Genomic DNA, 144179 nt, shown 5'->3' on the forward strand with positions numbered 1-144179 from the left:
ATCACATTTGATCGCATCTTTTTCATCACAATGTAACAACCTTTAGGTGCACATTTGAAATTAAAAACATGTATAACAGATGAAACGAGTCTCATGTCCACGATAAACGTGACAGCGCTTCTGTTTTTCATCCTCACAGCACCGGAGATCTTTTCTTGACCAGCGGCTGAGGTCTTTAGAAGCAGAAGTGACTCCAGACTGAACACGCGTCACACATCCATCGCAAACCTTCCCGCTAAAGAGCCGACCCAGCAGATATAAAAAGCCGTTTTCAGCCTTTGAGAGGAGACTTCTCATCCGAGCCGCCATTTAAAGACTTTCAGGTAAAACTTCCCCGACGACGTCGAGCTGCAGCGACCTGACAGCGACCTCCAACAGGGCTTCAAACGGCATGTGTGGTGAACACATGAACGCTTTATTTCTGCCAGTTTTCTGAACAACTTCAAAAGAATTCAACAGAATTTCTTTGTCTTTTCTTTTTTCAGATTAATCCTTCGTTTCTTGCTAGTCTTCTTTCTTTCCTTCTACATCTTTAACTGAACCTAAAACAACATGAACAGTGGCCCTTAGACATCTTTTTCCAGTTTAAATTCACTTTTGGGGAAGAATTCGTGTCCTTGTTCCACCTCTGAAGAGAAACTTTCTCAACTCGCTGTTGGAAGCAGAACTGAACTGTGTGAAGACTGTTTGTATTCAGTGTTTCTTATTTCTGTGTATTAAAATGTAAAAAACAAACAAACAGCACAGTGTTGCTGTAGAAAGCCTCACTAAACTGGGATGTTTTGATGTGTGTTATTGGTCGGCGGCCCTCCGCCTCACGCTGAGACATTCAAACAGAGCTGCGTGTCATTAGCCGTGGGAGCTCTTTGGCTGCCACATGAAAAGACGAGCTGATCAGGAGGCCGTTTAGCAGCCGACTCACAAATGACCTGGGCTGGTCTGTCTGTTTGAAGCGAGGATGGAGATGGGGGGGGGGGCGGACTATACCGACGGCTCACACGGCTCATTACTCGCACAGATGTAACGGACGACAAAAAGGCGGCAGGGGAGGAGAAGCCACTAATGAGGAGAGAGAGCGGAGACTAAACGGAGGAATTACGAGCTTTTCAGCTCCTCGTCGAGTCACTCAGAGACTCTGAGAGGAGGTTCACCTGAGCAGGAAGTCACCTGTGAGGGGTCAGGTAATCAGGACGTAACACTGGGACTCTTACTGAGGATGGTACATTCTTCAAGGGTCATTTGTTGTCATTATGCAACACAGGGATGCACAGCGACATTCAGCTGTAGCCCATTTGTGACACAACAAACACACAACGAACCAAACTAAAACAGTAGAACATTCAGTTCCCGCGTCGTTATCCGGTCTCATCAGTCGTTTAACCCTTTCACAGAGTGTGTTCACTTCACCAAAGTTAATTGTAAGACTAAAACTGTTTTATTCAGCGTTCAGGTGTACTTAGCTCCACACTCTCGTGTCACTTCTGGTTCCTAAAAACAAGATGGCGACGGACAAAATGACAAACTCAAGTCTTCAAAACGTCAGTTCACAAACCAATGGGTGACTACCTCACCTTCTTATGTACAGTCTGTGGTTGTGAGTGAAGCTTCGGCCATCCGACAAACACTTCGGATGAAGTGCCCTTCACTACCTCCTCATTCATTTAAATGAGACCACTGCGTTGGTAATGTGGGGGGTGCGGACGAAGAGCCTCCAGCTAGAAAAAAAAGGCGGAGTTGTCCGCTGAAAAAGTTTCACGGCAAAGCAATGCAACGTCATCCGGCAACGCACCAAGTCGGTTCAAATAGATGTAACTGCACTCTTCTGGTAGATTGTGGTTTGATCACGTTACATTTCAATCATAATATTCCAGCTCAGTCTCACGAAAGGCAATCTATTGGTTTTGTGTACAGGGACATGAATTGTCTGTTTTATTTGGTGTCCCTCGGAACAAGTTTTTTTTTCGGGGCGAAAGTTAGGTTCAGGCAACAAAACCACATCGTTAAGTTCAGAGAAAACATTATGGTTGGCCTTAAAATAAGTACGTACAGTTAGGTTGAGGCAACTAAACAAACAATTAGGTTGAGGCGACTAAACAAAGTTAGGTTGAGGCAACTAAACCACTAACATAAAACCAAAACGCGGAGTCAAACAGTGGTTTTGTGTTTGAAATTGGAAGTTTGTTGGACTCGTCCACATCTCCTCACGCCGACCAACACTCATCTTTTTTGATATTATAAAGTACATCACTGCTCTGACTGTTGCTGAGTCACGTGGATGCATTTCATTTGTGTGTCCAAAAACGAAAACGACTCCTAATTGACTTTCCATTGGCATTATTTTTCGTCCTGAGCGGCACGAACAAAAACAGCAACGTCACAAGTTTCTCTGAGAATTTGAAGGTTTTATTCCGACTGAACACAAAAGCAATTTACAGAGACTCCGTAGTTCCATCCTCCTGTAGGTTTCCTGCGTACTATCGTATGTTTTTCCACCGGGATTGACTTCTCGAGACATTTGCAGAAACAACACACAATCACATGAACACCTGGCTGTACGTTTTTACTGTAGTGGCTGTAAAGAAGAGCTGACTCGTGTCCGCTTCCACTGTGACTGTGAGCTCTTACAAGTATATTTAACAGCAGCAGCCTCCTGTTCACAGCTTTAATCTTTAGGCTGGCGCCTTCTGTTTCTCTTTTATATAATGTCAGAAAGATTTGAGCTACAGAATGAACACAAACCGCAAACACGTTGGCTAAAAAACGGTGACGTAAAACGCGACAGAACAGAAAAGACGAGGAGGAATTTAAACATTCTCAAACTTGGTTTCTGTTGAACAACCTGTGAGTTTATGTTCTAATATCAACATGCCTCATTTGGCAGCATTCACATTTTTGGATTATTTCTCATGGGAACACTGAGCTGCAGTGTGAACACACATCCAGGGGAGAGATAAAAGTCAACTCTTTGTCCAGCAAGAGCCTCACAGTAAAATGTAATTGGTGCCTCACAGCTGGACGCCGACTGCCGGCGTCGCCCTGAAACGTTAATAAACAACTAACATCACCGCCAACTTGTTATTTGCCGATGCTTCTAACGAGGATAACTCACATGTTCTGTGGGAATGTAAAGAAGTGTACGTAAGCACGGGGGGAAAAACAACACAGTGAATGTTTAATCACCTCAGACACATGAAGAAGCCATTTAAAGACGGGGGAGGGGAGTGGGGGAGGGGAAGAATCGAGAATGATCTTTAGATCAAACGCCACAGTTCAAATCCAGAACATCCGCTCTGGGCCGCTGCGTCGCCTTCCAATTTGTCAGCAAACGAGAACTGAGCCGCTTTAGTTGGACGCGTAGAAAACTGCCTCCCGGAGGGGGCACATGGGGCAGACCACCAACGCTTTTCCCCCCCCGGCCACCATGCTGCTTCGACACAAGCAAAACAAAAGCACAAAGCTGCAGCGGGGACGCTTTGTAGCCGGGCTTTAATGTGGCGGCGGGCCGGCTGCCCCGCTGACGCGTCGCCTCGTTCCTCCTGAAGGCAACACGAGCGCTGCAAAGAGTTTTCCGTCCACACTAGAGCCAGACCGGCGGGGTTTTGCATTGTTTTTAAATTAATTGATAACAAATTAAACATTTAAACGTCTGCTGGGTATTTTGTTAAACCAATTCTTCAGATTTAGAATTTTAGATTTAAATTTCTTCCAAGCAGATTATTATAAAAAAAAGAAAAATCAACTTGCAGAGACTTTAAATTCTCTACAGATAGATTTTCCATTCCAGTCATCATTAAGGAAGCGTTATTCTTTTACTTCCTTTAGTTGAGATTTATACGATGCACAATATACATTTGTGAAAACAGAGAAAAGTGTGAAAAGAAAGAAAAAACGATTTTGTAATAAACGATTTTGTAATAGACTGTAACCTTCCTCATATTTATACATGAGTGGTAATAACTGTTTTCCACCATCATAGAAGATATCTGTTGAGTATTTGACCGAACAAACATTGTCACATGATGATATTTGTAGAAACTCCAGTTTTGACTCAGACTCTCTTTCTGTTGGAAAAAGAGGAAACGTCTCCAAAAACTACGAGTTCTTGCTCCATAAATGTCAATAAAAGAACCTAAAACTCTGCAAACTGAGGACCAGAAAAGAACCAGAAATCTGTCACACTGTTGGTCACACAGTTTTGACTGTTCTCATGCACTGATCCTACAAAAAGTCATGCATTATAATTCATATATATAACTCACGTAATCAATTTGTAACAATGAGCCGGGTCAGGTGACGTACACGAAAAGAGACTTTCAACAAGGAGGCCGCTGTTAGCATCACGTGTGGAAAGTCGAGGTTTGACAATTTTGTGTTACTTAATTAAAGGTGCTGAATAGGAGATTCAGAGCACACGTGTTGCCTCCTCAGGCTCTCAACATGGCGACGACTGAGCCGGTGGCTCACAGGCAGCAGCGATACAACGCTCGTCAATGTCACACTTAACCCGAGGAAGCCGATCAAAACATTCAAGAGGCGGCTTTGCTTCTTTACCACCGACTTCCTGTTTCGATGCTTGATGCAGGTAGCTGGTGTGTTTCGTAGAAAACCAGGCAAAAAAATAACAAAATAACTATTGGTAAAATATCATACAAACCACTCTTTTTTTTAATTAAGGCTCAGTAATTTCCTAAAACAATAGTGCATTGGTTTGGGACTATTTTCAGCAGCGTATTAATCCACATTTGGTGCTGCAGTGATTATTTGTATGTGGGATTGAGTCTAAACAAACTACAGTGTGTGTTTTCATATTAAACTCCATCTAAAGGCTGTTACTGTTCCAGTCTCTCCTCCCTCCGACATGCCACACGGCTAACGGCGCTCTTCCTTTCTTCGCGGCGGCCGTGACCGAGCCGCGGCCGTAGCTAATCCTTAGAGGGGGGGGTCTTGCTTTGTCTTGTCACAACCAGGGGGGGTCAGAGACTCTGAAAGGCCGCGGCTCAGTTTAACATCTATTAGCAGAAAGCTGCGACCCCCGCGGAGCCGCTCCCATTGGCTGCTGAGGGCTCAAGACCAGCCGCATCCCCTGAAGATGCTGAAAGATGAGCTTTTCTTCTTGGATGTTGTGTTAACTCAGTCTGCACAACATCTACAACTATCTGTTTCATACATAAGGCAGTTTGATGCAATGTTGACAGAGAGAGAGAGAGAGAGAGAGAGAGAGAGAGAGAGAGAGAATAGAGGCACCTTTACTTTGTGCACTTCTACTAGTTCATCTAAAACAGATGCCCACTTTGAACGCTAATTAAAATTAGCTCTGGACAGGTTGAGGTTTTATTTTTCTCATGAATTTTGCTTTTGTTGGGACGACTATTCAATTATCTCTCGCCTCGAGCATGAACACACTTCAGCATCTTAACTTCCTTAAAGAACCCTCAGTTATTCCAATTCACAGCTTTAGTCTCAGAGCTAATGCTAAAGCTAACTAGCTAATGACACAATGGTGGACACAAGCCACTGCAGTTGCACCAGAGAGCCGTACATTTTTGCACAATTATTATATAAAAGCTCACAAAAGACATAAAAAACCAGCCAAACGATTCTCATGAAGTCATAAACTGCCACATGAAGGTTTGACGCTGAAGTTACTTTGCAGATAAAAGAAAACATTTAGAAGTTATGAAATACAACTAAACCAATACAAGATTTTTTAATCTAAAAAACAGTTTCAATCTAAATTCAAAGATTACAGAAATATTAATACAATTGTTTCCTCATCAATCATCTCACGACCCCTAAAACTTAAACTACCACTTCACTGTTAAAACTAGCTCAACAAGTACTTTTACTGGTGAACCTGTTTTTACTCCCTCAACTCTCAGATTTGCGCGGTTGAACCACGAGCTCGGGGAAGCCGGTCTTCTCGTCCATCTCTCTGGTGAACCGCAGGTTGACCGCCTCGCCGACGACCACCTCGGCCGTGGTGAAGACCTCCAGGTCTCCGAGCACGTGACCCCCGACCGTCCGGCCCTCCCAGTCCGACAGGCAGACGTGGACGTGGGCGTCCCGGTTCAGAGTGCCGACCAGGGAGACGATCTCGAACCGTCCGCTGAGGTGGATCACCTGAGGGAACGAGGGAAGCCTTTATAGAGGGAAGGTTTATTTAACATCATTTAACATATTTATTTATATCGTTACATCACTATATTTACATTCATATAACTTTATTCAGTCCCATGACTTTATTTATATAGTTACTTTACTTTATGAACAGTGACAGTTTCCTTTTTGTTGCAAATATCTTTATACTTTGCTAACATTTGAATGCAGGACCTTTACTTGTAACAGAGTATTTGTACGGTTATATTGCTCCTAAACACAGTTTATGTTCTTCATATTCATAAGCTGAGCTCAATGTGATTTCCTACTTTGATAATGAATCATTCAAAAGATGGGAGGGAATTCAAAAACTGGAGTTACTAATTATTAAAATAAACTGCTGTCTCCAGACAATATTTTATTATTTCTTCTACATAAAACAAGCAAACTTATTTTAATATTTAATATGTTATTAATGTGTTCTGTGATATTCAGTGATTCACAATGAAATAAATAGACTTTAAATAAAACGTAAAAAGAAATGATGTGTATAAATAGTGAAACTATACTTTTATGAAAATATTCTTGAGTAATTATCAATAAAGATTTGAACATTTGAATCTTTGGCTTCCGGTCGGCTTTCTACTTTAAAACACAAGAAGAAGAAAGATTCCAGGAATGTGGACATTTTGAGGAAGCTGAACAAAGACAGAAGACGAAGCGGCGGACTGAAGCCGGTCTCCAGAGGATGAACCTCCGGTACCTCGTTTGTATTCGTAGCCGTGGCGTTGGCCAGCCGGAGCGTTGCCTTGGTGACGCTGCCCACGCAGGTGATGATGAACGGCGCTCGCAGTCGCTTCTCCTCCACGAACGCCTGCAGAGAACCCAACAGCTCCTGACCCGGACCGAACCGGACCGCATGGACCTGCAGACCCGAGCCCCCTCCTCCTGCTCCTCCTGCTCCTCCTCCTCCTCCTCCCCCTCCTCCCCCTCCTCCTGCTCCTCCTCCTGCTGCTGCTGAACTCTGGGAGAACAAGAAAATAAATGTTCATTTTAACATATTTCTATTGTATTGTTCTTTCTTTGTCCCTTTTTCTGTTTATTGTATTGCAGCTATTTTCAGTCACGTAATTCTTAAAAATAAACATGTTTTGGTTCTTTGTTCACTTTGTAAAATAAAATCATGTGTTTATTTAAAATAGATAAGCACACATTGGGGCTATTATATTTAAAAACGATGACAGTAAAAAGCCTCTTTAAGATAAGTTGACGGTATATATTCATCATTTATCGGGTGCTTTGATGTCATTAACTCAGAACACAAACATGGAGCTTCTTATTATTTATTACATATGATGATCTTATAGAATACGATACATAAAACATCCACATTAATGCAGCAGAAACATCAGATATAATAGTACAACACCAGTAAAACATCAGTACTTTCACTTGAAGTACTTTTAGGTGATAATACTTGTGTACTTTTACATCAGGAGTTTTGCTTGTCCTGTGTATATTCACAGTGTGGTTTTACTTTAAACACGAGTCGGTGTGTGTGGTCCATTCAGATCTTTAACAGGATCACCGTGTTTAACCAAACACAAGCGTGACCTCTGACCCCTGTGTGTGTGTGTGTGTGTGTGTGTGTGTGTGTGTGTGGGGTCACGTGACCGAACACTAATGGAGCTCTCAGTGATCCGGAGAGGCGGAGCGAACATGACTTTACTTTACATTTATTTACTCAAACATGTTGACGAGTCAACGTGTGAACTGTATTAATCAGCGTTAATAAATCGCCACATTTCATTAGATTCAGTTTTTAATCCAGTTTTCCAATAAAATCAGCTTGAAATAGATATAAACTCACAAAAAAAATAATTATTGTCTGTAAGAAGACGTAGTAATTCATAAAAAACAATAACTAATGGAACAGAAGACTCTCAGGAAAACGTTTAGAACGGTAGAGAAGCAGCAGTTTCAAACCTTAAACCTGAAGAGACTGAATCTCAATTATTTATTTCACAAATTGTCTGCAAATGTTAACTGAACAAAGTTTAATTCATTATGTTATGACTCTTATTATGCAGCAGTGCCGGAGGCTCAAATCTCTCATGAGACAGTTGAGAGTAATTCAGTTTTAGTTCAGTTTTCAGAGTTCTTTCTTCTTCTTCTCTCAGAGCAGAGGCTCCTTATTTGTGTTTCTTTACCCACAGAAGAGAGAGAGAGAGATCACTCTGTGCTGCAAACACCAGAGCTTTTTATGAAAACCTGAAGTCTGGACTAAACAAACCTGCACAATTACATTTAAACAAGTGCAAATCTAACAAGTGCTTTTTCTGTTTATCTGCTTTAAGTTCAGTTGTGTTCAAATGTAATGAAGTGAAAACTCACCATTCTGCACGAGTCTGAGGCTCCTGAGGGACTAAAGTCTGAGCACAAACACTTCAGTTAAACATTTACACACATGAGGCAACAAGCTTAGTTTGGGTTGAACTGAGCATGCTCAGTAAACTGTGAACACTTCCTGGAGGGGACTGTTTGGTATTCCTGGTCTTTTACTGCCACCTGCTGGTTCATATATAGCTACGCATCTGGAGATCGGGTGTGTCATGGATGGATTACTGAACGGTTCAACCGGACACAAGCCCCGGGGCCCAAAGTGTCAGGGGCCCCCCTGACTTTCAACTATAAAATGTCACAAAAGAGACACAAACCAACCAGGAAGAGACTCGAATTCACCAGAAAGAAATGTAAAACGAATACAAAGAGACACAAAAGGACACAAAGAGATGCAAAAAACTATAAAGAGAAGCAAAATAACTGCAAGGAGACACAAAACAACGACAGAGAGACACAAAAAGACACAACGGAACTACAAAGAGACTCAAAATGACTACAAACACACCAAAACAACTACAAAGAGACACAAAACAACTACAAAGAGACACAAAACCACAGAGAGATGCTTCACAACTACAAAGAGACACAAAACAACTACAAAGAGACACAAAACCACAGAGAGATGCTTCACAACTACAAAGAGACACAAAACAACTACAAAGAGACACAAAACCACAGAGAGATGCTTCACAACTACAAAGAGAGGCCTTCTGTATGTCCGTGTCCGGAGGCCCGTCGTCTCATAATCCACCCATGATGGGTTACAAATATCCTACAGAACAGAAACAGGACAACGTGGGGGCCTCCAGGCTCCTGGAGGACATTCAGGCCGAGGGAATGTGACAAAAAGGGAAAAAGGTGAAACTTGTTTGCATGTTTAAACTTGAAAGGTTCCCTAAACTGGGTGAAGAACCGCTCTGGTTCTACCTCTAGATGGCGCTGTGGTTCAGAAAACGGAGCCTCTGACTTCACGCCGTGTGTCAAACGTTGCTGCACGAAGTTATGGAGACACTTTAATCTACACGAGGTCTGTTACAGACAGAAAGACTGATAATTAAAATGAAGAATGTTCTACCTTTCACTTCAACGTATCTTCTTTATTCATGGATAGAAACAAGCAGTAAGGCTCCTTCTGACCGGAATCATTCTCACATTCCATCTTTGATATCATTCAGTGTGTTTCAGAATGATTTGATCTACTTTGAGACTAATTCTTCATGTTTTAAATGACATTAATGAACATCTGTCTGGTGGTCGTTTGTTGTTTTTGTGTGTTAATATCGTTACTTTGATTGTGTTTTTATTACGTTGTAGAACTTCTTTGAAATCAGCAGAATAACTCATCATAAATAGATGAGAATAAACAAAACAAAGTCCGTTTATCCTCAGACTAAAAGTACGTGAGCACGCGTTAGAAAACGGTCAAGAAGTTTGATTTGAGTAATTTCTGGAGAGACAAACAACCTAAGAAACATGACCCGTGGTGAGGAGGTCAGAGGTCAGCTCAGGCTCCTGAATGTCTGCAGAGCGACGCCACACAAACAAGCAAAAGAACCGACGAGCTTTCTCAGCATGAAGGAGACGAGGAACGCTGCTTCCCTGAGTCTCAGACCTGCTGATGTATTTTGATCTTTCCGTGTGATAATGAGCAGGGTTTAAATCAGGGGTGTGAAGGTGTGTCGGGGGCTCCTGGGAGCCGACGGGGCCCCGCTCCGGTGATTATTTCGAGTAGAGGCGCTCGCTTGTATTCCCTCTACGAAGCCCTGATTACTATCGGGCTGCAGCGTCCATGACAACCGCCTGCAGCTTAAAGCAACAGGAACAGCAGCTCAGCTCGAGGTTCTTAAGTGTTGCATTGTTTACCCGTCTTCTTCTTCTTCTTCTTCTTCTTTATATCAGTAGAATGCACGAGAGCTAATGAAATGAGGACCTGCTTATAGAAACACAGTTTTATAGTGTTACCGTTGGTCAAAAGCTCACCTCCCTACTGGCTCCCTTTGGTCCAGTTTTCTGTTGAACGGTGTGAAGGTGATACTGAAAGCGTTCATGGCGATCCCTGTGCAGCACTAGCTTAGTGTAAACAAAGCATTTTCTGATCATCCTCAAAAATTCCTTCACAGGAAATGCTTTGAAAAGCAGAACGTGGTAATGTGTGGATTTCCCTCCTTCTTAACCCTCTGAACCCCCGAGCAGCTCCGGTAGCCTGGAGCCTCGTTTCTCTGCTGTAATATTAAAGTCCTGCATCTCTATGGAAACGGCACAATCATGTCTCACAAGAACTGGAAAACAATATAATTTATATATCCAACATGTTTCCAAGTGTCCACAAGTGTTCAAACTAAAACATGGAAGCTCTACGTGTGATAAATATTGAACTATTTACATGTTTACAACCTCTACTTCCAGTCTCGCCTCTCCTCTCTCCTCTCTTCTCTCTCTCCTCTTTTCTCCTCTCCTCCTCTTTCCTCTCTCCTCTCCTCTCTCCTCTCCTCTTCATGTAGTTCAGTCAGAGTTTCTCTCTCTTGTGGTCACATGACTGTTGGTCTCAGATGAATCAATCATGACTTCATAGTTTCACAATTTAATTAATAATGAGAACACGACAATCACAATTATGAGCTTTGTTTTTGCTTTTTGTTGTGTTCTCTGTCGGATGTGTTCATCACGATGTGTTCAAGGACCGTTGGAAAGAGGAGCATTTGACAATAATGACAGTGTAGTTTTGCAGATTGTTTAAAGAAAATATTTTCCATCCCGCCGGCGGGTTTCGGGGTCCAGAGGATGGAAGGAAACTTATAAGGAAAATTTAATTTTTCAATTTTTTCCGTCTTCTTGTCCTTTGACCTCTCACCTCGCTGCAGTGATGTAGAAGTGTACTCCAGGACCCAGTGACATCACCGATGGGCGTGGTTACAGTTGCAACAGAAAACACTCCCAGTTCAGAAAACCATTAAACTGAACATTTACAAGTCAAGATGAGAAAATATGCATTTTGAGAGAATCTTTTGTCCTTAACGTGATGCTGTTTAGGAGGACTGTGGGGAGGATGTGACGGAGGGCTGATGCTAGAGACAGAACTGTGTGATGGTCTGACTGCTTTACTGAATCTGTACTGCTGTGACATGAACTGGTCTCAAAGGAAACATTAGAACTGCCTTTAGTGATTTTTGTTCACCTAGTGGAGCTTTAAGGTTGTTAATATGAACACATAGACAATATATGCAAATTATGACAATTTCACACAAACGTCTAACAGGATAAAATGATGAAGTGACATTTTCAACGGACATGGATGCAAACTACAACTTGACAGGTTGGCGGAGGCGGTACGTCTTTAATTATGTTTAAAATAAACCTCCTGTACGAATGAATGTTTATATTTTCATAATTATTCCATAAAAATATAAGTATGTGAAGTATAACAACTTATTGTGCTTTATCATAATATACTGTTAAATACAGAATCAAGAGATAAACCTTTCATTTAGAAATGAACAAAGAGGCTTTAGAATATTCACATTACATTGTTTCAGTGAAGCTTCTCTTTAATAGGATTTGGGCATTTAATCAGTATTTTTGGCATATATGTGTGTGTGTGTGTGTGTGAAGTAATTAGGACCAGAAATTACCCCAAACTGTGGCTGCGTCTCCTGCTGAAGAGAGAGGGGGGGGGTAAACATGGTTTGTGTGGGGGGGCAACAATAGCAGACTGTCAGTGCCAATGCCGCCATGCATGACAGATGTATGTGGACACGCCAGACAAAAGCACGGCTGGCCGAGCGTGTGTGTGTGAGAGTGTGTGTTGGAGGGGGGGGGGGGCAGCTTGTGTCCGACGCAGAAGAAGAAGAAGAAGAGAGTGGAGGAGGAGCGCTGCTGGCGGCTCAGGCATCGTTCCACGAGCACCAGCAGCTCCCAGCAGCCCTCGCTGCCTCAGCCCACGACCACCACTCAAGAGCTGTCAAACTCCCAGCAGCCCCTGCTGCAGCTCCTCAAGTCCAGCCTGCTAACGGAGGGAACGACTCGTGTTCACTACGACTTCATCTGCATAACGAGGATGTGATCCGTTACCCTGATCAGGCTGTTCGCATCCAGCGCTCGTAGCTGAAAAGTCATTTCGTAGGATATTCACGTAATCGTGAACCAGGAAGTGTAAAGAACGCACGAGCCACACGGCGAGGTTGATCGGTCCGACAAACATCGACCTTTTATCCGGGAGACCGTTGTTCCCCAAACATGAAATCAGCTCTGATGTATTTCTCACGTAACTTGCGTACTTCGGTAACCCAAACCGCCATCTTTTCCTAAAACTAACTTAGCACACTTAGCTTAGCATAAAGACTGGAAGCATGGTTTCCCCACCTATATGACAGTTAATGGTTTCAGGGTTGTAATGGTCTAACTTTTGCATAGTGAAAACTACAAAATCATGCTTTTTGTTTTGTTTTTGTGCAGCCAGAGCTAGCTGTTTCCCCCCTGCTTCCTGTCTTTATGCTAAGCTAAGCTAATCGCCTCTTGGCTCCAGTTCAGTAGTTAACACACAACATGAGAGTTTTATAAATCTTCATCTCGCCTAACTCGGGGAAAAAAAAGCAATTAACCACGCGAGGTAACGCTTAAACAGCACTGCTATACGACTATATGTGTGTGCACAGTGTTACTATGATTCATTTTCACACGATGTAGAAATGATCTAAAATAACGAACACATGTCAAACCTTAAAGGTCATTGCTTCTCCTCCAAAACAAAGAACGAACCAATCACACACACACACACACACACACAGGCCTTAATTAGGTTGGAATTTATTCAACACGCTCATTAGTGTTTTCGGCCAAGATTTGACCCCCTGCTGCTTCTCGTTAATTCAACTCGTACTGGCACAGCTCGTCCTCACTCGTTAACTTTTTTTTTTTACGATGGTGTGTAATTATAAATGATCTAATTAAAAGACACAATCCGTCCATTCCAAGGTCACGTCGTCAAACGCTGCTCTGATATTTAACAATATTAAATGTCAAACGGGAGACATCGGTTTGTTTGCTTTTGTCCAATTGGGAACAAAAGCTGATGTTTGGGTCATTGGTTAAGGTTAAGGCCTTTACGCGTCAATTTATGTTATTCAAACTGTAGTTTTTGTCATGAGTACTTTCACACAGAACATGAATATTACGCAGCGGCGTAAGTGACTTTTTTTTGTTGCTTTTACAACACGAATTAAAGCATCAACCAATCAGGTCGTGTGGATATAATCATAATGTTCACTATAATATAAAACAACACAGAGGCTCCGTAGTCTGAACCAGACGGCAGCCTCCGGTTCTTCAAAGTGAAGTCAAAGCTTCATGTGTTAAAGCTGCATTCTCTCTAGTGTCCACCAGGGGGCGACTCCTCTGGTTGTATAGAAGTCTATGAGAAAATGACTCTACTTCTCTCTTGATTTATTACCTCAGTAAACATTGTAAACATGAGTTTATGGTCTCCATCTCTAGTTTCAAGTATTCTTCAATACAGCATGATGTTCATTTAGTAAATGATGGTCCATTTAGAGTCAAACAGACCATAAAGCAGGGGATGCTTTAGGGGCGGGGCTACACAGTGATTGACAGGTCTCTACCAGAGACGTATACGTATATAATAAAAGCCCTCGGCATAGATACGCTGTAACTGTTTTCAAGAGGGAACTCAAATTAAGTCAGAGCATTTTGCTAAAAGGAAACTCAATAAAATAGTTTACAGTAGTTTATGGGCTGTACAACTATTTACTCTGGTAGGATCCTGGTTGTTGGTCCTCTTCATCTATTCAAACCTTTTAATTTAAAAAGTGTTGCAATCTCTGCCGGTACAAATAGTTTTGATGAGAAAGTATTGCAGCCAAATATTTATTATTTCCGTGTTTATTCGTCACTTTTCCCCCTGAAAAGGCCTTCAGAGCTAGAAATGTTGGTGAGTCTCCAGGAAATGAATTTAAGTCAATGTGTAATGTCCCCAAAAGTGACCTAAGTAAACCTGTGTGTGTGTGTGTGTGTGTTTTGTCCGAAACATGTCGGAATGACATGTATGAACATGTCAGAGCTACAGGCAGCTGCATGTGTCAGGTGTCTCATGGGAAATGTGTGTGTGTGTGTGTGTGTGTTTCAATGTGAAGTCATTAGCACTCTAGCGTGCAGCAGTGTGTGTGTGTATGAATTTCTGCATGAGTGTGTGTGCATGTGTGTGTGCATGTGTGTGTGCAAGGACAGGTTGTTTTGGAAAATCTGACACCAAAACATTTTGGGGGAAATTAACACATTTCATGGAAAGTGCTGGAGGACATTTTAGGAAAGTGAAAAGTGGGAACATCTTCTGGAAATTGCTGCATTTTTGAAAAGTGAAGACACTTTTTTGGGGGAAATTACGACTATTTATTTTTAAAGTGAGGACATTAAAATTAAGGATTTATTGGAAAGTGGAGACATTTTTTTTAAAATTGGGGGCTTTTTGGCAAAGTGAAGATTCTTTAAGTGAGGACAATTTAAAAGTGAGGACATCGAAGGCGAGGTTTACAATTTTGTTGACATATTAGAGTCAAAGGTTTTTACAAAGGGGACTTATGATGTCACTGTGTGTCAATTCATAAAATCAAAAATACTGTCAACAACCATAACAATTTTGTTAGTACTAAATGTAGTATAAATGAGTGTGTGAGTGATGTGTGAACCTTCAGCACATAGAGAGGAATGAACGTGTAATGTTTGGTGTGTGTAAGAGCTGCTGAAGTGGAGATTTATCATCAGAGTCTGAGAACAAACTCATTCAGAGAAAACGTCCTTTAAAGAGACGTTTAGTTCATTACAGACATTTAGAGACTCTACAGGTGAATAAAACATGAACTCATAGATATCACCATGAAGCTTCACCACTTCATCACTCACATGAAGAGGAGAGTGAGGACGTTTTCTAGACGGTGAGGATATTGTTGAAAAAGTAAAAAGTGAGAACATGTTTTGGAAATTGGGGGCATTTAAAAAAAAAGTGAAGATACTTTTAGGAAAAAATAATAATTTTAAAAGTGAGACATGTTTGGGAAGTGGTGGTGTATTGAGGACATCTTGGTAAAAAAGTTTCTGATCCTCACCGTTGGTCTGACGGCTTGACAACGTAACGTCTCACATATTTGTGAACAGTTTTATTTCCTTTCTCCCACTTGATACCAACACCTTTTGTCTTTTTTTTTTTTTTTGAGAGAGTGCAGATATTCCTCCTTCATCTTTGTGAATCTCCCGTTGAAAACGTCCCTTATATATATATTTTGGGGAGATTTCAGGTTGGGCTTCGGCTTCGGCTCCGGTTTTGAAGAGGCGGCGGGTGGACGGATCTCTGCTCTGATTAAAGACCAGGATTAAGGAGCGGTGACCTTTTGTTATCATGGATTCATCCTCCACGCCGTCTTGAAATCAATAGGCGGCTCTCTGTAGGCTTTCACACATCCTTCTACTCTCACAGATCAATCCCCCTTCAATCCTCTCCAGCCCTCAGCAGGAGTGCCGGGGGGCTTTTAGGGTGAAATTACGTGGTAGTGCTTCTGCTGCTGCTGGTGGTTTTTAGTGGAAGTAATACGTCGACTTTAGGGCTTTCTCATCGCAACAAAATTGCTGTTCGTATTGATGCCACTATTAGCGCTCTCTCCACCCCCCCTCTCGGCAAAGACTTCGGCCATTAAAGCCCGCGGTCGGATGAGCGAGATTGGCTACGATAATAGAGCTGCTGTGAGCCTATTAGAGCTCAGTGTGGTTCAACCGCCTCCACTGCAGGTGAGCCGAGGGCACTGCAAGAAATATCCACCTCGACGGTTCTGCTGACAGAGATGATGTGTTTTTGTTTTTAGAGCTGTTTTTTTTTGTGTTTAGAACATAAAGCACAGCAAACGAGGGAGGAGAGAGATTAAGAATCGTCACACAACGGTTTGTATAAAATCTAATGAAAAGTTATTGCTTGTTTTTTGTGCATTTTCCTACGACAGTCCAGTATCACGTGTCAATTTCCGCTCGTTACATTTATACGGTATTTTCTAAATAAACTTCCGTTTAAGATTGTTAAATACTTAAGTTGGGTTTAGGAAAAGATCGTGAAGTACTTGGTTAGATTGGAGAAAAGATCGTAAAATATTTAGTTACGTTTAAGAAAACATCGTGAAATAGTTAGGTTCAGGAAAAGATGGTGAAATACTTAGTTAGGTTTAAGAAAAGGTCGTGAAACACTTCGTTAGGTTTAAGCAACAAAAATACGTAGTTATGTTTCGGAGAAGATTGTTTTTTGGGGTTAAAATAACTACCGTAATGTACGGAAGTTACATGACGAATAAATCAACGTTGACTTCTCGTCTTACATGAAAAACAAACGGCTTAATGACCAATGTTTGAGCCATCTTCATCCTTCCTCGTTCATGATTTCGTGGATAACATACCCTTTGATTTTTGGGGCATTATTTTTCGTAGGTGTAACTGAAGATCCTTATATCTGAGACTGTACAAACACAAGCAGCTTATCTAAAATAACTTGTTTTGGTGCGGACAGCGCCACCATGTGACCATTTATAAAACCCTGTACATTTTGGTGCAAATCAATTTAATATCTAATGAGTCAATTTGATTTTTCACGTCAACGCTAATTTCAATTTTAACTCGTGTGACCTTATGAGTCGATAAAAAGCGGAAACGGTTGAATATTTCTTCCGCTGTTATAATTTGATTCGAAACCATTTAATTGTCGGACACATAAACTTCTGAACACATTAATTATTTTTTTAAACAGCTCTGCTGAAAGGAATATTGTGCTGATCTCAGCGTGACCGATGTGACCGATTCTCCTCCGTTCACCTGCTGAACACAGATATGAAGAAGCCTGACTGACATACCTGCAGTATCACAGCCCTGCAGCGAACACTTTCAGGGTTTTAGGGTTTCGGGGTTTTGTGTGTACGGTGGCGATTGCCCCCCCCCCCCCTCTCTGCTTTCCCTGCTGCCTGGCTTAAACTAATCCCATTATCAGTGAGGCGGCCTGACGCTGATGTGGCCTGCTAACTGACCAGCTGCTCCGAGTCTGGCCACCACACACACACACGCTGCAAGAAATGTTTAAGTCTGCACAAGTGAGCTAAAAATAACGTCTTCAGTCAGAGAGCTGCAAGTTAAAGTTCAAATAACAGTTGATTCAACAGAGGGAGAAATGTTCCTTTTTCATCTAAAAGACAAAAACCTATTTTTTTTTGGGACACATTTTGGGTTAATTTAATCCCGAGTAAGTGTTTTCCAAAACTTGTTTTCTTGATAGATAAAAATAAACAAAAAAGAGCTGTACTGTGTTTGTAATAATATCAACGTGACAGAACGAGTCGTCAAAACCGAAATTCTTGTTTTCATGATCCGATTCCATCGACTTTTTCGATATTTAACCAAAACCAATGAAATCGTCTTCTTAGAATAAAATCAGTCCAGCTCAGCGCGGCGACTAGAGAGGAGATTTTGTTTCAAAATAACTAAAACTATGGACTCTGAATACTTGCTTTGGAAGCTCATTATGCAAGGATTCAACAGGAGGAATAATTACAGCAAACAAAAACCTGTGTCAGTGTTCAGAAGGACACCTGGTCAATGTTTTAAAACCAAAGCTTCCCTTTAAACAAAGTGTTTTAGTGTCATAAACCTGAAGACATGCAGGACTCCAGATGCAACCCACTCAAAAAAGACAAATTCAGTGAAACTAATCCAATCAAAATACATTTTCTGCAAAAATGTAGCTTTTAAACATAGTTTTTAGGAGCGTGTTTCATCCCCATGGTGCCCTAAAGAAAACATTATCATAAAGATTAATACAAATAGAGACTATTCCTCATTCAGATCCTCTGAATGTTATGAATTTGTGTTAAAAATCCATTTACATTTCAGTGTTGTTTTGTTTTCATTAGTCTTGTATTAAAAGCCAGATTCTGAAGGTTTCCCAGAGGGTCATTTCTTGCAGCGGGCGAGGCCGCTCCTGCCTGCTAGCTAGCGCGCTAGCCCGGACAGCATGTGGCGTGGATCCCCGTGGAAATGTCGGGGGGGGGGGGCGTTGGGAAGTTCCACAACGCAACACAATAATGACGAGTCACTCCGAGCGTCGCTAATCCAGCTTCCCAAACAATGTCAGAGCCCCCCCCCCCCCCCCCCCCGACGGCAGGTAGAGGGAGATTAGTGCCACCTGGAGACGTTCCTTTGTGCTCCGCGTGACAAAACCAGCTGAAAATGGCGTCTCGTCTTAATTTGACTCTGAAGACGAGTGAGATGAACGTTGATGAGCTGATTGTGGTTTTCAGAACGTATATATATTTTATTTAAACAGCAGAGAAGACAGTAAACACTGTCAAGAAAGTTTATATTTTAAAACATTAAATATTACATCAATCAGCTTTTATAGCATTTGAAATAAAACTAATTGGTAGAACTTAGACTTAGTGTGGCTCAGTTTTTGCCTAAATTTCTTTAACAAAATGATTTGTTTGGTCCACTTTTCAAAATCCATGTCTTGTCTTCCTACTTTTACGGTTTTAGTTTGATTTACTCACAAAAATCTCTCTAAACTTTGTCCTCTGACTGTCCAGAGGTCGGCTCTAATATAAATGTTCAAACTCTCGCCTGGTTCATCACAGAAATAAACTTCACAGCCAACAGTTAATGGGGTTTTTTCGGGACTTTTTGCTCCACCTGTCCGGCTGTTCAAAATGATCTGATTGATGCTGGATGCAGCTTGTTGATGTAATGAAATTATCAGACGGTTTAATGACGCGTCCATCAGTTACAGATCAGCATGATTCATTCAGAGTCTTTGTGTTCGTGGCCCCTGATGGATGGATTCTCTCTGTCTTTGGTCTCCACCGCCTCGATCAGGGAACGATCTGTCTCTTTAGCTGCTAAATGCTCCTCCACAGGTTCATTCTGCAGTAATTCAACGGTTTTAATTTAGCGCCACCTACGGCTCATCTCCGCGATCATCAAATAACATCAGTGGATGGAAACAAGCATTCGTTGCATTTTATATTGACAAATTTCTCTGAATTTTGGTTAAAATTTGCCCAACATTTGGATGGAAACCTGGCTAATGTTAACCAGATCTATATTCATGAATCTTTTCACAATGATCACACCTTTAATCACATTAGAATCAAATACGTCACATAATTCATCTGTTAGATTTGTTAATTGTTAGATTGATGACAGATAAGAGCCAACTGTTACCCGTGTTTATATATCTTTACTCTGCATATTTTGGATTTCTGTTTATTGATATTTTTAATTAAACTTGCACTCTTTATATTTTTACCTTTTCCTACTTTTAACTAACACTACTGTACAACAATTTCCCCTCGGGTTAAATAAAGTTCTATCCTATATTTACTTTATGCAAATGTATTTAATTCAATTAATTTACTTTTTTCTAGTTTCCCTTAATGCCTGTAAATGCAGATAATAGCAGTTATAGTATATTTCTTTTTGAAACTCCTGAGTTTGTCACAATAACATCTGACACAGAACCTAGTAAAGGTGACGAGCGCAATAAAATTATTGAAAAATGTAAAGTTGCCATCACTTAACACACATTATTGAACATTGACACTCATTTCAAGACACAAAAAGTTGCAAATCTGCACATTTTTTACACTCAGTTGTTAAGAAACGACAGCCAGAAGAGGAAACGCTCACCTCGTCGGTGTGGTTCATGTGCAGCGCTGATGTCAGCCGTCCTCTGGGTTTTCAGCTCTAAACCAACACTGATTAATAATTTATGGTTCATCCCATTATGCCACTTTACACAGTTCAAAGGCGGCGCATTTGCATCCCAATTTGTTCACTGTGGTATAAAGACACGATCAGCCTTTTTGCATCAGTATTTTTCTTATAAATGGAATTCGGGACGCTCTGTCCTCACATCAGCGGATAAAGAAGATTAAAGTGAGGAGCATCCTGCGTTCCCTCCTCCTCCTCCTCCTCCTCCTCCTCCTCCATCTCGGCCTCGAGGCTTTGATGTGTCTCGTGATGCTTCTGAGGAAAGCAGACATGAAATACAGTGAAGTTACATCCAAAGAAGAGGACTCGATGTGTAGTAAAGAGGGTTTTTATTCTGCTGATAAAAGAGAAGCAGACAAAAGACTCTTATTGAACCACAGTATTACAGAAAAGGAAACATTTCAGCATAAAAATGACGAGACACGAGTTATATATTTTGTTGAGTTGTGTACTATCCCAAACGTTTCCAACCAATGTTCGAACCCAGAGAAATCTTGTTATTTTATCCCAGGTACCCAGGCTGTTATCATACAGCGCTCCTAGCTATAGAAATAAATCAGCTGTAACTATAATGTTCCCTGTAGTTGATTGTCAAAAAGACCGTAAGTGGAAATGGACACGTTTTGCTGGACTTGACGTAGGAAAACGCACGAAAAATGAGCAGTAATTGTTCTGTAAGACATCGTACAAACGGTCGTTTGAGGCTATGTTGAGGTAACGGAGCATTTCCTTTGGTTGCCAGTTGACGGGGTCACGTCCTCTTTACCCCTTTTAGTCGCTTTAACCTCTCGGGAAACAACGGATGATACATGATGAGCGTGAGGAAGGAAGTCAGAGAGCCACTCTGTCGTTTACTATCGTTTGTATTGATTGAATTGAATCTGCCATGGAACATTAGCTACAGTAGCTCCCATTGACTCATCTAATGGTAAGTTAACAAGCTAACGTGACGTTACTTGCAACATTTTATTTCTACGTAAAAAACCTGTGGAGCTAACATTATCATAGTACGTGACCACATTAATTAGCGTTAGCACGTCTATGCTATGCTAGCTACTGAAGGTATACTAAATGTATTTAAATGGTTGTAACGGTGAATAAAGAGGAACTGTTTTTTATTATTTTCATTGTCTTCCGTCTCGATCTCCTGGTGATGTGGTGGTTCACTTTTACACTGTTAGCTTTAGCTTCTATCTTTAGCATCCTGGATATATCCTTTTAAACACATGTTGTAGATCCTTCTGCCTACTTTTCTCAAAAATCACTTGTTTTGTTTTCCTCAGAACTTAGATAATATATATTGAGGGAGTGCAGTTAGTGACAGTGTGGGCTCCATGCAGTATCAGCGGGGGGCGGGGCTTAGCTGGGCGGGGCGGGGCTTAGCCATGGGTCAATTTCATCAGAATGAAATGACGTGAATAAACGTGATATTAATACAACTTTAATACATTACCTCGTCTGTGGACGCTTTCACGATCATTTCATGTCCGTCATATTTTGGATAATATAATAATTTTTCTTTCATTTTTGTCAATTTAACCTGGATTTGTGTTAGTTTAGCGACTCCCTGCAATCCAGTCCCCTACTACATAACGTTTAATTAATACATTGAATTTAATAACATCATGTTGCTGATACAGAATATATATATTTTTGGATTGACATGATTTAAACAATAATGTAATATAATAAGGGAAAAAAGGGAAACTGGGTGTTTCACATTTAGTTTCCTTTCACAAAACTACATGAATGATACTTTTGTTGTTTTTAGGTCAAATAATTATTAATTGCTTAAACATTTAAAAGTGACACCTGAACCCCTCAAAAATCAATATTTTTTTCGTGAACAAACAAAAGGCATCTTCCTTTGAAAAGAATAAAGGTTAAAAGGATGTAACTTTTTTTTATTTTTTTAACAAAAAATAAAAAGATCGACAACAACAACAAAGCAACAGGAGGTCAGTTAAGAAACGCACCATTAACATCCTGCTGAAAGGAGGCCGAGCTGCATTAAATGTCACTGCATACATCTGCTTTCTTACAAATGACTATTGATTGTGAGCCTGACACACTCGGCCCAAAAAAACTCCTTTTATTTACAGCTTTTGGTTTTTCAAGCTGTTTTTAGGGTGATAACGCTTTTGTTCGTCCCCGCCGCCGCCGCTCGCTGCTGCTTCTGGCTCGCCACTGCTTCTGGCTCGCCACTTGTTTTTTTTTGTGAATCCCTCCACATCGCCAGCATCCGGACAGATATGTACAGTCTCCCTGCCTGTCTCATTTCAATTGGCCTCCATCTGTTTTGTCTATCCATGAAAAGGTCTATTATGATCCTCAGCTCTTTGTACAAATGGACTACTAAGCCGATAGGGACCCCCACCCTCTCCTCATTGACAACCCCCCCCCCCCCCCCCCCCCCCCCCCCCCCATACCCTGAAACATTAGCCCTGGATTCCAAGGAGCTCGTCCTGCTCCTACTTTAATTATCCAGCGCCGGGCGGAGGGATTCTTAATTTTAACGAGTTTTAAAAAGCTCCGTCTTCAGATTCGCTGCAGAAAAGAATCAGAGAGGGACGAGAGGGAGGGGTCTTTATTAACCCTACAGTGACTAGCTAATGTGATTGAAGTGGAACCACCTGGCGGAGGAGAGGGGGGGGGGGGGGTTGGACTGTATAGTCAGCTGCCACTGAAGGCCGGCGGAGTGGGGAGGACCAGGTGCTGCGCTCCAGCCTCTTTAATTGTTGCCATGTAATAGCTTGCTTCAGTGCACAGTACAGCTTGGGGGCTAGGATTAAAAAAAAGCTGTTGCTGCTAGCTAGCACACAGGACTCCATTTTCTTTCACTGCACCCCCCCCCCCCCCCCCCACTGCAACACACACACACAGACAGACACTCATTCAGTCGTAATGAAAGAAAAAGGGAAGGGACTCTGGGATGAAAGGAGGCCAAGGAGTGCTGCTCTTATTTGGCGACGTGGCTCGAGGAGGATATCTGAGGTGAACAGCCACCGTGTCCGGGGGGTTTGGATGCGTCTCTGTCTGCTGCTGGACGGAGCAGAAAATCCTTTCTTCAGAACGTATATGACGCCTGAACTCTGGGAGACGCCGAGGGGCCAAACCTCAAAAAGGTCACGAGAAAGAGAGCGTCGCTGTCTGCTGAGGCGGCATAAGCCTCTTCATCGTTACTCTAACAATGAATCAATGACTGGGTCCGTAGTTCAGAAACAAAATGTTTTCATTCCAGGACAATCAATAGTTCAAAAAGTACCAAAAATGCCCAAAAAACATGAATCTGCACCAAAAGAAATCCCCACTGAATGAATGTAAATCCAATATTCTCTCTGCTTTTGGTCTCCACCACCTGCTGGTGTAAATATCTGTCTCTTTAGCTGCTGAATGCTCCAGCTGGTCTCCAACTGAGTCTGTTTGCTGCTAATCAGGTAATGTTCAGTGGGCATGAAAGAACTGGACGTCGTCACCAGTTGGTTTTCAAGCCTCGCATTCGGCATTTTGACCATCGCCATCTTGGTTTTTATGCCCCCGTGCAGGCGATAGCCGTGGCCGGAGGCATTGTGTGTTTTCAGGTCGTCCATCCGGATGAATGGATTAGATTTTTGGTGGTCAAAGATCAAGTTCACTGTGACCTCAACGTCTGTCCCGTTCTCAAGAAGAGAAATATCTGAGGAACGCCTGGAGGGCATTTCACCCAACTGGACTCAAGAGTTGACTGATTATAATTTGGTGGTCAAAACATGTTTTTTGGCCATAACTCAAGAATTCACATGTTGTTTATGACAATTTCACACAATATCAAATAGGATAAAATAATTTTGGACATATGTAAGCTGACGCTTGACTGGTCGCCGGAGGCATTAAACCGTGAGGTGGTAATTGTAGTTTGAGACCAGAAGTGACCATATTTGGACGAGAGGGTGGAGGTGAGGGGTGGAGCGAATTACAGCATCCGCGTACTTATTATACATCCACGGACGGGCCCGGGTACCGTTAGCATAGCAAACGCTAAAGTCACCAGCAAAGGCTAGCAATAGCTAGCTAGCTTTGGTCGGCAATATGCATCTGTAATTAACGTTAACTCTGATATTATATCAACATAATGTCAAACTGGTGATTTGAAAATAAATTCTTAGCTGCCTTTATGTCCACTTTCATGTGTCTGTTTTCTGATGAAAACTGAACTGATGTATTCGTCACCAGTAGTTTTATTGTACAGTATATCCTCTCCTCCAGTAGGGATTCAGTTTAAAATGTGAGCGCTCAGAGAGACTGTAGATGTAACATAATCTTCCTGAGACTGTGGCCACAGATGGAGCTGATGCAGCGAGGAGGATCAGTGGGACGAAGTGCTGAGTGCTGCTGCGTTCAGGGACCTTCAACCTCCCCGCTGCACCGGCTGCCAGGTAACCGTCCACAGGGCCGGGCTGACCCGATCTCCTGCGGGACCCCCAGGGGGGGGGGGGGCCGGGGAGGGAGGGGCCCGGCTGGGAGCGAAGCAGCAGCAGCAGGGTTATCCTGCTTACAGATAACAGAACAACACGGTGAATGTTTTGAAGCTATCAGAACCTTTTAAATGTTAAAGCGAAAGAGTAAATAAATGCTGCCGTCATAATAGTAGTTCATACTAATACCGATACAGAATGTCAATATATATACATCAAGTAGTTCAAAATGCTGCTGTATTGTGGTAATATGGTTGCACTTCATTAAGTCCATTCACAAGTTAATAGTAATTAAGATATCAACAAAATAAAAATCTAAAACCCCCAAATATGTTCAGTTAACAATGAAATCTAAACAGAGAAAAACTGCTCCTACAATGTTTACTGAGGTAATAAATCAAGAGAGAAGTAGAGTCATTTTCTCATAGACTTCTATACAACCAGAGGAGTCGCCCCCTGGTGGACATTAGAGAGAATGCAGCTTTAAGACACTTCCACATCGGCTTCACTCGGCAGAACCGGAGTTTGCTGCCTGATTGGTGAACATAACGCATGTATGAAGACGTCCGGTGAAAGTCCACCTGAAAACCAAACAAAGATACACTTTACATTGAGATTTTCAGAGCGTCTCTCTTTTCTGTGAAACATTTGCGGAACTAAAACACCCACAATCTGCTGAATATTCTAAGTGCTCTCCAGAGCACTTCTGTCATGTTCGTGGCAAAGTGAAATAAGGAATTCATTTTCCTTGCCTGCTCGAATACTAGTGTGTCACACATGAAAGCATTTAATGAGAGTGCAGCAAAAAAAAAAGAAGAAATATGACAAACAAAAGGAGAATAACAAGACGGAAATTGAACTTTAAATCCTCTCGTAGGACCTCTGGATTGTCCGTCAGTCGTATTGGTTCTGTGTTTACAAATGGATGAAGTGAATACTTGCAGCTCTAATACTCTGAGCTGCTTCATCCTGCCGGTGCTCGGCGTTCTTTGAGAGGGAATGTATCTATATAACGTCTCTCCATTTGACGGCCCTTCGGGAGAACAAAGGGGCTCAGCGCTAATGCAGCGAAAAACCAACCGCCGGCTTTTTCCTATTGAGCGAGGTGCCAAGACGCACCGGGCTTTTAATGCCGACGCCGGGCCGCGAGGGAATCGTCTTCAAAGCCTAATGCAAAGTGAGTCATCCGCCTCCCCGTCTCACATTAAGTCCCCCTTTAATTCAGCCCCCTTTTGGTTAATTATTTGCGATTGTGTTTTCCCCATCTGAGCCGGTGACAACAATAAAAAAAATTGTAGGAGGAAAAAAAAAGGGTTTTAGCGATCGACCTAAACGTGGCCCACACCTGGACCTCGCCAAACACAAGACAACCAGCAGGTGGCCGATCCGGTCTCGCCCTATTGTTGCTGTTTTGTTGTTGTTATTTATTTACAGGAGATGAGATGAGGGAGCTGTGCCAGGGAGTGATTTGGCAACCGGCATTGGTGGCGTCCAGCGGAGCGCCCGGTCCAGCCAGCGGACAGAGAGCCATCTGTGGGGGGACAGACATGGTAGACGTCTCCCGGCTTGTCTGTTTCTGTCTCAAACGGTGCCAAGAAGTGATGGCAACCGAGGCTGTTTTTTTCATCTTGTCACGCTGCTCTGAGTAAGCGGCAATGACATGAAGGCACCGCGGCCAAAAAACAATGACGTTCCTCGAATGTCCACTCGGGGCTCTAAAAGTGAGTCAATCCCCGGCTGCAACGAGTAAAGCCGATGTGTCTTAAAGCTGCATTCTCTCTAGTGTCCACCAGGGGGCGACTCCTCTGGTTGTATAGAAGTCTATGAGAAAATGACTCTACTTCTCTCTTGATTTATTACCTCAGTAAACATTGTAAACATGTGTTTATGGTCTCAATCTCTAGTTTCAAGTCTTCTTCAATACAGCATGATGTTCATTTAGTACATGATGGTCCATTTAGAGTCATATAGACACTTACCTAAATGTTGGATACATAGATTCCATTGTTTGAACATTTTTGTAAAATATATTATCAAAGAAATTACGTTTTTTGTGTGATTGATGGCATTATAACTGTGTTATTCTGCACTAAAGACATATTTAAGTTCTCTCTTCTTCTATTCATGATTGTTCTGTTTCTATAGAGGTAACTTATATATTGCAGTGAAAATCAAAGCCACAGAGAGAGAAATGTGACAGAAGCCGAACTGCTTTGGGGTTCAGAGGGTTAAAGCTCATGACTTTCTTCCCCCTTCAGTCAAAACCAGTGATCCATCCCATGATGCACCACAGTGCGCATTAAAAAAACCAGCAGCAGCAACAGAGCGACGCTGCCTGTAACTTCAGGAGAAGCAGAATGCTGATGTAGAGTGAGAGAATGTCCCCGAGGTTCAATTACCGAGCCGCCACAGGTCGTCTCAGCCTTCATTAGCCGCCCGCTGGAGCGGTCGCTCCTTCCACCAGACCCCGGCGGAGGGTTTCTGCTGTATTGTGCCGAGCCCTCGGTGGAGATGCCTCTCTCTCTAATGATCACACGAAGTGCTTTTCTCATAACTCGGGAGAGGCGCTGCTGTGTGCTGTTATGTGGTTTGTTAATACGGTGGGGAGGAGGAGGAGGAGGAGGGTTATCTGTCAGCACCGTTCCCACCAGAGTTGTGAACCAGACGCCCTGGTGGTGGTGGTGGTAGCGGTGGCGTGCCCAGACAGGATGGAGGCTGATCAGGGCTCAGCAGGAGACAGAAAGGGTTACTTGTATGGATGCACCGCAGTTCAGTTCAGTCCAGTCACACCTTCATCTCTAGTTCATCTCACAGTTCTGCTGGCGGTGAAGTGACGAACATCTCAGTCGACTTTCTGCATCGTTTCCAGTCCGACTTTTCTTATGTTATAGATGTTATAAATATAAAAAGAAACAAAGAACAATGTATTCTTGACATGTTTTATTACATAGATGAAAAATATAACATATAATTATACATATATATATAATATAATATTATAAGTAATCTTGAATGGAAAAAGGCCAATAATAGAATTACACAGAAAACTCGTAAGAAAACACTCGTGCCATATTACAATGTTCAAAATCAAAGATGTTATAGTCTCACGATTCCACTACTATAATATCAATACTGTGAATTAATATATAATATTAAGACTGGGAATACTGTGTTAATTAACAGGTTTTTACCATTTTGCCGACTGCAGAAGACAAACATTCAGAAAGAACTACAACCAGATTCAAAGAACTGAATCTATACATATTTATCTTGAAACCAAAGAATTATGATATAATTCTTCACAGCATTGGCGTAAAATATGTAAAAGCATATTTACGCAAGTACTGTAGGTGCAATTCTGTACTTTACTTAAAGCTACTACGAGGAACTTTTTATTTTGTGTATTTTGGCGCCCCATGTGGACAGAACTGGTAGTGTTTCTGAGTACCAGAGTATCTTTAGAAAGTCCTGGTTCTGATAATAAAACATATGATGAGCTTATAAAATATGATATAATGGTTTAAATTAAATTACTCTTTAAAATACACATCCCGCATTAAAACATACAGCTTTCACATTTTTAAGTTATATTCTATTGTACGTACAAATATTTTAATCGTAATTTTTCCAATTCCTCTTAATGTGTTTATTTTTGTGAAAACCTACTTCGCAATAGTTCTGATCCTGATAGATCACTTAATCTATAAAATTCTGCTTTATAGTACTAATGTATTATAATTCAGTATCGTTACACTATTAAAGGGACGAATACTTACTTTAAAAAGTATATTTATATATTTACATTATGTCTGAAGAGCTAAGAATCAATCATTTTTTTCTTATTTTAACTCCAGAATATATTTAATGAATCACTTTATGACAAACGAAAAAATAAAATCATTATTTTCACGGTGACTGAATTTCATCCATGAGAAACAATCTCATCTCTGTTACAGCACCGTCGTAATTTCTTAAACCCTAGACGCAGATGAAAATTTAATCTGCTCACTTAGTCGGTTTACTGGAGATGGAAATTAGATCACGGCTCATCTCGACGCCGAACCATCTGGGACGGGACGGAGATTCGTATCTTTTTCAGCGCCTTCGTTTTCTTCATCTTCTAGAAACAAGAAAGAACGAGGACGAAAAAAACAGGTTTTAACTTCCTGAAAACGACCTGAAACCTGAAGGAACCCGTATTTAAGCTCATTGATTGGATGTTTGTCGACCAAAATGCACCTTGGGAGTCGTAGTTAACTTTTCCCTCGATGTTTTTACGTGTACGTTACATTTCCTATCAAAGAACAAGATGTTCTCTCAGCAGCTGAATACACCGTCATTAGGAAACTCTAAAAACTCTATTGACAACACATCGTCACACAAACAGTTTTATGACATTTTCTTTAAGTTTGACCTAAATCGCTAAAATCCTTAATTCCCAAATGTTACAACAAGTTAATAATAAGTCGTTTTTAGATGTGTTGTGTGTTTGGGAACAAGATGTTTCTTTAAACTGAGCTCAGCGGCTTAAGTTACTAGTTATGAAGCGCGTGAACGGACCATCATGTGTGTATTTAACCAACAATGACTATGATCACTCTCAGAGAGAGTGGAGCTGATTGAGCAAACGTCTCTGGAGTGTTGACTCACTCTTTACCCATCAGAGGAACGTCTTGTTTCTTAAATTTAAGGACATACTTGCTTCTGAAAGCGGCAGACTGGCGGAGACGCTCTCTAAAACATGGCGTCCTCTCCTTCGCTCTGGATTTGTAGCCATGTTTCCAGCTGCAGGAAGCGACTATAGGGAGCTCCCCTCCACGTCTGCTGGGAGATAATGACCTGTCAAAGAGGCCAGAAGATATTGGTGTCCTTACATCATCTTTGAGGTGAGAGACTTCTCGTCATGGTCTGCCATCGCAGTAATCCCCCTCGCCTGCAGCTCCATTAGGCAATGAAACAAGTTGTCCAACTGTGGGGTTCGGAGGGGGTTAATCCGGCTGCAGGCCTCAGCTGCCGCCGTCCAAAAACCTTTTCAAACCTCTGTCACTTCATGAGGACTTCAGACGACCCTTATTGATTCAGGTCTGCACACACACACACACACACACACACACACACACCCTCCAGCTACAACACCGGGGTGCCGTAATGTTTCTATTACTGATTCCTGTCATTGTTTGGGGTTTTGACAGCAGAGATTTGAACCGTCTGGCTTCACAATTAAACATTTTAGGATTCTCTAAACCCGTGATTTGCTCTGTTCACATTCAAATCTATTACACGTCTGTCCGTCATGGAGGAGGGATCCCAGGACAGAAGGTGTCTTATTATTTACAGATTAATAAGCTGCTTGAGGCAATTTTTTGATTTTGGGCAATTTTTTTTAGAAAATATACATCTGAATATCTACAGTTATGTTGTTTTGTCAACAATATTTTTGGGGGGTGTACAAATGTAATCAAATGACTCAATATTGAAATCAATACCGTTTTAGCTCATTTTGTTGTTTTTTTGTTACATTTACTGTTTTGATTGAGTCCCACGGCTCTCATCAGCCTCGTTTCCTGCAGGTAGCTGTTTTAAAAAAATAATTAAATTCCGATTAATCCTCTGGACAGAACCAAACAGCAGAGAGACTCAGTTAGAGACCAGCTGGTGAACAAAGTGGAGCATTTAGCAGCTAAAGAGAGATATTTCCCTCAGGAGCTGGTGGAGCGCAAAAACAGAGATAAAAGCAGAGACAAACAAAGTACTCAGATATTTTAATAATGCAGATTATGTTTTTGTTTCACTCTGCTCTGCTGTAGAAAACTGTCGTTAGCCACTTCCCGGTGCTATTTAACACCGTAACTACGTCAACGACGTTGCAGCACTTAATCGATAATGTAGCTGGACACACTTCTGCCTCTTTTGTCGCTCATAGTGTGAACATATCGGTAAGTAGAAGTAGTAATACCACAGTGAAGAAGTACTCTGTAAGAAGTAAAAGTCCTGCATTCAAAATGTTAGTACGAGTATAAGCATCAAAATGTACTTAAAGTACCAAAAGTAAAAGTACTTGTTGTGAAGAATGATACATATTATATTATGCATTTATTAGTTGATTTATTTTTTATTGTTATGAATCTAAAAGTAACGAATGTTGCCAAATAAATGTACAGTAGAGCAAAAACTACAATATTTGCCTCAAAAAGTAGCATGAAATGAAAATACTCAAGTAAAGTACCTCAAAATTGTGGTTAGCTTTGAACTATGTTATGATTTTATGATTCCTGCCTCTTTCTTACTTAATTGTATTAATGCAGCTTTAAAAGTCTTTGACGTCAAACAATGTGATTTCAATGCTGCAACTAATCATTTATATTCTCTGTTGATTAGTTTCTCAGTTAATCGCTTATTATTTGGTATATTAAAGGTAAAAAGAACAGAGAAAATCACAAAGAAATGTCTGACTGTGAAGAGCAGACGATGCTTTTATGTAAGTCCATTAAAACGACTCCAACAATTAACTATCAAAATATTTTTTCTGTCGATCGACTAACCCATTAATGAGCTTATCTTCTCACTATATATATAATATAAATATAGTAACACAATCAACAATGCTTTCACATGCACACGGTTCCTTCGAGTGATTAATATGTTTCTAAATCAGAAGCCAGGAGACAAACATAGCTCCACTCAGAGGGGTCACAGGTCACGGAGAGCCGTCCGAGCAGATGGAGCTTGAGAGCCGGACGTTTTATATCGATATGAAGTACAAACAAACCCTCACAAGGCCGTTCCTTCAGCTGCTCTCTGAATGCAGAGAATCACAAGCAGATGTATTCTCTCTGCGGATCAATACTCGGGTCTCCTCGCCACGAAACGTACGGCTCTGTTTTTGTAAATATAAAGCTCTGTTCCTTTGGAGATCAAGGACCCGGGTTCCTTTTAAATCAGTCACTAAAAGAAGTTACATGCAGGCATGTGGGGGAAGAAATGTTCAGCTAATTAAAGTTGTGTGTTGTTATTTTAAAAAAAGCAGATGGTCCAACAACTGAAAATGGAGCTCTGGGGAATGACTCATTACGTTAAAAACACAAACCCACGATGTGTTTCAGTTCAATGTCGGCAATCATCCTGTTCTGAGTGGGTGTCAATTCTCTGAAAATGGCCGTTTGTAAAGTCCTCATTTAGGCTTTTTATATAATTGTCAAAGGATGTTGTGATGCTGTAAATTGTAAAAATGTGATTTTGTGGTGAAGCTTTGGTAACGATCCCAAAATCACCAGAGAAACCAAACACCGAGCTGACGATTAATGCTCGATGTTTACAACTTTACGACTATTTATTCAGTCTCAGTGTAGTCCTGATCCTCTATAGGAACCAGTCTCAGTGTAGTCCTGATCCTCTATATGAACCAGTCTCAGTATAGTCCTGATCCTTTATATGAACCAGTCTCAGTGTAGTCCTGATCCTCTATATGAACCAGTCTCAGTGTAGTCCTGATCCTCTATAGGAACCAGTCTCAGTATAGTCCTGATCCTCTATATGAACCAGTCTCAGTGTAGTCCTGATCCTCTATAGGAACCAGTCTCAGTGTAGTCCTGATCCTCTATAGGAACCAGTCTCAGTGTAGTCCTGATCCTCTATAGGAACCAGTCTCAGTGTAGTCCTGATCCTCCATCAGTAAAGAGACCATCAGAGAGAAGATGGTCTGTTTCTATAGAGTTATTCTTGATGCTCGTCATCGGAGCCACCGGGTCGGATTCTGGTGAAACCAGATGAACTCATGCAGGTTCACCAGAACCTCCTTCAGCTCAGACTCCAGCAGAGACCGGTCCACTGTGGACAGACCCAGATCCTCCAGCAGAGACCGGTCCACCGTGGACAGACCCAGATCCTCCAGCAGAGACCGGTCCACTGTGGACAGACCCAGATCCTCCAGCAGAGACCGGTCCACCGTGGACAGACCCAGATCCTCCAGCAGAGATCCAGTAGCTCCCGGCAGCAGTGTCTCCTCCTCCTCCAGGAGCAGAGCTTCTCCTCTCTGGGAGTCAACACTGACACCACGCTGCTGGAGACCCAGGACGTGTTGCTGGACCCGCTGGAGGGAAGGGAGGCAACGGGAGAACCTTTCTAAAGAGACTCTGGTGCTCAGAGACACTACCACTTTAGTCCACAGGGGGCGACAGAATCAACATAAAATGGAAGTTCCTCATAATAGCTTTAATGTATTCAAGTGTTTCTTGTGCAATGTGTAGTTACTAAAACTATGAAAATAAAACACAAATAGTGAGTAAAGGGAACCATTGGGGGAAATTGGTGTTTCAGGTTCTTCCTGGTTACTTTTGTCTGTTTTGGTTTCTGAGCCACCGGACCAGCCGGACCCCCCCCTCCACACCCGACCCCCCCTCAGCCCGGAGGCTCAGGTGTTGCTCAGCGCGACCTCGGCGAGTTTTCTTTCAGAGATTCGTCACGCCTCGGCCGGGCTGCTGCTGCTGCTGCTGCTGCGACGGGCGCGTGCCAGCTCACTGAGGAGGGCCGCGCCTGCTCGCCAGACGGCCTGCCGCTGTCACCCGGGGGCCCCGGGAGTCACTGTCGGCCCTGGCAACCGGTCCCCTGGCCCCGCCCCATTCCAGAGACAAGAATAGGCAGCAAACCAACACACACACACACACACACCTCCTTCCTCTCTGCAGGCTTTTCATTAGCAGAAGTCATCAGGAGGTTAAAACTGAATGAGACAAGTGGAGGGTTAAACACACACACTCACACACACACAGAGCCAACCTATAATTCTACCAAACAGATAAATGCTAACTGAAGTAATATTATTATATCATTAATGCTGCAAAATGAAAAAGTAAAATCTTGTGATGATATCATATTCAAATAAATAATTTGCATAATTATGCGGACGAGCTGCTATGACCTCTGGTGACCGTTCTTCAGCTGCTCGGGGACTCTTAACACCTTCGCGGCCAAAACCTGAACCCAACCCCGCCCCCCCCACAACAAGGGTCCAGGTCTGGATTACATGCTGCTCCACCTCCTGTGAATCCCTCGAGTGTAGGTGGCAGTTTGAATCCTGAGAGAGGGAGTGGAGGACCCCGCCACGAACAATGAAAACTATATACATACATACATATATGTATATATATATATATATATATACAATGAAGTGAATTTATACAATACACTGAATGGCTTTTGTTAATAAATAATGTTTTTACCTTTAAAGGTTCGTAAGCTAATTAAGGCCAGCGTTTTCTTTCTGTAACAGCTGTTTCATGTATTGACATTCAATTAGCTCCTCGTAGCTCTTCATGGTGGTTTTCATTGTTGGAGGCGGAGTCCGCCGTTCCTGTGTTGCCTTCACACACGCGAGGGATTCACAGGAAACGTTGCAGAATGTAATCCAACGTTACAGGTGTTTAAATTTAATTTCATTGATGTCAATTTAAATGTTTAACAGCTGTGTTGATGTACTGCTAATGCTGCTTTAATTGTGAAGAAGCTAACCTTTTTTTATTTATTTAATAAAGCAACACAAGACTGTTTGGCTGCTCTGTGAACTGACACACCAGCTGTTCTTCTTCTTCTGCTGTGTTTCTGACAAAGTAGCTGCTTTTTCAAAATGAATATTTAAAGCTAAGTGCTGCAGCTTCGACCCCTGCGGTCGGAAAACCCTCTTTGTGTCGACGATCAACCGAACGTTTAACACGTGAAATTAAATCTACGTTTGAATTTGTCAGATTCCTTTAAAGGCGGGTCGTCCGTCTGTCCGACCGTTAATCCAACGCTATTGGTCGGTACGTACACGTCTGTGCATCGACGCTAAACAGGCGTTTGTTACGAGTGTGAAACTGGATTTCTGCAGATAGAGAGAGAGACAGAGAGACAGAGAGAGATAGAGAGAGAGACAGAGAGACAGAGACAGAGGGAGAGACGGGCTTCAGTTTGCTCATTAGAAATTCATTCTGAACAGCTTGTTATTATCTTTGGCCTCTGGATGTGTGAATAGATTTACAAGCATTAGGACCGGGGCATTGTGAGGGGCTGTGTGGAGGAGGTCCTGGCCCCTTTGTGTTCGGCAGGGCCCTAAAATCAGCTGCACACACACACACACACACATAGCATCCCCCCCCACTACCGCCTCCTGCCCCACCCATTACCTCAGCCCTCCGAACAAAAGCTTACAGAACACACTGATGTTCTGCAGGATTTTAGGAATTACAGAACAGACGTGTGCTTTCAACCACAGCAGATGTAAAAAGCTGTTTCCACCTCAACATCTCCAGTGTTACACCTGTCAATACAGAAGCCAACGGTTAGTGGATTTACACACTTACTGGTGTTAAAAGTGAAACGTTTTGAGGTTTTTGCAGACAAGAGACGCCAAAAATGTTTCATAGAATTCAATGAAGAGCTGAGAGGTCTTTCAAAATATCAAAATACGGTGACCAACAAACCAAATGTTTAAAAAACGTCTAGTACCGGGAGAGAATTAGTTCATGTCTTGTTCTTTAATCAGATATTTCCTGATTTAAATCAGTAAAATTCAGGAAATTTTACTGAAATTTTAAGAATCGTTTGTTCTTGAAACGATTAAACGCTGATTGCTTTTGAGAAGTTTGAATGACATATAGAGAGTACATATCATCAGGAGATATACATTATGCAACACAGGGAAGCACAACAAACACACGACACACAACACAAACACAGCAGCACATTCCTGCAGTGCACACAAATGTGCATCAAGAGGAACGTAAACAGCAGCAACACAAACAATCCTCTGCTCAGATAATATGGCCGACAGCTTCACATTAAACGTTTGTTCATAAATGGCCTCCTGCTAATGAAACAAAGGAAAGTTGTGTTTAATCAAGTCAAAACTAATAATGAGGTAATAAAAAAGATATTGTTTCTGCTCCGTGTGGCAGGTTGTCAGATCGGGCTGACGTTATTTTAACGGTATAATTAGGCAAATTAATTCATACTGATGAATAAAAGGTTTGTCCTGCTGAAGGATCCGATACCTGAGAACAGATAAAGCACAAACGAAGCAAACTGAACCATGCTGTGGACAATCAGACAATAAGTTACACCTGTGTGTGTGTGTGTGTGTGACAAATAAACCAGATACATTCATACAGATCTAATCAAAGAAAGTCATGAGAATAAATCAAACTTTCCACACGTTGTGTCTGAAGACAGAAACTGTATTTCTTGGAGACACTAGGAGCTGAAAACAGAATATTTGAACCGCTCTCCTCCTCCGTCCGGAGTTAATTAGCTTTCCCACTCTGAGATCCTCTCAAGTCAACAAGGCGATTAGTTTTTACTTGAGCTCTGCTGATCAGAGGGGAGATGAGCATCACAGCCAGCTGGATGCCGCTCTGCAAAGCCGCAGACTCTGACCTTGAACGTGGCGTCCGAACGATCCGCAGGACGCATTCAATCCTACGACACGGTCGAGGGTTCACTTAGTCTGGAATAATTAGGAATAATCAGGATGTTGATGTATTCTCAACACACACTCAAGTTTTAAAAGGATTGTGTCATTGAAATGGGAAAATATATATATATATGTAATATAAATATAGACTATTGCATCGTCTGATAATGACATAAACTGAGTCCTTGTAATAATAGTAATGGTTTATATTGATTATTCAGAGGGAATTGAACATCAGTTTCTGCTGGTTGTGTTTTTAAAATAACGAGCCGTTCATCAAGACACTGAAGACACATTTCTGCTGCTGATGGCTTCAGGGATGTTTGAATCATAAAAAGACAACCTTTTATTTCCTTATCATTTGAATTGTGTGTTTTTATGAAGAAAATAAAACACGATCAATTACGATAACAGAGTGAAAAGAGAACATTTAGTATTTTTTATGTTTTACTGACTTCAGAGCGTTGAACCATATTGTGGATCCTTGTAGAGCAGATATAATAAATAATATATAATAATATAAACAGAGAGATCTGTATCTGATCATATGGATCATCAATGATCGGCGGTAAATAATAAAACATCCGTGGTCACTGGGACGGAGGCTGAGACAGGAAGCGTGATTTATCAGAATGAAAATGTAGCAAACATTAAAGGAAAAGACCTCAAACGTCCCGCCCGCTCCGTCCTGATCGGCAGGAGGATTTGTTGGACGTGCGGTGCAGAAACAGTACATTTAACAAAGATGAGGATTAAACCACTTTAACACTCGACACATAGCAACAGCTAAAGCTTAATCTGCACTTTAAAACCACACTGTTGCTGTGTTTGTGCTCCACTTGTTGACTCTCGACGCCACGCTCGCCTGCCTCTGACACCAACACCTGCCGGCCTGGAAAATGCCCCCGAGGTTTGTTTGACTTTTTACCTCGGCCCGTGTTTACTCCGTCTGCTTTCTTTTCTTTTCTCTGTTGATTGAGTGTGTTGGAGATAAGAGGAGGCGCGTGCAGGACGGCAGCAGCTCAGAGAGAGAGAGAGGGAGGGAGGCCATGTTGGAGAGCAGAGGAGGAGGAGGAGGAGGAGGAGGAGGAGGAGGAGGTGAAGAGATGCAAGGTGAAGTGAGAGATGACTGGGATGAGAGAGCTGGTGTGATGTAACTCAGCTCTCACTCACCAGGAATTTATATTCTCCACACAAAAACATTTAGAAGAAGAAGCATTTAAATAGTTGTAGAGTCAAGCGACAGTATTTTACATTCTAGATAGATAAATATTAGCATGGGTGAATGAATGAATGAATGGGTGGATGAGTGGATGAATGGGTGGATGGATGGATGGATGGATGGATGAGTGGATGGATGGATGAATGGGTGGATGATGGGTCCTGGCCATAGACTGGATATAACACCCTTTGGTTTGTGCCTTTTTGAAGCCTCGAGTTCAACAATTTCGCCGTCGCCATCTTGGATTATAACAATCGGCATGTTGTTGTTTTTTGCAGCCAATAAACAGAAGTTACCATATTTGCAACAGAAGAGTGAAGCTGTATACGGCTCTGGTAGAGACCTGTCAATCACAGTAAGCACTAAAGGGTATGCTCCTCTGGTTGCCTCCTGCATTCTCTCTAGTGTCCACCAGGGGGCGACTCCTCTGGTTGTATAGAAGTCTATGAGAAAATGACTCTACTTCTCTCTTGATTTATTACCTCAGTAAACATTGTAAACATGAGTTTATGGTCTCAATCTCTAGTTTCAAGTCTTCTTCAATACAGCATGATGTTCATTTAGTACATGATGGTCCATTTAGAGTCAAACAGACCATAAAGCAGGGGATGCTTTAGGGGCGGGGCTACACGGTGATTGACAGGTCTCTACGTCACTCCTCCTCAGTCCAGATATGGTCACTTCCTTTTTACTGGGGAAAAAAAAACACGGTGACGGCCGTAATCCAAGATGGCGACTGTGAAAAACCTCAAAACATCAGTCCACCAACCAACGGGTGACGTCACGACGACTACGTCCACTTCTTATATAAAGTCTACGGTCTCAACATGGCGACAGCTACAAGCTAACAACGCTATCAGTGCTGACAGAGCTAACGGTGTTTACGTGAGGTTGAAACAGGAAGATGAGGCGCTGTAGACATCGCTCCTTTATATCTTCACATAGACAATAGTGGTTTGATGCTATATTGATGCTCTGAACCTTTTTTCTTAGAGTAACAATAAAATACAAAATAAGAGGCTTTAAAGTCCACAAATGATGCTGCAGGTAAACAACATCATTACACATCTAGCCTCACACGCTATCACAGGGTGTAGCGTTACTCCCTGTCCTGGACTAACAGCGTTAGAGAGCAGTGATGTCTGATTAAACCAGACAAATTCAATCACATCGTGTCGCTTTCATGTCTGACAACAAGTGAAGAAAAAAACACACGACGGCAGCAGAAAGAAGTATAAAAACACCAACAACACAAACAGATTCAAGACTCACAAGCTCGCTGCCTCGTTTGAAGGACAGGACCTGCGCAAATAAGCAACAGATGAAAATAAACGTCGGCCATTGACATCCAAAAACAACCGATCTGATGCTCTCAATAAGAAATGGTTCTCACCAGTTTGGTGTGGGACAACTTGACTGGTCTGCACCTCAACCCCATCCAACGCCTTTGGGATGAGCTGGTTCTGTCAGACCTGATCACCAACACCAGGGTTGGACCTCACTGATGAATGGGAGCAAATCCCTGCAGCAGCTTAAACATCTGGAGGAAAGACTGGAACCAGAAGAGGACGTCAGAGACATTAATGCTCATTGAGATTTCAGACTCTTTCAAGATTAGACAAGAAGCACCAGGTCTACGGTTAGCATTGTCCTGTTATAGGACGATGCTAACGTGACGATGTTTAGCAGATGTGATGTTTATCCGCTATAGATAACAAGTAGCCCAAGTGATTGGGATTCATCCTCTGAGGATCATGAACATCTGGACAAAATGTCATTACAATGAAAAAGACGAAATGTGTACTGTGGGATAAATACTTCAATATTTACTGTTGTATCTCGGCCGTGCAGCTCCGACAGCTGCTGCTTTCTGTTCAGACTCTGCTGTGGTCCATTATAGTGTGTGTGTGTGTGTGTGTGTGTGTGTGTGTGTGTGTCTGTGTGTGTGTGTGTGTGTGTGTGTGTGTGTGAGTGTGTGTTATCTGTAGCTCTTATCTGCAGTCTGCTCCCCAGCTGGCTTACACCTGCCAGAGCCACACAAGGAGGGAGACACAGACTGATGGCCTGCCTCTGTTTGAGTGTGTGTGTGTGTGTGTGTGGTGAAAGCTATAGAGGGAGAAAGTGTGAGTGTGTGTGTGATGGTGTGACGGAAGGGTTCAGGTGGAGGTGAGACAAAAGGTTTCCATCCAGATGTTGTGAACATTCTCTGCAATTTCTCTCCAAAGACAGAACATTTTAGTTTTTGGTTTTTTTATCAATGTTTGTTGTTTTATAAGTTATTACTGATAAAAACAAAATAAAGATTGACGTGTCCATTCGTAAACCCCGCCCACACGGCTCTGATTGGTTGATTGTTTCTCTAAACTCTTTAGGTTTCTGTGACTCAGAGGAACGTCATGACGACGACAGACAAACATGTTTGAGAACGAGAGGAATGTCTTTCAGATGCTCAACTCTTCTCTCTACAAACATGATCTTATATATATATATATATATATACTTTTTGTTCATTTTGATTGAATATTCTCCACTTTGAAAACAAATCCCTCAACTTATTTCAGCCACTTGTTTCCTCCGTTTCCCAGAATGCCTTTCAGGACTTTTACTTGTAACAGATTGAAGTACTTCTGCCGCTGTGTACAGAACACAATATATTCTTATTATTTATAAGCTTAACTCATTGTAATTTCCCAATTTAATAAAGTCGTTAAAAAGATGGGAGGTATATTAAAAGATATGACTTATAATGGAAATACTCATGTAAAGTACAAGTACCTCAAGTGTTTATTTAAGTACTTGAGTAACATTCCACCACTTGGAACACATGTTGGTTTTTGAAGTCTTATACAGATTTTTTTGGACTAAGTATCTAAATATTTTGAAGTTTTTAGCCCAAAAAAATACATAAATATTAAGGATTAAGAATTGTTGCATCATCATGTATGGAAGTCTCTTTAACCAGCATTTAAGTGAATAAATCCAGCTGTTAAACAACATCTGCAAAGATATTTTCACGTTATAAACAACAACACACAAGACAGAATGAAAACTTTCTCAGTTTGGTTTTTTATTATTTTTGGACATTTAGCAAAATACTGCAGAAACATCCGAAGCAGTAGAAGAGCGAAGGTTACAAAGAAAACCCCAAACAAACATGAAATAAAATCAATGATTGCATTCAGTTATTAGTTATTCAGATAGAACTCATTGATTGCTTTCACGTCACTTGAACACACCGTTCCTTATAAATTAAATAAAAAATACACACAGCAACAGATCACAGAGCACACGGAGCAATAATTTACACAAATAATTTAATAAATACATAAATAAATAACAGGAAAACAAAAGACGGGGAGTTAGATATACTGTATCGTGGAAATACAGAAGGCTTTGTGAAAAACAATGATCACATCGTGATAAATAAGTGATGGAGACACAATCAGATCAGTTTAAGGCAGTTTTACAGCAGGAGGTTCTAATCCAAGGCATTAACCGGCTACACTAGTTTCTCTTTTTGTTTTTCAGGCAGACAGCTACTGATCCACAGATCCTCAACGTTAAAGCTAATCAGAGTGATGAGTCGGCTCCTTTACCCCCCCCCCCTCCTCTCTCTCTTAGGTCTAGAAGCTAATAGCACTTGTGCAGAGATGCTAGAAAAATAAATTAACAGTCTAAAGTGTTTGGAGAGTGACGTCAGAGGTGCTCTGAGCACGGTGTGTGTGTGTGTGTGTGTGTGTGTGTGTGTGAGAGGGGCGGGATTACAGGCCAGGGTTCAAACACACACCCAGAACCTGCTGAAGTGTCCTCGAGCAAGGCACTGAATCCCTGCCAGCTGCAGGTGAGCGGCTGACCTCTGACCTCTACAAGCTGACAGTTATGAGTTACACTGCAAAAATAAAATAAGTGTATATCCTTTAATTTCTTCTTTTAGATTCTTAAAAATAGACAAATTGTTCCACAAGTGTAGAAATTTAGAGTTTAAGATGTTAAGTGTTTGGAATGTGCTGATTTTTTAACCAAATAAGTGAAGGAAGAGAAAATAAATCAACAGTGAAGTTAACCAGAGTTCGAGCTTCTCACCAAAGTGCCATCATCTGTATCACTTACAAACAAACAAGCTTTTTTTAAGGAAAATGATATTTTTTGCAGTGTAACTCTAACTTCCTCTCAGAAACGAGGCTGGATTTGTGATCCGTGTGAAAGGAGCCCGTAAAGTCCCGGATCAGCACGCGGGGCGGAGCGGCACCTGCAGCAGGATCACCTGCCGGTTCTCGGACGGGTGGCACTTGTTGATGTGTCTGGTGAGTCCCGGGGAGCTGTAGAACACGGCCGGGCAGTATTTGCACGGGTACACCTGCGAGGAGTGCAGCAGGCGGATGTGCCGCTCCAGGCCGCCCCGGTTGGAGAAGCTCTCCCCGCAGACCGGACACAGGTGGCACGCGGAGCCGCTCAGGTTCAGCGGCGCCGCGCTCCGCTCCGGCGCGTCCTCGTCCTCCGCCGGCTTCGGGGAGCCGTGCTGGGACGCCAGGTGCTTCCGCAGGTACGCTTGGCGTTTAAACTTTTTCCCACAGTGATTACAATCGTACAGCCCTTCCTCTGAGCCGGACTCGGACGGTCCGGGACTGGGCGTGTCCCTGTCACTAGAATCCTTCGCTTCCTCCGGCGCGGTCTTACCGGACGCGGAAGCCTTGTCGCTGTCTGGAGCGGCGCTCTGCGGCTTCGGCTTGTGCCACCGCCGGTGCGAAGCGAGGTTAGCCGGGCAGCTGAACACCTTGTCGCACTCGGGACACCTGTACTCGACCCGGACTATCCGGGAGCACTTGTGCTGCGCCAGAGCGAACGGGTCCGCGTACACCTCGCGGCACAGCTGGCACACGAACTCGTTGTCCCCTCCGGGCAGCTGCGGTCTGAGGGGCTTCTGGTCCACCGGCGCCTCTTTGATCTTGAGCCCGAGGACCGGAGACGTGGTGACATTATCCTCAAAGTGCAGTTTGCGGATGGCTTTGGTTTTCTTGGACGGCGGTTTGCCTTTGCGCTCGGCATCGCCGGCGGGCCGTTTCGTCGCGGCGGTGGGGAGCGTCGCGGCGGACGCGGCACTGGTCTCGGTGCGGTTGCTGTTGCTGGAGCCGATTTTCAGGTCCACCGGGGCGTAGAGGTGGTCCAAGGCGGGCAGCGCTGCTGGTGTCGGGAAGGACTCCGCGGAAACCGGAGATCCGAGGTTGAAGCGCCTCTCGAAGGAGGAGCGGTCGTGGTCCCGGCTAACGGGGCGGGTGGGGCTGTAGAGAGCGTGGTACACCAGCTCCGGGTTCCCGAACTGCACCGGTCTGCCGACCTGCTCCGGAGCCGCCGCCCCGCAGGTGGGCGTCGGCGTCTGTGCGCGCCCCAGAAAGCAGGCGGCGAGAGGCGCGCAGGAAAGCGGTGGCGGCAGCAGCGGCGCATCAGCCGCTGTCTGCTCCGCGTCCTCCTCGTCGGGGCGGACCCGGTAGGACACCGGGTTGGTCTTCTTGTTCCTTTTCACCAAAAATCCCCTCGGCATGTTCGCGCTTGGACGTTAAACCCTGAAGGCACTTTTGGGGACGCTGCTGCGGGAGAACAAATCCACTTTCAGCCGCGCGCGGACACAAACATCTGATGCGCCTTTTTGTTGTCGCTTCCTGCCGCTATTGATCCTCTGTTCTCCTCCCGAGGTGCTTTCAACCACAACATAGCTGCACTCTTTTTAAGGCGACATGATGACATTGTCCCCCCCCCCCCCACTCGTTGACTCATCCCCGACCAATCAGGAGGAGCCGAGGTCCCCGGTGGATTTGGGGAGTGGGTGTGGGTGTGGGAGGATGGAGAGGCTGATGGAGGAGGAGGAGGAGGAGGAGGAGGAGGAGGAGGAGGAGGAGGGAGGGGGGGTTTGCAGATTGCAAAGCAGATGTACCTGAGGGGTTTTATTGTATTTCACCCCCACCCCTCCTCCCTATACACTCTCTCCTCCTCCTCCTCGTCTCGACCCCGGGCACACGCCAGGAGCCTCCTGCTTTTACGGTCTGATGAGTTTGTATAGAAATCTACACGTGCCTCGGCTTTATGTGTCTCCTTTGGGTTGAAGGGGGGGGGGGGGGGGGGGTTGTCCAAAAACAGGAGACATGCGTCCACATAACGATGTGAGGAAGAAGTGATTGGAGGGAAAAATAACAAAAAGGAGGAAAATGTGGAATTACAAGCTGGAGATTCAGCTTCAGAGATAAAACAGCAGCAGAACTTTTAGTGCGAATTTTAGAAATTAAATAAAATGAGATGAGACAGATTTCAGAATTCAAGATACTAAAGAGAAAGAGAACTAAAGAGCCAAAGAGCAGAACTAAAACGCTTCTTTTACGCACTTAAATAACCAACCCAACATCCCAGAACCACTGCGGCCCTGCAGCATGTGTGTGTGCGCTCGCGCGCCGCTGCTGCTGCTGGCGTGACAGTTAACTCCGGACATATGAATCCGTCACTTTGCGCATACATAATTAATACCGAGAGGAGGGTTTTCCTGCTTTGCATCACAATGGCGGCGCTTGTGCAAGCTGTAGACCCGCCGTGATTGAAAAGGAAATTGCACAGTTGAGAAAAAAAGAAGTGGGTCCCCCCCCCCCCAAAAAAAAGCAATCTGGCCCCCAAATACCGTCGGCGCGTGCTGTGCGTAATCAGTGCGCGCTTTTCTGTGTCACCAAATGGGGCAAACTGAGATTATCTGCGAGTTATAGAACACAGCAAACCCAATTCCTGACCAGGTCTGACCCGGTCAGCCGGCACCGCGAGGGATGCTGGGAAGTCACGTGGGAAGTGTTTTTAAAAGTAAAGATTTATTTCAGGATCAGTTTGGATTGATTTGGTCACATTAGTGTCCAACCTTGGAGCTGGAATCAGAGCAGTTACGCTGCTGTTATCTCATCATGAAATCCTACAATTCTGATTTCATTTTTCACGTGTTTGTGTTTTTAATATTGTTTTCATCTGAAGTGAATTAGTTTATTGTCTCCTATACAACTTGTCCATCAATGAGTCCTTGAAGTCAGTAATTGTCATTATTATTTATCATTTCCAGCCGTTTCCAATATAAATCAACTAGTTTCACAAACGTGTATTTGTTCTTGATTCTCGTGCTTCGCTCTCGTGTGACCGATCGTTCTGACTGGAAACAGGATGAAATAATCTCAACGTGTCAGCAACTGTTTTTAAGAAAACAAGACTTTAAGTGGTTAAAGAAATAGATAATTACTTTGAAAAACGTGTTAGCTTGTGATATCTGTTTAAAAAAACAACATAATATTTCAATTTAAACAGATAAAGTGACATAATGTGACTAATAACTCAAAACTAAACGCCACTAATGATAAAAGTCCCTTTGTAGAATATGAAGTAAACACTGTAATATCATTAAATACCATAATATCTATAAACTACCTATTTATTACCAGACTAAAGGATAAAAACTGCATCTTTTTTTCTTTTAAAGAGATAATATATTCTTTTTGTAAATCCCTCTACATGATGCGTTCATGGTAATCTGGATATTTCCATGACGTAACATTTTGAACGTGTCTGAATCCTAAAGTATGTGACACCAGCAGCCGGCGGGTTGTTTGTAGCTGCAGACATATGTTGTTGTGTGTGCGGTTATTTTCCCGACAGGCTTCAGCTCGGCCTCATTAGCATACAGCTGTAGAGGGACCCCCCCCCCCCCCCCCCCCCTCCTCCTCAGTGCCTTTATCTCCAGCCGTGTGATTGGTCACGCTGCTGCAGAGTCATATACTCACAGTTACAGTTGGCACGTTATGGAGGAGATGTCTGTGGAAGAGAAAACAGAGAAATGATGGTTTTGTTTGCATTATAAACTGTTGACTGAGCGTCACATTGAAGTTAAGAGGAAGTGAAGAGTTCTTCAGCTGCTCAGAGGAAGACAGGAAGCGATCCGGTCGTCTTTGAACCACTTTGAAATGCTAAGAAGGAACAAAGTCTGTCTGTTTCCACTTAAAACACCAAACTCACAACGAGACAGAGAAACGATCAAAACCGCTGCAGCAGAACCAGAGATACCGTCTTCTTCCTGGGGCCTACATTTACCCACAATGCAACACGCGGTCCACAGAGCTCAGGCTTTTAAAAACACTCCCGTGTGGAAATCTAAAGAGAGAAACATTTTTTTTTTGTGTTTCACTCAAACAACCACGAAGGCAGAAAAATCCTCGTTTCCACCGCCGGTTTAATGCTCATCCAGCTGGAGGTCCTACTTCTAATTAAAGGGAAGAAGAAGAACGCTAGCTGGTAAACAGAGACGGAAACAAAGCAGAGACTTCTTCAAAATAACTGGCTTTGAAAAAGTTTAATGCGGAATGAAATGTTTGACCACACTAACAAAGAGCCTTCTTAACACAGTGACCAGGAGTAAAAAGCTCCGTCAGCCGGGCGCAGGTGTGACGTCACAGCCGGGACAGGTGTGACGTCACACCTGTCCCGGGCCGGCGAACATGGGCAGCAGGTTCCGGTTGTAGGTCAGATATCTGACGCCGCTGCTCCTCACAGACGCTCGAGTCTCAGCGTCTTTGAACCGGTCGTCCTCCGTCTCCTGCAGAGACGCAGACGGAGACCAGAGAGTTCTTAGAGTTCCTCCTCACGCCGGGATGTTATTTATATATGTTACATGCACGATACGTGTTTAGTCTGTTTATCGTTGTATTTTTGTTCCACAGACATTTTTTACAAGAAAAGCAATAAGACTCGAGATCAAAACTTTAAAAAATATTAAAAATAAAACAGCACTGACTGCGTTTGAGCTGATCTGCTGAAGCTCCTGCTCAAAGTCGGAGAATCTGTCGTGATAAACGGCCAAACACCAGCTCTGTCTGAAGAAACTGTAGGAGACACACACACACACACACACACACAGCGTCATCACACATTCTGAGACGTTTTGAAAGCTAAAGAACTTCACACACAAAAAAATCACATCGGAGAAAAGATCAAAAAATGAAAACATTGATTCATCAGAACATATTTTCCTTTTCTTCTTCTTCTCTCCCATCTATCATCTGTCGACCCCTGACTTCTGTGTGGTGACCCTTTGGAGGGCCCCGACCCCTACGTTGTGACCCCCTGGACTAAAAGTTCCACCTGGAGCCGCTAGAACCGTCACATTAATGCTTCTGCACTAACTACATGTGAATGATGAGTCAGCTGTCTGTTACTTTTAATACTTTAACACTCGTTTGACTTGGAATGGAGTATTTTTACATCGTGGTGTTGGTACATGTAGAAGTACTTCTTCCATCACTGTGTGTCTGCAGGACTGCATATCTGTGTGATTTAGGCGAGCTCACCCCAAACACACACACACACACACACACACACACACACACACACACACACACACACACACACACACACACACACACACACTCACACACACTCACACACACTGTATTGGCTGAATGACCCCCAGCCTCCACACGGTCAATCAATGATTTTAACGGCTCTCGATGCTCCGTCAGCCTCCACAATGACTTTACGAGTCAGCTGAGTGAGGCGGCGGCGTGACAACGAATCGTCCTCTGCAGCGAGTGAGGGGGTGTGTGTGTGTGTGTGTGTGTGGGGGGGGGGGGGGGTTCGGCTTTGTCTCTCACCACAAAGACAGATTGGGGAGCTGCATAAACAGATTAGGAGGCGGGGGACAATAGACGTCCATATCTGGGGGTCATTTGTGTTGGAACCTCAGAAACAGGTCACCCGCTGTTTGACTAACACACACGCGCACACACACACACACACACACTTACATACATACACACACAGCAAAGTAACACCAGCAAACACTCAGACAGCGCGAGGACAAAAGACACTGAAGGCCTAAATCTCTCAAGACAGCGTTTGTGATGTTTTGACGTGTGTGTGTGTGTGTGTGTGTGTGTGGGTGTGTGTGTGTGTGGGTGTGTGTGGGTGTGTGTGGGTGGGTGGGGGGGTCATCAGTCAGCTGATGCATGATGGGATGTTTGACTACCTGGAAACATTTCCTCTGTCCGACTCGTTTCTGTACTGAACTGTACTGTTTGTTATGGAAACTAAGTAGAAATCAGGGCTCATCGGTTGGATTCATTTCTCCACATCGTCAAAGAAAAGCTCGTAGTCAGACTTCAGTAGACGTCTGAATCCAAAGCTGACTCGTTCTTCACTATCTTTAAGTTCCCCATGAAACGGCGAGCGTCGGTAAACCGTCTCCCACCTGTACAGGTCCTGGATCAGGCCCTGGCGGTAGAGGCTGGACAGCTGGCCCAGCAGCTGCTGGTGCTTCCCGAACAGACTCGGGTAATTGGAGAAGGGGCGGGGCTTCAGGGACAAGCAGGTGAGCGTCTCCACCAGGTCGTAGCGGTCCAGACGTACGCAGAAGTAGTTCCCCGTCTCCGCTCGTCCCGTCACGATGTCGCCGTCCTGCAACGTCACACGAACGAAGACACGAGTTAGAGAGACAACTTCTTCTTCTTCTTCTTCTTCTTCTGAGGGACTGCTGGTTTGGTTTTCAGAGAGACTTATTAACATCCGTCTGTTCATGTGCTCACAGCCTCACATGTTGAACAGGAGCAGCTGTCCGGTCGGTAGCAGACGGTTTGGTGACATGCAGGAAGTGAAATCCTCCAGGAAGCTTCCCGCCTGAGGAGAAAACACACGAGGGTTAGAGAGCGATGGGGTTCATATAAATCATGTCGTTTATTGATAGCACTCTCATCGGTTCTTTTTAATCATATTGTGAGAAGAACTGGTTCCTATTTACAACCGAGTTTTTGGGAATCCCGATGTGAAAGTGATGCTTTTCTGTGTTTTATCTAAATGACTACGATCTACGTGCACACTATTCCACTATTATTCAGAATATGACAATATTATGGTTCACGTAAACATCATATTCTGAATTAGTTCCTATTTCCAGAGTAAAACATTCACTATCAGAGTCTCCTGTTGACCAGCAGCTCTGTGCGTTGAACACCAACTAGTGAGTAGAGCCGGAGCAGAGATGATGTCCAGAAGAACAGAAGCAGAAACATCATGAAGGACTCGGACATCAACAGGTTTATATGAACAAATATCTTTTAGAGAAGCTGTTTGCACGTCCTCCAGCTCTGAGAGAACATCTGTTAGCTCCTGATGTTCAGCGTTTACATGTTTTAACGCGATAAACGAAACGTTAGGACATCGACCCGTCAAACACAGAAGAGAGCGACGTCACCGTGGGATTAGCTGCTGATGAAGATGAAGATGAGACATGAGGTTGTTTTACATTAATCTGAATATGAACAGCTGCATGCAAACGGGAATATTAGTGGAATATTTATTTTCATTAATGTAAACAGATTATTGAGAATATTCCCTTTTTGTGAATAATGTCAAACCAGAATATGTCGTCACTGTAAATAAACACCGTGTCCTTCTTCATCTGGTACATTTATAATTATTAGTTTCAGCCCTACGTGACCATAATAAAAGGCAAAGCACACCGACAACAACACAAATCAAAACATACTCTACTTAAAAAGAGCAACCATGGTGTCAGTGTTGAGGGAAGGATGCTTTCATCAGAAGAAATCGTTTTTCATAAACAAACAGCCGATTTGTCATTTCATGCGTTTCGGTGTTCACGTCCACCCACACGGAGGGACAACAGAGCCGAGGCAATGAACTCAGATAGCAGGCGGCGATGTGGCGTCTCTGCCCATGAACACGGAGATCTCTCTGAAAAAGTTCACGTGTGTTTCATTTCAGAGAGAAGTGGCTGTTGTGTTCACGCTGTGCGAGTGGCCTTGGTGGCTCTGTGAATACGCGGCGGCACAATGCGCCATTGTTACAAGCTGCTGCCGCGGTTTGAGGGTCCGTCACAATAACATCGGCGGTGGGTGGGCGGCTGAAAGATTGGAAAATGTTTGCACAAAAGCAAAAATGAATTCTCTCAGATAAAAAGCGGAAACCAAAACATGGACAGAGAGGAGGAAGGACGAGCAGGGAGGTAAACGGACCCCGAACACAGAAGTAAACCGGAGATCTGTGACGGATGTGAAGGAATTCTATGATCATGACAAACCTACGAAATATCTCAGAGTGATCAGCAACATGCCTGTTGAACATTTGATGAACTAGCAGGACAGCTAACACAGTAATGGGGGGAAAACCACCCAATACGAGTGTTTTCACCAAACATCAAGTACCAGTGGGTATGCGCTGGCTTCTGGACACGAGGGGCAGTAGTGAGCACATCATGGTTTAAACTTTGTTCAAACTTGCTGTAGTGAGATGAGACGTAATCATGACGAGCGCACAAGCATCAACCTTCCGGTTCTGATGAGTGAATCCAAAGCTTCACGTGTTAAAGCTGCATTCTCTCTAGTGTCCACCAGGGGGCGACTCCTCTGGTTGTATAGAAGTCTATGAGAAAATGACTCTACTTCTCTCTTGATTTATTACCTCAGTAAACATTGTAAACATGAGTTTATGGTCTCAATCTCTAGTTTCAAGTCTTCTTCAATACAGCATGATGTTCATTTAGTAAATGATGGTCCATTTAGAGTCACACAGACCATAAAGCAGGGGATGCTTTAGGGCGGGGCTACACGGTGATTGACATGTTTCTACCAAAGACGTATACGCCGTCTCTACGTCACTCCTCCTCAGTCCAGATGTGGTCACTTCCATGAATATGACATGAGTATTTCCTCAACACTGTGGAGGTTGGGTGGTGTTTTGCTGGTTACACTCATTGTTCTTCTCAAAGAGCAGCACAGACGCTTCCCTGAGCTGTTTTTAAGAGGCCTTACGGGGCCGTCTCATCCATGTGTGTGCAGATCAGTTTTTTTGATGAACAAAAGGTACAAAAACTGTGGACATAAATCTGATCCTTTCAACCCTTAAAACTCATCAAACACACACGTGAACTCTGACCTTGAATCTTGGCCTGATTGTACAGCGGCACGAGGCGATCCGGTTCAGGCGGAGGCTCGGCCGAGCGCTCCAGCGTCGGGTCCAAGAGGAGCAGCAGCGTGGCCGCCAGGTCCCGGCCCACGTCCTTGGAGTTAAAGTTGGCGTGCGACCACTCGTCTGCGTAGTAGCGGCGGGAGAACTTGGTGAGCGGTCCGGCACCGTAAATGGCTGAATCGCTGGTGTGGAAAGTGGCGTCGATGACGAGTCTGCCGTCAAAGACCAGTAAGGAGCTGTTGATGCTCCTGAAGGCGTCGTAGTCGACTCCTCTATTGGAGAGATTAATGAACACCTGAAAGAAGATGAAGAAATAGAATATCAGGATTTAGAATATATCATTTTTGTGATATTTCTAAGTTTTGGAATGTTTTGGAACCTTATTGTAGAATATAGAGACAATAAGGCCTCATCTCCTGTGTGCCTCTATTTTACCCTAACATGGAAAACGAGCACATAACCAGACGGGAGAAGCTTCTGCCGTCTGAAACGATGAGGATGGGAAACTCACCAAAATCATCTAGAGCTCGACAAACACAGTCTGCTTCCAGGAGGGAAAATAAAACCAAACCAACAGCCACAAGCTGGTGAATTCACACCGTTGTTTGGAGAACATCTTTTGTAAAATAATAACGGACGCTGTAAACAAGTCGAACTTGGACTCACTCCACACTGGTTGACACTGTGACTGGTTCAGATCCACACCAGTAGCACCGGGAACCTACGGCGTCACATGACACTGAATGATCTCGTCTCATTTGACTCATAATGTACATTTCAGAAAGTGGCAGTTTATCCAGCGCGGGGCCTCGACAGAGATGATGAATCACAGAGATGGGATGTCCTGGGAGAGGAGGGATGAACGGGATGATTCATGTTTTTACAAACAAACAGGATTTTGTTTGTGAGTTTGTCGCTTTGGCAGAAAATTTAAGCTACGGTCTAAAAGTCAAACCTTAAGCTTTGTTTAAAACTCGACGACGAGGGATTGTAATTATCTGTAAACTCATATCTCATATTCATGAACTACTTTATTACCTTCATACAAACCCTGTAAAGAAAGAAGTCAAGTATTAAATGTGTTATAAAGAAACAAAGGTTGAATATCCTGTAAACTATTTGATTTGGCTGCAAAATATTCACTGAAATGTAGATTTTTCAGACCTCGTGTCACTGATATTCAGACGAGCAGACGTAACCGGTCTCCTGCTCTCACCTGGTACTGCAGGCCCGTGCAGAGGACGAGGTGGTCGTAGGGCACCTGCACGCCGCCGGACACCAGGACGTGTTTGGACTTCCTGTTGATGCCCACCATCTTCCCCGTCACCTCGGTGACGCGTGAACTCAGGGGCAGCTGGGCCAAGTCTCTGCTGCTGTACGCATGACTGCAGGAAGAGAAGAAACCTCTGAGAGGGACAGTTTGACGTGGCGTCGTGTGATTAAACCCTTTCCAGTCCTGACACCGAGTACTGATCCGATACCAGTGTCTCATTAATAAGCTGTGTGCTTCACTGTGATCATCCTTTATGTACTGAACTGAACTGAAGCTGCTGCCTATGATCTCTTCAAAGCTGCAGAACCTTTGTGTCATTTTTGAAACAGAAAGTTTCTGCTCTGCTGCCAAATACGTCCAAAATACGTCCACAGCAGAACATCACTTTGTTCTCCTGTCTGGTTCTATAAACTCATCTCCTGCAGTAGAACCCTGACTGTGTGAAGAACCTCACACAGACTCACTACAGAACATCTGAACTGTCCCTTTAAAGTGTTAAGTTAACGTTGACTTTAGTTACACGTAAAGGTTTGATGTTTGTGGAATGTTCTCGAGGCGTTTTGAGTTTCATCTCAGAAGTTATTTAACGTAAGATGCTAAAAAACATCTTTGTGTCTTGATTGTTACATTCGCTCACCTTGTGGACAGAAATCCGACGTCCTCGTGGTCGTAGTCGCCGGGGAAACCGTGCGTCGAGACGAGGGTCAGGTTGTTGAAGCTCAGGTGAGGGCTGCGAGAGAACAGACACGGACGAGCGTGAGCGCTCCTCCATAGAATACAGAGAGAACAGAGAGGACACAGCGCTGGAGGACCGTTCTCTGGGGAAGGACATCTTTCTGTGCAACACCTGCTTCATCCCGCGATGTGTACGAGACGTCAGCTCTGCTGTGTGTAACAGGAAGCTCAGATATGTGTCCTTACACTCGTACACACCTACGTATTCGCTGCTGCTGCTGCTGCTAATACCATCAGTGTTGCAAAGATTTTATATGAAGTACGAAAGCTCAGGAAATCCACCTTGATCCGGAAAAAGAGATTCTCTCTGTTTAACTCATATCTCATATTTATAAACTACTTTATTACCTTAAACCCTGTAAAGAGAGAAGTCAAGTATTAAAGGTTTTATAAAGAATCAAAGGTTGAATATCTTGTAAACTATTTGATTTTGCTCCTAAATATTTACTCAAATGTAGACTTCTCAGACCTCCTGTTACTGATATTCAGACGAGCTTCTAAACACTAATCGTCCTTCTTTGTATAATCTCATTTTCTGGCGCTCGCCGGCTTCACTACGGTGAGTACGAACTGAGCTTCGGTGTTCAGTGTGAAGTCCTTTGAGTTCTCGGGCCCGACGCTCTCAACTCGTCCTGGAACGTCTTCGTCCTCGTCCCTCTGGTGAGTCTACCGTCCACGCTGCACGACGTGTCCCTTGTGATGCAAATGACTTCTTTTGTGGTCGTCCTGCAGGACATCACACAGCAGATAACGGTGAATAGAAGAGCGTTGTTCAGTCTTATCAGGCCTCGGACCGCCTCCTGCTCTCTTCTTATCTCAGGCTTTCCTGCTCAATGAGCGGCACAGATCTACACCAGCAGACTGACTGGATGTGGGTCGGACGTCTGAGCGGTCCCACCGGGACAAAAACACACCGGGAGTGGGATCGAATGAGATTCGTCCACCTGCAGAGATTTGGGTAAACGTAACACCTCTCTAGCTCATGCTGTTAAGCAACCACAACGTGTGCGCTGCGATGACGACTATCATTTCAAAGCTTTGTGTCATCGGCGGTTTGACCTTTGAGGCAAAAACACAACAATAACAACAATCAGCCTCCAGACAATGAGAGCAGTCAAACTTTCCCTGCTAATCTGTGCCAGAAGGTGGATTTATTCTGCAGCAGTGAGGCATTAAGGCCCATTATTGGGGATCTGGATGAGAGTGAACCAGAAGCTCTGGATTTGCTCCGTTATCAGCCGGTGACAGACGGCCGCCGTCGCCCTGCAGCCCGACCGCGGCGGAGCAAGAGGGCCGAGCCGCCGCCGCAGAGCTCTTTATCTGTCTGACCCCGTCCCAGCCTGTAATGAAGCCGCTGGGCTGCATTCAGTGAGCACATGGAAAGCTGTGTCTGGAGGAGGAGGGGGGTGAAGGATGGACGTTTGGGCAGGGCTGATAAGAAGGGGCCCCAGCAGGCCCCCAAACTGACCCATCATTCACCCTCTCAATGCGTCGCCGCCTCACCATTAGTCCGGCGGACACTAACTGCCTCATTAGTCAACTCATTAGTGACGGCAAACACAGATCGCTGCAGCAGATCCACCGCCGCCGGTGGAGAGGCTAATTAAAGGAGGCCGGAGCTGAATGCCAGGCCTTCACCACAGCTGCGTGCGTGTGGCCGCCTCGGCATCGCCGACACGCCGGCCACGCCAGACCCCCCCCCCCCCTCCGGTTGCCTGGCAGCTATCGCCCCGGTTCTGAATCAGCAGCTTCTCGCATTATCTGCCGGAGCAAGTTAATCTCACAAAAGCGAGGACGACGAAAGGCAAACATGTAAGACGTCCGACCTGGAGTCAAGTGACATTTCCAGAGATTGGATTCCTGGAATAAAAGACGATGAAGAAGTGAAAGAGGGGGCCGCTCTCCTCCGGTTCAGGGTTTCTCTGGCGACACATCAGAAATCTGTGATCGACACGATGTGAATGCTTTATTATGAGGGCTGCAGGCCGCCTGTTATACCTCCTGCATTTACCACTAATCTGTGTTTACTGCCACTTGGACATGAAAGCGATGTTTCCTGTGAACTGGTTCAGACGCAGACAGCGTTTCTTGGGTCAAGTCTTGATTTTGATTCTTATTTGTTTCTGGTTGCAGCATGGAGTTATTCCTAGAAGTGTCAGGATGGCACTATACTGTTCTGAACACTGAGAGTAAACAGATAAACTGCAGAGTGTTCAATATGTTCTAATAATTCCACGTTTAAGACATTATATTGTACTCACATGGTGTTTATTACTAATAACAGCTGGTGTTTTATTTTCTTATTGTACACAAATCCTATGAAAGGATCCAGACCATAATGGCATAAGAAGAACATAAAGAATATCACCCGACTGTAACTGTAACGTAGTGAAACTGCTGTGGGAGCTTCTTCAGTGAATCGGGAGGATTAGTTGGTTCTGCTGCAAATCCTGAAGCTGGATTTGTTTAGTCTACTGTGTGCACTGTTCTTGATGGGAACTTGGCGACAACAGGGTTCATACAGAAAGCACAGATGGTGAGAGGTGTGTGTGTGTGTGTGTGTGTGTGTGTGTGTGTGTGGTGGTGGTGGTGGTGTGTGTGGGGGGGCAGAGAAGCCCTCAGGGCCCCTTAAAAGGTTAATCCGGTGTGGTTAGGGAGGAAGAATTGTGACTTTATTTGTCACTGCTGCTAACTCAGAAAAGGTCAGTACATATAGCCAGTTTATATATATATATATATATATATATGTATAGTCTACGGCACATCTGGGAGATGAATGGCGCTGAGGCCGACTCACCAGAAACAAAGCGCCTCGAGGAACGACAGACCCGTGTCCGACGCCCCGACCACCACGACCCGGGCCCTCACGGGGACTTTGGGCTCCAGGGTTAACTTCCTGCTGATGAGGCTGAGAGCAAACGGAGCCTGAGAGCGTCACAGAGAGAAGAGAAGTCAGTCAGAGTCGAAGTGAAACATTCCACCCAAAATGCATGCACCCAGAACTATTAAGCAGCTGAAAGCTTCACGTTATAATGTGTCCTGATGTTCCTCTATTTGAATAGCACAGGATGAGGTCCGTCTTTCCATCGAGGCACTCAAACCTGCCGGCTGGAGAGACGCTGTCAGCTCTCAGCCTACAAACCTTCACAGCATTATAGACTCAAGCAACGTTTGTGCAAAATCATGCAGAGTGAAGCTTATTGAACATCAACACATGAAGAACATAAAGAGGTATAAACGCCTTCAGGTCCAGATGTTTCACAACAGGACTTCACTTTGCATGTTGTATAAGCCGAAGCGCTCAAGTGGTTTCAGTGATTTGAAGTTATTTTATTCTATTGTATATCTATTCTATATACGTTAATTTGGCATTTATATATACGACCACGGTGTGTTTGTTTTTCATGAGAATTACAGTAAACGAGGACAGAGACGTGCAACAGATGGGCTCTAGAAAAAGGTTTTCATCTCCTGATGTTTGTTCATCAGAAACAATAGAAAGAGTTTCTCTTTGTTTGTTTGTTTGTGTGCAGCTCTACTGCTGATGAGCCAACACACTTGTTTGGTAAAGTTTGTGTTTCGTCACTTTTTTTTATTGTGTTTCATTTGGTATTTGTTTCATAAAAAGAGGAGTTTATAACACCTGGACCTTTGTCCAATGAAAGAAACAGTCATTTTTATAAACTACTATCATTGTCATCTGCAGACGGATCCCACTGGGATGGGTGTGTTGATGTTTGAGGGGCTCTTTTTGTAGTTTATTCATACTTTGTGCTCGGTGTACTCGCCTCCTGCTGTTTCAATCAGACGTTTGCTCTTAATTTAGACGTTCAAAAAATCAATAAACAGAAAAGTACGATAATTGCAGAAATGCAGCTTTAAGCGGTAATGAGACGGAAACTCGGGGATCAAACTCGTGACCCGACGGTTAGGGAACGCTTCTCTGCAATCATCACAAAAGAGTCCCGCAGGAATTAGAGGAACGCCGCGTTATAATTCCCCCATTCCTCCACCACCGAGTGTCTCTGGTCCTCGCGCTAATGGCTCCTTCATCATCTGTAATTAGGCAGATTGGCCCCACAATGCACCTTGTTGGATGAAAACAGCATCGAGCAAAAAAGAGGAGGAAAGAAAGGAGAGGAACCCGAGGGTGAAATTAACCTTTGTGTAATATTCAGATAATTTCCACGAGGGCATGTGTGCTCGACATCTGTCGCACTGAGACGTTGGTTTGATTAGCAGGAATATAAAAGAGCTTGTGTTTATTTTATATGACAAATGTTGTTTTATGTTATTATTAGTATTATATAGTATCATTTTATATGTTAATTGTAGCAATGAAACAAAAGCAGCCAATACTTTAAAACCTTCAAAATCTTTTTTTTCTAACACGTTGATCACTTGTTTTCATTGAGATCAGGTCAAAGGTCGCACGTTGCAAAGGTTAGTGTCTGGAGATACTGGAGGACGTCGTATCCTGATGAGAGACCACGTAACTTCAGTATTTCATAGTTCAGGAACACTGGAACATGAAAGCAGGGTTCTCTCTTTTTCTAAAGATCATTTCCAGAGACGATCAGCCGGCATGACTGTTCCTCTTTCTGTGGGAGTCTGAATGAAAGACGAGTCTGTGGCTCTAACTCAACATAAAATCATCTCTTACGTTGTTAGAAATGATGACAAATGGATCAAAGAATGATGCAAACACACCTGTAGGAGAAACTATAGCAGAACCTCAAACTCTGCTTTCTTTTGACAAGATAAAGTGTTAAAGTACATTTTAAACATGCAGCAGCTCACTTTGAGATTCTGCATCAATGTTGGATGAATTCAGCAACTGTGGCAACGTATTCTACTCCAAATGCAACGAGGAAGACATCGTGAATCTGCGTTACAGCAGCTGGACTGAACCACCGCTGGATAACAGAGATATTATTATATATGTCGTCCATTAAAACACTGACAAAACGTCTCAGACGAACAATAATCTGGCAGCTGTGTGTCATGTAGACGCTGTATTCTGACACTTATTAAAAACTAGTATCACTTTATATGTAAAAAAAACAACAACCTGTATTCGTCATCTGCCTACATGCATCCATCTGAATACTGCAGGAATTAAGCAGACGAGGTAATCAGATGAACAAAGCTGCCGTCTCATCTGCATGCGCGCTGGAGCAGGTGCAGCCGCTCTTATCGCGCTGGAGATGCCTCACCTCCCCTCAGCACAATGGCCGCGGCTCTGTGTAATATGATCCCGTATTGACAGAGAGGGGAACAGGTGCTTTAGATTCGATTAATCATCCCGAGGACCACGTCACGGCGCTCGGAGGCGAAGCTCTTATCTGAGCGGTAGCCTGGAGATCATGACTGTGGGGGGGGTGATGGAGTGAAATGAACATGTGAGTGTACGCGGTGACGCCTCGGGTCTGAAGAGAGCGCTGCTGGACAAGTGGTCAATATTTGAAGTCCAGGACATTGAAATAAATCACATTAAGATTTAAGACCAGAACACAGGAGGAGGAGAAGAGGAGAAGAAGAGGAGAAGAGCTGCGGTTATCATCGTTCATCTTCTAACCAGCTTCTCCGCTTTTGATGTTTACACCTCCACTACCACTTCAGCTCCTTCTATTCTACCGTATTAATCGTGTGTAAAGCTCAGAGGATGCAACATTTTAAGAATACAATGTTTCCAGCAGAAGTAAGCGCTCCGAGTATTATTCAGAAGGTTTTCCTCTTTTCTTACACGTACTTTGCTTTGTTCCAACCAACTCAACGTTATTTTAAATAGTAGTTGAGATCCAAAAGTCTTCACAGATATTAAATACAAGCTGAACTCTCAGGACTTGTGTTGACCGAGAATAAAATATGTTTTGCCAAATGTAAAGAAATATAGATGCATGTTAAATCAAATGAGCTTTTGAAGCTGTTTAACACAGATTGTGGATGTATACCGTCTCTGTTCATGTGGAAAAAGCTGTTTAGACCAAAGTTTTTGTTTGTGGATACACTTTGATAAAATGCAATATTAAAAAGAAAGGTATGTTCATTCCATCATACTGTGTTTTACACCCTTCTGACCCTAACAGTGAATCCTTGTGTAGAAGCAGCGCCGCCTAGTGGTCACATGAACGCCCTGTCTGCAGCCTTCAGCTAATCTACATTCCCTGGCAGGCGGCTCGCTTCCCTGGCAGCCAGCTGCCGCCCGTGCCCCACCTGGTCCTCGGTGATCTGCCTGGATGGGCCGTTGATGCCAAGCTCCTCCAGCGGGTAGATGATCTGGCGTCGCGGGCGGACGGGGACCGCGCAGCCGAGGACAGCGTCCAGATGGTGGACGCAGGAATTCTGAGTGCGGGGCAGAAAAGGGGGGGGGGGGGGCACAGTGTCAGCGAGAGACTCCCTCTCAGAGGGTAAACAGCATCAGTGAGGGGGGCTCCGGAGGGGGGAGAACTGGAAGGTGACAAAGTGATAATGAGCTCAGGTGAAGAGGCTAGATGATGCAAGCTTTACACCACTGACATGCGCTGACTGGAAAACATCTCCCAGTGCCAGAACGGAGCCAATTTTATCTTCTGCCATTATTCTATTTGCTCATCATCATCATCATCATCATCATCATCTCCAGATCTGAAGCGTGTTTGTGGGAAGGTAATTAGCAGAGGAAGTGGAGGCCTCTCTACATGTCGAGCAAATGTCTTATTACGTGAGTGGAGAGGTGGAGCTGGCAGCACCGTCGGCACCTGCTGCCCCCGACCCCCCCCCCCCCCCCCCCCGGGACGGCAGCCCTGCTGAGGGGCCGCACTCTGCAAGAAATGACCCCTAACAACATGTTTACATGAATAAATCCATCTGTTACATGTGGTCATCAGACTTAACAGCTACACGAGACCGTTTACATCACATGAGATGCTGTTCTGGTTTATCACATGAAGAGAAAAAGAGAGAACTTGAGTCTTGACATCAAGTTATGGTGAACAACAGACTAAACCATCTCACTAATTAACGTGTTCACCGTCACAAAAACAAGGTGTAGTTACTTTAGCTGCAAACTGTTACATCCAGCATACAGTAAATATCAAATCAAGTCGTATTTGAGCATTATTTGATATTCATGTCTGTGAAATCAACTCATCACTATATTTGAGATGGACCGCCTCGTCGTGATATTTCTTGCAGTGTTGTTGCTCTGAGGGTCATTCCACTAATGACAATGTGTATGTGAGCAGACATGCACGGAGGCTGGAAGGTTCCTGAGGGTCCCGGTGTGTGAAACCCACCTCCTGGCTGTGGTACGACGGGTAGATTCTGTGGAACAGGCAGGACCTGCGAGCCAGCCGGAGCGCCTCCTTGAACAAGTATTTGCTGAAGTGCTGGAAGGAGCGTTTGAGGACAAAGTGGCGTATCTGAGCGTGCTCCTCGCGGCGGTGATGGCTGAAATAGATGAAGTTCTCGATGTTGTAGTGGGCGCAGATGTACTCGATGTCCTGACAAAGACAGAGGAAGTAATGAAGTGACTTTACTCCAGTTTCAGGACGTTCCTTTAGTTTAATACAGTTCCTCTCTTTTTGTTTCCGATCAAATGATCGGAAACAAAAGCTGCGGATGATTGTATGGTACCAATTATTTCAGAAACACTTTGATCATACACCAAAGAATTGGTCATGATTGAAACCGTTATAGAAAGTACACTACGAGGAATTGACGGCAGACTTTTGTCTCTTTGAATAAACCTCTCCGCTCATGTTGAACAGACAAAGAAAGCTTTATTTTCTATTTTTATTATCAAAGCTCAAACACTGATGGAAACCAACTCCATAGAACAACAGCTAATCAACCAGAAACCACCACAGACCCTCTGAGGCTCATCTGGGGACAATGAGCTGCACACTGCACCTACCTGTTCGTCTCTGAGGATCAGGACGCCCACGACCTGAGTCTGCAGCCGGGCCACGAAGGCCTGCAGCGCCGCGCCGTCCTGCGTGAGGACGAAACACGATGTATGTCAGTACTCGTCTGAGTATACGCACCTTGTTGTGTCAGTGCAGGGCCATGAATACACATGAAGGGAGAGGCTGCAGAAGTAATTATCAGTTTTTTGGAGCTGCGGCGGTGACAGCTGGGGTGTCAGTCAGAGAGGAAAATCAGTTCAGCTGAATTCTCACCAATCTGTTCGCTGGCAAACGCGCCGCGATATTCCTGGTTATTCCAAGACAATCACTGCCGGCTCGAGTCACACTCGACCGTCCAAAACAATCATCATGTCATTTTAAAAAAGTTAAAGGGGAGCCAGTTACAATTTCAACCCTGATATCTTCTCTATTTGCTGCTCATGATTTCCAAACACTGAAGGTTTTACAGGCCAGCTGGTTTAATACTGATTACAAATGAGCTTGAGAGTTTTAACTGTGAGTGACATTTAAAAACAAGTAAATACACAGATATAGGTCAGAGGGACACGAGTGGTATTTCCTGCATTTAGCAAATTACAGCTTAAATAATTTATTGTTTTATGAATCACATGTAGTTCATTAAGAGACACCTGATACTTTAGAAAACTGTTGCATCTTTAAAAATAAGTATTTTTAGGAGAATATGTGAATGAAGTCTGTTTTGGTAAGTGTTGGTAAGGAAATACTAACGACAGAGTAAATGTTTCTTAATGTTTGACAAACAGAGCGTCGAGTGTCTGAAGATGAAACCTTCAGCGTGTTGACTCACCGGGTCTCTGCGGGTCTCATAGAAGCGGTCCAGGTCCTGCAGCAGGGACTCGCCGAGTCTCAGATCCTTCACCAGATCGAAGACGGCCGGCTGGTCCGCAGCCACGGCCGGCCTCACCTCCACACTCCTGCAAGAGCAACCGCAGCGTGAGCACGGAGCAGGAGGAGCACCGGTCCGCACGGATGAGTGAGAACGTTAACAGGAACACGTTGTTAGTTTAGTTAAAGTAAATAAACAGGTTCATGACCAAGATGTTTCTACTCCGGATCAAGTTTTCCTTGGTCCAAATCTGGGTATCTGGTAATATAGCGTCCAATCCGATGTGTCTTTGGACGGACCGCAGCTAAAGACCAAGTCCCAGCCTTCATCCAACAGGCCTTCAGGCTGGATGCTGTGAAGGAGAGCAGTGCCACGACTCCAGCAGGCAGAATCCAGAAAGGATCGGATTTGAATCGGTTTAGTAACATTATCATTAAATCTCAATCTGTGTTTTCATTCTACAGAAGAAAGACAACACAGTTCAAGCAGTTTGTACCTCAGCAGACAGACTTTTGCTCCTTTTTGTTTTATCTTGAGATACATCTGCTGCTGAAATGCATCTGCACTTCATTTCCTCTTGTGAGATCTCATCCAAAGTAACAGCTGATACATGTGTGAAATAGTTTGCAGGGAAAGCATCCTCTTTAAGCGCTTCCATTGTCCTGCAGCAAACGTGAACGTGAGCGACTTGAATGCGTTTTTTGCACGTACAACTTGGATTCACAGCTGGAGCCACAGATGTGAGGCTACCTCCTCCCTGCAGCACAGCTCAAAGTTGTAAACTTTGCTTTGCTGGCAGCCGTACCGAGGCTCGTAGGAAGCTTATTTGACGGGTTGGTCTACCTGAGCCCGTCGTGGTGGAGGACGTAGAGCTCACGGGGCAGCGAGATGGAGGCGCGAGGCGGCAGTCTGACGAAGCTCTGCAGCAACGGGATCTCAGAGGACGGTAACAGTGCAGAGATGATGCACAAGTCCAGGTCCTGACAGACGGACACAAGGACATACAGTCTTCACTGAGCAGACAAAACCCCGAATGTGTAAAGGAATCCAGATATTTAAACTTACATGATGGGACTTCGTGCACATATTATGATTGCAGGGTGACAGGAGTATTCATTTCCTCTCTTATTATTATTTGACCTCTTGCACAGATGCAGTGATCTTTAACTTATTTACTGTTTGCAGAGCTCATTAACCCTTTAAACACTTGTTCTCTGGGACAGAACCTCAGCCAAATGTCATGCAAAGACGATACTCACAGGGAAGAGGTTGAATATATACGGAATAAAGTCCACCGATCTGGAAGAAAAGAAGAAGAAGAAGAAGAGTGTTAAGTGAAAATATGTGTGGATGCCAAACTTGAGAAACGCAGCCAGAGCTGCAGCTGAGTCACCGCGGTGGAACAACTGGCCGACCGGTCTGCCCGCAGGCTTCCGCCTCAACTTCTCGCCTTCAGCTCTGTCACGCTGTCACTTTAAGCGCGGCTCTCATTAATAATATGCTCACTCTCCGCAGGAAGCGACCGGCCTCCATATTTAGTAACAGCTGGGAGGTGAGAGGAGCTCAGCAGGAGCCAACTAACAGTCGCTCTCGCTGCTTTAACGCAGCTCATGACTGATGTCACTCTGGACGGACGCCACCAGCACCGCCTCCGGACTCTTATTAGTACAAAAATACTTCTTTATAATAAGTTTATTCTTTATTATTTATACAAACTTTTAGGATCTGACTTTTGGTGTCCGCGAATTAAAGTAATTCTGTAAAAGTATTTAATTGCGTGTTCCCCTTTCACTTTGTGCTTCATCTTCTTTCACCTTTATGTTGGATTTGTATTTAAACACAAAAAAGTATCTATTCATTCCAACATATTGCAGTATTTTGTTTCAATGTGTACTTTCCTCGGCTTAAACGTCATGTCACATGTTAAATAAAATGTATTATACATTTATTTTTTTGTCTGTTTGTTTTTTGTTTAATTTCCAAAAATGTGTCCTCTAATTTTGTTGAGCTCAAGACTATATATATATATATATATATATATATATATATATACGTATATATATATATATATATATTTTAAAGGATGAGTTAGCCATTATTCTTTATTTTTCTCACAGCCAACGAATCCCAAGAACAGACCAAAACCAACAACATGTTAGTTCGTCTCTCAGTACTTTCTGACTTCCTGTCCGTGGCTCTTAGTTCCCATTGGTTCCTATTGAAGACGTGAAAACATCTCTCAAATACATAGTTTCATATATAATAAAGTCTCTGTAATTTCCAAAAACAGCTGGTCGCTGCAGTTTCTATCAAACAAACAAACAGGAGGAAATAGTGTGTTTGTTGGGGACTATTTTCAGCGGCGGATTAATCCACATTTGGTGCTCTCGTGAGTATTTGTATGTGTGATTGAGTCAGAATAAACTACAGTGTGTTCCTGGTGATGAAGGAGCAACATGGGGAGGAACCTCATCCTGACTTTACCTGGTTTCATAGTTCTTGTCCATAATGAAGTACCGAATGCAGACAACGTTGGAATTCTCAGAAAAATGTCCAGTCGGCTGTGTTTCCTCCTGAAGTGACAACAACAACAAACCGAAGATTATACACTTTATGTACTTGTATCATAATCATGTCTTTACTACAACTAGTATATTTAATCATGTCTTTCTTTAACTTGTAAACAGCTGTGAGTGAGTGAGTTGTACCTGCTGTGGGTCGGAGGTCTGGGTTTCCCTCGAGTCGGACTCGGCTGCAGGTTCGACGCGTCGTGTTTGCTGCGGTTCGGACAAACCATCGAACTCACTCAACTCAAAGTTGCTGTTCAGCAGTTTCACATCGACGTCAGACGTGAAGCTGATGAAGCCGACGATGAAGCCGTCACTCTGTGGAGCAAACACACCGAAATCTTTGCACGTTTCCCTCTTACTGTGATGCAAGTCAATGATGAAGTTAATGGAGGAGTTGTATCAATGTTCAGGTCGCTGCTTTCTCCTGAGATGATTCACAATAAACAGCAGAAGAACTTGGTACTGACAAAAGAAAAGAAAACTAAGAGCACCAGAACAGCTGTTCCATGGACCTTGAGGTGTTTTTAATCATTTATAAATATTGTCTTAAAATGTGATCATTAATATATATTTTCTGTGTTTGAATGCTGGTTTGAGTTTGGACCATGTTGTGTCTGTAACAGATCATCTACCAGGACAGGAACTATTTAAATGACATATTCTGTAGCTTCACCAGAAGGACGCGGCGTTCAGTCCGCAGTAACCCTCTGGGGCGATGTTTCGTTTGTTCTCTGAGCGCCGAACATATTCAGACAAAAAGCCCCAAAATGCTTCAGATGTCTGGACACAATATGTTCAGTGAGAGCATGTCTTGGCCAAGTATCAGCTCGTATCTGCCATATGCTGCCATGAACACATGTCAGCCCGACTGGAGGGGAGATGAGGGGAGATCTGTCGCCTCCCATGGTCCCCGGGGGGAGGGGGGGGGGGGGTTCTGACAATCAGCCAAAAGCATCATCAGCGAGCTGCTTTTAGATGATGGTTCAGAAACCACATAACTCATAATATCAGAGGGTTGAACCACAGCAAATGGTCTCTCAAGAAAAAGGCTTGAAAGTTGGAACAAACCTCAAAAACCGCGGCGTGATTCTTCTCGTTCTGACCCTCGATGAACTCCGCCAGGAAGAACGGCCGGGCCATGACGGAGGACAGAAGTTCCGGCTGCTCTGCAAATATGCTCACGATGTTGTCGTGATCTTGAACCCTGTGAAAAGAAAGAGCATGTGGCCCACATCTTAAAGCGCCACCAATCAATGAAATGTATATTACACTGAAACATGACAACCCACTAATAATTAAGACAAACTGAGCTCCTCCTCAAACCTGTTAAGCCTCTTTTAGATCATAGTTTCGGTTTTTAAGGAGAGTTTGTCAGCTTTTCGGGGAGTTCGTCTGCCTCCAAGTGGCCCAAAAGGAGAGCGGCCCGTTCTTTGCAGACGATGTGGTGCTGTTGGCTCCTTCAGAACTAGACCTTCAGCACACACTGGGGCGGGTTTGAAGCCAAGTGTGAAGCGGTCGGGATGAGATTCAGTACCTCCAAGTCTGAGGCCGTGGTGCCTCGCAAGAGAACGGTGGATTGCACCCTCTAGGTAGGGAGTGACTCACTGGCCCCAAGAGAGGGAGTTCAAGTATCTCTGAGGGTGAAATGGAGCGTAGTGACCGAAAGATTGAGGTACAAGCGGCTGAAATGAGCTTCCTTAGGGCGTCTGGACTCAGCCTGAGAGATAAGGTGAGGAGCTAAGACGCTGCTCCTTTGGATTTCAAGGGATCAGCTGATGCCTGCTGGACGCCTCCCTTTAGAGGTTTTCCGGGCACGTCCAAATGGTAAGAGGCCTCAAGGTGGACCAAGAACACGCTGGAGGGATTCTATATGTTGTCTAGCCTGGGAACGCCTCAGGGTTCACCAGGAACAAGAAGCGGAAGAAGATAATGAATAGAATTCCACCCGGTTACAGCAAAATGACTCTACTTCTCTCTTGATTTATTACCTCAGTAAACATTGTAAACATGAGTTTATGGTCTCAATCTCTAGTTTCAAGTCTTCTTCAACACAGCATGATGTTCATTTAGTAAATGATGGTCCATTTAGAGTCAAACAGACCATAAAGCAGGGGATGCTTTAGGGGCGGGGCTACACAGTGATTGACAGGTCTCTACCAGAGACGTATACGGCGTCTCTACGTCACTTCCGTTCCAAAAAACCAAGATGGCGACGGTCAGAATGTCCAACTCAAAGCTTCAAAACTGCAGTCCACAAACTAATGACATGCTAAGGGCAAATGTCCACATACACACAGTGCACATTCATACATAGTGCAGTGAAAAAGGGTGTGGAGGTCAAGGTGGTGGACATGTAAACATTAGTGTTAGTGGGGAGGAGTCAGCGGACGTCACCTGGCCGGGCGGGGGTGGAGCTTTGGAAAGTGCTCTTCTCTGTGGCAGATGAACGCTAAGCAGTGAGGCCCGGCGTCCGTCAGACGCTGCAGCGGCTTAAACACCTCACCCAGCGCCGGCTCTGGTTCAGCAGCAATCACAAGACTTGGAAGTTAATGTGTTAATAATTAAAATAATCATAACAACTGATATTAAGCAGCTGCCTCACCTAAACGTCGGACGTACGGGCCGACCAGGCAGACGTTTTCAAGCTCTGCGATGGCGTAAAACACGGCCCTGGACAAAGAAGCGCAGCGGTGAGGGAATTCAAATTTGGCAGAAGTTGCATTAACTTCTATGAATCTGCATTCTGTGGTTGACTATGACAGTCCAGCTGTCTATTAGCGCTTCACCACACAAAAAGTCAACTATATTGACATATATGGCTTTGATTTCATTCTTTAGAATGACACCAGAACACAATTTATATTTGGAAAGTACATATTCCAGATAAAAATACTACAAAACCAAACCCTTATTTGTTCATACCTCATTATTTCCTTTACACATGCTGCGGCAAAATCCGGCTTTGCCACGAAGATGTGGAGGAAGAGTGTGTTCAACGGCTGCAGAGGGAAGAAGATTTAGCTCCAAGTTTTACTTACTTTAATTTCACTTGATCTAAAAAAGAAGCTTTACTTCAAACTACAAATATTGTAAAAGTCTTAGTGTGAGCATATCAGATTGGTTCTGTTGAGGCCAAAGAAACCGATCATAAACTAATAGCACACATAAACAGTATTAATCATAAGAACAACTGCATCAGCAGCTCTTATCATCTGAATTCATGAATGATACCGACTGTGCATGTTTCAGCGCTGAAGTGTTTCTGCAGGAAAGGTTCCCATTGAGTCTGATCCACCACGCCTCCCATGGGGTGATCGAAGAAGGAAGCGTGGCCCAGAATGTCATCCTTCTCATTGGCCAGAGTCACGGCCAGATTGGCTTTCTCTCTGGAGAGCAAACAGGAAGCAGACAATCATGTCCAGAGGAGATAACAACACTTACTTTAAAATGTACTATAGATAGGTCATCAGGACTATGATTACTTCACAAAAGTCCATAAAGACCTCTCAAACTACTTCTGTATCATAATAATCCACTTGTACACTCATACGTTCCTGTCTTCATTTGACCAAAATATGATTAAATACATTTCTTTCATGAGTGTTTGCAATGAACTCAGGATCCAGATGGAGAGTGGAGGAGTGGAGTACTCCTCAGGAATGGATTTAGAAGTTTATTTTATTATAAATATCATAAAAATGTATAGAGTGAGGAGATTCCATTAGCGTTAACTTTATAGACACTGTAAGCACCACTATGACAAAATGGAGATTGGAAAAAGTAGAAACGTGCACACGCTGTAAATACATAAATATAACGTGTGATATGGTGAAATTCTGTACACAGAATAAATAATAAGCCAATATGGAGTATCAATGGATAACTTTTATATGTAGGCTACAGTATGAATGATAACCCACTCCAATTAATGTAACTATGACATGAACTAAATGTACAAAAAACAAATAAACTTATGGTATGTTGTCCGTAGACTTCATGGTCAGATGAAATGATCGAAGCCCTCGTGTACGTCTAAACAGAAAGCCTATATTCTATAACCTCTCTATACTAAAGACACTAAACACAGGAATGTTTTGTCTTACAGAAGATGAATTATATTGACCCGTCCAAAAACCGCCAGAGCCGAGGCGCGGATGAGGCCGTCGATCCCCTGAGCATCCGCCGACTCGCTCCTCCTGACGGTCACAGTTTCCTGGCGGCCCCTGGCTGAAGTTATGGTCCTCATCTTCACCTGGGCTGATGTTAACAGAACGTCGTGTTATTATTTATGTATTTCTGTCACGACAGCAGTGGGGGAAGAAGTATTCAGATCATTTACTTTAGTAAAAGCAATAATACCACACTGTAAAAAATACTCCTGCATTGAAAATGTTATTCAAGTAAAAGTGTGTAAGTGTAATCAGTCGAATGTACTTCAAATTAAAAATGTCCCCTGTCACTGTTATATATATATATATAATGCAATACATAGTTACTCACCTTCACAAGTTACACCTTTAACAAACTATATATATAATAATAATACATATATATTTAGTTACATTCCACAACAACAACCTCGTCACGTGTTGGTTTAACGTTCGTTACTCACCTGTCACAAGTTACACCTTTAATAAACTATGACGTCAGTCTTATTTTTTATACTAGCTTTCTATTATTGGTCGTGGTTAGAATAATTAAAAAAACGAAATGATACGTAGCGGTTTTAGCTCCATTAAAACAAAACAAACACCTGTAAGTTATAACATGGATAACTGCAGCAGCCTTCAGCTAACTGCTAACTAGCTCAAACAAACTACTAACCATAGTAACGGTAGGGAATTCGCAATGAATGCTGGGTACCATCATGGCGGCTCGCTGCAGCCTTAGCTAACTGCTAACTAGCGCTAACAAACTCCGTAACCACAGTAACGGAAGAAGAATTCGCAATGCATGCTGGGTACTGTCATGGCGGCTGGCGCTTGAAAACGTTTCGTCGACTGTGTTTCTAGTTGTGTTGTTGTTGTCCTGACGTTTTTTAAGTAAGTTTGGTAACATACGTTTTTGCAAACATGGCGTCCACCGCGGCAGGTAAACAGCGGATACCGAAGGTGGCGAAGGTAAGAAAAATAAATAAAAGCTCCAGTAGAAAAGCCATGAGCTCTTTTTACTTCGGCTAAGCTACATGCTAACAGACGGCTAGCGCTAAAGTTTAAAGGAGGCTACGCATGTTTGCTTTTGACCACGTGTTGAGCGTTTATATCTGTAATATCAGATAAGAATATACATTACAATTATTGTTTTTAGAGTGGTGACGTCAGTCTGTCGAAAACCGCAAGTGCTCGACAACCGCTGACGTTAGCTTCCTTTCCTTTTGTAAGCTAACTGAGGGTTTGTATTGGTTATATTTGTCCAACATGCTGCACTTTGTTTGGGTTTTTACTGTGTTTACGCTCTGATACGTTATCAAGTCAGTGCTTCCTGTTGTCTGCATTATTAGGCTTTTCACCTCTCTGGAAACTCATTTTAATTATATATATATTATACATAATACATGCATACATAATGCTGTCATTACACTACATACAAGCCCATAAGGAGGAGGAGTGATGCTAGTTTGTTTCGTGCTCAGACAAGTGCTAAGTCCACATGGATTTATAAGGCACCTTATATATCCAAACAAGTGTACATAACATCTTGAATTTACACATTAATTCATCGCAAAACAAAGTGTATTATCTCCTCTCCAAAGTCATCTAATCAAGTCTCACACAAACACATTTACAATATTCATAAACACTTAAAAGATGGTACGCTGAGTTGGCTGCACTAAAATATGAACTCGACACCTTTTTGTTTTCGCTCCCACTGATCATAAGTTGAAGTGAAAGATCTGATACTGTCTGCACACTTCTACAGCGGCCTCTTATTGTGACCAGCTGGAGGCACACCTGTGTGATAATCATGCTGTTCAATCTGCATATTGATGTCACACCTGTCAGGTGGATGGAATGTCTCACCAAAGGAATTTAACAAATTACTGAACACAGTTTGAGAGAAATACGCCTTTTTGTGTGCAAAGTAAAAACAGAAGTGATACGTTTATATTTGTATTCAGTGTACATCTAGTAGTAGGAAGTGGAGGAGTTGTTTCATTTATGTACAAGTGTCAAGTCCACACGTCTCTATAAGTAAGTTTATATACTTTGTCAGAAGTGGAACAACATGTGTAAACAAGGATTGAACATTTAAAATCACAATACATACAGAGTGCTCTGTCTCCAAAGAACTAATTAATTCTCCTCATACTACGTATATTGTAGAATAAACATTCATATACACATATAGCACAGTCATATTAAGTACACTTAGATTCTTTACATGTGTGTATAGTATTGTTAAAACGCACACCGCCATGTTTTACTCACAGTTACCTCTGAAATATTCCCAGTTTTAACATTTCTGTTAAATTCCTGTTCTTGTGTTGACTCAAACAATCAACTTGATAAGTGAGATCTTTATATTACGGGCAAAAAATAAATTGGGACAGTTTCACAAGTGATGGATAGTCGGCATGAAGAACTGGTGTCAAAAGGAGTTCTTGTTGTGTTGCAGGTGAAGAATAAAGCTCCGGCAGAGGTTCAGATCACTGCTGAGCAGCTGCTGAGAGAAGCCAAAGAGAGAGAGCTCGAACTTCTGCCGCCGCCGCCGAAACAGAAGATCACCGACGAGGAGGAGCTCAACGATTACAAACTGAAGAAGAGGAAGGTGAGTGGCTGCCTCTCGTTTCCTCCACCGACGGAAATGTTTTCATTTCAATGTGCAGAAAGTGTGAAATCTGACCAAAACAGTCGAGATTCTTTATTCGTATTGGATGTTTTAGCATCATTTACTAACAAGTAAATGATGCTAAAACATCATTTATGCAGCATATATAGCACAAACATTTAGCCTCCTGTGAGTCGAAAATTTCAGTTGGCGATTTAGATAAAAAACTTAGCTTAAATGTGTCATGTGATTATACTTCTGTCAAACTATTTTCTACCTTTTCTTTCAGGGGTTTGAAGACAACATCAGAAAGAACCGGACTGTCATCAGTAACTGGATCAAATACGCACAATGGGAGGAAAGCCTGAAGGAGATCCACAGGTATTCAGCCACAGAATGATTTCCTCCTAACATTCCCGCACACGTCTCTGCCGTAGAGTTTCCCCTCATCGCCGCTTCCTCTGGGTTTCTTTAGGGCCCGGTCCATTTACGAGCGAGCGCTGGACGTCGATCACCGCAACATCACGCTGTGGCTGAAGTACGCCGAGATGGAGATGAAGAGCCGGCAGGTGAACCACGCCCGCAACATCTGGGACCGAGCCATCACCATCCTCCCTCGAGTCAACCAGTTCTGGTACGAATGCAACAGTTTGTGCTTCATTTCACCGTTAGAATCTAATATCTATCTTATATTCATGTGAAAACATCTCCTTCAAACTACTGGATTTATTCAAGTTCATCACCAAAACTATATTCATTTTCATGATAATGTGATAATGTACCTTCAGCCAGTACTCATGTCACTGAGCAGAGCCTGAAGGCATCATGATGTAACTGAAGTGAACCTTGTTGGTTAGCCGTTAGCGGTGCTGCTAACGTTACTAGCTCTCCTCCTGTTGGTTTAAACACTGATTGGTTGTTTACGATGAAACATTATCACAGACTAGAAACACATGTTCTACCGAGTCAGTAAAACTTTATTTACACTGTGATGGTTAACGTTAAAGCGTGGAATTATTTATTCACGTTTGACTTTGTGTCCTTTGTGTAAAAGGTACAAGTACACCTACATGGAGGAGATGCTGGGGAACGTGGCCGGCTGCAGGCAGGCGTTCGAGCGCTGGATGGAGTGGGAGCCCGATGAGCAGGCCTGGCACTCCTACATCAACTTTGAGCTGCGCTACAAGGAAGTGGACAAAGGCCGCACCATCTATGAGCGATATATCCTTTTGTTTTGTGGGTGTTCTGAATATTAATCCAATGAGAGGAGGAAGTGATGACGACAAAGTCAGTAAATCCTCACATTAGAGAAACTGGAACCAGAGAATATTTGGATGTTTTTTGCTTTAAAAAACTTGATTATAAAATGATATTTGTTTGTTGTGTAATAAAACCTCAACTCCGCTGTACTCGTCATCGTTCACCCCGAAGTGAAGAACTGGATCAAGTACGCTCGTTTTGAAGAGAAGCACGGCTACATCGCTCACAGCAGGAAGGTGTACGAGAGGTCGGTGGAGTTCTTCGGAGAGGACTACGTTGACGAAAACCTCTTTGTGGCCTTCGCCAAGTTTGAGGAGACGCAGAAAGAGGTTTGTGACGAACTAAACTAAACCCACCGAATGAATTCAATTCCTTTGCTTTCTTGTTTTTGCTGGAATATTAAAACCGTTGATATCTTCGTCCGTTTTTCAGTTTGAACGTGTTCGGGTGATCTACAAGTATGCTCTGGACCGGATCCCTAAGCACCAGGCGCAGGAGCTCTTCAAGTTCTACACCATGTTCGAGAAGAAGTTCGGAGACCGGAGGGGAATCGAGGACGTCATCGTCAGCAAACGAAGGTTCCAGTATGAGGAGGAAGTCAAGGTATTGATCGTGGAAAATCAATGTTTTTACAAAATATATCCGGAGCTTTTGAGCACTTCATCTTGATTCACATGAATATTCAGATTCCTTACGTTTTTGGTCCATTATTGAGTTATGAAGTAATTTTATTTCAAGTTTAAAAAAATCAGACAAAAAGGTTAAATGTTCCTGTCCTCACCACTGACGTTTTCCCCGTCAGGCGAACCCTCACAACTACGACGCGTGGTTCGATTACCTCCGCCTGGTGGAGAACGACGCCGACCCCGACACGGTCCGAGAGGTTTACGAGAGGGCCATCGCCAACATCCCCCCCATCCAGGAGAAGAGACACTGGAAGAGATACATCTACCTGTGGATCAACTACGCTCTGTACGAAGAGCTGGAGGTCAAGGTGGGTTCACTCGCTGCTCCTCATCCTCACCCGTCACTTCAAGAGACCGAGGAGGAAGGACTCCTGTAAAAGAGTTAGAAAAGTCAAATATAAAGGGATTCATTATTTTATTTTTTTTATTGTGCGGGAGAGGTTAGAAGCCGAAGATGATTTATAAAAATACGTCACATCTTTAGATAAACATGATCAATTCCTGTTCATGGAAAAAAAAAAGATGAGGAAACAAATTGCGAAATTCATCAAAATTTCAAGACTGCAAGACAAAAATGTAATTACAGTCCTTTTTAATATGTTTGTTTAATAACAATGAAGTAGATATTTTAGGTTGTTCCAAAGAGCTGGTGTTCTAATTCAATACAAACTAATCAACAGCGTCACTGAATAGAAGTTTCCTCACAAACTAATTCACTCAAAAGCTCGTCAGCTTAAATTCCAATAAATGAAGATGCCATATCGATGCTAAACCAACAATAATCTGAGCTCATTCTCTCTGAAACATTTGTATTCTTTTATTCAGGATCCAGAGAGAACCAGGCAGGTGTACCAGGCCTCTCTGGACCTCATCCCACATAAAAAGGTAATTCAGATTTGAGCTTTTTCTCAGAATACCTCTCTGACTCTCTTGTTTGTCTCATCATAAATTCAGTTTAAGTCTAAAGTCTAAAGATTGTGATCATCTTGTGTTTTCGTTTCAGTTCACGTTCGCTAAGATCTGGCTGCTCTACGCTCAGTTTGAGATCCGGCAGAAGAACCTTCAGGGAGCCAGAAGGGTCATGGTGAGACTTTCAAACCTGAGTTCATGTGAACATAAAACATCTGGTGAAGATGCATTAACAGTTTTGACTTTCCTTAATGTATGAAGTCGAGCGTTAACAATGTCTCTTTGAATACTAAAAGGCATCGTGGTTTCTCTTCCTCAGGGCACGGCGATCGGTAAATGCCCGAAGAACAAGCTGCTGAAGGGCTACATCGAGCTGGAGCTGCAGCTGCGAGAGTTCGACCGCTGCAGGAAGCTGTACGAGAAGTACCTGGAGTTCAGTCCGGAGAACTGCACCACCTGGATCAAGTTCTCCGAGCTGGAGACCATCCTGGGAGACGGGGAGAGGGCGCGTGCCATCTTCGAACTCGCCATCGGACAGCCGCGGCTGGACATGCCGGAGGTAACATTTTAGTGTTTGTTTTTAAGGGATACGGACTAAAGAAATCTCAAATATTTCCATTAATATTTAACTTATGTGTGTGTTGTGTTTTTCAGGTGCTGTGGAAGTCCTACATTGACTTTGAGATCGAGCAGGAGGAGTTTGAAAACACCAGGAACCTTTACAAAAGGCTGCTGCAGCGCACCCAACACGTCAAGGTGAGAGCAGAGACCTGTCAATCACTGTGTAGCCCCGCCCCTAAAGCATCCCCTGCTTTATGGTCTGTGTGACTCTAAATGGACCATCATTTACTAAATGAACATCATGCTGTATTGAAGAAGACTTGAAACTAGAGACTGAGACCATAAACTCATGTTTACAATGTTTACTGAGGTAATAAATCAAGAGAGAAGTAGAGTCATTTTCTCATAGACTTCTATACAACCAGAGGAGTCGCCCCCTGGTGGACACTAGAGAGAATGCAGCTTTAACACATGAAGCTTTCACTTCACTTTTCAGAACCAGAAGTTACCGCCTTATTCTTATTTTCTTAATCAACCAACCGAGCGTTCACTGTGAGACGATGAACTCTGAACTCTTACCCTCCTCTTCCTCTTCCTCAGGTCTGGATCAGCTACGCCAAGTACGAGCTGTCCATCGACGGCCCCGACCGGCTGCAGAAGTGCCGGCAGATCTTCGAGGAGGCCAACAAGGGCATGAGGAGCTGCGAGGAGAAGGAGGAGCGTCTGATGCTGCTGGAGTCCTGGAGGGAGTTTGAGAGGGAGTTTGGCTCCGAGAGCTCGATGGACAGAGTCAGGAAGCTGATGCCCGACAAGGTGAAGAAGAGGAGGAAGCTGACGGCCGAGGACGGGGTAAGAACCGGATCATATTATGTTCTATATTATGTAAGAACTGGACTTTATTGGGTTAAACTATCAAACTGAGCACAAGCTTGATAATCAATTTATATTTTAAGTTATTAATGAAGGGAGAATGAACCTTTTCACATGAGGATTTGCTGTTTTGCGTCATTATCTGAATATCTTTGGACTGTGAGATGGATTAAAGAAGTTTTTGCGCTTTAATCGATCTCTGGCGTTAACCTCGACCTCTTGTTCCCGGTTCTTTCAGTCGGACGCCGGCTGGGAGGAGTACTACGACTACATCTTCCCAGAGGACGCCGCCAACCAGCCCAACCTCAAACTGCTGGCCATGGCAAAGATGTGGAAGAGGCAGCAGATGGTGGACGACGACGACGAAGAAGACAACGAAAACGGTGAAGACAACGAAAATGGTGAAGACGACGACGACAACGATGAGGGCGAGAAAAGTCCAGAGAAATCTCCCGAGGCGGCCGAAGAGACGACGACGACGTCGCCGCCGTCCTCAGACGAACCGGCGGCTCCTCCTGAGAACGACTCAGAAAGAAACGCTGAGAATGAAACCGAAAAGGAGAAGAAGACGAACGACGACCGAGACGATGAAGGCAGCAGCAGCAGCAGCAGCGGCAGCGGCAGCAGCAGCGAGAGTGACAGTGATGATGATGATGGAGGGAAGAAAGAGGAGAAGGAGAAGAAGAGCGGAGATGAAGATAAAGATAAAGAGTAGATCTCCACTCAGACGTTCAGGTTTCATTTTTCTACCAATCAGTTTTTTTTGTTCTTTTTTTAACAAAAACAACCAGCTGATGATGATGATCGGTGTTTATTGTACGACGTGTTCTTCTGCTTTATTATACAAACATCAATTCAAACTCACTCGTTGTTTCTTTTCTTAAGAAAACTGAATTTACAGGAAATGAAAAGTTGATATTTGTACATCGTGGCTCTCTGACAGTTTGACTATGTACAATGTGCCTGTAATATTATATAATATATATATAATATTAATAATGTTGAGAGGCTGCAGAGAGCCACAGTCTGCTGTTATTCGATGTCCTCTGGTCGGACCGGATGAGGCAGAGGGACGATGGACTTCTTCTCCGAGTCTCTGGACAGAGCTTTCCTCATGTCTGCAACAAGGAGACAAACAGTCGACTTTATTTGATGTGTTGTGGAGGAACAGCGCCCCCTTCTGTTAGCTGTTATACACACAACACATAGGCTTTCTATTTAGACTCCTGGAGTCATTCACGGGTCAGTTCATCAGAATACATGAAATACATTCAGATCTGGTGGTATTTATCCATGCAGATAGTTTGTCTCGTTTGTTTTGAGATGTTTCTTCTGAAACTTTAAAAGAATATAATTCTCTTTGCTCAAAGCTTTTAAAAACGGAACGATGTCGTCCCCTGCAAATAAAACCAAACCGTCTGCAGATTAACGCCGCTACAAGTGAGACAATGTTTCATAAGTTGGGTGAACTGAGCCTTTAAAAAAGGGACAATTTGTCGTTTACGGTGCTTACGACTGTTTTCATTTACTAAAATCCAGCTAAATGTGAAAATACACTCTTTGTTCTTCCTTCCTGTCCACATCAACCCGCCCTCTTTAAATGATCTTTGACATGCCAATAACGTCTTCAGACCTACATGACGTTCATATCCTCTTGATTTGTTTTCCTCTTGATTTGAGCTTCAGTTTCAACAGTTCTTGAATGCAACATATCTTCTCAAAGCACCTGAACGCACCACAGTGTCAGGACTTTGTGTCAAACCTATTCTAGCTCTCACATTTAAAGAAAAGAATAAAGCTCAGTGAACTGAAATCTGATTTGAAACGTCGACGGCGTGTCGTCTCACCGTAGGCGTCTTCGTCGGGCTCTCCGTTGCTGGCCGAGTAATACTCGATCACCGTCCTGTACACGCTGTAGCCCAGACGTTTGTACATGTTCACCGCCACCTGGTTGGAGACGCGCACGAAGAGATCCACGAAGAACCCGCCCTTCCTACAAGACACCGGGATGAGGAGACTTTCAGAGTAAAAGCATCATATATATGCAGCTTCTGCATCATTTAAAGTTACGAGGAACTTTAATGTTGTGATGATTCTGTCGGCCCCTGCGGACTAAAGTGGTAGTGTGTACTTCTGGGTATGACGTTGGGTACTTGTGGGTACGACGTCGCGTACTTCAGGGTACGACGTCGCGTACTAACCTCTCTGAGATCTCCTCCAGCATCTCCATGAGTTTGGCAGCGAGGCCGAGCCTCCTGAACTCCGGGGCCACGGACAGAGCGGTGACGTGACCGTGCCACTCCTCCCGAGCCACGGATCCCTCCGCCTTCCCCATGACTGCACGTGTTACAGAGAATGTGACATTATTGATTGTAATGAACAACACGCCTATTTCACAGCAGACATTATGACTTCTCTTAGGAAGAACACGTCAGGTGTTACTAATTACAGTAAGCAGCGGCAATTTGAGGCAGCAGGAAACCTGATAAAAGGAAGATAAACTGGATATATATATATATATTTAATAAACTTACTGTAGCCCATCAGTTCACCACCAGGAGCCTCAGCCACGATGAAGTACTCGGGCCAGTGAGCCAGGTACTGGAGGTAGAACGGGATCCCATACTGGAGGTCAACGGTCAAAGGAAACTACAGACGACTGCTACATATGAATGAGTTTGTAGTTCTAAAGACATGACAACAATGAGCTAACGTGGTTATAGCTAACATTCATCTTAAAGTGAAGGATACAGTTTCTGTCAGAGGGTCCAAGTTACTGTTGAATAAAACACAAAGTTAATAAAAACCTTTAACGTGAACTGTTATTTATCTGTCTGATGTTTGAAGTCAATGCTCTCCCATCTCTATCTCTCTTCCTCCCTCATACTCCTTCTCCTGTCCTCTCCTCTTTTTCATCCTTCTCCTCCTCTCCTCCATCATCCTCCTCTCCATCGTACGTAATACCCGTGACGGACCAAACATCATGATTTAAGGGACACTTTCTCCCTCACATCCTAGCTAGGTTAGCTTTATATATTTGACTAAAGGACAGTGAGTTGGCTGATTAAATGTGTGCCGATTAGTCCAGAGGACACGAACTAGTCACACGATGTTTAACTAGAGCATTGACTAAGTATCATTGTGTTAATAACAACGGAAGTACTAAATTATCTCTGTTTCTAAAGGGGGTTTGGCACAACATTCTGTGCTAATTTCGGTTAGCCTGCTAAAGCGGATGTACAACCAAACACAGGATGTACAAACTACTTGTTTGCACCAGCTGGATAGTAAACATAATATGTACGATAAAAACAGACAAAACCTCACTTACATATTGTTGAATTTAAATAAATCATCGCAGGTAAACGGTCTTAATGTTGTCATGTTAGCTCGCTGCTCTGTGTCCTTTCACCTCACGGAGGAAGAGAGACATCGGCTCACTTTAAAAGAAAGAAGAAAAGCAGCAGCGCCCCCTGGCGAGCCGGAGGCAGTACTACAACTGTAAAATAAGCACAAATACACTCAGTTACCAGTTTATAACTAATAAAGTCTGATAAAACAGCCCTGTAATACATATTTATTTTGTTTTAAAACAGTTTTTGAGAGGCTTCATTCAACTTTATGGTACAGACAGGTGTTTCTATTATTTTGTCCTCCACATTTATGACAAGGTAGGTAGACAAAATAAAAGAAACGGTGAGTAAATATTCTGTATTTTCATTTCAGTTTGACCTCACTGGTGATTTACTGTCAGTTATCACCATCTGCTGTTGAAATAATATATATATACTAGATTTAATTGCTTTTATTTGTCCAGGTTCTGAGATTTATACAATATTTAGTTTGTACTTGAGAGTGCCTGTTTGGATCATAAACCAACCAATTGGATGATTATGGTGCAACAGAAAAAAGTCAAGGGATCATGGGAGTTATTACTATTCATCCTGAGGTATAGATGAATGTGTGTATCTTAATGTCACGGAAATTCATCCAACAGGTGTTGAGATATTTCACTTCAAACACACAAACATGTCAACCTCATGGTGTGCGTCAGTGGGGTTCATCCTCTGGGGAACATCATCTAATGGTTGCTATTGCTAAAAAACAACAACAATACAACAGGATGTGATCCATTGTTAGCCACTCTCACAGGAACTCTTTCCTCTTTGTTTGACTCAAAGTCAAACTGACACTGAGACTTTGGGCCCTTGGGGGTTTGGGAGGCCCTCGGGAGGCCACCTACTTTTCACGAGACTCGTCCTCAGAGTGGAAACACCCACTCAGCTCCCAAACGCAGCCCACTCCCAGAGGGGTTCAGGTAAACTGACTCTAGTTCAGTTCATCAGGTGATACTCTATAAGAGGAGGAGGGGGGGGGGGGTCACTGTCTGCAGGTATGAAGGCGGCGTCCCCTGACATCACCGGCTCCCAGCACTGACTGAAGCCCGAGTGGAGTGAGCTTCATTCGTTGCAAATGGAGCGTCTCCAGGTGTGGAGTTTCTTCGGCCTCATCGTCCTCACCGCCGCCCAGAGCACCATGAACAGGTAAGCACACACACACACACACACACACACACACACACACACACACACACACACACAGGTAAACACACTCACAAGTAAACACACACTCACAGGTAAACACACACACAGGTAAACACACACACACAGGTGAACACACTCACAGGTAAAAACACACTCACAGGTAAACACACACTCACAGGTAAACACACACACACAGGTGAACACATACACAGGTAAACTCACACAGGTAAACACACACAGGTAAACACATACACAGGTAAACTCACACAGGTAAACACACACAGGTAAACACATACAGGTAAACACACAGACACAGGTAAACACACAGACACAGGTAAACACACAGACACAGGTAAACACATACACAGGTAAACTCACACAGGTAAACACACAGACACAGGTAAACACACAGACACAGGTAAACACATACACAGGTAAACTCACACAGGTAAACACACAGACACAGGTAAACACACATACACAGGTAAACACACAGACACAGGTAAACACATACACAGGTAAACTCACACAGGTAAACACACAGACACACAGGTAAACACACTCACAGGTAAAAACACACTCACAGGTAAACACACACACACAGGTGAACACACTCACAGGTGAACACATACAGGTAAACACACACAGGTAAACACACAGACACACAGGTAAACACACTCACAGGTAAAAACACACTCACAGGTAAACACACAGACACACAGGTAAACACACTCACAGGTAAACACACACACACAGGTGAACACATACACAGGTAAACACACACACAGGTAAACACACAGACAGGTAAACATACACAGGTAAACACACAGACACAGGTAAACACACACAGGTGAACACATTTTTCATTATTTTGAGATACACAGTTATTATTTTCAGGTACTAAGTTGTTTTGACTTCCCGGATCTCCTTCTTTTCATCACAATGGCGTGAATGACCTTCCGCAGCGTCCTTGTTGGTCTAGATGATCCACAGAGTATATTTAAAACAGTCCATGACCACCACCGTGCTTCCCTCCGGACCCTCGCTGTGTCTGTGTATTTAACCTGAACCGTTTGGTTCCTCAGCCCCGGCCCTCAGCCCTCCTACCTGCTGCTGGCCCCCAGAACCCTCCGTCCCGGAGTCCCAACATCAGTGACCGTCACCGTCCTCACCAGCTCTCCGGTCAGCGTGTCCGCTCGCATCGTTCATGGCGAACAGACCGTGGCCTCAAACTCTGCTACAGTGGAAGCAGGTAAAGCCTTTTATATTCAACAAAAGACTTCTGATTTAAATCACAGAGTAATTAAACAACTTTGTTTTGTTAAAGGTTCAACCGAGCTGCTGATGTTACCAGCTGTAAGTACGACTTTGTTCCTAGCTTTTATCTCCATAAAGCTGCTGGTTAAACACGCTGGTGGAGTTAAACCTAAATGTGCTGCAGATCCAGGAGAGCGAGTCCAGCTACATGTACCCTTACAGCCTGGAGGTGACGGGTCTCGTAGGCGGCGTGAAGGTTTTCTCCAACTCCACGCAGCTGCACTTCGACCCCAAAGGCCACAACACCTTCATCCAGACGGACAAGCTGACCTATCGACCCGGGCAGACGGTGAGGATCAGAGTGGTCTCCGTCCTCCCCGACGGGAAGCCCTTCACCAGCCCGGTGAACGTCACCATCAGGGTGAGTCTGAATGTTTTTAATGCAACTTACACCAGTTCTGACTGCCGTACAGTTATGACTTTAAAGGAACAGTTCAGCCTAACAATGAAACTGTTGTCTGTCATCTCCTCATAAATCCATGTAGCAGCATGTACATGTATCAACACAAACAAACCATCAAATCACTGTCGATTTATCTTATTTCTTTTATATTATATGGTATTTTGTTGAGCTATTCTTTATCGTAAACATTTTTGTATATGAAAATGGAGACGTGTTTTGTTTTTATAATCTTTTGCTGGGCGTCAAACCGTCATGTTACATGTTAGTGGACACCTGGTGAAGTTTGTATCTAAATAGATATATATATATATACAGTATATATATATATATATATATATATATATATATATATGTATATGTGTGTCAGCCTGTGTTATTTAGCTTAAAGATGGCAGAAAATATCTATGAAATAACAACAAATTGTCCAAAAGCATATCCAAAAGCTTCTGTTAGCCAACAGGATTATGTCACATTATTCACATGCAAACGTGATATTTTTGGGTGAACTGCTCCTTTAAAGGTGTCTCATCAGTATTCTGTTGGTTTAATCAGCAGGATTATTAAAAACACGTCTTCCTACACAACAATGAAACACACGTTTTTGGCCTTTGTGTTGGTTTCCTGACTGCAGCATCTTTTCATTTCTTTGCACACACGCTTGTACCTGATCCAGGATCCGAGGGGGAACCGGCTCAGACAGTGGCTGTCTCTGCACGGCGTCCTCGGGGTCGTGTCCAAAGAGTGTGAGCTGTCTGAATACCCTCCTCTGGGTGAATGGACCATCGTCACTACAGTCGGCGTAAGTCTGCTCTGTCCCACCAAACAGGTGCAATCCAACCCTGTTAGATGGAAAAAAAAAACAATATAATTTAATATAAATGTGTGTTTTTATAGAGTGTTTCCACTGAGAAGCGCTTCACCGTGGCTCATTACAGTACGTACGTTTTCTCAGTTAAAGTTGGATGATTGTTGCGTTTTAATCTCACTTCTATATGCATGAATATGTGATGTCTGTCTGTCTGGTTGCAGCGCTGCCAAAGTTTGAAGTTGTGATCGAAGCTCCGCGGGTCATTTTTCATGAGGACCCTCTGTGGTTCTCCGTCATGGCAAAGTGAGAACTCTTTTGTTGTGCGTTACGTTATTCAACACAGTTTTAAATACTTGATATATTTACATGTTTGTGATTTTTCAGGTACATGTACGGGATGCCTGTTCACGGATACGTCAATGTAACGTACCTCCATCGGTTTCATGGGATCGAAGAGGCTTATGATGAACATAGAGAGGTGGGTCGTGAGGAAAATGTTGATTATAATCTGATTACACCCCCAAAAAATGTCCTTAATGGCCTCACTGTTGCTTTGCTTTAGATCGACGGCAACACGGCCTTCATGTTTAACGTTCCCGAATACGACTACCACGAGATGAGCGAGAGAGCTCTGGACATGGACTCTCATGAGGAATACATGGACTACGAGTGTTTAATGATTGTGGTTCATGTGACTGATCACATCACAGGTAATCCGTTTTTACACTTTTGTATTGATGAAGTCATGTCCTCTGTATTGTTTCTGGGAATTCAGGGAGATATTACATAAACTATGTGAATATTTTACAGGTTTATTCCAGTGCGTTTCAGCTTAAATATATTTAAATGGTACTACTTTTATGCAGAACCGACCCTGGCGAATTTGGTGCCAGTTCTGACGAGTGAAGCCAATGTTAAAGTGTCTTAAAGCTGCATTCTCTCTAGTGTCCACCAGGGGGCGACTCCTCTGGTTGTATAGAAGTCTATGAGAAAATGACTCTACTTCTCTCTTGATTTATTACCTCAGTAAACATTGTAAACATGAGTTTATGGTCTCAATCTCTAGTTTCAAGTCTTCTTCAATACAGCATGATGTTCATTTAGTAAATTATAGTTTACGTATAATGTTTTTTACGTGGTTAACTATGTGAAACCTTTGCTGTTTACTACTTGGTTAGGTTTAGGTAGAGATCGTGGTTTCATTCCTGCCGCCTAGAGGTATGACTGATGCTTTTCATGTTTCAGGTCTCACATATAACACTACAGCAAAGGTGTCTTTGGCAAAGTACAGATATACAATTTCCTTTGATGGCTATCCCAAAATATTGAGGCCGACTCTGAACTTCGCCGCCATGGTAAGGAAAGCAAATCTTTTTCTGTAGTTTTAATCTAATTTGTTTGATTTTATACTTTTCCATTCCTATTTCTCATTTCCTTTATTAATTAAAAAGTACTAAAGTGTCAAATTAACTATTTGCTAACCAACATTTATAAAAGTTATCAAAACTGGTGTTTTATAATAACACATACTACGATCAGCAACACAACTAGTTCTCATGACAAAGTGTTAAAAGGCGTGATCAACATGTCGAATTGTCTTGATTTTGTAGCTGAAAATATCAACGTACAACGATCAGCCGCTGTCACCGGAGGATCGGGGAAAGATGCTTCATGTGTCAGTGATGCAGCAAAAGAGAAGTCCGTGGAGTTGGAAAATGGACATTAAAGAAAAGGAAAACTGGCCTCGTCAATCCAACATGTCAGTCACTTGGGGAGTTGGGAGTCCTCAGCAGGAGGAGATGCTTTCTGAAGAAATGGAGTTTCCCGTCCCTGCAGACGGATGCGTAGCCCTCAACATCCGCGTCATGGATGAAACGGAAACACTCACCGTTGATGTGAGATGATCATTTTCTCACATTCAAACTCTTCATCCTGACTGTATCCTCGGTCTAACTAAAGAGAAGACTTAGTAAAGCCAGGATGAAGGATACAATCATTGTTATTTTGACTGTCACTGTTGAGCGATGCAATGCTCAAACACAAACAGAATGTAGAATGTTTCTTTAATCAGAGCACAGCTGAAAATACAATGTTGTCTGCAGGTAAACATACAGTTTAACATGAAAAATGTATAAATAAATAGCATTTCATTCATATCAAATTGCATTATTATTTTTGTTAAACTCTCTATATTATTCAGAAATAACAGACTGTAAAAAAACAGACTTGAAATAAAACATCGTCCATTTTTTAATTGGTAGCAGCGATCCAACGACGCAGTTTCATCGATGTTTCACTGCACATTTTCCTTATTACATTAATGTCTGTGCCATAATGCACCATGGACACCACAAACTAAGGCTTTCGTTCATATGAATATTTATTGTGGAATTTGAACACGGTGCTCATTCTTTGATCGGTTCAATTGAAGTATAAAGTGGCGTATCATCTGCGTAGAAAGGAATCAAAAAGCCGCTGTTTCCAGATTTCCAGAGCCAATTAATGTCAATCAAAGTGATTTCTAATTGATTGGGATCAGTTTTATAAAAACACATTCATTCCCAATCTTTTGCTTATTGAAACCCATTTCAAGGCCAAGTTAACGTGCGCCTCTGTAGAGTCTTTCACCACTCTGGAGTCTTATTCAATGAATCCCATTTTTCTACCAGGAGAGAAGACTTTTTCAAATAATTATCTGTTTGTTTGTTATCAGGCTTATTTTGAGGACAGCCATGCCACTCTTCAACTCTACAGAAGCTACAGATCCCCCAGTCACTCCTACCTGCAGATCCAGAAACCTTCCGGTCCTCTCGAGGTAATCATGAAGAGCAGAGCAACTTCTGTGTCACACGGTTTTATCTGGTGGGATTGTGGGAATGCTGCTGGTGACAAAGTAGTAACAATAGGAAGTACATTTACTTCAATGATATTAAACATGTTATATCACAACACGGTCTTCCTTCAGGCCGGTTCCCCCTTCCTGCTGCACGTTGAGGGGAATTTTCCAATGACTGAGATCCACTATGTGGTGAGTTTAACATGATGACACTCAAACCTTCATTTATTTAATATATTCCATTTAATTGGTTTTATTTTGAGTAACTTACATTTAGTGCAACTGTGGAGTAAACTTGTATTTCTCTAGATCAGATATGATAAAAAAAACGGGTTATTGACATATTTTCACGTTTTTTATTATTATCATAATTTTTCAGTATTTCTTTTCTGTTGTACTCGACTGTTTCTTGTGCAACATTTAGTGATGTAGAACTCAAATGCTATATCAGTAATATATGTCTGTCAACTTGTCTGTCTGCCAAAAATATATACATTACAAAAATATACATCACTGCAGCTTTAATTATAAAATGTATGAAGAGACAGAAGAGCTCACGTGTTTTCTTCTGCGTGTGAAGGTGAAGTCCAGAGGTCAGGTGGTCTCTGCTGGGAGAACCATGGACGGAGATCTCTCTCTGGTCCCAGAAGCCACCTGGGCTCCTCTGGCCTGTATCATCGTCTACTGTGTGCATCCCAGCGGCGAGGTCGTCAACGACGTGATGCAGCTACCCATGACCCAAACTTTACAAAACAAGGTGAACTATTGTCTTTTTTTCAATTGTTTTGCTCGATTAAAAAAGTGTGATTTTGAGTATTATGAGTATGTTATGAATGTGGTGGAGCTAATGCCAATTACCTTTAAAGTATCATCCTAGTTGGTTTTCTTAAAGCGTGAGACAATCAGAGGCTTGTGAAATGTTTGAAGAAAGTCAAATTTGACCTCGAACCCTTTTTTCCAGTCGCTGCTATCTCGACAGAGCGAGACCCTCAGAGAGCCAGAAACATTGTTTTATTTATGAAATAAACTGTAGTAACTAAATTGATTGCAAAATACGTCATGCCATCAGAATTTGGTCTGGTTTGGATTAGGAAACTCCCTTTGAGGTGTTTTTTTTTATGGATGAGGTCCTCAGATTAGATGCTAATTGAAGTATAAACACATTGGAACACATCTTTTGAAGCTTTCCGTTACGTCTTTGGTAATTAAATTGGTGCTTTTGTGTGGTTATGATGTTTTTACAGCAGCTAGACTTATTTGCCTTCGAGTCTGACCATATTTTAGGTAAAGAAAACAGGCGGCAGCCTTCAGTTCTGAAGAGTGAAGCCAAAGCTTCATGTGTTAAAGCTGCATTCTCTCTAGTGTCCACCAGGGGGCGACTCCTCTGGTTGTATAGAAGTCTATGAGAAAATGACTCTACTTCTCTCTTGATTTATTACCTCAGTAAACATTGTAAACATGAGTTTATGGTCTCAATCTCTAGTTTCAAGTCTTCTTCAATACAGCATGATGTTCATTTAGTAAATGATGGTCCATTTAGAGTCACACAGACCATAAAGCAGGGGATGCTTTAGGGCGGGCTATCCTATCGTGTGATTGACAGGTTGCTACCAGAGTACGTCTTTACGTCACTCCTCCACGGTCCAAATATGGTCATTTCCGTTCATCGGTAGCAAAAAAAGCCAAGATTGCAAAGGCCAAAACGCCAAACTCGAGGCTTTAAAACAATTTTACAGTCTAAACAACCTGGAAAACCTACGTTGTTCGAGTCAATATTGTGATTGTCAATGATCGGGTGTGATGGTACCTGATTGACAGGTGTCTCTGAGCTGGAGCGACGCTATGAGGAGGCCGGCTGAGGAGGTCACCCTGAGGGTCACGGTGGCGGAGCCCGCCTCTCTGGTCGGCATCCTGGTGGTCGACAAGGCGACCAAGTGGAAGGGATCGTACAATGACATCACAGAGCCGAGGGTGAGAAACAGCGCTCGTTCACATCCCCCAAACTTTGAGAAATAACCTAAATTATTTCTTAACTAACTAAACACCGTGAGTAAATAAGCTCGCTGTGACTTCAGTCTGACCCTCGGACAAAGAGAAGAATCCTGAAGCTTCCTGTTGATTGTCTCCTAACCTGCTTTATCAGGGATGTGTCTGTTATTCCCAAAGCTCCTCTCCGGTTTAACATTTTCCAATAGCTTTCCATATCCACACATATTTCTCCTAACAGGTATTTCCATGAAACCCAATCCGTCCCCCCCCCCCCACCCCAGTATCGGTTCTTTAATCCCAGCTCGGTCAAACTGGTTTTAAACAATAAGTTTCTCTTTCTGCATCCCGGGTTGTTGTGTTGCCCTTTGTGAGCTGCAACAGTAGCAGCTCTGAGGATTGGTGTTGCTTTCACAGGTGGTAAAGGAGATGAAGGATAACGGCGTCGCCATGGCCGACGCCTACTCTGACATGATGACAATGGGAGATCCGTACTCCGTCTTCAAGGTCAGCCTCCCCAGAGACACATCACAAGTATTGCATTGACGTCCTGTGTAGGGGCAGTATCCAATCACGCTTGATCATCCTTCTATCTCACTTAAAATAAAACCCTTTTCTAATCTGACGCTATGTGGTCAAAGGCACAATGAGAAGGATTTGTAAACAGGCTTTTGGAACAAGCTTTGTCTGTGGTGTCATCTGGATACAGATGCTGTTTGAAATCTCTCAACCATCTCCTGTAATTAAAGTTCAAATTAAAGAAATTCCGATACCTGAAACTTGTGCATCGGCTGATACCAACTACTGTTCCGAGACCAGTGCGTTAGAAACATGTTGGTGGGATTTTCCAGTGTAAGGTGTTGCCCACTTGCTGACATTTGGCTAGCTCTGGCTAACGTTACGCTCGCTAGCATCTCAGCAGAGATGAAAAAGAAGCAAGATGGCTCACTTCACAGCTATTTCCATCATCAATTCCAGACGCAGCGATGGTTTTCTCTGGGTCTGATGATGGAAGTATCAGTGTCTTGCTTCTTTATCATCTCTGTTGAGAGTTTGCACATGCTCAGTACGGTTCCTAGCATACATGAGCCGATATGATAACTTGTTACGTATCGGAGGCGTTTCCAATTCTGGTATCGGAGCAACTCCACCATTTTATTTTATTTACATACGGTGGGTCAGAACACCCTCCGTTTCACTTGTAATTCTCTTTGCATCTAAATATAGCTGTTGAAGCTGTTGACACTGTTAATGTACTATCCCATAATAAGCTTTCCAGCTCAATATTTAAGTGAAATGTGCATTTTTTGTGCAGGAATGTGATCTTGTGGCATTGACGGATGCCAGTTTACACAAGATGAAAAGTCCACCTCGGCCTACATTTCGTAAGTTTTAAAACAATCTATGTTCATCACATTCTTGCCTCTTTTTGACGATGCGTTGCTAAAACAACTGACAATCATCTTCAAACAGCAGGGGAGGGATTTCATGGAATGACCCAGACAGAGAGTTCACACATGGAGCCACGAGAGCGCCGGGACTTCCCAGAGACCTGGATATGGATGGACACCAACACAAGGTAAAGCTTTAGAAACATACCACCGGATCACTAGATTCACGAGGACAGAAACATCAGTTTTAGCCGAGGTTGAAAGACCACTTTGGTTAACCATGAGACAAAAGTTCCTGTCTGTCGATGGAGAGGGTGTAGAAAGATGAAATTGAACATTTTGGCTTTGGAGAGTAATTATGGTGCAAAAACGTTGTGATTTTAGACTTTAGATTTGGGTAAAAAGGATGGAACCTGGCCAGAGCTGAGGTGACACATCTCGACACCACGCCACCCAAACCACCATTTCACTAGAGTTTTGTTTCTGATACCAATATCAGAAATGTCTGATGTACAGCTCGTTTGGGTATCGGCGAGTGCACGAGTCTCTGCACCGATCCGATATCTCATGATCATTTCACTCATCAGATAATTTACTCTACAAAGGTTCTACAACGTGTGTCGCTCGTTACCCAATCGCTAAATCCTGCCTGATCGGTACTTTGCACGTTCTTATTCTCAAACATGTTGACGCAGGAAAACAGTGACATGTTTCTAACGCACTGGTGTTGGATATCGGAATCGTTATCAGGAAGAATTTTTACATTTCTTAACTTTAGTTACACTATATGGGTGAGATACTGCAAACGACTACATCTGTATGGAGATGACCACTCAGAACATTATTACATGCACGTCAGTGGCCACAAATCCAAACATTAAACTTTTTTTTTAAATGACAAAGAAACTAAAGCTAACATGTCCGTCTGTTTTTCTCAGTAATTCAGAAACAGAGATAACTCTGACTGTGCCGGACAGCATCACGACCTGGGCAGCCACCGCCTTCGTCATGTCTGAGAACCTCGGTCTCGGCATCGTAGAGAAGCCTGCAGAGGTACTCACACTCCTTAAAACACCGTACTAAATCCAATTTTCTCTCTTTTTTATCCATTGCTTTGATATTTAAATTCTGTGTATTATTTCACTCTTCTCGCCTTTGAATTAAAGCACCATTTGACCCTTTGACTTCTTGTCTTACACACAGTTCTGCTCTATTATTAGCTTTGTATGTGTAGTGTTTAGATGAGACTGTGTAACGTTTCCATGTGATCCCCCTGCAGCTCAAAGTGTTCAAGGATTTCTTCCTGTTCTTGAACCTCCCGGCCTACATCATCCGAGGAGAGGAGCTGCTGCTGGAGATCATTCTGTTCAACTACCTCCCACAGCAGCTGGAGGTCAGTGAGACAGTTAGTGTTTGAAAATGCCTTCATTAAGTGAGACTTACTCCTCCTGCACACTTGAAATGTGGCTGTTTGGGTTCATGGTTGGTTAGGAGCTTCTTCTCCAAGAAATCACGTTTTCTGCATCTTTTAAGTTTGGTGGATAAATAATATGATACCCATGAGCCTCGGTTGCTGTTGCGATGGAAAGATACACTTTGTTGCTGCAGTTGGGAACAAACAGCATTATAATTACTGAGTTAATCATTATTTTTGAAAAAAATAACTCCAAAGTGCAAATATTGAAGCCAATTTCCTTCATAAAGCGAGATCCAGAATTGCAAGTTTTAAAAAAGAAATCTCCATTTAAGAGAAGTTTATGTTCTGGATGTGAGCGTTGGATCGAGCCCAACGCTGTCTGCAAAATAGATAACACTCCTCCCTAATGTAACAGCAGATGAATAAAGCAGAGTATCATCAGCGTAGAAATGCACCGTTCAGCCTTCATCACTAGAGACTTCATACGGTGGATCGAGTAGTCAGCTGCAAGTCATTGAGTTTTATTTGTGAGCTTGTGAAGCTCTATTTATTTCTCTCTTTTACTGACTATAGTGTAACAAATTACTGAGTTCATGCAGTCATATCTGCTTTAAATCTGTTGACTAGTGGATTCATATTTCACCGTGAAGCAACAGTTGAATACAGCAGGTGTTGGATTGCAAGTATTTGGAGTGGATGTGGTTCACAGGGTTGGTGCTGTTGTTTCAGGCGTCAGGTTGCTCTAATCTAATGTGGCATCAGTGGTTTTAACACATTATACAACTCTGTTGTCACCTCTGAGGACTTTCAATCCTTCAGCACATAAAAGCTTTTAAAAAGAGCTCAACGACTTCTGAGATAGCTAGAACCTGCGTTTTAATTTGATATTCGGTTTCAAGAACATGCTTCTTTTGTTTCCCACCGCGCTCTTTGTGTTGTTAGACATCTGCTTCATGTAATCTGGGTTGCATTCTCCTTCTGCTCTTTGTTGTCAGTTCACAATAATTGTTGCAGAGAGCGAAACCTTTGAGTTCGTCCTCTCGGACAATGAGCTCTTCATGCCCGGCGTTCTCACGGTGCCCGTGGGGAGTCGGAGCGGAGAATCCGTCCTCATTCCCATCAGGCCGGTGAACCTCGGAGACATCGACATCGTGGTGAAAGCCATGTCATTTGCTGGGATGGACATGGTCCGCAGGACGGTGCTCGTCAAGGTGAAAATCACAGAACCAGGGAGGTTTGAAGAACGCGGTTACATGTACCATCTCAGATTAATTTATTTTATTAATAATAATAAAAACAATATTAACAATAAAATAATAGCCTAAAAAGGTAACTCTCTCTAGTATCACACAAGAACAAGATATAACTTTATTAACAGCAGTTGCAGAAAAAGAGCAAATAAGAACTAAATATGAACAATAATAGATTATCAATAAGATACAAACTAACACAGGTAAGCAATGTGGCGGTAATGATTATAAAATAATGGATGATTAAAGAAAAGTCAGAAAAATAATATTTCATAACTTAAGCCCAAGATTGAGAACCACTGGACTAGTTTTTCATGCTGATCTGAGCTGAAGCCGTTAAATCGGAGGCTTTGAACTAACGGACCGGACGGATCCCCCCTCGCGGTTCGGCACACGTGATCCTCAAATTAACCATCACAGTGTGAAATAAAGTTTTACTGACGATCGTTATCCTCCAATATTCAGTCAAATATGCGATCAGAACATCGGCATAAATGCTTTCTAACGACAGGAGGGGAGCTAGTAACGTTAGCAGCACCGCTAACGGCTAACGCACGAGGTTCCATAGAGTTACATTATGATGCGTTCAGGTGCTGCTCAGTGAAAGTGAGTACTGTGCAAATGTAAATTAAAACGTTACCATGATTTGTTCAAATGTAATCCTGTAAAATGTAGTTTGAGTGAATACATTTAAAGAATATATCCAGTTGTTTTCACAGCTTATTATTATTATTATTATAGATATTAGACACTAGCTCTAAGCAGCTTATAATACATCACTAAAACTACTAATGACAAGATGTTTTTAATTTATAAAAAACACAATCTTTTATTCCTTATCATTTGTTCACCGACCCTCATCTGCTCCACTGCAACCAAGAAATCCATGATCTTGTTTCGCAGCTCTGCCTCTTCCCAGAAACGTGACTCACCACGTTTGCTTGTGCGTCCTGCAGGCCGAGGGACTCGAGCAGTCGTTCTGCGCCTCGCTGCTGTTTGAGCTCTCTGAGTCGAGTGTTTCCAGAGAGGTGGTCGGGTTCAGCTTCCCGGCAGACGTGGTGGAGGGCAGCGAGAGAGCCTCGGTGACGGCTGTCGGTACGTAAACACGTCGAACAACCTGAAGTAATGAACAACCTGCCGGGAAATACAAACAACAAGCAACAAAAAGACATTTCATTCTAACTAATAAATATTTACCTAATGAAAATGACAATTTTATACATGTAGTATTATTTAGTATTATAGTACGACTTTAATTTAGATTTTTCACTGATAACAGTGACTCCCCCCAAAAAACTAATGACGCAATGAAACCTGCACAAAATCTGTAAATGAAATACAATAAGAATTATTGTAAAAACCTATTTTAACAACTGACACAACTGAAGAGAGATACGACCAACGATGACTTAACCAGAGTGAAACCATCTGCAGTCAATATAGAGATAATGAGTACAAACCTGCAGCTGGTCGCTCACATGTGGACTCCAGCATGTCTCAGACATCGAACACGCGTGTGCCAAACAACATGGATTCTAATGAGCAGAGAATAGTTCCTTCATGTTTTATCCAGGATGTTACAGTGATGGTTCCGTAATGAAGTGCAGACGTTCGCGGTGAAACACACACATGTGCAACACGAGCTGATGAGCTCATGGTTTCCTGTTCGCTCAGGTGTCGAAACGCTGGAGATGTTTTGTAACAACAAGAGAGAATCAGCGTCGTCGTGCTGTTGAAGGTTACGTGTCGGCGGCGAGGAGGAAACCTGTGAGGAGCAGCTGCTTGTAGTTTCTCATGTGATCGGTGGAGAATGTACTGGACTTAGCACTCATCTGTGATGTCATCGTGATGCGTCTTGTTGTGGCAGAATGACAAACACGCAGACTTTTCTAATCAGATAAAAAATGGCTACTTCATTTTTAAGTTACTTAAGTAAAAGTACAGACGTATTATCAGCAACATGTACTAAAAGTATCCAAAGTAAAAGTGCTAAGTTTGCAGTGCGGCTCCTTTATTACAGAACTTTCTATTACTAACACGCACATATACGAGTGATTTAATGTTGTAGTTCTTCAATGTGGAGCCACTTTTAGATACTTTGTATTCTTTTGATAACATCATCATTCATTTTGCAAAATAAATAGTCTGAAAGCATCAACAGCTTGATAGAGTTAAAGAGATAAACCAGAAGAACAAAGATCTGAAGATGAATCTGAGATCATCCATCGAAATCCCATCAAGACTTAAGTTGCTCTCATTGCTCATCTAGGTTTTACTGTGGCTCACTGACTCCGCCCCCTGAGGTTTGATTCAACCAATGAGATGACATTATTTCAATTTGCAGAACGTCTGCTGCGACGGTGAAACATCTTGTCATTGGCGTGGTGCTGAGGTGGTCTCAGTAAACATTAACTCTTCTCCCGTCGTGTCTTGATTTGTCTGGTTTCCGTGCTGATGAAGGCGACATCCTCGGCCCGTCCATCAGCGGCCTGGACTCTCTGATCCTGATGCCTCACGGCTGCGGAGAACAGAACATGATCAACTTTGCTCCGAACATCTACGTTCTGCAGTATCTGAGCGCCGTGGGTCAGGCGGACCAGGAGACCGCGGAGAGAGCCGTGGACTTCATGATGAAGGGTAAACCGTTATGTCACAGTCATTCACAACAACCACACCAGCTCTGAGAAGAACAGTGTTCAACAACTCATTCATCAGCACGATCCGTGGGGAGTTTAGAGGATGAGTCCTTCATTGAGCTGGCTGATGAAAAGTGGTGCAAGAAATATCCACATGCAAGAGACACAAAGAGACTCACAACAACAGCAAAGGGGGAAAAACAACCACAAAGAGACACAAAGTAACAAACAAGAGACACAAAGCAACCACAAAGAGACACAAAGCAACAAACAAGAGACACAAAGCAACCACAAAGAGACACAAAGTAACAAACAAGAGACACAAAGCAACCACAAAGAGACACAAAGTAACAAACAAGAGACACAAAGCAACCACAAAGAGACACAAAGTAACAAACAAGAGACACAAAGCAACCACAAAGAGACACAAAGCAACAAACAAGAGACACAAAGCAACCACAAAGAGACACAAAGTAACAAACAAGAGACACAAAGCAACCACAAAGAGACACAAAACAACAACAAAGAGACACATAATCCATCCATTGGTTGTGGTTGCATTTTATAGTGTTTATTGCCACAGAAGTTATTTTACTTTCTCTTCTAGAGAAAATCAAGTATAATTCTGTCCTCAAGGCAAAACTGTTTGCTTGAACAATGATAACAAAATAAAATGAATACATTGTTTTTTTTCACCATATGGCGCAAAAGGACATTTATTAATTCAGTTAATTAATTTCTGACTTTGGCAAAACTCTCGTCTAACAACTTGATTTGTTGCATTTTGCTTCTACTGCGTAACATAATTAGATTTTAGGAGATTTAATTATTCATGATTTGTGATGTTGGGATACATTTGTGCACATGAAGATGACCTCACTCTAGTCTCTGGTGTCCCTCCCTCCAGGTTATGAGCGAGAGCTGACCTATCAGAGAGCAGACGGCTCCTTCAGCGCCTTCGGAGACCACGACGCGTCTGGAAGCACCTGGTGTGGTTTTAAAGGATTCTATAGATAAAGAAGGAACACGAGTCTCCCTCAAAAAAAGCACTGACGAAAAAAATCTAACTCCGTCTCCGCAGGCTCACGGCGTTCGTGCTGAGGTGTTTCCTGCAGGCGCGGCCGTTCGTCGCCATCGACGCCGTCGTGCTGCAGAGGGCGGCGGTCTGGCTGGCGGCCCGGCAGGGGGCCGACGGGAGGTCAGAGGAGCCCGGCGAAGTCATCCACACCGAGCTCCTGGGAGGCCTGGACGGCCCCGTGTCCCTCACCGCCTACGTCCTCATCGCCCTGCTGGAAGACAACGACATCAGGGTACAACTTCATTCGTATCGCACCTTTGGTGCTTTAGGACACAGACGTGATTTATAGAAACAAAAACAAACATGTTTTGGTGTTTCTTCACGCTGTGATCTTTTGTCTGCCGTCCGTCAGGCTCAGTACGGCGGCCAGGTGTCCGCGGCCCTGATGTTCCTGGAGACCCGTCTGGCCCTCGGCGTCTCCAGCAACTACAGCCTCGCCGTGCTCAGCTACGCTCTGGCTCTGTCCGGCAGCTCCAGCGCCGACGCGGCACTCAGTGAGCTGATTGGACGAGCCGAGATGAGAGGTGCGATGACCACCGTGTGTGTGTGTGTGTGTGTGTGTGTGTGTGTGAGAGGAAGATGACTGCTAAGTTTGCACTACTCCAATGGAGTACGACTGTCTTTCCAGCTTTCCGTACTTTGGCTTTTTGTAGCTGAAGTTTTAAAACAAGAACCCTATAAAAGGGTCCGAAAGATGCATTTGATGAATATGTACTTGGTGGAGGAAGTATTCAGAGCTTTTACTTCAGTAAAAGTATTAATACCACACAAAAAAAAATACTCTGCGTTGAAGCCATAACGTAGGGTAAAAGTATGAAAAATGACTTTTTTCAAACTTTTTTTATTTGTACTTTATACAGTTATACATATTTATACAGCTGTATGAACTGTTTTACAACAAAACAACATATTTTATACGCTCTTTGTATGTTTTGTATGTAAAAAGTAACTTAAGCTGTCTGATAAATGTAATAGAGTAGAATAAAGAAAGTACAAGTACTTCCCCTTTACACTAGAAGACTAAAACATCCTCAAAATGGAAAATAAATCTTTTCTTTTAATGTGGAGTTTGTTTGACTGTTTGGATGTTTATCTTTCATACTTTAATATTACAAGAACAAAGTCTTTGACGCACATTGAATGCTTCCTGTTCCTCCTCCGTCTCTCCTCGGGGGGGACAGACGGCGTCCCGATGTGGTCGTCCCCGGACGGCGGCATGTCCTCGTCGTGGCAGCCTCGCTCTGCCGACATGGAGATGTCGTCCTACGTGCTGCTCGCTCAACACCGGCTGGGTCGCATCGCGGAGGGCCTCGGCCTCATGAAGTGGCTCAGCCGACAGAGGAACCACAGGGGGGGATTCGGGAGCACACAGGTGAGGAAGAAAAGCTCTGAAAACACCAGAAACATCACGAGTATACTGTGTTTTCATCAAAGACTCGGTGTCTCCGTCCTCTGCCGTTTAAATCACATCAATGAAAGTTGATCACGTCATCGGTTTTGGTCATTTCATGGGATTTGTGTGCAGTAAGAAATGTTCCATTCGTATCCTTTTAGGGCTCAACAAGTCTTCACATGTGCGTCTTAGAGATGTTGCTACAAGAACACACGATGCAAACATCAAAACGTCTCAAAACACCTTAAAAGGGTTCAAAGCTCGTCTCTGAAGTTCCAGAAAATCATCATGTCAAAAAGGAGAAATTCCCCTTTTGTGTCACATCAACAGGAGACTGTGGTTGTCTGGGCATGTGGTGACTAAAAGGACAGTTAACCCCTTTAGCACGCACACACACACACACGCACACACACACACACACACACACACACACACAAACAGAGGAAATAGTGTGTCAGTGCCTCCAAATACAGAACGTTAAATAAAGCTTTTTCTCAGGCTTTGTCGGCCAGAAATTGACTCTTATTTGTCAACAGACGCACAGATGAACACGCTCACAGAGCGACATCGCCGTAAACAGGAAGTCGGCGGTGATTATCAAAGCAAAAGTCCATCGTTGTCCGAAGTGCGACGGGATGTTCCGGAGCAGATGTGTGTGACTCCTGACTCGTGTGTGTGTTTCCTCTCTCAGGACACGGTGGTGGCTCTGCAGGCCTTGTCCCAGTTCGCAGCGCTCACGCCTCAGAACACCGACCTCAAGATCACGGTGGACGCCGCCGGCGCCTCCGCCGCCGGCGCCTCCGCCGCCGTGGCGTCCTTCTACATCAACCGGGACAACCACCTGGTCCACCAGAGCCAGCGGGTAACGCCGACACTCTGTCAGAGACAGAAGAGCCGAGAGGTCCGTACGTGCAGAGAATAACGTGACGTGATGTTCTGTTCTCAGATCGATCCAGACGAGCTGAAGCTGCAGGTGTCTGCAGAAGGTCGAGGACTCGCTCTGTTTCAGGTATTCACGACACACAGCTTCAAACTATTAATACCGACTATAATCACTCCACAGCGCCTCCTGCTGGTCAGCAGCTTGATGCTCTCTTCATGTGGTGGGATGAAGAGAGCAGCACAGTAACTCTGGTGGCTTTAAACTCCTCGTTCCCCCGTTGAAAACCATCTGGCTGTCCTCCTGCAGACGTGTTTTCTTCTTCTGTCTCAGCTGAACGTGTTTTACAACGTCAGGAACGAGGAGCCGACGAGGAGGAGGCGACACGCCGGCGAACACGAGGCGTTCGATCTGCGCGTCGAGCTGTTTGACAAAGAGATGAACCGGGCTCATCTGAACATCTGCAGCAGGTAACATGACGTCACGCGTGAAGTCTGTCAGACTTAATTATGTTTACAAACAATTAAACATAACCAGTGACGTCAAAAACAATGAAACAAGAACGACACCAGACGTCAATCTGACAGAACATGTCAAATATCCATTCACTCACTTTTCAAATGCTAATATTGAAAAATGTTCTTCAAATAACTTGTTTTATAATATATTTATTCTTTAATCTGTTAAATGAAGCTGCTGGTATATTTGTTTTGACATTTAGTTTTTTTAAATATTTAAATAAATTGTATTCCTATTTATTTATTTGACTAATGCATAAAACTATTTTCAGTTCTATTTTCTGCAATTAAATTCATTTTATTTTTTATTTTATGAAGAATTTATTCAACTAAATGTTAAATAAAACAATGGATCATGTTTTGCTGTAGATTATAGAATAATCATAGATAAATACTTATAATAATCTACATTTTGTGTTTATACAGCATATTTATATTTATATTCTTAATAATGAATTATAATAAGAATTGTTCATTTTAATAATTACTGTTCATTTTAATTAAATGCACTTTATGATGAACAAATATTAAATGAAAGGAAAATACAAATAAAACACACAAGCAAAATAAATCTAACTATCTTTAATATATTTTAAAGACAATAAAAAAGGATCAATATGCATTATTAGTAATAAAGTGTGGACCTATATGTATGTATATCCACAACTTAATAGTTTTGTATTTGTTATATCATGACGCCTTTCAGTCTGTTTCATTCTTGTTAATTCAGATGTAAAATATAATTTTATTTTTATTATATTTTTATTAAACACACATTGAAGATACAAACATTATTGAAATGCATAAAAAATGGGATTTATATAAAATCCTATATATAAATATATATATATATATATATATATATATATAAATATATCTATAAGTAGACAGTCTTTTCTAAGTCATTTGAGGAGCATGAAGGACTTGAAACGTATTTACTGACGTCTCCACGTCGTCCTGCAGTCTGTCGGAGGCTGTCGGTCTGAACGCCACCGGCATGGTCCTCGTGGAGGTGGGTCTGCTGAGCGGCTTCAGCCTGCCGCCGGACGGCATCCCGACCGACGCCGTCGTCAAGAAAGTGGAGACAACGCCGGGGAAAGTCGTCCTGTACCTGACCTCTGTGAGCTCCGCCGAAACACAAACCACGGACGCTTCGCTGCACTCAGTCCGACTGAGACTGAAACTGTGAATGTGTGTGTTTCCAGGTGACGAGGGAGGAGATGTGTCTCCTGATTCCTCTGGTCCTGGAGTATAAAGTCGGCAAAGTCCAGCAGGCGATGGTTGTCATCCGTGATTATTATGAACCAAGTAAGAAGTCACCCCCTCACCGTTATTCACACTTTTTATCCCCTTTTCATATAAACTATCGCTAACTTTTTCTAAAGTGCGACAGGTTTAAGTTATCATCCATCCCACGGGTAATAAGTGCTTTTAATTCACAGCTCAGCATGTTGTTTCTCTCATCATCAGGTGACAGGAATCATCAGCATATAAATGGATGAATGTCACGTGACTTTTGGTCTTAGAATGAATCAATTGATGGCTTCTTATTTGCACTGAGGAGCTCAGAATGTAATGTTCTTAACAGGATCTGGTTTAAAGGAAACCGTTTTATTTGTGGCGACATTTTAAATGAGACTTTGTAGAATAAAATGTTTTTGATGAAATATCCCAATTTTAAACTTTCTACTTGGTTGCTTTTTCCAACGGAAGCGTTCGTCACACATGATGTGTTCAGGTACCGTCGGAAAGGTGAAAATGATGATAGTGGCGGTTTTATGGCTTCTGGGTAGGATAATTTGGCTTCTGGCTTCTTGTGAGACAATAAAGGTCTGAACCGAACAGAAGTACAGACACGTTTAAATGCTGAAATTTGACACTTTTAATTAGAGAAACACAACTAAAGGACATTGAAATCTTCTAGACCTGGTGTTGAACCTGACCTCTGCTCTTTCCACCGTCTCTCTCTCAGGACGGATGACGGTGAGGAAGTATGCATCAGAGTGGCGAGGAGACATGTCCTCGTGCCACTTCTGCGGCGGCGGCGACTGCAGCTCGTGCAGACAAGACGACCATCACGACTACGACGTGATGTCGAGCGGCGGCCACGTCGTCCTGATGACCGGTTCAACGCCGGCTCTGCTCCTCCTCCTCCTCCTCATCATCGCTGTCTTCGGCGTGTAAATATCCAATCGGTCCAACACGTGCAGATGTATAAAGTTCTGTTCGTAGAAGCCGTGTTTAATGCTTATATTCTCCTGGTAACATAGTTTTAAACTGTTTATATTCTCGGTGTCTGTATGTTGGTGCCGGAGTCTGAGCTTGACCGGAAAAAAACTTAATTTTAGTGAAGTTTTGGATTAACTAGTTATGAGCAGATTTATTGGCAAAGGGAATAACTCCAATAAGTAATATTTGTATGTTAGCAGTACATTAGTGGGTTAAACCAGGCGTTAATTTGCTCCCCTAAATGTCTAATTAGATTATAGAAAAGCTGCATAATTAATCCTGTCGGTTGCATTTAATTCTGTAAACTATGTGAACACAGTCACTTATTAATGCTGAGCTAAGTATTTTGTTTCATATGTTGTTAAATCATGTTTGTTTATTACATTTTAAGTTTATTATTTTCTTCCAAAGCATCATGGGAACATTTATTAATGATACGTAGAATAATTAATAATCTTTCATACAAAACAGATGAGGTCTGCTGGTTTCACTGTGTATTCTTCCTGCCACCTTACATTGATTAGAAATGTTATAAAAAATATGATTTTAGTTTTTAAGTCAATGTAAAAGAGATTTATAAAGTCATAGGACACATTTTAATAAATTTCAGTGTCAATTTCTGCCAAATAAAATATGTGACTGAAAATTGTATTTCTGGGATTCTTCATTGATGCAGAAAAGTCGATGCACAGAAATAATCAAACAAATGTCCAACAAATACATTTAAATCGGCTCGACGACACCCAGTCACGCAATGCGTCGGCCAATCACACAGCACTAAATGAACATCATGCTGTATTGAAGAAGACTTGAAACTAGAGATTGAGACCATAAACTCATGTTTACAATGTTTACTGAGGTAATAAATCAAGAGAGAAGTAGAGTCATTTTCTCATAGACTTCTATACAACCAGAGGAGTCGCCCCCTGGTGGACATTAGAGAGAATGCAGGTTTTACACCTTTTACTGCTCCTAAAAAAACAACACATGGAAGCAGGAACTCTCTTTTTTTTAGACTCTCTCTGTGATCTCTGGGTGGACAACCCGGCTGTGACAAAAGACAGTAGCAGCCTCACAATGTAAACATCGCTGAACAATCAACATGAAAGATGGACGTCGGCCTCAGAGTCGCTTTAACCAGACTGTGACCCGAGCCGGAGCACGACTTGAAGACCTCCCATAAATCTGCACACTAAAGCCGGTATGCTGCCTAATGGCACAGAGGCACAGCAAACCCCCGCGACAATCAGAGTGATGGAGGCATAAACATTAACGACTCGGCGCCATGACTTCAAAGAAGTTCTCAGTGAGGAAAAATAAAGAATATTTAAGCCACATGTGGTCGAGAGAGAAGCAGGGTGGGTTTCGATACCGCCGGCAGTTATCTGCTTTAATTTGATGGCCTCAGACGTTCCGCCTCATTACAGCTGACCTCCACTCTTGGTGCTCAAGAGATCGACTCGCTCTCACAGCACGACTCACGCGAGTCGGTGTTTATTACCACGTTGGGATCATAGACTGTGTGTAAGAAGTGGACGTGACGTGAAGTTTGGGGTAATGAGGAGGAGTGACGTAGAGACGCCGTACACGTCTCTGGTAGAGACCTGTCAATCACTGTGTAGCCCCGCCCCTAAAGCATCCCCTGCTTTATGGTCTGTTTGACTCTGAATGGACCATCATTTACTAAATGAACATCATGCTGTATTGAAGAAGACTTGAAACTAGAGATTGAGACCATAAACTCATGTTTACAATGTTTACTGAGGTAATAAATCAAGAGAGAAGTAGAGTCATTTTCTCATAGACTTCTATACAACCAGAGGAGTCGCCCCCTGGTGGACACTAGAGAGAATGCAGCTTTAGGACCCTTCAGCATCGGCTTCACTCTGTAGAACGGAGGTTGCCGTCTGGGTTTTATGCAGGACGCCAACAGCTGTCTTCTGAGTGAAAACCTCATATTGTAAAGCTTAAATCCTGGTCAAAAAATATTTGTTGCAACTTTAAAGGAGCAATATATTTACTGCATTACATCAAATAAATTACGAAGCATGTTAAGTTATAAACACTGGCTTCAAAGAGTCCTCCTTTTGAAATGTCCAATCCGCTGCAGAAAGTCTGTTTTTTTGTTTTGGCCTGTTTCATTCATTTTCAGTTTGCTTCCAGTTATGAAACGAAATGGAACGCAAACACAGCGTGCAGCGGATATGGTAGCTAGCTAACGAAGTGGATCAACAAAGATATCGTTGGATTCTACCCAAACTAAAAAGCTACGTACAAACAACAAAACATGGCAACGATCGGCGAAATCGCCAAACTCTGGGCTTCAAAACATCAGTCCACAAACCAACGAGTGACGTCACAATGACATCGTCCACTTCTACTATACCGTCTGTGGTGAAACTAAAAGTCCACGTTAACTTATTTTACCTCACTTTCGTACCCTAACGTACGTATTTAACTAATGTAACGTAATAACGTACTTATTTGAACCCGACTACGATCCTTCAGTAGTTTTGTGGCTCAAACAACTTGTGAAGGCGAAGTGCTCGCTTGTGTTGCCGGACATTCTCAACTTCGAATTCGTACTCCTATCTTTTCGGAAAAATATCCAGCGAACCGTTATGAGGGTACGTTATACCTGTTGGTGTTGTAGGAACTCTCTAGAAGTACGAAATGTCTTGTGAATCCATCTAACATTTGAACTGTTACCCTCCATAGAGACACAGGTTGGATCGACACACACACACACAAGCTGCTACAAAAACTAAAAGTGTGAAACTCTCACTTTCTCTGTAAGAGTTTGTATTCACACAGATCAAAACCTCCGCGCTCATCGCTCAGACCCTGAGAGTGTATCAGATCCCGACACAATGTAAACACCAGCGCAGAGGCAGAAATATGTTTCCTCCACAGAGCTCGTCTGAGTCCAAACACTGCACCACATGTAAACGCAGTACAGTACACTCAATCAACACGTGCACGGCAGAACCCCTCCGCTCATTCTCATGGACATCAAACAATGCAAGAATGTCCCGATTACACAGCGGCGGCGCGCTACCATATTTCAAGAGAGCGCGATGAGTCACCGGAACGTGCAGCTGCACACATCTGGGTTCAATCATCTGGACCAGAGAGGGTTTTTCTATTGGACGAAAACCTGACGATACTCTCAACGAAGCAGGAAAAAAAAAGAAACTTTTAGTCGCCAGGCAGGAGAGAAGAAAAGGAGGGATTATATTTATTTTTTTGATTGCATGATGGGAAGGACTGAGAATTAAATCGATACATTTCAGAGTATTTACTCAACCCACCTTCAACAATCCCTTAATTGTTTACTCTTTAATATAATACAACATTTAGAGACCCTGTCCTGATCCCAGTTAAACCGACGTCAGCTGGTAAACGGTTGAGTGTGAGAAGCTGCGAGGGCTTAAAATGGTGTAAATACGAATGGGTTGTAATAATAGTAAATAATAATTTCCTCGGGCAAAGTCTTATGGAAAGTGTTCATAACGGCTTCATGATGTCTGAGAGAGAGCCCTCCAACAGACAGAGACAGAACTAAAGTCTTGAGGACTTTGTGGGAGCGTGAGCCTTAACGTGTTCATAAAGGGCTCAAAATGGGATTTACCCACAATTCATAGCAATGTGACCATAAACACAGGGTGTTTAACGGTGTTAAAAAAAAGTAAACACAGAAGATGACGTGTGTTCAGCCTGGCATATTAAACACAGAACCATTAAGGGTTAAATGTGTTGCAAAAGCCTGAAAGACTCAAACAGGGAGTAAAAAATATAAAGTGATAATAACGTGTTTTGGTGTAATCATGGTAACTCTAAGTGCCGTCATGTTACATATTTAGACTATTTCAAGCACTTGCAGCCTCTCAAGCCATTTCCCAGATGAAGTCCGTTAAGTCCCTGAGGGATCAGGGTTTAAGGTTTTGGGGGGGAGGGGGGGGGGGTCAGACCGAGCTTTACCTACACAGGTGTTTTCACTCGTTGCCTGATTAGACCTCGTCCCTGGTTGATTGACAGCTCCCTCACTCGGTGCAGCTGTCAGAGACGACATGATCAACATGATTCAACCTGAGCAGAGCTCCAATCAGATTAACTGAAAACACCTGTGTGAGTGAGCGTGAAGCCGCTTTAAGAAGGCTCACAATGTTCACTCCTGTAAGGTCGAAAACCTTTACATGATGGAATTAACTGTGTAAGGGATCCTGAACGCTCTTTATATGAACATTTAATTTAATTGATTTATTTCCCCGTGAGGCACTTATATTACAAGGATATTTTCATTGTCTTTGTACAGCAGGGCTGCACAACAAAATGCAGATTGTCGTCCCATTTTGCTACATAAATAAACACAAAAACACACAAAAAAAGACTCCATCATATGTTCGTCATAGGAGGATGCATTTAGGAGTCAGAAGAAGCTGCTGTGTAGTCTGGTGGTTCAGCTGCTAATACCTCCGTATCTCCTTCCAGACGGCAGCAGGGTGTCTTGTCTTTTAAATATCCTTTGAGCTCTTTGCAGGCACCTCTCGTCACCAATATCACTGATGCTCAGTAGACGGGTACCAAGAATGAACATCTCATGCCAGTTTGTAATGTTCTATTGCTCCTCTGTTGAAGTCAACAAGAACTTTAATTGACGGTATAAAAAAAGAGGGAAACTACAGAAACAAACATCAACGTTCATCTCTGAGAACATGTGTCCAAGCTGCCTTCATCCCTCAGAGATACAGCCGTTTATGAGCTTTCTTCTTCATGTGTGATGCTGATTCCCAGGAATTCACAACTGTTCACTTCCTATGTATATCTTTACAAATCTAAGGACTGGATCTCACTTAACTTTACATGATGTATCGTCATCTTGTCTCACCTTTGACCCTCTGCTGTTCCCAGCTCTACCTGTAGGTGTCAGTCTTGCTCAGGGAAAGAAAACCTCTCCGGTCCGACAACTTTCCATGACACCAAGGTAACGAACGGGAAACTTTTTTGTTTTTGAACGGAGGCTTTCTCATGGTCTGTGTGAGCGAGTCGAGCCTCTCTGGCTGCCGCTCTTAATGGGAGGCAGATGGACCTGGCCCCGCACGCCGCACACTAATGAGGGAAATATGGAATCAGTGGAGGTTTCACACAAGCAGGCGGACTGGATGCTGATTGTATATTTTGCTCTGTCGCTGTCCGACACAGCGGGAGAGGGTCACTGATACGCTCACATCGCCAGAAATATCCCAGCAGATTACAAGGTGATAATCAGATTTGTTTTTTTTAGCACCACAAAGCAACACTGTTTTTCTTTTAAATGTGTATTTACGAGATTGAATACGACAGGCCACGTAGCGCACAATAACATGGAATCAAGCAGATTTGGACTGTAAGCCGAGCGGCTTCTTTTCGGCCTACTTTTCAGTTTGAATGTGATTTTTTAACGCATTCGACATCAGAGCGCGTCTCAGTCCGGCTCCTGGCTCCTAGAAATGATGTTCCTACGCAATGAAGCTGCCTCGTGAATTAGATTTTGAGGTTTTCTTTTGGCGTATCACAAATAAGTTGCAAAAGAGTCTGTGGAGTCTACAAGAGTGGAGGGCGGATGGGTCAAAACACAGGACTTTCACCCAGGAGACATCCGTCAGTGTCCTGCGTGAAACTATTCGTATTTGTTACGTTTTTGTTTAGTTTCAATTTTGTAGTAATTCTAAGTCAAACATAATCACTGTAGTAGTGTGCTTTGCTTTGTTTCAGATTTTGTTTCAGATTGTTTCTGTTTAAAAACTTTAGCTGTAATCCGGGACTCAATACGTTTTCCTCGAAGCGTAATCGAGAATTCAGTTTGGTTTCATGGGAACATGGTTTTGTGAAGACAGAGTTCAGTTCTGCTTCTCCTTTAGTTTGACAAGGAAGGTGTTGAAAGTAAAAAGTAGAATATTTATCTTTGCAATGTATTAGAGGAAATATAATGTAACAAACCTGAACTTAGACTGTGATTAAATACAGAAATGTGGACCACTTCTTTTATTTGAAAGATAAAATATCACTTTTACGCATTAAAATGTCTAAAAACAACTAGACCTTAACATTAAATACGTAGTTGAGTTTTGTTCTTACATTATCAGTTATGTTTCCAACAATTTACAAACCTGAGAAATTTGTGATTTTAAGCAAATTAACAGTAAAGCTAGTGACCTGACTTGACTTTCAAGCCACATTTCTATGATTCACTGTTAATATCTTGATAGTTTTTAACTCAAATGTAGGATTTTAATCTTTGGATGTCTGGATCTCAAGTTATCAGAGAAACAAGCTAAGCTAACGTTAGCTCGTCTCTCAGCAGGACGACCTGCACATCGTCGGAAAAACTCAGATTCTTAACATGTAAGACATGTTGAAAAACTCAGATTCTTAACATGTAAGACATGTTGGCTTCATGTTTAGGGGTAAATCTGTAACCTCAAAACCCCAAACGTTTGGCTATTTATTCTCAGCTTTGAACTCAGCCAACAGAAACGGCTGTGATGTCATCTCTGAGGGACGGCCAGCAGATCTGCGGTTTGAATAGGACGTCGATCTGACCGTGTCAGGAAGTGATCGCCTCTACAGTTTGTTTTCTTTGGTCAGACTGTAAAAACCACACACTGACCAGCAAGATTTCTAAATCAAAGATGGTTTATTGGACAGACGTTTGGTTGTAAATCAGCGGGAATGGTCGGAGAGTTTTTGGATGTTTTCATGAAGACAAAATCAATTTGTTTCCTGTCAGAGAAACTCAGCTGGATGATCAGCTGGACTGAAGTAACAGCTGAATGCTTTTGGTCTACTTGGCTTTCTGGGTGGTGAGTAGCCTTTTAAGAACTGCAGGGCCTTTATTTTGTAGGATCTGGATGGCCTTTATTTTGAAAGACCTGTAGGGCCTTTATTTTGTAGGATCTGGATGGCCTTTATTTTGTAGGATCCGTTGCTGACATTGTAATGCTCAATAGAACTTCTCAGTTGTCGTGTTTCCGTTCAATTGTCAAGCAAATTCTTTTAAAATGGGGTAAAAATGCAACAGATGACCGTAACGTCCGGGGCAAGGTTATTGAAAAGCGGCCGTGTTTTGTTGTTTCGTGCACTAAACTGAGCTTCAGTCACACAGATAGCTTGGTAGTTTTGGTATCGATGTGTCCGCAGCATTAGTGAGACTCTTTCTGATTGGCTGAGTGGTTAAAGCGTGACGAGTCGGCATTTATTGGTCGTTTTGGCAGCTCTCCACCGACTAAAGAGCCAATTATCAGTGTCTCCTGCACGTGAACCACTTTATATTAACCGGTTCAGTCTGCGTGCATTAACAACAGTTTGAGTCAAAGTGAAGACGTGGCCGACCTTTACGCTCATTGCATCACTGGAACCACATTAAAAGCTCTTAATACTTTACTATTTATGTCACAGTGATGTAAAGCAGCTCGTTGAGATCGCATGAAGCATTTATGGTTCTTTATAAAAACAACAGCACAAGAGGTTCTTCTCTTTTCTGAGAAAGTCTGACCAACGAACGTGGCAGCAGAGAGTTTGTTGACGTATCCTTTTCTCTGGAAGAAGGTCTCTTCTGAGAAAAGGACATTTAGGATTTATGGTGGAGAACACGTAAACATCAGAGAAGTGGTTCAATGTGCCGGAGACTCACAATCATTTACTGCGTTCAGTCGCTCTGCCAGGAGGAGTTGTGTCTGCAGGCTGCAGCTGATTGTGTGAAACCTTCTGATCATTTGTGTCAAAATCTGTTTTTAACGCTTGAACATAAGTTGCTGTGATGTCCTCAAAGGATAAAACCGTCCCCTTCATGCTGTGTGTTAATATTATTTTCTACTTTAACTGAGTTGAATCTTTTAACAAACTTAAGTCCAGATCTTAAACCAAATTTAAGAATTGTAACACTTTAAATGCCATTTTTTTGTATTCAATTCTTTAAAATAAATTAAAAACAACACAATAATAACATTATTTTCTGTATGCTAAATGTCAAAGGGATTTATTTCTTCACAGACTGATTATGATAATGGTAAGCAGTAAAATTGAAGACTTAAGTCTTCAAGATCTCATGCGTTTGACTTGATAAAAACGCTGAATCTTTCCACCGTGTGCCACGATCCCGTCACGTCCACACGTTTCACTTCCAAACAACAAAGTTTCCACTGACGGTGAAAACATCCAGCGAAGCTCGGAAACATCTCTGCTGTGGAAGGAGACCGGCCTTGTGGTCGTGAGTGGAAGCTCTTCACGACGAGTCATGGAAAGTCTGGTCGGTCGTGGTCTCGCTGGTGTTGGAGCAGCTTACTCATGATAACACAGTCTGGGGTTGATGAGTCAACGGAGGCTGAAACACAAACTGTTTCCACGACACTACAACATCGTGATGTACCCCAAAATCTGGAGGAGGAAGAACTCAAATAATACGTTACTACCAGTAATAATGTCACAATATCACAGTCCTGCATTTAACTGATGCTGATGTCTTGGTGTTGGTGTCCTTGTATTTCATTTGTTATCAATTTTGATTTAATTTTGATTAAATTTTGATAAAATGTTGATAAAATGTTGATAACATTTTTATAAAATTTTGATTGTTTAATTACTGTTTTATTATATTAACTCTTTTGTTTTATTTTTCTATTTCATTTTTGGGTCAGGGTTGACCAGCAGGTCAAAGTTTTCACTTATTCTGAGAAATATCTCAACATCGCATGGACTGGCACAACACTTTCATTGTCATTTGTGGTTCCCAGAGGATGAACCCTACGAACTTCAGTGATCATCTGACTTTTTCTCCAGCGCCACCAGCAAGTTTTCATTTATCCTGACAAATATCTGGGAAATAACATCCACTTGAAGGACTGGCACGGCATTTTTATTTTCATTTGTGGTCCCCAGAGGATGAACCCTAAAAAAACCCTCCTATGACGTTTCCTCGTACAGTTACTCATGATCCCTAAAGGATGAACCCTGCTGACGTTAGTGATCCACTGATGTTTCCTCCAGTAAGTTTTCAGTTATCCTGAGAGAAATATCTCAACAGGACAGGAACAACATTTTCATTGTCATTTGTGGTCCCCAGAGGATGAACCCTGAAAACTGATGATGCTTCTTTCTAGCGCCGCCAGCAGGTTGACGTTTGTGCTGTTGCCTGAATTATCAGATGCATTTCCGTGACATTTACACACATTTTAGGATGAATGTTGATTCATATTGCGTGTGGGCGAACACTTAGATGGGACATAATAATTATATATAAAAGTTACTGTAGACTGTAAATAACTAAATAAAAATCATTTGACAAAACAGCTTTTTTTTTTTTTTTTAGCTTATATCATGTTGAATGTAAAACCTGACTTTACAACCTCCAATCTGTTTCTGGAACAAACAGTTCCCAGTCTGTATGGAGCTGAGAGCCTGTATGGCACCACTACAGTGGAAAAAGCGGCGCTCGCAGCGACTGCATGGCGGACGAGCAGCGATCTGAGGGAAGAGGCGTGGGATCCATCTTCATACGAGAAGAATAAGCGTTTTTTAAATGTGGACACGTCACCTTCACGAGAATGATTTATGAACGGAGCCGTAAAAGCCAGAGGAGACCATCTATAGTGATTCATCAAAAGGGTGAAAGGTCAGGCAGCGGGGCTCCTGTTAGCATCAACGGACCGTGATTGGTCTCCTTCAGAGGACGGTTTATGGTTTTAGTTCTTCTCGGGTTGAAAAGAGTTTTATTTGCATTGTAGCTACAATATGTAGGATGTTTAATCGCTTCCATCTGTGCATGAAAAAAGAGATTTAAAAGAAAGAAAAAGGAAAGATACACACAAGTGTACAGATACACGCAAGTGTACTTGTGACTGTGAGGAACTTTTATTTGGGACCAGCAGAGACCGGTCCACCGTGGACAGACCCAGATCCTCCAGCATTGATCCAGGAGCTCCCGGCAGCAGTGTCTCCTCCTCCTCCTCCTCCTCCTCTTCCTCCAGGAGCAGAGCTTCTCCTCTCTCAGAACACCGACTCCACGCTTCTGGAGACCCAGGACGTATTGCTGGACCCGCTGGAGGGAAGGGAGGCACTGGAGAACCAGGACTGAGAGGGGCAGACGGTCGGTCTGGTGCTCAGAGACACTACCGCTTTAGTCCACAGGGGGCGCCAGAATCAACACAACATGAAAGTAGCTTGTAGTAACTTTAAATATACACGTAATACAGTGATAATGACATATCACTAATAATAAACCTAAAATAAAATAAATATTAAAATAAAGTCAATCAATTAGAAATCAAGTAAATCTAAATAAATTAAATACATAAATACAAATGATGTAAATAAATCAATGAAATAAAAACAAAGTAAATACATAAATACACTTATACACACACACATACTGTATATAAATGAAATCTTGCATACATACATACATATATACATAAATAATAAAAAAAATCAATCAAATAAAGAAATTAATTGAATTAAAAAACACATTTACCTTCAGCAATGTTTATCTTTTTATTTCAATACTTTATACAAAATCGCATCCAAAAACAAAGCGTTTTGTTGTTGCATCGTGTCGGCTACACATGAATGTTATCTGTGAATATTATATTAACTGGCTGTAATTTGTCAGACATTAGTCACCAGACAAAGCCGGCCGATGCCCCAAAAAACCCCAGAATCAAACAGAAAACATGAGTCAGCATTACAGTAAATTATAGCAGCATCTTAATCAACACAGCTGGAAGGAGTCACACATGTTAACCATCCAGAGCGGTTTAAGGATTAACACCTGTTTACAGTTTGTACATTTGCAATTTTACAGTCCAGTGCAACAGAGACAAAAAAACAACAACTTCGGCTTCAACTCCAAAATGTACCGGCAGGCAGCAGGAGGAGGGAAACACGGAGCGCTGTGAAGGAGGAGAGTCCTGCAGAAAGCTCCGGGTGAAGCAGGAACTGATGCAGCTGCTGAAGGAAAGTGCAGATCAAATGTTTATCACACAGTTACACGAATAAAAGAGGTCCAGAACAGAACATCGGATTACATCCTTTGTTTAAAGCAACTTTTACTGCGACGGTTATTGAAAGACTGTCAGAGGTTCTTGTTATTACTGCTCTGGTGGTTGGTGAGGATTCGGACGATGTCTCTGCATCTTAACGGGACAGTTTTCATCCTGTTTTGTGATTTCTTGGCCTTTTCTAAAACGTTGTGTGTGGAGTTCAGATGTAAGAAGGTCATTTTGTAGGAGACGGTTGTCGTGAAACAGTTTTCTTATTGTTGTTTTATTATAAATGAACTTCCTGAAGAAGAAATGCGGAACAAGTTAGCGAATGGTTTAGTTTGTGCATCACCTTTATAATCGTGTGGATGTGCGTCCGGATGGTTGTTTGACCTCTATTTGAAGTTGCTGTTTTTTAGGGTTTGTGTGACCTTTTTAAAAGTGGAATCAATAATCAGACTCATGGTTTGTTGTTGGTTTTAGGAGGAAGAACTCACAACTCAACCAAATAGTTTTGTTGCATTTTTGTTTTGTTTCAATTTCAACCACGTGTTTAAAACTGCGCCTGAGTAAACGGAGACGGGGTCGCGTCGCTATAAAACAGTTTCTATGTTGATTTATTTACGTTGTACTTATATAAAGATAGCAGATCGTTCTGTTGATGCAGCACCTGATGATAAGTACAGCGCGTGACGAAGAGAAAGAAGATATCGAAGCACCAAACTAACACCTCACACTTCAGGATGAAGAGTAAAAACAACTCCATCAACTCCAAACTCCCCCTTCAGCCGTGTTGAAGCAGCACAGAGGACAGTTACATCAGATGACTTCACTCGTCTCTTCTATTCCTCAAAATCTTGCTCGCTGCCAAGACGGCAGAAACTCAGAGCGCCTCAGTGAGAGCTTCATATATCCAGCCTGAGACGCAGCGTTGGGTTAATGTGTGGGCAGCTGCCACGGACTCACTATTTCACCAATTAAGGGTAACGAGAAGCAGGCGGCCATGTTTACTTTCAGTCGCCGGCCTCCACGTGAGTGTGAAAGCACAGCGAGTGAGTTAAGAGGAGAAAGTAAGAGAGATTCAAGCTGTCGACCCGGCAGACGGGACCCACATAAATAACCAGAACCAATGAATTCGCGGCACAATATCAGCTCCTGGTTTCCCAGAAACGGCACTAAAAGGATCTGAACGCTGCCCAGAGACTAACGCTGTCTGAACCAGCCTTTGGTTCTCCAGCTGGTGATAACAAACAAAAAGCTCCAAATCACATTTAGACGTCATCGCATCGTCTCGAAAGAATGTCTGCGCTCAAAAGGGATCGGTGTATTTCATGTCAGAGTGACGTAATGGAAACATGAAGGTGATGTGATTCTAGAGGCTTCAGAAGGTTCAGTGCCGTGGTTTTATATTCATCACATGAAATGATCAGTCGTGTTTTAATTCTGTTCTTTCAGGGAACCGAACCTTCACGACCTCCTGACTGCTGCTCTGCTGCCAGAAACCGAAATCTAGTTTATTGGCTCTCTGTGAACGAGGTCGAACGTGATGTGAACGTTGTGAATGTTTGATGCTGAACGATGAAGCTCAGGCGATGATTACACAACAAACAGCAGTAAAAAACCCAATTAACTCCACCGGGTTTGTGTGACCGTTTAAAAGCAATAATCAAGAATCAGACACGTTTAGTTGTTGTTTGTGTTTTTAAACGATCGAGGCGGAGGAGGAAGAACCGAGAAAATACGTTTGGTCGAAGCGTCGCTGACAATGCAGTTTAATGATGATGATGATGAAGGAGACGGCCTGTTAAACTGTTGTTATGTTGATTTCTTGTTATTAAATGGGAAAAAGAGAACAGATTGTTTTGTGTGTGTGAGTGAATGTCCTGATGATTCTTTATTCTAAATGATGTTCATTCTGTGATGTCATTCTGTGATGTCATTCCTCCGATCTTCTATCATCTGTAAAAACATAAATCACACTGACAGCATGGAGTCAATGTGGTTTATTTGTTCCTAAAAGTGTAATAATTATATTTCTTTAAAAGAAAACCAACTCAACGTTGTCTTTTCTTCTCTCTTCATCTGCTTTTCTTCCTCCCTGACCGTTGAATCCTCTTCCTCGGCTCTTTGTTGGCGGTTGCTCGTGTGTAACGCTGGAGATCCTGCTGTTTACACACAACACATGACCGTGAATGAACCGCGCATGCATCGGTTCTTCACAGAGCACACAAACACAAACGGGTATCTGGACGACTTAGAACACGTCAACATGTATTATGGAAGCAGCCAATCCTGCAGCTCGCAGCTCCGCTCTCGTTTCCTGTCTGGAGAGTCGTGTGTGGCTGATTATATAAGAAGAAACACATGTTGTCCTTTAAGTCAACGATGCAAACACAGAAAACATCAAATACAAAACATAGAACCGTTACAGGAGGGTGAGGAACATTTGATTTAATGGATGAAGCTACATACTTTTCCTCACTTTGTTAAAAACACTCACCGCTGTGCAAACGACTCCTCTGATGTTTCCACCTTTTCTTTCTGACTCGCTGCCAGTTTTCAAGACCGAATGCATAAATACAAACCATGAAGAAGTGCAGCTGTGTCGTGATGAAGTATCATCACCGAAACTCCTGTCAACAGCAGACCTTCCAGCTATTGGCGGCTAAAAGAGACATAGCCCCGCCCCCTCTGGTGTCAAAAATATGTACAAAATCCTGTCCTGATCCTGTTTGTTCATGAATTTCGGATATGATGTTGGTCAATTTAAAAGACGCTGGGTTCCGTGCACATCACAGCGCGGGCAAAGCCGTCGGAAATAATGTTTGAGACGGCAAACCTCCGGTTCTGAAGAGTGAAGCCGATGCTTCACGGGTTAAAGCTGCATTCTCTCTAGTGTCCACCAGGGGGCGACTCCTCTGGTTGTATAGAAGTCTATGAGAAAATGACTCTACTTCTCTCTTGAGTTATTACCTCAGTAAACATTGTAAACTTGAGTGAAACAAAGTGATTAAACCTCTTTCGGCGGGAGGACCTCCAGACCTGTAGCTAGTTTAGCTAGTTCTACCGTAACGTCCAGAGGAAGAGAGCGTTAACAGGAGCATTTAAAAAAGCACCAGTCACACCTAAATCAATAAGAATATGATTATAAGATTATGTTTTCAATAATAAACCACCTTTCCCACCTCAGCCAAGCGTAAAAACTTTCCTGCAATATTTTAGAATTTCAAGAATTTTTGTTTTTATACAGCCGAGGTTTTAGTGCTTTACTCTTCATAGCTGAGGAGATTTCTCTCCACTCTGGGAATTTCTATTTCCAACATTAACAGATTTTATTTGTCCCTGAAAGACTGAAATGTTGGGTTTGCTCATCACAGAACTGGATGAACTCAATTTGCTGTTGTGGTCCACTCTCCGTTTCCAGCTTTGGTTTTCGTCTTTTATCGGTTAAATCAAACTGAATCATGTCTGCTGCAGGACGGACCCTGTGATCCTACATCTTACATACATCTCTGTCATGTGGTGTTGTCGTTACTGCAGAACTCCAGGTTTCTCCGTTCTGATGGAGGAATGAGACAATCCTCTATTTCCAACCAAGCAACACGGGTGACCTCATGCATCTGCCTGTTAAAGGGATTAAATGTGGTCGTGTAGTCGGGCGGCCGCGTGAACACAGTTTACCTGCTGCACATGTAAAACCAATCATCATCTTAGGGCCGTACTGCTCCCTTTAGATCAAACTCATTACAGATCGGGACGGTTCGTGAACACAAGACTTTATTACCAGACTGACTGAGGTCATGTGTTTCATAAACGGATGTGAGTGATGGCGTCTGTTCTTTCACGTAAACTCTCCACTTTACGGAGCGTCGACATGGAAATATGAGTGAGAGCAGAATGACGAAGCTGCTGCTTCTTCTTCAAACCTGTTATTAGGATCCACGGATCAGAGTCGACACAGTGAAGCTCTGATGGTTCAGTGGTTTGGTGCCCCAGAACCTGTATAGATTATTTTATAGCACAAGGATCAAATGATTCACAACAAATAACCTTTGCTAACCAGTTGGTTGACACGGCATCAAAAACACATTTTCACGTTGCACGTTTGTTCATCTCGTTCCAGCATTTCTTGAAGTATTTCAGCATATTTTACTCTCCTCACTTGTAGATTCAAGTTATCACCTCGAAGTTATGTCGAACATCCCAATTATTGCCTGTTAGAAAGCTGTCGTACATTCTCTCTGTGATCATCAGCACGTCCTCACGCGTGTTCACACACGAACACGCGTGAGAACAAACTTCTTCCGTCTGGTTTGATAGCAGCTCTTTTTTTTAATTAACGCTCAGGTTTTACAATTGCCTGAGGAGTTTGAATACTTTCCAGTCAAGCTCCATTAACTCTCGTTCTTTTAGGATTAATACGTGTGTTAAATTTACTGTCATGATCCCTAAACGAGAGAAGCCTCTTCTGACAGTTCCCTTCAGGCTACTGGATTACTTCAGTTTAAGTTTTAAGTATTAAAATCAGTGAAAGACTCCATTCTTTCTGAATGATCCATATTACCAACAACCAACAGTATTGAGTTCTAAATTCACAGAATACATTTCTGCTGTGATCATAGATTTCCCTTTGTCCTTTGGTTGCCTTTGTTTTTTTATATTCGTAAACAAAAGAGAAAGTATGCGAGACATTAGAACATAAATCCGTCCTTTGGGATAAGATTCTGTCAACTCTACGCTCGTGTTTCTTCTCTGGATTTCTCTCTTTCTGTCGTGTTGTTGCTAAACTCCTACGCTGCACGGAGGACACTCGGGTACGTGCGTGATTGAATTATACGTTTATGACCAACAGTAACACTGGTGACATATCATACGGGGAATTCTCTCTGAGCGTCCTTTAGTCTTTATTTCCTAGAAACCATGAGACATTTTAGAGCAGCAGCCTTCAATCATTACACATCGATCCCAAGCAGCCACACATGGGAAGCATCACGCTGGCTGACCACTGTCCTCTGTAATGAGAACCACTATCTCTAACTCAACGTGCAATATTTAGCTTAGACTCCAACGTTACCATTAAAGCAATATAACCTGACATTTTCAACCCGGTCGGCAAAACATTTGTTGGCGTTGTGCGTTTCTGCAAATCATGAAAAATATTGAATGTGGATGTTTCTGAAGCAAAAATACTTTTCATAAATATGTGTTATATTAGCCTAACATACTTTCATTAACGCACTACGCCACAACGTTAACGTTCGGTTTAGGCAATACATTTGATTGGTTATGGTTCGTAAAAAGATCACGGTTTGTGTTAAAAGATTATATTACCTTTATCATTTATTTCATAAACGGATGTGAGTGATGGAGTCATTGTCAGAAAACTGTTCTTTAAAAGTTCTTCACATAAACTCAACATGGAATCATGAGTGAGAGCAGAATGACGAAGCTGCTTCTTCTTCCAACCTGTTATTAGGATCAACGGACCGGAGTCGACACAGCGAAGCGCTGATGAGACTCCCAGACAGAAGAAAAGAAGAGAAATGAAAGAATGTTTTACAACGAGCGCGGGAGGAAACGCAACTAACGGCACCAAGGTCATCGTTTGACCGAAGAGGAAAATGCAGAGTAAGTGTGTAAGAAGATGATTTGATTCAGAAAGTTAACTGCATTCATTTTGAAGCATCTTACAATATTCTGCCTGCATGAGAAGAATGAGATGTGGATATAATTTACCGCCATCATCACCGGTTATGTTACTTTTTTGCTGGAAAGGGAAGTGGAAGCACATTTTTTGGTTTGATGAACTCTCATAGAAAAGTTCTCTTAATACGTAACAAAGTAATGTATAAATATATCAGAATGACGTAACGAAAGACGACGCGGCGCGACGGAATGCAACAACAGAACGCAACAACGTAACATAACAAGTTACTGTAACACGTGTTAAGTCATCCAGTCTTCCAGATGTTTTTGTGCGGACGAGCGCTACCAACGCTTTGAAGGAAAGAGGGATTTGTGGAACACGTAGTTTAAATTCTAACAAAGGTTTTAAAATCATGTGTCGTAGCAAAGATGTCTTCAAACAGTTCTCAGAACAGAACACATGGGCGCTCCTGTAAAATACTTCTGGCATGAAATGTCTGACAGGAAGAAGCTGAACTCTCTTGGCTCACAGATTTGATGGCGTCACCGTCGTTGCCCGTATTAGGGATTCATTCCGAGCCGGGCTGCACAGTCATGTCTGAACCTGCAGGTGGTCCATCTGCACGGTTCGATTTCTTCTCAGGAATCAGACTCGTAAATATCTGGTAGCTGGTTTAAAGTTTAGGGGAATTCATCCGTGGCTCTGAATCCCTGATGAGTGCGTCCTGATAACTTTCCAGTCTGTAAATCACACAAACTCACAGTCAGGCTCTGGATTCGTACGTTGACGTCATAGTTTGAACAGGATGTATATCTTGAATATCACTTTGGGATTAACTCTTTAAAAAAAAAACATAAACAGGAGAAATCATTTGTCTTGATTTGTCCTGTTGAACTTCAGCTGGACTCTGGGACAGACGCCATGTCTTCAAGGGAAGAAAAGACGTATCGCTGCTTCTACATATTTGTCATGCTTTTGTAGAGTTTATGGATTTGTGACTCCAGGGCTCGAGTGTTCGGTGGAAAATGCAGCTGGAGGTTTTTTTTCTTTCTTCTATTTGGCATCTTGAGGATTTCGTCTGAAAACAGTGAGAGGTAACAGAACCGGGGAAATGTGACTAAAGTGTTCTCACATCGACACAGCTGTTGAGTCATGCAGCAACATAATGTCTCTTCCTAGATAGGAACTGATGTGTTACTGTGAATCAGTGGCGGGCCGTGCATTCTATACCTGGGCCTTCACTGCTGTCCTGCAGCTGAAACACAGCTACGGTTATTATTTGTTTTGTGTAAAAATGAAGCTCAATACCTATAAATACACTAACTGCAGAGTGCAGAGACATGAATACGCCGAGAGTGCAACAATGGTTCCTATCACATATAAAACCAAACGAAAATCCATCTTCATAAAAACAAAGTGTATCAATAATAATATATAAACAAGCATATTAAAGCTGCTGCAGATGTAAAAACAAACGCAGTTCACTCACCAAAGCTGCTGTTCACTATTTAAAGACAAAGTCCATCCTCCTTTCTTTGTTAATAAAGAGTTTAATCTCACGTTTGTTCAGTACATCCGTGTGTTTTAGTTCCAGTAAGAAGTCCTTCTGGATTCATGGACGCCAGTGAAGACAGTCGAGCCTCCCCAGTTGTATTTCTTGAATACTTTTTAATGCGTTTGAGGCTGAAAATGTCCGCTCCACAGAGGCAGCAGATGTTGGGATTGTCACCGCCCAACATGTCACGCTAGCCCACTGACCAATCACATACTTGTAGGCCAGCTAGCAGCTCTGAATACGCCCAACATGTCAAACTAAAGATCTGATTGGTTGAACACTATGACAATCAACAATATCGTCCCCATTCACTTAAACTGCACATGGATTCACTGGTGAGTCTGCAGGCCTCTGGCCTCTCTTCTACCTAGAGACACAGAGGTGAAATCTGATTGGATGAAAGCTCTACTTAAAACAAGCTGCACTGAAGCAGAGCAACTGAGGAAGACAGTAGCTATGCAATGAGATAATAAGATAATGGGAACAAATATTTGTATAACTTATAATACATGTAGTGTATTTAAGAAACATTATTAAATGATAAAACAGCTCTAACTTTGTGATTCTGTTTAGACCAGCAGAGAAGGCTTTCACACCACTGTGTGAATGTAGAGGACGATTCCAGCAAAGAACAAGTTTCTGTTTTAATTATTGGGAACATGGAGACTAAGTCTATTAAATTAATACTTTTTAAATAATTGCTATAAAACCTAGAGAGTCTTTGAGTCAGCCGGTCACCTGAACATGCAACATGTACTGAGATTAAAGTTTCTAGTAATGAAAGTTTCCCTGCTCTTAATAAATGAGTCTCGCTTAGTTGTTTCCAGTCATTAAGCTTTTAACGCTTAACAGCAGCTTATAAACTCAACAAAACGACCGAAACTGAAATAGCTGAAGAGCTTTGTCTTAATGTCCCCAATTACATCGTTCATTCCAGGAAACTAAACAGGAAATCAAAAGGAAATGAAGGACCAGTAAAGTAAAGCATCTTCCCAAAGTATTCAAGGCTCTAATCACCATCAAGAACACAGCCGCAGCCAATAGATTTGTGATCATTTATGTAATTATTTATTACAAATTGTCACACTTATATAATAATCAGATGTTTGCTACATGCTTACACTGTCCTTTCAAAATAATGTGTTCAAAGGAAACAACTTGGTGGGTTTATGAAACAAAACCAGTTGATTCATAGCGGGAGATTAAACAACACTTGTTTTTTATTGAGTCATTGTGAAGCTCAAAATAAACGATGAAGCTCAGTTATTGCTAACTCTGTTTATTGAATCATTTTTAAGAGCTGTTTAAGCATTTGTTTTTATTAAGTATTTCTGAAGTGCACAAAAACACGTTCTTAATTTAAGCTCTCACAACATCGTTGGTACATGACGGCCCAAACAACAGCAACACTAAATATGACGCCTCGTTGCAGAATTGTTGGATTTTGTTGCATGTTTTTCATTCCCAACAGGCCAAACAATCTATAAACGAAGTCTATAATAGCTAGAAATGAAGAGTAAACATGTGACCGTATGAAGAAGATAATATCAGAGCTCCTTCATGTTTGATTCTTCTGTAGTTAAACAACACTAAGGTCCTGTTTTAACTCCGTCATTTCATTGTCTGGTATCCAGATAAAACACAGACGAGATTAAAGACACTTTCATTTATAAGATAAAGAATCTGCAGTCTTGTGAGTCGGGGTCGGTGGCGATGCAGATTGATATGTCGTCATTTCGTGAGGTAGCTGGTTTCAGTAAACAATCCGTGAAAGTTTATCGTCTCACAAGTTTAATGGTGTTTAAAGATCCGTTTGTCTCAGTCGGCCATGTTTACGTTTACGTTTGGCTTTGTGCACCTGGAACTCTTTGGGAGGTCGGAAGTTGGGATAATTCCAGTCGTCTGTAACGCAGCATGTCAGATATCCATGAACACAACCTCACAGATTTATAGCATTTTTTATTTTGTATTTTGAATTATTACAGAAAATAATCTCTGTAATAAATACTCGTTTATGATTCTTTACAGGTTTAGTTCATCAAGATAATCTTCACTAATGAACTCCACTTTAATGGTGTTTGAAGTGTAAAGTAAGAAGCTAACGTCGCCATCTTGTTTTTTGCAACCAGTGAACAGGAAGTGATCATATCTGGACTGAGGAGGAGTGATGTAGATCAATCACCGTGTAGCCCCGCCCCTAAAGCATCCCCTGCTTTATGGTCTGTGTGACTCTAAATGGACCATCATGTACTAAATGAACATCATGCTGTATTGAAGAAGACTTGAAACTAGAGATTGAGACCATAAACTCATGTTTACAATGTTTACTGAGGTAATAAATCAAGAGAGAAGTAGAGTCATTTTCTCATAGACTTCTATACAACCAGAGGAGTCGCCCCCTGGTGGACACTAGAGAGAATGCAGCTTTAACACATGAAGCTCTGGCTTCACTTTAAAGAACCGGTGGAGGTCAAAGGTCGGAGCCACTCTGCCCAAAAAGACCATCATCGAAATGATCAAAAATAAAATAAGATGGTAACCGTTTGGTTTCTGCTGAGTCGGATTCAGCAACGTGGCGAAGGAGGAAGAGAGCCCCCCCCCCCCCCCCCCCAAACACACACACCCAAAGGAATGTTGGGAATGCTGGGAAACAAAACCTTGAAGTGAACTGGTGTCCTCAGTGCAGAGAGCAGACGAGATAACACATCTCTCTCTGTCAGAGCTCTGCTGCCTTTTGGGGTTTTGTTTTGGAGGAACTTATACATTTCTTTACTTGTGAGCACATTTTCACATGATATTGAAACGTGTGACGAAAACTTCTTTCAACAACTGCTGCTCACTTCTTTTATTAACAAGATCAGTTAAAGATACACTTCATTTCCTTACAGTTGTTAGTTTCAGTCGTAGTTAAATAATTCGTTTTAAAACATTTCTTATCCCCTTAAAGTAAAATAAAACCACACAAATAATGTATGAGAGGAAAGGTGACAAGCAGACAGAGATGTAAGTTATGACGATGAATCGTAACGCTCGGTGTAAGATTGATTTTCGTCGCTCCGTTCATTTCTGAGAACATCAACCTGCAGACACATGAAACTTGCTGCAGGGAACTAATCCATCAACGTCTGTTAGATTTCATACCTTTATTTATTTATCTTCATATCTCCCTCTTGATTCATTTTTTAATGTTTTTAACTGCTTTAAATGCCCTTTTTTATATTTTCACATATTTTATCATTTTCTTTTGATATTTTGACTTTTGATATTTCATCTGCAGGGTCATATTTTAAGATTGTATTCTTTATTTACTTGTTTGACTGAGATGTCGGCAGGATCTCATCACGGTCGTGCCTGCATGAGTTCATCTGGTTTCACCAGAATCCGACCCGGTGGCTCCGATGACATCATCAAGAATAACTCTATAGAAACAGAGCATCTTCTCTCCCTGGCACTTATTAAAGGTGCCGATGTGAAACGCCATTATGAGACAAAACATAAAGCTTTAAATAATAAAGCAGCTCACCGTGTTCTCTCAGAACCCGTTCCTTAAAGTTAAGCCACACAGCACTTTAAATGGGTCGATGCGGGGCCTCTCCAGATGCAATTGGTTGATCTCCAAGCAGATGTGGCCCTGAAAGAGCAGCTTGTAAGAACTGACCCTTCCAGCTTTCCCGGGTCTGAGGAGAGTTGCTCTGTGCATCTTGACCATGTTTGGCTGCACATACAACTTTCTCCACAATGAACATTATCACAACTAAATATGGTTCCAGGCTCACCGATGAGCACCTCCACATGTGTACGAGAGCGGCCCTGACTCCATTCAAGCCCAGCCTGGCAGGACGAGCTGGAGCTCAGTTCTGTCACTGAGCGGAGGAGTGGAGGAGTGGGGGGGCGGGATGTAAGGGGGGGGGGTCTTCCATTGTTAAGATTTGTTGTTATTTATTATCTGTATAATTGGTTGAGACTGTTGAGTCAAGATGTGAAACAGAAAAGGGGAAATTGAAGCTTTTCCTCCCTTTCATTTATTTTTCTGGAGTTAAGCACTTTTATTTGAACAATTTTCACATTTTATTCATTTTCTCTTGTCTTGACACGCAGCCCTACTTTTATTTAGTGAATGAGAGAACAGCATACACATCTGCAGTCAGACATACATGTTCAGTTCTATGTTACGGGACAATAAATATGTCAAAAGGTTTTTGAATCGAACTGAATTCATTTGATTTGACGGTCAGGTATCGATTACATGCAGATGTTGATACAAATACGAGGCTACTTCCATATATATCGCACTAAATAAACATCATCATCATCTGAGACTGGTTCATATAGAGGATCAGGACTACACTGAGACTGGTTCATATAGAGGATCAGGACTAAACGGAGGCTGGTTCAGGACCAGATAAAGGTTCCTCACAGTATTTGTAACTATGTTAAACAGGAAGTGATTGCTGTGTTTAAAGACGTCAACATGTTCTGTTTCGTGTCTCCGGCTCCTGCCGCTGCCATCAGGGGTCAGCAGAGCTCTCTGCAGGGCCTCCACATGTGCAGAGAGGTGTGTAGCCGGCGGTGGAGGGGCTGATGGGTAGCGGTCTGCGGTGATATCATTTTCCATCAGTTCCTCTACCTCCTCGCTGCTCCGATAGCCAGCAGCAGAACAGATGAGGTGAGGAGGAGGAGGAGGAGGAGGAGGAGGAGGAGATTTTTCCACTACCACATTTCACCTCCGGGCGACCGCGTCTGGAAAGACAATATCTCCAGAGAAAGAGGTCATCAGTCAGAGAGAGCAGCGTTCATTGACAGAGAGCCAGTAGTTCATGTCTGGAGAGCAAAAGGATTAAAACACGAGTTCAGACAGAGAAGCTCTTCATCTGTGAATCAAACTCAAGTTCTTACGTAAGCAGAACATTGTTGATCAGTGACGAGACCGTCGGGGACGCCCAAACATCTCTTCTTTTTTTATCTTCTTCTTCTTCTTCTTCTTCCCCTTAATGGATGAATGTGTCTCCTGGTTTGTCAGGATGAAGATTTAAATGCGTCACCGCTCTTCGCTGCCAAATGAGCGTCCCGACGTTCTCCTCATCTGCTCGGAGACGACGTCACTGAAGCCGCGGCACAAACTGAACCGACAGTTTTCCATCATGACGGATGTTGTGTAACTGGCAGGTGCTGAGACCCAGAACATTTCTTAGGATAGTAGGACGGACGTGTTGTCCGTACCTAAAAAGGGAAAGTGCTCACTCACATCGTGTCACGTGACAGTGTTTCCCAACCGTTCCACCTCTTATCTTCTGACCTCATCGTCCTTTAAACAAAGTACAAATCTGCAAAAACAAAATCCTGAATTTCAAAAGAAGTGATGCAGAATTTAGTCTTTCTTTAATGTTCTTAACTCGTCAGTTTTGTCCACGTAAATAAAGTGATAATAAATAAAGTTGACTGATTTAACTTTTGCACTTGAAACAATCCTTCACAGCCACCACTGTGATCTGATTCTGCACACAGTATAAAGTATAATACTACTAATATTAGAGTAGCAAAGCCGCCACTGTTCATACGAATGTGTTCTTAAAACTCTTATAACGCTGTAGTTATGAAAGTCCGCCGGGTCTTTTTTGTCTTTTTTCTTCAATAAATGTGTCAGACAATGTCCTGTTTGAAAATTATTTTGCTCCTTTTTTCAGGAGAAATGTAACTTTCAAAATCTGGCAAGTACCTTGTCATTATTATACGTTAGAAATGCTTAAAACAGTGTGTAGTAACAAAAAAGTGAATAAACGGATTTGAATGTCATCAGGTTTCTCTTTATAAACACGTGTTAATGTACATGAACAGAACTTTTGAGATTACAAATGAATGAAACTCAACCTATTTTACATCTTCTCAAAGAGTTTTGTTTGCCTCGAGCTGTCAGGCTCCGTGCTACAGGCTGTGATGTGTGTTCAGGGTCCATGCTACAGGCTGTGATGTGTGTTCAGGGTCCGTGCTACAGGCTGTGATGTGTGTTCAGGGTCCGTGCTACAGGCTGTGATGTGTGTTCAGGGTCCGTGCTACAGGCTGTGATGTGTGTTCAGGGTCCGTGCTACAGGCTGTGATGTGAGTCCATGTCTGGGCGGCTTTTAGCTGCAGTGGTGGTCCCTGAAGCAGGTCCTTTCTAGCTGCTAGAAGAGCTGTGCTTTTATGGCAGAGAGCGCACTGTTTCATCTTTGGGGGATGAATCTGGCTGGGTGAGGGTTGGCATGTGTCAGGGTCCGCCACCGTTTTCCAGGGTATCATCTACGAGGGGGCATCACCCGCAGCATCAGCACCTCTGCTGCTTCGGATCTGACTCCGTGTCCGCACTGTACCACTGCTGGTACTGGTGGCCCTTCATCAGAAGAATCTCTAAACATATAAAGATATATCATAAGATTAGATCAGATTTATCCAAAAGAAACCCTTGTATTTCTAGAAAATACGGGTTTAGACGGGACTTTGCTCTCTCCCTGTTAGATCTCGGCATTTTTCCTTCCGCTATTTACAAAATAACTACCGAAAAAGACGGGAAAACACGACAAAACTCTCAGAAACAATACTAATACTATTATTTACAACACCAAAATATAATTTACAAAGAAAACACCGTTGAAACCCCGGTAAAGCACTGCTACAACACTCACAAGTAGCACTCACTTTCAGCTGCTGTTGTTTTCTGCTGCGCTCATTTCACACGCCTCCCCCACAGCCAATCCCGGCTCTCGACTACCGTAATGTACCATATATCTCTGGAAAGCTCCGCTTCTCAGCGTTCAGAATCCGTTGGAATTACGTCGATAGCGCAAATGGTTGTGAGGAGTTACGGTAATTTTGAATGCTGCATGTCAGTTTCTGTCGCCGGCGACAGGATCCGGTTTATCAGGGTTAACAGAGAAAATGCCGAAAGGTAAACGGTCAAAAGTGAGGCTGTATTTCGCACAAAGGGATTTTTTTATTTTGAAAGTTCGTTGCTCGCTGGCAGCGGTGGAGGAATGGAGACCACCGGACATCGCTGCGGTAAAGTCAGCAGACACTCAGGTCTCCGTGAGACAACATCCGGTTTCTTCAGACGAACATCCGGTTTTCAGAATAAGATGCCAACAAAGTATGAATTATATTCACATTTAAGTGTAAAACATGCTACCTGTATCTCGTGAGTTAAAGGGAAAATACACCTAAACTGTGCGTAAAGTGTCTTTATTCTTTAATCGCTGGGTAACCATATTTTTCGTCATGAGTCAGCGTGCTTCGCATACAGAGAAGGCTACGAACAAAGAGCTAACAACTAGCATGGCCGACCAAAATAAACGATAAACCTCATTTTATTATTTTTATTATCATTTTATATTCAGACTTTTGTCTAAATTATCCAGTAAGCGTCTTTATGATCTCATTTTGACAACCTCAGAGCAGTCACATCCTGTGATCTTTGACTCAGAGCAGGTCAGGAACCTTTCATTTACAATGTAAAGGGCATCGTGCATCCAGAACAGTGATTATTTTGTAGATATTTTCTGAATGATGACGTAGAATTGATATTATATCAACTGTGTTTTTTTTTACATTAGCTTCTGCAGCTGTAGCACACTGAGTTTTATTTCTGATTCGATAAAAAACCTCTTGGGCCCCAGAGTGTGTCATTTGGTAACGTTGGCTGGATTTCTTTGGTTTAATACTTGGTGTCATTAGTGCTAATGCCGTCTGTATTGCAGCCCATTAGCCAGCTCTAACCCAAAGTAGTTCCTCTGCCATGTACAGCAGTGAAGGCTGAGAAACAGGGAGAGACGATGAGGAGTTCTTTCAGGGTTTTGGAGTCAGAAGAGGGTTAAGAGAGAGAGAAGATGAAAGTGTTTCAGAGAACCCTGGTGGTGAATTCACATCGGAGGTCTCGCCGCACCAGACAATCCAACCACAAACCTCGTGATGTGGCCGACGCCACATGGTGCTTCCTCCCAGTCCCTTTAGAAGAGGCTCACTGGGAAAAATAGTCCTCGAATTTCACTGGAAGGAATTAAGTGGTTGAACCAGGCGTTCAGCCGAGTGAAGCCGATGCTTCATGTATTAAAGCTGCATTCTCTCTAGTGTCCACCAGGGGGCGACTCCTCTGGTTGTATAGAAGTCTATGAGAAAATGACTCTACTTCTCTCTTGATTTATTACCTCAGTAAACATTGTAAACATGAGTTTATGGTCTCAATCTCTAGTTTCAAGTCTTCTTCAATACAGCATGATGTTCATTTAGTAAATGATGGTCCATTTAGAGTCACACAGACCTTAAAGCAGGGGATGCTTTAGGGCGGGGCTACACAGTGATTGACAGGTCTCTACCAGAGACGTATACGGCGTCTCTACGTCACTCTATGTTTATTAGGGGCAATAACAGCAAGTGTTCTGACAAAAAAAGAGGACAATCATGCAAAGTTTGTCCCATAAAATGTAGTTTACGGACTAACAGCGGTTATGATCGGGATCTTTAAACCAAACTTAAAGTAAAGTAAAAAAAAGAGCGTTTTGAAATCCAGACATTTGTACAAAGACGTGAAATAAAATAATCACCAATAGAAATATGTTCTGAGACGTTTCTGTTACTTCTGTCCTCCGCTGACGGTCGTTCCACTAGTTTGGAAAATGAACTCCTGATAGCAGACGAGGCGAAGAGTTCACTCAGGCAATAAATTACCCTGTTTGGATTCCTCCCTTCAGACAGAAGCACGGAAAAGTGATTCAAACTTCACCGTTTATCATCACGCAGGAAGAAAAAAAAAAGAGATTAATTGAGGCTTTTACTTCGGCCCCGAGAGCGAGACGAGTCAAGTCAAAATCTAAACCGAATGGAATTCATCTTCCTCATTTATCTCCTCTTCTACTAAGATGAAACCTAATCTTCGCTTGCCTTCATCTTCATTTGGTTTCCTGTGTTCCTGTGTGTTTCCGTCAGATTGTCCTGAAGCTTAATGATTGGCAGTGAAGCTCCTCACATACCTTCTAATGTTATCTCTTCTATTTGGACATGAAGAACGGGGACATCATGTTCCCTCATCACTCACACTGTTGTCCCTCTTTACTCTTTCTTTAAATTCTCATAGGATTACAGTTTTTAGAACAATAAAAGCCTGGATTTACCAGGAACGGTGAGTTGTATGTCAAAGTGCAGCTGGGAGATTATTTTTCTCTTTATCAGCAAAAAGAAAATCTCTTTGTTGGCGAACGGATCACACATGTGTCCGAAGTTTGGACCCGTCAAGTTCGATGTGTAATTGATGAAGCAGTCAGCCATAAAGCAGCCATTCACAGAACCGTCACCGGAATGTTTTTTGACATATTCATGTTTTTGAAATACATTCATTGTACGAGTATTATGGAACTTAATCTACACACTTTGCATTCATTTTGCAGACAGTTTTTTATATCACTCTTATTATTAACTTCTTTTACTTTTATGTTTTTCTGTCCTTTTGCTGCTGCAGCTACAGAATTCCCTCTCTGGGGTTCAACACAGATTTCTGTTATCTTATCGTGTTTCTTTTCACCGACTGGGAAAATATCATCGCTGTCAGAAAATCCCGATGTTCTTGCCTCGAAATTTAAACTCAGAGGCTGATGTGACCGTTATCTCCGACTCAGCACTAAAACAAAGCCACTGTGACCTCCTCGCTCAGCAGCAAACAGCAGACTGACTCAGGTAGACACCAGCTGGTGAACACAGTGCAGCATTTAGCAGCTGAAGAGCAGATATTCCCCTCAGGAGGTGGTGGAGACCAAAAAACGGAGCTAAAAGAGAGAATTTGTGTTAAATCAGGACAATCCTGATCCACTAAACGAAATGATTTCAGATAAAATGTTGGTCAAAAAAACGTTTTCTTTCTGTCCTGGTGTGTGTTTCGTTGTGGGTTTGGCCTCTGGACCTCCTGTGCAGCACTTTAAAGACTCTGTGCTGCAGAACAGATGAAACAAAGTACCAGGATGTGAAGGTACAGACGGTCGGATCGAGAGAGCCCGACTCATCTCCTGCCAAGTTGGCCAGGAACGTGACGGTGCTGCATGCCACGGGCTTGATTCCATGCCCACATCTGGTTGGTCTGTTGGCAGGTGTTCATTCAGACCCAGAAGACACATGTACTCAGCTGATCCGGACCAGGTCCAGATGCAGCCGCCGGGTCAGGTAACGTTTCAGGTGTGTGTGGTGGAGAAAAACTCAGGTTTTCCGATGAAACATGTGCGTCGCACCTGAACAACTCGTCAGAGGTTCAGACAGTAGCTCACAACTAGTTTATTTATTTTGATTTATGTAACTTAACGTTTTGGAATCTCAAGTTTTATTCATAACCACTCCGTCAGCTCGCTGTCTTTGTGTGGTTGAGCTCAAAACAAACACACATTTATCGTTTAAATCACAGATAAAAAGCACTGAATGAATGTCCTGCCTTCAAAGAAAGAAATGAACCGTTCTCAAGAAACAACCTCAGACAAACAGGACTCTGCGTTTTATTTAAAAAACAGGGATATTAATAAACTGATGTATTTGTTAACATCGTTACTATGATTGTTCACAGAAAATTCACCTTTCACCAAAGGTCCTGACGTGGTCGTAACAGATATGTATTCAATGTACGAGCTGAAGTGCTAAAGAAACACAATATCTAAACGATAGCTAACATAGCATTCAATAACATGAAAGCTACAGCAGGTACAGCTTAGCATAGCTTAGCATAGTGAGAGCTGAGCTTTAAACAGAGGGCTGCACCGCTAGTTGTGTTTCTTTGTTCTTCGGGCTCTTTGTATCATTAAGCTTTAAGTCACATCGATCAGTTTAAGTGTCGTGTCTAATGCAGCTGTTGACACGGTTTAGAAGTCTGAAACTGGTAATTATGTTCGGACTTGAACATTTGGATTAATGTGGCTTCCAAGGATCAAAGAGCAGCAACGTTGTCTCGCCATTTTTCAACGACACAATATTTTTGTTTATCCAACTGCAGGCTGAAGAACACTGCAGCTCCACGCTGGAGTTCACTTCACTGTGATTTCTTATTCACCACCTTTACTTCCAGCTGTTCGCGCTCTTAACGCCAGCCGACCTCTAAATCCGACGCCTCTAAGTGGAGAAAGATGTTGAGGATGAATTAAGTCTTCTGTGGCTGCAAATATAATGTGGCACACACACACACACACACACATAGAGCAGGTTTCCCGGAATTTGTTATAGTTGCAATTTATTTACTAGAAACAGGACTTCAGTGCAGAGACGGGACACGACCAGAGGTGTCACTGGTCTACAAGGAAAGCAGAGTTAGTCTAAAACTAAACGGAAAGACGACAGAAATAAGTGTTCACACACCAGTACAAACAAAAGCACCGAAGAAAAAAAGGTTTTTATTCAACAAAAGGCTGAATTATCAAACGTATGGATGTTTGGAACTATCTTCTGGGAGGGGAGCTGTGTTTGATACGTGAAGATATTAATATTTGTACAAGCTAAAGTTAAAGAGGCTGTTTGAAACCGTTTATTGCCAAATACGTTACACGTACAAGGAATATGACTCGGTGCATAACAATAAACAATGAGCAGAGTGACATCACTTAAAATAGAAAAATAATAATAAAACGTACAATAACTCTGAGATCTGAGTTTTGTGATCCTGCTGTCGCGTCGGACTTAATTTGCATAAAGTTGAGGTTGGGTCATGATTATGCAAATTTAGATACGAATGGTCTGTGAGCCGGGTCGGTTCTTCAATCGTAGGGTTGGCGGTTCGATCCCCGGCTCCGGGGAACTGATGGGATCCATCATCTCCACCTCCAGAGCAGGTTGAGTCAGAAGGTGATTCAGCAACATGAGTGTAGGAAGTCACAGTAAACGGACGTTTCCTGAGCTGTGATGTAACCGTGAACCTGATTGCTGTGGTTCGTTTAGTCCAGCGTGACGAGGAGATGATCACACCTGAAGCAATAAAGCAGAAGCCTCGAGTCACCGTCGATCTCCTGCATTAGAGGCTCTTGTGAGTGATTGTCAGCTCAATAAATCACACTGTTAGTTGTAATTGTTGCCATCTTGAACCTGTTTTCTTTCTCTCTTCAGCCTTTAAAGAACAAACAGACGACCTCGTGCTCTTGTGTCCTCATGCCGATGTCAAACCAGCGGTTCAGATTCTCATTCTTCTGCACATTTGCGCCGCTCGGCCTCCGTCTGAGGAGACGTATCCTCGTAAAGACGGGACATCAAAAGAGGGAAAGTGGGCAGATGTGCTCGGACGGAGCTGCGATCTGAAGGAGGAAGCTGTGTTTGTTTTCCGGTCACATCTGTGTGTCTTTTCTTTTGACGACACGCGCTCGGTGTTTAGTTGTTTTACAGATCCTGTAGATCACAGGCGGCACGTTTCGTGGTCTCGGTCTCGTCTCGCTGCAACGCAGGTTATCTAACATCCTTCCCGACTCATCGTCGCTGAATTTATTGAAAGGAAGTTCGGCTTCGCCGGGAGGCTGTCCAGGTCTGCCTGGGGTTAAAGCTCCACATCACGGCGGTAAAGAGGGAGACACAGGTTCCCTCAGGCTTAGATCTAGGGATGACAGGAAGTCATCATCACTGGTTCCCTCCACAAACAGCCAATAAGGATTATTCCTTTATATTTTGGATTATTACTGAAAATAATCTGTGTCAAACAAACGTTTATGATTCTTCCAGGTTTTTGTTCATCGAGATAATCTTCACTAATCATCTCTTTAATGAACTTAAAGAGATAAAAATGGAACACACAGAGTGTCTACAAATACAGATGTGTTATTGATGTGGATCCAAATAAAAAATGTCACAAACGCTGGGAGTCCAACACTGATCTTAAACTCATTTTAAATGAAGTGCAAAAGCATCGTCTCGTCAAAGATGGCAGACTTTCTATTTGCTGCACTTTGAAATGATCAGCTGTGTTGTTCTTCATCTTTACGTCCAGAGCAGAGGAGAGAATATTCCTGCTGTCAGGACTTTGAGGAGATAATCTTTCCGTGACTGACAGTCTATCAGACAGAACGTTTGAGGAGCTTAAGTTATAATCCCTGTTCGTTCAGGTCTGTGGGTTTGACTGACGGCTCACTTAAGACTCGGCTTGTGTCGTCCTCTCTCTCTCCCGATCGTTCTCGCTCTCCTGGATCCTGGATTGAGTTTTAATGATATCTTTAGTTTAGCTCAATAACTGTTTGTGTTGGATTCATGATGGATGGCGTCGTTCAGAGAGTTGAGGAGTTCAACGTCAACAGAAGAACACAGAACTATCACAATTACAGCTGAATGTTATGGTGAAACAGAAATAATACGACGTCTTTTAAAACCGTTTAAACTGAAGTTAAAGCCTCTGCTGTTAATGAAGCTGTGCAGGTAATAATGACGTATTAACCAAACGTTTTCCCCGGACATTACAACATGTCACCAGAGAGATAATGGAGATGTATGGAGGCCTTTCATTTGATGACTCATCATTCTTATGTCGCAGTATTTTGGGCTGCAGACAGATGGAGCGTCCAGTTGATCATTCCATCGTCTCCTGATCATTACATTCCCATAAAGAGGAAAATGTATCGTCAATTGCGTTTCGAAGGAAATGCACTTTCTGCCAGATTATGTGTTTATCTCAATGATCGTCTCCTGAGGTCTATGTGAAGGAGATCAGAGGGGTTGATGGGTAAAACAAACACAGGACCTTCACCCAGGAGACCACTGTTCCTGGGAAACCAGAGCCACGACTTTAAATAACATACAAAATATACTTATTTTAAGACAAACCATGATGTCCTCGTGTCCTCATGTCCTCCTCGCTCTCTGGGCCTCAGCAGCTGTGCACCAGGCCGTCTCCCCCCCAGAGGGCATCGTCTCCGTGAACGAGCTGTTTGTCGTCCTTCATAACTATTTTTCACGCTAACGGGCTGAATGAGGGCGACGTGAGGAGCGACGCCGCCGTACTGCTGCGCTCACAGATGAAGAGCAGCTTCAGATCAGAGAAGGCATTTCTGGTCAACAAACAATAATGATAAAGATCAATCTGATCATCGTCTGTTGAAGCAGCATGTGGTCGCTGACACATTTTATTCCAAAACACTATAAATGTGCTTTGAAGAAGATAAATAAGACGAGATTCACGACATTGAACAGGCTCTTAAACGTGTCTTGTTTTGTGAGCAGATGTCTGACGTTGCATGAAGATGTTGTTTCATACATTTTTCAATGATGGAGAGCAGAGAATGATTTGAATCCTTTTAAAGTATTAAACTGCTTCCTCACCCACCTGATTTCATATACAGACTTTCACTGTTTTATCTTTCTTTTATCTGTCATTCATCACAAAAATGTGCTTTTTAATGAAAGAAACTATGAAACAAATGCTTTTCATGCTTATCATGTTAGAAAAGTACAAAAAAACATTTCTTTCTTTCATTAAAACGTACATTTTTGTGAAAGATAATAGATAAAAGAAAGAATGAAGTATTATTAATCATGTATTATTATATTATGAGTCGTATTGATTATGTTTTAAATGTCTATATACCTTTAAATAATTGTTCCATCTTTCTTGTCGGATCCTCGAGCTTCTGCCGGACAAAGACACAGTTGGCTGTGTTTCATTTGTGTTTCTGATGTTGTCGATGTTCAAACGTTGTGTCTTCTATGTGTCACAGGCTGTTAAACACACTGTCTCGTTACAAGTGAATCTCAGGTTGTGTTTGTTTGAACGGACCTGTTCTCTCTGACAAACAGCCGTCGTGATTCTGAACCAGCTGTTCATGTGTCACACAGATGTAACAACCTCTGAAGAACTGGAGGTATAGTCTAAAACAAGAAGTCCAAAGAAGACGGATGCAAACTGATCTAACTCGTGTAGAGGGACACCAACTGTCATTACGTTACGAAACATAAGTTAGGTTGAGGAAAAATATCATTGTTGGTTTTAAAATAACTACGTACAGTTGGTTTAGGAAACAAAACGAACATTAGGTTCAGGAAAAAATACCAGACTAGATGGAAACCCGATGATTCATGTGTTAAAGCTGCATTCTCTCTAGTGTCCACCAGGGGGCGACTCCTCTGGTTGTATAGAAGTCTATGAGAAAATGACTCTACTTCTCTCTTGATTTATTACCTCAGTAAACATTGTAAACATGAGTTTATGGTCTCAATCTCTAGTTTCAAGTCTTCTTCAATACAGCATGATGTTCATTTAGTAAATGATGGTCCATTTAGAGTCAAACAGACCATAAAGCAGGGGATGCTTTAGGGGCGGGGCTACACAGTGATTGACAGGTCTCTACCAGAGACGTACACGGCGTCTCTACGTCACTCCTCCTCAGTCCAGATGTGGTCACTTCCTGTTCACTGGTTGCAAAAAACAAGTTGGCGACCAACAAAATCTAAGATGGCGACGAACTCGAGGCTTCAAATCGACAGTCCACAAACTAACGGGCGACGTCACGATGACTACGTCCACTTCTTACCTCCAGCCTCCATCATACATGTGATAACTTATTGTTTAACTCTAAATGAAGTCTCTCTTGATTGAACTAAAGTCATTTCAGTGTATTATAATCAGAGCATTTGTGTTATTGAATGTAAGTTCTATTTCAACACGAAGTTAAGCGCTTTAATTCCTTTGTTTCTGCTGTTTCTATTTGTCTGAGGTCAGAAGCCGCTTTGATCTTCACTCTGTTCCCATTTTTTCGGGGACCCTGTTGTTGAGGGTTTTGCGTGTGCACATGGCGAGGAGAGACTCCCAGCGGGATGCGAATCAAAACAAGGCGAGTGTCAGGAGGACGGCTGAAGAAGGCCAAGAGCAAACCATTAAACTTAATGGGTTTTGTTTAAAATAATTTCAAAAAGGGGACTAATAAGAGAGTGCTGAAACAGCATCTGGGTGTGTGCTTTATTCTGACCAATGCATTGTTTACATGTGTTACTACGTTTGTGTGCATGAGGTCGTTATTGATTTATGTTCTCACAGCTGCAGGGACGCACGCTGCTATCGAAGGAATTCATTTGGTTCTTTCTGTTGCTGGAGGGATGAATGTGCGTCCATAGAAATGATGTTATATTGGTTGGTTCTGCTCCTCATAATCTATGTCCAAACCCATGCGTCCGGTTTGATTTTTGTCCATCGCCATCTTGGATTTTGTCCATCGCCATCTTGGATTTTGTCCATCGCCATCTTGGGTTTTGTCCATCGCCATCTTGGGTTTTGTCCATCGCCATCTTGGATTTTGTCCATCGCCATCTTGGATTTTGTCCATCGCCATCTTGGGTTTTGTCCATCGCCATCTTGGGTTTTGTCCATCGCCATCTTGGATTTTGTCCATCGCCATCTTGGGTTTTGTCCATCGCCATCTTGGGTTTTGTCCATCGCCATCTTGGATTTTGTCCATCGCCATCTTGGGTTTTGTCCATCGCCATCTTGGGTTTTCCCGGTTTTAGTCCGTCGCCATCTTGTTTTTTTTTGGCATCTTGGTTTCTTTAGCTGTCACCATCTTGGTTTTTAGCTAACCAAACGCTGAATAAGACATCTTTAGCAACTGTACTGCTCCTGCTCATAGCAAGTCTGTGTGATTATTTTAGGTAAATCTGAGACCTCTTTAAGATTTGCTCCATGTTTTACCATCCAGTTCCTTCTGAATAGAGAACATCTCCGTATTCTGCATCACCGGCTCTGATCGTGATTGTCTCAAGTGTCCCGAGTGAACAAAACCTCAGCTGAGCTGTTCTGTATTTCCTCTTCCTCCGTGGGTTTAGTATGGCTGCCACAATTGGAATAAAGTCCGTGAAATGTTTTGACAGGAGATCTTGAGTTTGGTCACAGATGTCAGTCAACACCAGTTGTTTATTATTCTTCTGTTAAAAAATGTAAAAAAAAGCAGACTAATGTGACATAAAACAGACAGCTGGTCGTTTTGGCTCAAGTATAAAAGGGAGAAGATTGAACCAGGGTGTAGAAATATTTGAGATTATGCCCGTTAGCATGCAAACACGTCAGAATATCTGAAGTCAAACGTCTTCGGTGGAGGCTGTCAGGAGTTAAACTAATGTTGTGCTGAGCTTTCAGGGCGATCCAGGTCTGGACGAGTCTTCGGATTTAAAGAAACGGGACATTTTGATACCAGATGTTGGTTTTGACAACCTCATTAGAGTTTCCTTTGAAAGTAGGATTTCTTTTCAGATTGAGGGAAATAACAACCTCCAAAGCTGCTGTTTCAACGGTTCGACTGGCTTGTTCCTGAAGGTCACGCTGCCATGTGGCAGACAGCTTCGCTGTTATGCTGGAGTCCTGTTTGCATGCTGACTGTATGTAGATGTGGAGAAGTGCAGGAACGTATCTGCAGCTTGTTGTCTTCAACAACACGATGCATGAACAAATGCTTCATATAGCAGAGAAAACAGTTTTTAGCAGGTGTTTTCTGTTGCAAAGGGAAATCCATAACATTTTAATTTGCAAAGATAGTTTTTTACATCATTAAAAACAAGCAACATAAACACAAGATAAAGATAAATCTATAAAGTAAACATTGTTTGTCGTAAAGTCAGTTTATTTTATTATTGACGAGCGAGCGTGTTGAGGACACACAGGTGGAAAGATGTTTTTATTACACGTTCATTCATTCATTCATTCATATTTCTATGCCTGTGATGTTCAGTAGCAGAAGAAGAGCTTTGCTTTAGTAGAAATAGAGAAGAGGTGCAAAGAGCTGACATGGTCTCCAAACGTTATCGCTCCATGTGGACGTGGGTATTGTTGGCGAACCGGACGTCCATGATCCTGTTAGAGATTCACAACCACAGCGTTGTTCAGCCTTTGGTTCTACTAATAGATACTCTGAAGAGTCGGCTGTCTGTTTTTCCTGGTAATTAATATCAGTCAACATTAATTGTGTTTGTACCTTGCTAATCCAGCTAGCTAGATGCTAGCGGTTCCTCGCTGCTCTCTCCAGCTCCACCCTCTTCTCCAAATATGGTCCCTCCTGGTTCCCAAAAAAACAAGATGGCGACCGCCAAACTACCAAACTCCCTGTAGTCCACAAACCAATGGTGGACTAAGTCCACTTCTTATATACGGTCTATGATTCTAGCTCATCTTGCATATAGTTTCATGTCCATCCGATCCTTGAAGAGCTCCAACTGTCATTCAACGTCTTCCTCTCCACAACTTACCAAAGCAGCCATTTCACCAGGCGGCCGTCTGCACAGGTTGAGCACATTAAGTGCCATCTGGTAACCGTTTCTTAAAGCTGGCAGCCTGTCAGCACAGAGACTAATGGACACATTATGTCAACACATGAGAAACAATGACCAAAGCGTTTTTGTAATTCTCCTTTTATCCTCCTTCACACACATGGGAATAAAACACAACAACAAACACGTAGCTGCAATTTCCTCTTCTTCATTTCTTAATTCACGTCTTTCATCTCCCTCAGACTTCTTTTATCTAATCTGCAATCTGATGTCAAACACGTGCCGACAAGTGTTCCACACTTAAGTTGTGAAAAGTCGTCCGTCATGAGTGGCATGTGATCCCGTCCATGACTGTGGAGTCTGCGTGCAGCACCTGCGTCGCATGTGGACCAAGTTATCGAGCCTGGAAATCCCAGACAGAGGTTTACTCATCGAGAGAGGACGACAGGTTTCAGAGCGGAATCTCTGCTTTGTTTGTCTTGTGATGACAATTTGTTTATTTTATCAGATTTTTGGAGGAAACTGGAATTGTCTGTCACGGAAAAACCCATAACTATGCAGTGAGTGAACGTCTCGAAGTGACTCTGGTTTTGTCTGAGGAACCGCTGCGTTCAAATCGTTGAGGATTATGTTCTGGATCGAACTGCTGCAAATGTGGTCATCGTGTGGTTATATAACAAAGTGATACGCTTTTATAACACACCATTTCCCAGCAGCTCAACTTTCTTTTCCTTGAATCTGTGAGTCTGAATTAAGAGGCGCAACGTGTCGGATCTGGTCTCATCTTTATCTTAAAACATTCAGAGATTAACTGAGTTCATCACCAGATCGTGAAGGAGGTCACGGTGCATTGAAGATGTCCACGTAATGTGTTGCAGAGATACTGAAATGAGCATGCTAACATGCTAACCTGCTAACCTGCTCTGTCCTGACCTGTAATCTGTCCTCAGTCCGACATGAGAGGACGAAGATGTCGACTGGAGTCTTGTCAATAATACAGTACGTTTTTTTATTGATCAGTAAACATTGTAAACATGAGTTTATGGTCTCAATCTCTAGTTTCAAGTCTTCTTCAACACAGCATGATGTTTTTCAGTGAATCCATTTGTGATGAGCGTGAGGTCGAATCCTGAATAATCAGCCAGCGTCAGTGAACCATGAGTCAGACCACATGTTGCTGAGCAGGTAGTGTGTCTCTGAGGCTGTTCTGGAGGTCTGGTCTCCATGGAAAGTTAGTTCTTTTATTGAAAAGACTTGAGGAGAGAGCGACTCAGAGTCTCGGTTGATGTCCTGCTGGTTTAAAAACCAGAGTTTGTCTCACAGAGACAAATATATACAGAGATATATACATATACTCATACATATACTCACAGAGACAGTTTCACACTTTAGATTACAACGGAGAGCACACGGTGACTGTGCCTCTGTGTAAATCTAACCTCATTGTATCATTAAGCTCTAATACGTTGTTATATAAACTGGACATTTTGGAGACATCAGGCACCCTTTAGTGTTAATACACCTCGGAGAGCCGTGCGTCCTCTGCATGCCATACGTCTGTTTGTGTTTGTAAAGTTTTATGAGTTCCTTATTATACACAACAGTTCATTTAATACAGCTCATTAATAACACTACTTTCATTACTTGTTTGTACCTTTCGCATGTGTTACTTTATACGCATATGTTCAGTTCTGAAGATAAAAATAAACCAGCTGCGTCCTCAAAGGAACTTCATCGATGTATTGTTTTGTTGAGAGTTCTTGATATGCAGAGCAGTGTTATCGTAAATAGTTTGACCTTCATGTGTTTTAGGTGTCAGGGCAACAGATTGCTGCTCTATGTGGACTTCAGGTCTCGTGCTTTTCTTCCCGGTTTAAGTTATTTAGCTCCAAACGAGGAGACGTCCGAACAGAACATGCAATGATCCCTGCAGCAGGTTCAACATCTGGAACAAAGCCTGACAGCAGGAGAGAGGAGAGTGTTTGAGCTGCAGATGGATGCTCGTGGTTACAGCGATCACGTGTGGCTCACGTGTCCACATTGGTGGAAAATTCTCAGTAAATACTAAATAAATCCAGTCTTTACAATACAAACATAAAAAATAAATAGATATTTAGACTTTAAAATGGACAATAAAGACCCTAAACAGTTGTTTATGATGTTTGTAAAAAACGAATTTAAGGTAATTTACATATAATTACACATATAAAAAGGAGCAATTTGTTCTGGCTGTGAAAAAATCTAGGTCGTCCTCTTCTGAATCTCATAAAATAAAGAAAAATAAAGTCCTAAAGTCTCCTTAGATAATGGCCGTGCGTCTCTGAGGGACGTGGAGGTGGTGTGTTCATGAGTAACGGTGCAGACAGCGGACAGAGACTTCCTTTAATCTGTGCTGGGGGTTGTTTTATGTGTTTTTCCAGAGGACGACTGCTGAGTCGGCAGGAGGTCTTTTCTGTGAACGCTCATGACGGAGCTGCACACACGCTCACAGCTGGAGAGCGCCTTGCTCAAAGGCTCCCGGCTGTTAACCTCCAGGTTGTTGACGTTTTACCTCCATCTGAACATGAAGCTTGATGTGAGAGTCGTCTTCCTTTATTCCATTAAACACAACATAAACATCTGGATTTGTATTTCATCCGTAAGACATTTGAGCCCAAAGAAGTTAAAAACAATAAAAAGGCAACAGTCTTCTTCTTCTTCTTCTTCTTCTTCTTCTCTCCCATTAATCTTCTCACGACCCCTCACATTCATCTGGTGACCCCTTGGAGGGGCCCGACCCCTAGTTTGAGAGCCACTGGGCTAAACTGACTGAATATAGATAAAAGTACCTCAGCTACAACCGTAAACTAACAGTAACAGTACTGCTTCAGTGTGAACTATCTAACCGGTCCACCGTGGACAGACCCAGGTCCTCCAGCAGAGACCGGTCCACCATGGACAGACCCAGATCCTCCAGCAGAGACCGGTCCACCGTGGACAGACCCAGATCCTCCAGCAGAGATCCAGGAGCTCCGTGGACAGACCCAGGTCCGGCTTCACCTGCAGCCTTGGACCTGCAGTCGGAGCTCTGGAGGGAGGAGGAGAGCTCAGATCCCGGCAGCAGCAGCAGCATCTCCTCCTCCTCCTCCTCCTCCTCCTCCTCTTCCTCTTCCTCCAGGAGCAGAGCTTCTCCTCTCTGGGAGCCGACACCGACACCACGCTGCTGGAGACCCAGGACGTATTGCTGGACCCGCTGGAGGGAAGGGAGGCAACGGGAGAACCAGAACCAGGACTGAGAGGAGCAGACGGTCAGACCTGCTGTTTTTCTAAAGAGACTCTGGTGCTCAGAGACACTTGGATTTGAACTGACTGTGTCTAAATGTTTAGTTAGTTTATATAATAGTATATATATTATCCCTTCCTTTGTCATATCAGGGTTCTTTAATACCATAACCAGGTTAATTCACCGGTTATAATCACTTTTCCATTTATTTTCCCTCAGAAATGTTTGGGCCAACTGATATCATGTGACATAATAAAGAAAGCTGCAATAAAACCTGAAACTATTTGTTTCTAAGAAAGCATGTGGTTTAACTATGATGGATTTAACTATAAAAGTTATAATCACAACCGTCCGTTTACACTATTACACAACAACGTCCATAATATCCAGCCAATACAATCCATATTGGTCTAATGATCCGATCATGCTTTTGGATGCTTTTGGATGCTTTTTGGTGTTTCAGCACCGAGGCTGCTGCTGACAGAGAGCACACAGCCATCCAGACCATCTGACCTCTGACCTCTCCTGCAGCGGTAACAAAGAGCTGCTGTCAATCAAACGTCAGAGAGGTTTCTCACAAACAGTCCCGAGTCTTTGAGGACGACCCGCGTCTCTGAAAACAGAATAAATAAAGATCTACATGTTTCCTCCGCAGCAACACGAATGACTCAGCGACACCACTCGGCTTTGCTAGAAACCAAAGTAATCGTTTCTTTAACTGTCAAAGGTGCAAAAGTGCTTTTATTCTGCTGCCAGATAATCACCATCATTAAATGTGTTTCCTTCACAGTTTCACACTCGCTTCCTGTTAAAACTTCAAACGTCTGCCTGAAGTCTTTAATTAAGGGAGGTGTGATCAGCTGGCTGGACTGCTGTGAACTTACGAATATATTGAGGAGGAAAGAAGCCTAAAAGTGCCATCTTTATTAAATGTATAGTTATTATTAAATTGTCTTTATTCAAGTTTAAACTAGAACATAACTTCTGCATATTTCGAATAAATTGCACAATATGTAAATTGCACATCCTGGTTTAAACACTAGATGTTGAATATTCGTATTGAGATTATATATGTCTATTTCTCAATATTAGACAGATTTACATCTATTTGCATTTACATCGTAATCTTTTATTACGGCCTGAGCGTGAACATAAATATGTCACTTATTTACAGACTTACACATACCATCAGAATACCATTTTTAGACTACAGTTACGCTTTTTTAACCGATTGAATAGCTATCGGATATTTTTTTAAAAAGTGTAAATGCATCCAAGAAGCAAACACCTCCTCAAGGTTCCTGAACAGTCTTTGTTACTTGAGATGACAAATCAAACCCCAAGTGCTCACAGGTGATCCCACACCTGTGAGCACTCGTGATCATCTAAACAGGAATTTAAACAGCCAGGTTTCTTCTGTTCCATTTGAATGTCCTGAAAAAGAACCAAGAACCAAAATAAACCTCACTTATATGAATTTGAACGCATGTAGTTCAGGAAACACAAAGACGGATCACAAACACATACATTTATATATATATATATATATAAGTCATTTTCTTTACAAGCAGAAGTTTAATTAAATGTGTCAAAATTGTGATTTAATTGTGTATTTTTATTTGTTGGCCTAGCGAGCGGTTTAAGATGTTGAACCACAGTGTTTAATGCATCCAGACTATTTTCCCCAATAATGAAGACCTTATTTGGTTACGGTATTTGTTACGACCTCCATAACGATGGAAATACTCCGTATGTCTGAATGTTTTCACTATTTCCCCCACTGAACCTATATTTAGTGATGTGATTTGGGACATTTTGAACCTCTCAGCAACATATCAAATAGGACTCTGCCCTCGTTTGACCAGCTGAGGGGAGGAGGGAATGTGAGAAAGGCCCATTCATTAAACAACTAAATGTTTCCACTGACATCATGTCCATTCTGGAAGCACAACGTGTAAAGTCTCTGTGGCACGGCCGTCTCGTTTGATCACTTACCGGCTCAATCTGAAGCAGCTGCTGGCCCGTTGGCTGGCTACCTTCGCCGTACTTCCACCTTTAAGTCGTCGTCACCATAACAATATCTTTGTACGGGAGCCAAGAAGGCTCAGATTTACACATTATGAGCTCATTGCTCTCGCTGAGAGGCCGGCTGTATGCGCAGAGATCATAAATCATCACTGCAGCTGCACCGTGTGATGTACTGCTCGGATAAACATTTAATACATATGTTGAGTTACTGTAATACGTATATTGAACCCTGTGCAAAGACACATATACCAACCAGGAAGAGACTCGAAAATGACTACAAAGAAACACAAAAAGACTACAAAGAGACCAAAACAATTCAAAGTGATGCACAGCTGCAAAGAGAATCAGAGACTCTCAACGACTATGAAAAGTGGCAAAACAACCACAAAAGACACAAAATGGATAAACAGAGACACAAAATGACAACAAAGAGAGACAAAATGAGACACAAAGAGACACAAACTGACAATGAAAAGATGCAAAACAACCACAAAAGATCACAAAATTAATAGAAAGAGACACAAAATGACAACAAAGACACATGGCAACTACAAAGAGAATCAAAACAACAAAAAGGAGAGAAAGAATGACAACAAAGACACAAAAAAAAGGTTTCCTCTTCAGTTTTTGTTTGTCTCTGCAAATTGGCGAAACAGCGCCCCTCTGGTTCGCAATGTACTGTTGTGGTGGGACGTGGTATTGCACTCCTACAGTACCGTCCACCTGAAGGGATGACAGGTGAAACTGACGTCCTTTAATCAGCGTTGAAGAATAGTTTCAAACAAATGCACACGGTCACTGTAAAGCCACGTTAAAACTATGAACAAGTTAGCGAGAATATTTCAAACAAAATAACTACTTCAAGTGTTGCTAACAGCCATTATCGTGGTTGAGCTAGCAGTTAGCTAGCAGCAAAAATGGAGGCCGGAAGTAGAACAATCAGCTGGTTATCATCGCAGGAAACATGGAAGGAGAAGAAAAAAAGCCTCTTCAAATACTGTGAGTTAATTACAATTCATCTATCTATTGGTATTGCTTCAATTAAATTAAATACTTAGTGCTTTGACATTATGACTTTACATTGTTTAAATGCCATGATTTTGTTGTCTTGATGTTATCGAGATTATATTGCTTAAATTACTTGAACTTTGTTTCGGTGTTGTTAGGGTTAAGTTTCTTAATTTAAATGTCCTGTGTTTTGATGTTATTGCAAATAATCAGATTTTAGTGGCTGAAAACACAATGTTTTATATTTCTACTTAGTCACTAAAATGTTTATCAGAATCAGAAACGGTTTATTGCCAAGTTTGGTTGACCATAGAAGGAATTTGACTTGTATAACAACAGTACAATAGTATAAATACATAATTAGAAATATGAACATTTACAATAGAATATGATAAAGAAACAAACAAATAAGATACATTTAAATATGCCTGTTATTAAAGTGTCTATTATTACCTATTATCAGAGTTGTTTCTAATTCATTTGAGATGAATTGACTAATTGTTTCAGCTCAAAACTGAAGCTTTCTGACAACTTGTAAGTTTTGAAGCAACCAGCTGATGTTTTTTGATCTAAGTGCTGTCTGACTACAGTTATCGTAGAATAACCTCCAGCCTCACGTTGGGAATATTGCCGCTGGGTTTCTGTATTATCCTTCATTGTATCTGGAGAAAGAAATACTCTGCTGGTTCATTTTAAACTGAGGGAAATCTTTTGTGGTGGAGCCCCACTTCAGTTAATGTCTCCATTACAGCCAACCACAGCCTTTCAAGATCAATTCAACCCACTTTTCTGCAATTGTCCCTTCACCTAACACTGCTTTGTGGTAAATCCCAAATTTCTGGGTCTCCCTGCTGCTCAAAGCAAATAAATCACCTCTCGAATCAGAGTTGGACACATATTCACAGTACATACATGCACACTTGGCTGAAGTCCTTGTTATGTGGAGTGAAAGTTAATAAAAGTCACAAAAGCAGCATGAAGCTAGTTAAACAGCACGCAGCCTCACAAATGTCACCCCGAGACCAACGTTTATAAAAAGGCCAACGGGATATTCACACGTCGTCTACTTTCTTGTTTTAAACGCCCGTAAACGATCGCAGGTTCAGTACCTGTTTGCCAGGAAAAGACACGGACAAGTTCACCTGCAGGACTCGGCGGCAAGCTACCGTTTTTAATTCTAGTGGGACCGGCTCCTTTAGGGTGAGTGGTTTCAGGATTATATTTTGGGTTAGATCTAGTTTAGGGGTTCCAGACCGATGCATTGCAGATTTCTTTAGTGGTTTAAATAGGTCTGGTTTCGTGCTCTTTCCTCCTTTTCCTTTTGGAGAAACAATCAAACAGTCAGAGTTTAGTTGGCGGGATTAAGGCTACATTCACACTGATACGTTTATTAATCAATATTATTGAATTATCTAATTATTATTAGTTTGTTAATATCTAGTTTAACTTGTTAATGAACTGCTGCAAGTAACAAACCCAATACAAATGACACATTTAGGCATCGTTTCCATATATCTAGTGTAGCAGTGGGAGTGAAAAGGATGCGTGAACACTCCCAAGTTGTTTCCCATTTTTCTGACATTTTTCTGGCATATTGGTGCCTTCACCTTGAACTTGTGGGGTTGTATTTTTTTGGGAAGTCCAGTCCATCATATGCATGGTATGGAAGTAGTTTCAATTATGAGATCACAAATCACAAACACGTACGTCACCATGTTTGGTTTTAAGTAACGGTCAGTCATTTGTGTCTTCTGCATTTTGGTGCCACGGTGGTAGAAGTAATTATTATTATTAAGAATATTTTTTGAAGTAAATCCTACCTAGGCTACAACCCGTGAGCCACTTCTCTTACAAAGTTGTACCACATGTAATCAAATTGGGCTCCTAAACCACTTGAAGGTGACACCTATGACTCAGTGGGTTGTCACGGGCCTTCTGGGAAATGTAGGAATGACCTAAATGAAACATGAGA

General features: G+C 42.6%; 6 protein-coding genes across 6 annotated transcripts; 2 read left to right on the forward strand and 4 right to left on the reverse strand.

Annotated features, from left to right (window-relative positions):
- Positions 1 to 4388: 4388 nt before the first annotated feature.
- LOC306711515 (bifunctional protein GlmU-like) lies at positions 4389 to 8507 on the reverse strand. Its single transcript, XM_079180489.1, has 3 exons — positions 8491 to 8507; positions 6860 to 7120; positions 4389 to 6120 (listed from the first exon to the last, which is right to left on the reverse strand). The coding sequence occupies exons 1-3, from the start codon at positions 8491 to 8493 to the stop codon at positions 5869 to 5871; spliced, it is 516 nt and encodes a 171-aa protein (XP_079036615.1). The 5' UTR covers positions 8494 to 8507; the 3' UTR covers positions 4389 to 5868.
- Positions 8508 to 41645: 33138 nt separating this feature from the next.
- On the reverse strand, positions 41646 to 42959 carry insm1a (insulinoma-associated 1a; the record flags this gene model as incomplete). The annotated part of the gene is made up of 1 exon (XM_079180654.1): positions 41646 to 42959. The coding sequence occupies one exon, from the start codon at positions 42957 to 42959 to the stop codon at positions 41646 to 41648; it is 1314 nt and encodes a 437-aa protein (XP_079036780.1).
- A 2943-nt stretch (positions 42960 to 45902) lies between these two features.
- Positions 45903 to 67991, reverse strand: cfap61 (cilia and flagella associated protein 61; the record flags this gene model as incomplete). Its single annotated transcript, XM_079180753.1, has 22 exons — positions 45903 to 46025; positions 46224 to 46311; positions 47676 to 47881; positions 48018 to 48100; positions 50378 to 50705; positions 51627 to 51795; positions 52321 to 52413; positions 55216 to 55343; positions 58635 to 58763; positions 59696 to 59902; positions 60316 to 60393; positions 61137 to 61263; positions 62019 to 62155; positions 62435 to 62474; positions 63660 to 63748; positions 63884 to 64060; positions 64814 to 64949; positions 66140 to 66260; positions 66348 to 66415; positions 66668 to 66744; positions 66981 to 67131; positions 67849 to 67991. The coding sequence occupies 22 exons, from the start codon at positions 67989 to 67991 to the stop codon at positions 45903 to 45905; spliced, it is 2898 nt and encodes a 965-aa protein (XP_079036879.1).
- A 731-nt stretch (positions 67992 to 68722) lies between these two features.
- Positions 68723 to 75514, forward strand: crnkl1 (crooked neck pre-mRNA splicing factor 1; the record flags this gene model as incomplete). Its single annotated transcript, XM_079180580.1, has 14 exons — positions 68723 to 68865; positions 70361 to 70513; positions 70803 to 70894; positions 70989 to 71147; positions 71568 to 71734; positions 71924 to 72102; positions 72206 to 72376; positions 72576 to 72767; positions 73285 to 73344; positions 73463 to 73543; positions 73688 to 73927; positions 74023 to 74124; positions 74530 to 74778; positions 75038 to 75514. The coding sequence occupies exons 1-14, from the start codon at positions 68818 to 68820 to the stop codon at positions 75512 to 75514; spliced, it is 2370 nt and encodes a 789-aa protein (XP_079036706.1). The 5' UTR covers positions 68723 to 68817.
- Positions 75515 to 75783: 269 nt separating this feature from the next.
- On the reverse strand, positions 75784 to 78237 carry naa20 (N-alpha-acetyltransferase 20, NatB catalytic subunit). Its single transcript, XM_079180581.1, has 6 exons — positions 78131 to 78237; positions 77551 to 77575; positions 77334 to 77424; positions 77001 to 77136; positions 76647 to 76792; positions 75784 to 75917 (listed from the first exon to the last, which is right to left on the reverse strand). The coding sequence occupies exons 1-6, from the start codon at positions 78181 to 78183 to the stop codon at positions 75832 to 75834; spliced, it is 537 nt and encodes a 178-aa protein (XP_079036707.1). The 5' UTR covers positions 78184 to 78237; the 3' UTR covers positions 75784 to 75831.
- Positions 78238 to 79272: 1035 nt separating this feature from the next.
- Positions 79273 to 99440, forward strand: cd109 (CD109 molecule; the record flags this gene model as incomplete). Its single annotated transcript, XM_079180754.1, has 33 exons — positions 79273 to 79343; positions 80429 to 80595; positions 80671 to 80699; positions 80785 to 81021; positions 81737 to 81862; positions 81958 to 81997; positions 82093 to 82174; positions 82256 to 82349; positions 82434 to 82581; positions 83117 to 83226; positions 83482 to 83766; positions 84585 to 84686; positions 84837 to 84899; positions 85288 to 85464; positions 86526 to 86678; positions 87111 to 87200; positions 88009 to 88078; positions 88167 to 88272; positions 89023 to 89137; positions 89364 to 89477; positions 90497 to 90712; positions 91708 to 91846; positions 93212 to 93388; positions 94295 to 94376; positions 94469 to 94697; positions 94818 to 94989; positions 95647 to 95837; positions 96550 to 96720; positions 96805 to 96867; positions 97072 to 97208; positions 98220 to 98376; positions 98462 to 98564; positions 99229 to 99440. The coding sequence occupies 33 exons, from the start codon at positions 79273 to 79275 to the stop codon at positions 99438 to 99440; spliced, it is 4428 nt and encodes a 1475-aa protein (XP_079036880.1).
- Positions 99441 to 144179: the final 44739 nt, after the last annotated feature.

This window comes from Pholis gunnellus (genome assembly GCF_910591455.1).
Source record: "Pholis gunnellus genome assembly, chromosome: 19".
Classification (NCBI taxonomy): Eukaryota; Metazoa; Chordata; class Actinopteri; order Perciformes; family Pholidae; genus Pholis; species Pholis gunnellus.

Bases quoted from the DNA above. Each gene is read 5' to 3' on its own strand.
- LOC306711515 (XM_079180489.1), bottom strand. The intron at 6,121-6,859 runs GTACCGGAGGTT...TCGTTCCCTCAG, and splicing joins CGGCTACGAATACAAACGAG to GTGATCCACCTCAGCGGACG.
- naa20 (XM_079180581.1), bottom strand. From the start codon at position 78,183: ATGACAACATTAAGACCGTTTACCTGCGATGATTTATTTAAATTCAAC. The intron at 77,137-77,333 runs GTAAGTTTATTA...TAACACGTGCAG, and splicing joins TGGTGAACTGATGGGCTACA to TCATGGGGAAGGCGGAGGGA. The intron at 76,793-77,000 runs GTTAGTACGCGA...GGTGTCTTGTAG, and splicing joins CTGGAGGAGATCTCAGAGAG to GAAGGGCGGGTTCTTCGTGG.